The sequence below is a fragment of the Lissotriton vulgaris genome, chromosome 1_1, assembly GCF_964263255.1.
Source record: "Lissotriton vulgaris chromosome 1_1, aLisVul1.2, whole genome shotgun sequence".
NCBI lineage: Eukaryota > Metazoa > Chordata > Amphibia > Caudata > Salamandridae > Lissotriton > Lissotriton vulgaris.
The window spans coordinates 1,068,097,684-1,068,241,862 of NC_141685.1; the positions used below are offsets into that span (position 1 = coordinate 1,068,097,684).

General features: G+C 47.2%; 1 protein-coding gene across 1 annotated transcript; it reads left to right on the plus strand.

The window, feature by feature from the left end:
* Positions 1-3,873: 3,873 nt before the first annotated feature.
* On the plus strand, positions 3,874-95,012 carry C1QTNF6 (C1q and TNF related 6). The gene is made up of 3 exons (XM_086963133.1): positions 3,874-3,950; positions 51,055-51,307; positions 92,562-95,012. Exons 2-3 carry the CDS (start codon positions 51,061-51,063, stop codon positions 93,110-93,112), a joined length of 798 nt encoding a protein of 265 aa, XP_086819259.1. The 5' UTR covers positions 3,874-3,950; positions 51,055-51,060; the 3' UTR covers positions 93,113-95,012.
* The last annotated feature ends 49,167 nt before the right edge of the window (positions 95,013-144,179 follow it).

The following is a 144,179-nucleotide window of genomic DNA, read 5'->3' on the forward strand; positions in this document are numbered from 1 at the left end:
GAAGAAACTTCCGCAGCAGAGGAAAAAACGAAAGAGCTGCGGGGCAAAAACCTCCGCAGACGGCTTGACAAGCAGCCCAAGAGAAAACAGAAGGCCTAATCTTAGGGCCAATCTGCGCAGATAACTCAAGCAAAAACACACACACACAGGCAAAAAGGGCCACCCATCAGCCAACATGCCACAGTCTCTGCAAGGAGGACTTAAGTGGCCATAAAGTACACTAGCACAACAAGGGCGACTCGCCCAAAGGAAACATCCAAGAACCAGATCAATTCACCCATCATTGAGGGGGAGAAGAAGGAGGAGGAGGACGACGAAGTCCCGCCAAGAACCTCTGGATGGCCGAGTCTGCTGGGGCATGGAATAACAGGGTGCCGTTGAAGGCAAGATCAACCAGTCGTTCCCTAACATTCTAAGGGAACACACTGTCCCGAAGCCAAGCTTGGCTGGGAAGGGCAACCAAAGAAGCAATGGCACGACCCAGCGCTTCTGAAATGTCCAGAGCGGAGTGAAGGATGAACGCCGTCAGCTCACAGCCATCCAATGCATGATGCTGCAAGTCAATCTGAACAGTCTCCTGCGAAGCGGCGGATCCCAAAGACTCAGCCGAGTCCCACAAGGAAGAGGCGGCCCTGGCCAACACACATAAAGTGTTAAGGGCCCGCAGAGCGGTGCTGGTGGAGGCGAACATGTTGCGCCCCCAAGAGTCTAGCCAGCGGCTCTCCCGGGATGGTGGAAACAACAGCGGCGGCAGGGAGGGAAAAGCAGTCTGCAAAAGTGGACTGGAAGCAGAGGGGTGGAGGGAAAGACACGCCGAGTCACGCGGTGCCGGTACAGGAGGTGATGGGGCACCGGGTCCCCTGTGGCGGGGCGCCCCCAAGTCCCCATCAGGGAAGAAATGAGCGAACCCTCAAAGGGAAGCAACAGCTCCCTCCAACCACAGCCCTGGTGTAGAACTTCCAGAAGATGATCTGCAGGAAAATGAGCAACCGGGTCACTCATGCGCAAAATACTCACAGCCGTGGACACAGCATGAGCGAAGGCCGCACCCGCCTCCGTACGGCCCCGCTGTGGAGAAAGCAGCTCCTCCTGGGTGACGACTGCAAACTAAGGCGGCCATCCCCGAAGCAAAACCGGGCAGGCAAAGGCTAGACCTGAAAATTAGAAGGAAGGACCGAGTAGTGGGAGACCCGGTGCTCTTCCGGCGAAAGCAGCGGCCTCGGAAATGGCCGGGAACCGACTTTTGATGACGCCGGGGAAAAAGCCACCACACGGCGGCCCGTCTCCGGTGAGGACGACACCATCATGCACCCAACCTCTGGAGAAGAGGGAGCGTCCGAAGAGGAGTCCGCGACCCGACGCCTGTCTGGTGCCATAGAGTCCGCCGCCTGAGGCAGGACGTTATCACCATCCAGCGCCTCGGGAGACGCCGGACAGGCCTCTTCCACGTCACACAGCAACAGGGACCGGAGCGGGGCTAGATCCGAATCAGCCAAAGGACGGCGCCGGAACGGTGCCGACTCAACCTCCGACAAGGCAGCCGCCTGCGTGGAGGGACGAGAGGAACCGGGGGAGCGACAAGAAGCCCTCTGCTAGCCTCGGGCCTGGGACGTAATGGGTGGCCGACCCATGCAGAGCCGCCTCGGCCGACTCAACCTCCGACTCGACCTCCGAAGAGGCAGCCGCCTGCATGGAGGGACGAGAGATGGGGCCGGGAGGGGGGCGGGGGTTCGCCTTCCAGCCTCGACCCATAGCAGGATGAGGGGGGTCCACCGACCCCTGTGCCGCCGCCCGGGCCAGCAGATGCCGGCGCCGTAGCGGCATCACCTCAGCCGTAGACGAGGCTGCCGCCTGTCTGGAGGGCAGAGAGGGGCTCGGTTACCTTCCGCGACACCACAGGGACTCCTGCAGGTGTTTGCGGCAAAAAAGAGGCGCTGTGGTCCGAAGGAGGGACCCCCGAAGGGCCATACCCCAACGGCACCACAGTAGGCGCCGGAGCTGCCGGCGACGCCGCGGAGGGCCCCGCGCAATGCAAGGGGTCCGCCGACGTCCCAGGAGAAAATGTAGGCACAAATGGCTATTTTCTTCAACTCAATTTCAATATTATTTTATTTTAACTGTGACGTTCAATAAGAAAATCCTTGAATGATCTACCCAAATGACCCCTTGCTGAATTTAGAATGTTGTATACTTTTCAGAAATGTATAAACTTCTGGAATCCAATATTGGTTTCACACCCATTTCTACCACTAACCGCAAGGAGGTTGAAAGCACAAAAAAACAGGAAAAATAGGCTTTGTCCCAGTAAAATGGCAAAACTGTGTAGAGTAATGTTGTTTTCTGAGAAAAGTCGACCAGACTACCATCATGTTCTATACGCAAAGACACCCAGGCCTCCGTTAGAAGTTGCGCACCTGGTACTGCAAGATATTCATTGCCCTTGATCCCCATGTCCCTGTCTAAGGATCTTGATCAACCGATTGCAGTTGAGGAGATCAGGGAGGTGCTGTCTACCATGAACCCGTGGAAAACCCCAGGTCACAATGGATTTCAACCTCAACTTCTCCCCCACCTCCAGGTGCTGTACCATGAAGCAGCAAAACGCGGGGCTTTTCCCCAAGAGTTGTACATGTCAACTATTGTCATGATCCCAAAACCGGGCCAGCCACTGGATAGATTGTCCTCTTACAGGTCTAGCTCTCTTATCAATGTTGATGTTGAGGTGTTTGCAAAAGTCTTAGCTAATTGGCTCAGCCATATGTACCTTACTTAGTTCATCTGAATGAGTGTGGATTTATGTCAAACAGGAGCACTCGACACTGTATCCGAAGAGTCCAGATGGCCCTCTCTAAGGCCCATTGCCTTCAAGCTCCTACAGCACTGCTTCTAATAGATTTCGAGAAGGCCTTTGACACCATCGACTGGTCCTTCTTAGAGGTATTTCTACGAAGGACAGGCCTGGGACCTCTGTTCTGTAGACTGATTGGTCTACTTTACACCAGCCCAACCGCCCAGATTAGGGTTAATGGAACCCTCGTACTGCCCTTTCAAATTCATAGAGGCATGCACCAAGGCTACCCCCTCTCCCCTCTTTGATTTTCCTTGGCGATTGAGACCTTGGTGCGACTCATTCGATGCAACAATCGGGTGCAGGGATGGTCCTGGGATGGGGGACCAGAAGAGTCCATAGAACTGTATGCTGACAACATCTTGGTGTTCCTGAGGTAACTTGCAGTCCTCAGGCCCACGCTGTCTGGAAATCCTACGTTTGTACAGAGAGGCCTCCGGACTCCATGTCACACCCACCTTACTGCCAACCATAAACCGCACACCCACCTTACTGCCAACCATACACTGCACACCTACCTTACTGCCAACCATACAATGAACACCTACTTTGCTGCCACTGCAAGCCTATCTCTCACACTTCCTAGTTTGACCCATAAAATGCTAACCACACCTCCGTGGTCATCAAGCTCGACACTTTCCACATAGGTTCAAAACAAAGATAACATATTTCCAAACACGCGCCCTACAAGGGCAGCGTGCTCTAATGCGAGCAAACACTTCAGCACCTCACAGGGGTAGTAAACGCTATGTAAATAATACAATACTGTGCTCCTCTCGTGTTACTTCTAACCCATTCTATTCGCTTCTACACTGTGATGTATCCTGCGTCACTTGATGTCATCCAACTTTCACCCTATATGATGCACTGTCCCGTGAGGAATGCCCCTAGAGCAGCAGTGGGGGGTGAGAGGGATTGGAGAGGCGGGACGGGCCAGAGGACAGAGACTGTAGCGGGGGGCTGGCTAGGTTGTGAGGGGGTGGACCCGTCCTGCAGCTGGCGCACATCTGGACCCAATCTTTGGAGCCCGCTGCGGACAAGCAGAAGCAGAGAAACGGGACCTTACAAGCAGAGGGGCACGAACAGCGGAGCAGGCAGAGAGGTAAGAAGAGAGACAGGAGGAGCCGGAGCAGGCAGAGCGAGATAACGCGAGAGAAAGCAGGAGCAGGCAGAGAGGTAGGAAGAGGGAAGCCGGAGCAGGCAAGGAGATACGGGAGCAGAGCAGGCAAAGGGACGGACGAGACAACAGACAGATACTTAGGAGTGTAGGAACATGCGAAGGTAACGATGAAGTAAGGGCGCTCTGGAGCAGGTAGAGGAAAGGGAAACATTGGAGCCCCGGAGCAGGTATATTCGTGAGGAATGCAAACACATGTCCCGTGGTTGGAGGGGCAGGGTGCAGGTGGGAGGTCAGGAAACGGGCAGGCAGGAGTTGCTGAATCCCCTGAGGCAAGAGAGTCCGCGGGGAGGGAGCGCAGGAGGAGATAGAATACATGTGGCGAGAGCGGCCGACTTTGAAGCCTGCGAACCAGGTTCAAGTCTGGCAGGAGGCTCAAACATCCTGTGATTCTGGGCAAATCACTTAATCTCACCGTGCCTAAAAGAAAGAATGTGTCCGTCTGTAATGCAACTTGAGCTCATGTAAAGCGCTCTGATACATTCGGGTCGAGTTCGTTCTATTGAAAACTGCAAAAAAGTAGGGGGAAAAAGACAGAGGGGCAAGTAGAAAGATGGACCAGCGTGTAACAAAGTGAAATAACTCTAGAGGGAATATAAAGAGGAACGAAGGCAATTAGAGAGAGGGAGAGAAATCGAGAATTGTAGAAAGGTTGGACAAAAGCACGAGAAACTGACGTGGCGAGAGAGAGGAGGGGAAGAGGGTAAGAATCACAATTAGAGGGCGAAGTAACAAAGAGCGAGGACCGAGAGGGGAGAAAGAAAGGGAGAAAAAAAGTACAGGAACGCGGAACAAGGAGCGTGGGACCGGACAGATAATACATTGGGAGACATCATGCTGGTAACGGAAGAATAGAAATGTACAAATAAATCGTGTACATTTTAGAGGGGCAGAAGCGAAGGACAGTAAAGAAAAGAAGACAACAAGGGGTAAAAAGGGTTTAAAGAAGAGAGAAAAATTAGACTGGTGCGACGTGGCAAAGGAAAGAGTGAGCAGACCAGACCAAGAAGAGGCAGACAGAGGTGGAGTACAGAGGTAGAGAGAGGCGGGGGAGGTGTAAAAACAGATCGTGGCAAAGTAAAACAGCGTTGGAGCAAGGAATACACGAGGAAGGAGGCGTGGAGGAAGACAAGGTCTGGCTCCAGGATTCTCGATGCGGGAGGGTTATGAAGAAGGCTGAGTGGACCATGAGTTTACATGGGGGAAGCAGGCAAAACCACCATAACAAGTTATGTGGTCTACTGTTTAGATTCTGAAAACATCGGTATGTCTAAGAAGCCATGGAAACATGTCTTTTTTCTTCACTGAACTCAGTTCTATCCCATAAGGATGATAATCATGAGGTTTTATGAGGCCCTGGTGAAAGACTACTTGCAGGATTTCATTCTTGATTCTGTGTGAAATAGCCTGTACCAAATGTTTCATTTTAATAGATATTGCAGTGCCAACATTGAGAGCATCTAAATAAACCTTTTTCACTGGGTGGGACTGAGATTTCAAAACAGCATGGTTAGCACTGATCAAAGCAAAACGTTTTGTAGGTATGGGGAGATGGGTACCCCTTAGGCAGTGGTCTTCAATCTTTTTAATGCTGCCCCCACCAGTGACGGAAAAAAAAATCATCGACCCCCCCAACATTTTTCACAAGTATTCTGTTTAATTGGCAATGTTTCATATCATATCAATATCTTTATTCGATTGTAGATTTTACAATCATAAAAGTTCATTTTTTAAAATCACATAATTAAAACGGTTACAATTCATTATCAAAGGCAATTAAAGACACAATAAACAGTGCAATATAACAGACAATGAAGCAAGGGAAGTATGTAGTTAAAAATATAAATAACTGTAAGCTTAAAAATTACCAACACACATTTTTACATCATGATTAGCCGTCCATGCTTTTCCTAAAGCAGACGGCTTTTTTTTAAAAATTACAAATAAACATGGTACAGTCAATATTCAGTAGTTGTAGATAATAAAGTGCGGGTTTAATTTGTGTGAAGCTCAATTTTTTAAGGCATGGCTTAAGGTATAGATTCCGTGGGGTACCGTAGTAAGGGCAGATAAAAAGGAAGTGTGCCAGGTCTTGAGGAGACTTCCCGTCGCAGCCACAAGCTGGCAACACTTCGCCCCTCTGAGCACCACTTGGGAATGCCAGTAAAAGATGGTAAAGGTCAAAACGGAACCTTATTAAAAGGAACCGTTCATAACTGGACATGGGCCATGTCAGATAAGGTTCTATTTGCAAGCATGTTTTTAGCAATAGATGTTTCCTGACACTGACCTTCTGTGTCTCAACATCTTCCCTGTCAGTACATCTTAACAGGATTATGGCATTCTTGACCAGGTTCACATCATGTTTTCTGATTGTGTTTGGGGCATAAAACAAGTCACACCGGCCTATTGCCGTTAAGCTGTCCTTTATATACTTTACCCACGGTACCTTGAATCTCCCGTCTAACTGTAAAGCTTCTTTTAGTAGGGCATGAGTTAGTGGTATTTCACTGTTTAACCAACATTTCAGCCAGCATAAAACTGGGCTTATTGCTATTCTGTCACCTAGAAAAGGGACCCCCAGCTCCTCGTGTACTGAGTAATTCCCAATACCCCTGGGCAGTCTTAAGATCTTTTTTAAAAAGTTATTTTCTGCGACCTCTAGGTCATTAACCTTGCGATAGCCCCAGAGCTCGCTCCCATAGCAGGCAATAGCAACGCTTTTTGCCTGATACAATTTAAGCAGGGCAGCCAACGGGCAATTGCCGATCTTTTTTGCAAAGCCAAGGATGGCCGCATTAACCCGAGTAGTTTCACCCTTCTTTTTGGAGACTGCTGGCCCCCATGATAACTTTTGATCTATCAAAACTCCGAGGTAGGAGAAAGAGTTGGTTAAGGGGATTTTTTCCCCATTTAAACTGAAGTGACCAGGTTTCAGGATGCCCTTACCTGCTTTCATAACGAAAGACTTGGAGTTGTTTATACTTAAACCACGTGACTCCATAAATTTGTGGAAGGAGTTTAAAAGTTTCTGGAGGCCGTTTGCTGTTCTAGAAATAAGAACAGCATCGTCGGCGTAAAGTAGGACAGGTACCCCTCTGTGCTCAACTAAGGGGTAATCTGCTTCTACCAGTAAAAGTGATTCCTCCAGTTCATTGATATATAAATTAAATAGGAATGGGGCCAAAATGCATCCTTGTCGGACACCCCGATTTATTTTAAATTCGTCCGTTACCTTGAGGTCTTGAGAGTAGCGGACATTCGCCCTAGTGTCTGTATGCAGATCAGCGAGGAAATTAACAAGATCCCTCTCTACACCCATTCTCAGCAAGGTGGCCCATAATAGGCTTCTGTCTACACAGTCGAACGCGGACGACAGGTCCATGAAGGCCATGTAGACAGTACCTTGTCTTGCCAATGTGTACTTGCTTAGGATAAGGTATAGGTTCAGACACTGCGTGATGGTTGAGTGATCCGGTCTAAACCCATATTGTATGGGTGAAAGGATTTTGTTTTCCTTGGCCCAAGAAGATAACCTATTAAGAATTACTCCCCCCACCACTTTAACTACTGAATTCAATAAAGAAATTGGCCTGTAACATAACGGACTGCTGCGATCACCCTTCTTAAAGATGGGTACTATGGTCGAGAGACCCCAAGTTCTTGGGCAACCAGTTGTCACCGCTGCATTTATTACAGCCGTAAGAACCGGGGCCCAAAACGGGATACTGGACTTAAACAGGTCCGGTGGTAAACCGTCCGGGCCCGGGGCCTTGTTGGTAGTTAGGCCCTGTATACCCCTGATAGTCTCTTGTACTGTGAAGCACAAAGGGGACGCAGTTGGAGTTATAAAATCAATAGCTTCCCGTTGCTCATTGCTCCTAAATATTGCGCTAAAATGGGACACCCACTCCCCCTCGGGAATGTTTGTTCCAATAGCTGTGTCATTTGGGTTTTCAAACATAGGTTTGTTAATTATTTGCCAGAACTTGCTGCTATTCCCCAACACAGATGGGTCCAGAAGGGATTCAATTACATTTGCCTTAATTTCCTTCTTTCTGGTGGCTATTGTTTTCCTGTATACCATGCGAAGATTTTTTATCAGTTCGTGATCTCTTGGTTTGGTTTTTAATGCCAATTTCAAGTCCCTGCTTGCCTTTGAGCAATTATGATTAAACCATTTTGAGTTATTCTCCCTATCACCCTTTATTGGCGCTGTGAGCATGGAGCCAATTTTAGCAACCAACCCCTCAAACCTAAACAAAATGGTCGAGGGGATTGACTCAGATGATAAACACACAGACAGCTCCTCCTCGCATGCGCTGGTTATGTTAGAATACAAGGTGTCTTGGTTTACCATTGACCATTTAATGCGACGCCTGCCATTTACGCACCTTAACAAACCATGATCGGGGCGTGACTGGCGTTTAGCAAAAAGTGGACCACTCAAGTTTATAACAAGGGGATTATGATCACTGTATGTACTAGTAAGAATAGAGAAGTACAAGACCCATTGAGCAGCATCTGGAGATAATAGTATGTGGTCAATAAAGGTTCCCTGCCCATGCCCTTTAAAGGTTGGGGTGTCAAAGATTCTTGTATCGGGGACAAGCGACATAGCTACAATCAGATTGTGCTCGTTCATTAAATCATTTAGGTGCTCGCCACCCCTACTGTGAGAAAAATGAAAACCTTCCTCGTTGTGACACCCTAAGGACCCCATTGGCGTACTAGCTGGGTTACCACATGGTTGCACATTAAAGTCACCTGCTATCAACAAATGCTGTGATACATTATAAACAGTGTTGCTCAAAATGTCATTCATGGAAGCAATATGGCATGATTCATTGTTGCTGTTGGCATTATAAAAATTAACCAATGTCATCACAGACTTCCCATTTTTTAAATCAATCTTCTGTAGGTTCAAATTTACACTTTGGAAGTTGCTTACATTACATTGCAATTCTTGGCTAATGAAGATGGCCAGACCACCCTTGGCTCTACCCCTAATCGAGGCAGCTGCTGGGGTGATAAAACTTAAGAAACCCTCCATATGGACATTATTTTCTTCTAACCAGGTCTCTTGGAGGCACACAATGCTAAATTTTCTGATAAACGATAGCCATACTACATCTCGTAACTTATTTGCCAAGCCTGCAATATTCCAGGAAATTAATTTTACACTGTCATCCAGTGCAGGACAAACAACAGACTCTGTAATTGGTTGTGAGGCTATTAAAGGAGGCGACAGTACAGTTGCCACCATCGGGCCCACAATACGCACTGCATCCAGCTCCCCGGGTCCAGATATAACACTAGTAACTACCTTTATATCTAGGGGTGGTGTGGGGTGCACCACGTTTTCCCCTACTAGCTCTGTGAGTGGTATTATAGGGGAACTACTGTTTTTATCAGCGGTGATTTGGGCAGTATATGGATTTATAACGTGACACCGACCCCCTAATTTCTCAGATGACCTTGAGTTGCATGAAGCACTTACCCCGCCCCCCGTAGCTTCTGCGTTCCTTAACCATCAATCACAGTCCTCAAGGCTATTAAAAACCGAGAACCTGTTGGTGAGCTCTAGAGGCGTAAATGGTAACAAGCTTAACATGTTCCCATTAGAGCCAGTTTTGTGGTTAAAGGGTATGGTGTTCCACCCAGGTATGGCTGATGGTGGAGCCAGAGGGTGCATATATACGGGGTTTAGAGCCGACTCAATGTTGGGAAACTGAGAAGAAGAGAAGGCATTACTATTATAGTGTTGTGGAGGAAAGACAGTGGCTCTGGGGTAAAAATATGTTAGGGGGCGTGGTACAATGCAGTTCTTTTCATTTCCATAGGGCCAATTCAGGATGTGTTGTACAGCTCTCCTGTCTCTAAAGTTTATTACCACGACATCACCACCAATGTCCTTTGCTCTGCCCCCCAGCCAAGACAGACGCCGAACGTGAACTATCTCACCGTTAATCGCAATGGGTTTGGGTCTGTATAGGGAGAGCCAATGCGTTATTTTATTTTTTAACTGAGAATATCCCTCTCTTTTGCCATTGGGCAGTTCTGGTACCCCGGTGAGTATAACCACATAAGGTAATGCTTCTGGGGGGAGTTCTGTTGGTGGAATTCTAGACAGACCCCCTCTTCCCCAATTATTCTCCTTTCCTTCAGGTCTAGGTTCTCTGGGTGGAATATTTGCGGGAATAGTTGGTAATGTGGTGGTTGGTTTGCCCTGTACATCAGATGGAATTGTTGTTAAAGGGTTTTTACCGGTGTTACCAACGAGTACTTTTGATGCCGCGTTTAAGGAGTTAGGGGTGGCTGGAGTTACTGCAACAGCCTGGCTGTTACTTATGCTAGGTTTGGGCAGCGTGGGACACACAGTATTTTTTAAGGGGGGTTGGGTTGTTTTAATACCTTCTTGGTGCTGAGCTTTAGACTGGCCTTGCGAACGTACAAGGTTCCCTAACACAGACAAGTCCCCCTCAATTTTTCCTAAACGGACCTCCATCCCCTTAAATCTGTCTGACAAAGCAAGCATGTAACTACGTATAATCAATTCAATATTGTCCAGAAGCGACTTAGGGGTGGCGGGTTGCAAATCCTCCTCCATCTGGACAGTGGTGGAATCAAAGTCTGTAGTTACTTGAGGTAAGGATGGCGGTAGAGTAGGGCTAACTGTTATGGTTTGACTTGTGACAGAGGATCCCATAGAAGGTAATGTAACAATGTTCTTCTTTTTGCCAAAGTCGGTATGACTTGTTTTGGGCTTGTTAGCTGTTATGGTTTTCCTTCTTCTTTTGGGTGGAGGTGGCCCATGCATTTTATCTGTCACTGGCCTTGAATTTTTACCTCGTACAACTTTGCCAGGCCTTATTGTGGGAGATATTAGGATCTTGGAGGTATTATTCTGTTCAGTGCTCACTGTGGGGGCAATTTCTTGAGAGTGAGTAGGTGACAGAGCCGGAGCTAGACATTCTTGAAGGAGCAAGGGTATGCTGCAGGTCAGTGAGGTGTTATCTGCTGGGGCGCTACTTAGATCATCAAGTAGAGAAACAGACATTATGGGTTCTGAAAATGTTCTGTTTTTTTATACGCTCGATGGAACGGCGGCGGTCTGCCCTCCTCTCGGCTAACGAAAGCTCCTTATTGCCGTCAATTGATGGTTTGAGAAAATAATCATCTAAAGTCCGGCTGGTGGTGTTTTTGTCCAACCCCACTGGTGCAGGGCTTATTGCCGCAGCAGCCATACAATAGTGGGGAGTGATCGCAAGGTGAGCGCACAACAAAGACAAGTACTTACATGCACCGGTTACCAGGGTCTCTGGCCCAGCCCAGCCTCTTCTAGCCGATGAGGGCCGTAGAGGGCCCGCCCTTTGCCCGGGCTTAGCCCCGTGCAAGCCCCGCGCGCGTCCCGCTGCGCGTTGCACCGGTGCCGATTTTGAAGGTCCCAGGGGGCGGGGCTTCCGGCCGTCACCTCACGCGAGACCGCACTGCCTGCTGGGTGTTGTAGGCAGGCAGCGCGCGGTCCGCGGGGATCTCCTGGCACGGGTGGTCTTTAGGGGCAACAATCCCCCAGCAAGGTGCAGGCGGCAGCCGCGTTTCTATTCACGGCGCGGCCCGCAAACAGCAACACTCCTCCAGCTCTCCCCTGTCAGGGAACAGGCAGCGGCGTTTTCTCCTCCTCACGAGCAGCTTTCAGGCAGGTTAGTGGCACGTCCCGCTGCGCGTTGCACCGGTGCCGATTTTCAAGGTCCCAGGGGGCGGGGCTTCCGGCCGTCACCTCACGCGAGACCGCACTGCCTGCTGGGTGTTGTAGGCAGGCAGCGCGCGGTCCGCGGGGATCTCCTGGCACGGGTGGTCTTTAGGGGCAACAATCCCCCAGCAAGGTGCAGGCGGCAGCCGCGTTTCTATTCACGGCGCGGCCCGCAAACAGCAACACTCCTCCAGCTCTCCCCTGTCAGGGAACAGGCAGCGGCGTTTTCTCCTCCTCACGAGCAGCTTTCAGGCAGGTTAGTGGCACGTCCCGCTGCGCGTTGCACCGGTGCCGATTTTCAAGGTCCCAGGGGGCGGGGCTTCCGGCCGTCACCTCACGCGAGACCGCACTGCCTGCTGGGTGTTGTAGGCAGGCAGCGCGCGGTCCGCGGGGATCTCCTGGCACGGGTGGTCTTTAGGGGCAACAATCCCCCAGCAAGGTGCAGGCGGCAGCCGCGTTTCTATTCACGGCGCGGCCCGCAAACAGCAACACCCCTCCAGCTCTCCCCTGTCAGGGAACAGGCAGCGGCGTTTTCTCCTCCTCACGAGCAGCTTTCAGGCAGGTTAGTTGGCAATGTTTAAATAGGTCTATACTTATTTAAACATTGCAGTTAAGTTCTATTACCGTTTTAAAACGGAATCAAATGCATGATTTCCAAGCTTACTGTTCTGGTCAGGCAGGCCTTACTAACTGTAAATGTATTCACAGAAATGGAGGTGGGGGATTTGGAGTCCCTTCCCTTTTGACACTTTCCCCCACCCAGAATATAAATGACAAAAGATGTTAGTGATGGCCATTTACAGAGCAGCTTACTGCACTCATTTTTTTCAGCTGAAAACAAAGCAGTTATTAGCTTAACCCCTTCCACGTGGGGCTTATTCCCCACGGTGCGGGGGAAGGGGCAGCGCAAGACGCCGCAGTGCTCGTGACGAGCCCAGCTCGCCATGCTGCACATTGGAGCTGTGCTCATGATGAGCTGAGCTCATCACGACTCCGCCCACTCCCATGGAACGCCCACACAGGCGGGGAATTAGCCCCGCGTGGGCCGTCCGTGGCAGTTATGACGAGATCAGCTCGTCATGAGCACAGCTCCACCGTGCCTCATGGCGAGCTGAGCTCGTCATAAGCATGCAAGGGGTTAATACTTTTTAGGTCTCGTGCCTAGCGTTGAAGTGCGCAGCACTGCCCGCGCAACACGAGACCTCATGTAGGGGGTTCTGAAAGCGACGCTTGTGTGTGTGGTTTTGCTTTCGCCGGCTGCAATTGGCTTTAGAGTGTTTTTTTTAAAAGAAATTCAGCACGCAATTTGGCAAAGGCGGGTGCATGTCCCGCCTTTGCTCCACCCATTCCCATCGGTGTCTATTACGCACAGCAGGAGCGGCAGAGACAATAGGCTCCCTCGCCCCTGCTCCTCTGTGGTGCGTGCGCACCACTGGTTTCGATTCCCGCTCCCGTTGCATTAGATTCCTGTCAGTTCGCAGTGTGATGACGCGCTCTAGATGGAGGGAGAGGCGGCGGTCTTCTGTTGACTTGGGGGTACCATTCCTGGAGAGGGAAGGCGCATTCCACCCTATCTCAGGCTATTTTGAAATTTGTAAGGCGGATTGGTGGATATGAGAGCAAGATATAGAGCTATGTATAGGACGCACAACACATCCCAGCCATCTTTTAACTTTTTTAAAACGAAAACCCAACCCGAAGTTATAGGAGCGCTACACTTAACCACCACTTACATTGTATGACAGCACATAAGAAAAAAAACAGCGTATTGATTGTTTAGAGTCTTGGGGGATAATACTTTGCCAAAAAACACAGGGAATTGAGACGATGCTGAGATTAGAACCAGGCTCCTCATTTGCCCCATCAGCAGCTCTGGCCGCTTCTCGCATCCCCTCTCCCCGGGAGACTTAAGAGTATGGACCACCTGCTCCATATTCCCGTTTGACAGTAAGTCCATACTAATATAATAAAGAGAGAGCCCAAACCTTTGAGGCGGGTAATCTCAGGAACCACAGCACCAATCACAACAACCATACAGCGTTGGAAAGGGCAGTTGCAGCAGAAGGACATAGGCTATGCAGACGCCCACCATATACATTTAAAAGGTAAAAGAACCGTGCCAGCAAAGTAGTCCCTTGTGGGCGTGTCTGCGTTGTGCTGTGGGCGTGTGCTGGGGGCGTGACAAACGCTGGGGGTGTGTGGTACGTTACGCCCTTCATGCCATGTCTCATATTGTGTGCTAATCCCACCCTGCTCCCTTTAAATACCCCTGCACCCCATAATCATAACCCACCCTTACTCCTTAAAATATCCCAACACCCTTAAACACTAACCCATCTTAACCCTATAAATATACCCTGTACCCCAAAACCCAAACCTATCCCTAAACCCTAAAAATACCCCTGTACCCCAAAACCCAAACCTAGCCCTGAACCCTATAAATAACCCTGTACCTCAAAACCCAAACCTACCCCTGAACCCTAAAAATACCCCTGTACCCCAAAAACCAAACCTAGCCCTGAACCCTAAAATACCACTGTACCCCAAAACCCAAACCTAGCCCTGTACCCTTAAAATACCCCTCTACCCCAAAACCCAAACCTAGCCCTGAACCCTTAAAATACCCCTGTACCCCAAAACCTATACCTATCCCTAAACCCTAAAACGACCCTTGTACACCATAACCCAAAACTATATCTGAACCCTTAAAATAACCAAACACCCCAAAACATATACCTCAGTACCCCAAAACATATACCGCTATACCCATACTTACCTTATCCAAACATTTAAAAAAAAACATGCTTTTACCATTCATGCATTTACAACGAATTTCGTTGTAAATGTATGCGTGTTAAAAGCATATAAAATGTAATCCCATGCGTTATAATGGCATTGCGGAGTCCTGGTACTTTCGTAATGAAAGTTTGCGGAGTGTTGGTATGCGGTAAGAAAGTTGCGGAATAATGGGTGTTTACCCTCCCCCCGTAAGTACATTGGTGGCACGGCGGCCCACATCTCCAGCAACATATTCATATTTGTTCACCACCCATTTGAAAAATGCACAGGTCTCTCTCATTGATGGCCAGCACCGACATACACTGTTAGACACACCTCCCGCCACAAGTTCTAGAATTGCGAACTTTAGAGCTGGGGAGCTACGTTCGAATCTCGGCATCAGCTCAACATCCTGTGATTCCAGGCAAATCGTTTTGTCTCCCTGTGCCTACCACAAATGAATGAATTCTTCGGTCATGTAAATTGTTCTCATGCCATGTTGTCGAGTTTGCGCTATATAATATTGCAAGGAAAAATAAAGTAGGTAAACTCGAGTTCACACACTACTGAACGCTCACTCTTAAGTGCATCAGCAGTGCACTGTGAATCGGAGCGTTTCACAGGCCTGTCACAGATAAGAAATGCTATCAAAACGTAATCCTACAAAACAATATACTACTGGCCGGCAGCAATTCATACCCAGACGGGCTGCTAGTGCCTATACATTCTTCCATAGACACGTGTGATCCTGAACGTACAGCGCTAGTATCGGGTCAGGGTACAACAGCATTTCCAGGCGTTGGGCGGTGGCATTTAGGCGGGGGTGGTGTCTTCCCAGCTCGTTCGAAGATGGCGCAGCCCGACAATATCAAAACGTGGAACCCTGTACGGCCTGCTATTGGTTGTGACTTTACTTTCAAATGGGAGATGGAGGATTAAGTGCATGGATTCTCCTTATATTTCATATGAAGGAGTCTAATCACATTGTGAGTATTGGGACCACCTATGTCCCCTACTGCTTTTATTTATCCCATTCTAAGATGGCGCCTACGTAGATGATGTAAAAATAAAAATGAACATCCCTAAAATTTTGGGAAGGTGCTAGAGACTTCGGCTCACTGTAATAGACAATCGAACCCCAATGTGACTTGGACTCCTTGATACAAAAGAATGGATGGAAGCTGGCTGCATGCATAGGCGTTACAAGTCTCATGGAAATCTGAAGCACACCACCCGTCTCGTTCAGCAGCAGGTGCGGCTGGACTGCTAGCAAGTTAGAACAAGCATTTGCAATTTTGCAATGTAATAGGTCTTGCATTTTCGACACAAGCTATTAGTATTGCAAATGACAATGCTTTGTATTTATGTTTCAAAACCCAAAACATAAATAAAAGGCATTGTCATTTACAATGCCAACAGCTCAAACGTGCGTGAATGCGAGACCTATTGCATTGCAAATGCATGTTTGGGATAGAGCCTGGGGCACCCTGGGATTCACCTGAGGCTCCCCTAAGGAGACCCACCCCCAGATTGAAGACCCCTGAACTAAGGAGTTTTCATAAAAACTGGTGAATGGTCATTTTAATGCATACAGGGCAAAAGGAAGAGGATTTAAACAAGATTGCACATGGGACTTTCTGTCTCTCTCTAATAATTATTTACAGAAAAGGCATAGTGCATTTCAGGCACATAAAAAGGTGTGAGGAAAAAGCACAAAATAGAATGATCTTTAAATGTACTTAGAAACAGGATGATTTTTAAGAAGTTGTTATGTATGAAAGTGATGATAAGTTGGGACTGATTCAACCGCATACAGAGTGGTAATTGAAGTATTCCCTGACGTGATTATCTCTGCTATGCCCGAGCAGCCTTTCAGAGACACCATCAGTAATGAATCCATACCATTAATCATCAATTGGTGTTGTAGCATCAATATAGTCTTTCTGCATGCACCTCTTGTTGAGGTCTCAAGGCGTTCTCCAAGTGGGCTCCTTGGCAGGACCCAATCGTGCACACATGTGGATGGGTGTTGGTTGTGTTGTCATTTAAAGTGTAGAGTTTTCATGTTATGCGTGATGGCCCTGAGAATGTCCTACAAGGGTGTCCCAGTAGCATGTAAATGGACCATGCACATAAGGCAGAATACAAAAGTGAGTGTGAGTGTTTTTCAAGGTCATCTGTTTTTCTTTTTTGAAGAACTGCTCAAGTCTTTTTTGTTGATTTTAATACCTGTAGCTTTGAAATTCATTCTTAGGTCTCAGCCTGCGATCGCTGCGCTTGCGTAGCCTCGCTTGCGAGATTTAATGAGATAGAAAGAACATCACTAGCGAGGTTAAGCCCCGCCCCTCTTCTCCATTGGCTGACCTCCTAAACGGTGGCCAGCCATTGGAGAAGAGGTCCTAGTGACGTTCTTCTTTCTCTTTAAGCCCCGTCCTTTTCAGATTGGGTTCCTTGACTTACTGCTGAAGTAAAAGGTTTCTTATCTTCTTTATGGGTCCAGATGGCCCCATAAAGAAGATAAGGAACCTTTTACCCCAGCAGGAAGTCGCGGCGCCCAGTCGGAAAGGGACGGGGCTTAGAGACAAAAGGCTTGTGTCATGGCGAGCGCTTGTTGTAGTCCTTTTCAACCCTTTAAAAGGCACCGAAAGAAAGTTCGTCGACAGGATCTACTATTCAGTCACAGAAGTGGCAGCGCTGCCATGGCTGGGACATGTCGCTCCTACAGCCGCAGAGTTTTATCAGATTAGACTATTTGACTCCCATCAAGCATATGCTCGAATATTCCCTCCCTGTCCCCAACATGGGACTCGGTGAGAACACTGCACAGGATATGACCTGCCACTGTCATTCCTCCGGGACCCTCCCCTCAGTTCCTGACAGCCGCTGGAAGTGTGTGGTTGCCATGTAACTTCCTGAGAGTCGGGAGCGGGGCGGAGCGTTGCTTGTGTGTCCTTCTATCCGGGGCTGTGTCTGTCGGTCCTGTCCGTGCCCCCTCTAGTGGTCTGTCCGTGCCCCCCCCCTCCCCGGTGCCGTTTGTGGGGTCCCCCTCTCTTGTTTGTGACCCCCAGTCTCTGTTCTGCGGCCCTGGGTGTGTCCGGCTTAGGGAAGGCAGGATGTCGGTGGCCGGGCCGAAGAAACAGTTTTATAAAGCCAGCCAGGTAAGGGATGGGGCAGAGGGGCGCGGGGTGCCAGCCCTGGGGCAGAGGGGCAGGCATGTGGGCAATGGGGGAATGCTCACGAGCATGGGAGGCAGGCTGGGAGAAGGGGTGCCAGCAGGGGAGCAAAATCTGGCATCACAGAGGGCACTGCCATAATGGGGTACAGGAAGGGGCATCCCTAGGGACAGATGTTATGGAATGGCAAGTGGGTACCAGCCCGAAGATGAGACTGGACATCATGAGGACGTATGGTGGGGCTGAGGATGCCAGCATAAAATCAACGGCTGGGGGATTCGCATGGGACAAAGGCTTGGGGTGGGCAGGGCACCACCTTAGTGACAACATCTCTGGTGATGCCTAAATAAAGGCCTCAAGTCACTGGAGGTGGCAAGGCACTAAAGGTATCTACACAGCTGTGCCAGCTGCCTGATGTGGCCTGAAAAAGACAAGCGGGAATCGGGCCTTCAAATTAAGTTATCTTATAAGTCGCACAACAGGTGGTGTATCAACTTATGACCACCTTTCTAAAAGCTGCTTCTTTAAAATTTGAGGACATGTATTTTTAACAGTTTCACTTTGCGTGTATTTATAACATTAGACTTCGTAGGTGCAGTGAGGGGCATTCTTAAACTTAGATTTAATAGAGTAATCTATGACAGCGTTTGCATAATTGAGGCAATAAGTACATTTATTTTATTGTCTTCCTCCTAAATGCCAATAGTAGTACAGTTAGATGCGAGCAAACATTCTAGTCCACAAATCTATATTTGTTGATAGTATAGTGTGCATTATGATCAGAATCACTTCAACCCGTGACTCGGTTCAGGAAAACAATCCACTTTAAGTTAAAGTGGTTCCTCCAGAACGGCACAGTTTGGTCAAGTGTGAAGCTGGTAGTTCAGTTCAGGTTTCCAAGTTACAAAGCCAGCTATTAAGGCAGATTTATCTTTTTCCTGTGTCTAGGTTTACAGGAAATAGCAATGCTTTGTGGATAGTTTGCCCCCCGAGGGCTTCCTTACTGCACTCTTGCAACAAAGCCGGTTGGCAGTGTATAGAAATCACTCCCTAAATCTACTTTAGTATGTGAAGGGGAATTCTGTCGAAACGAGTTAGCTAAACCTTATGTGAATCAATTGTGAAAAGGGGCAAAGCGGGCAGAAAAGAAAATGAATATCTGTAAATTTAGTACACATCACACTACTTGGATTAAGCGGGCGTCACTGTCGTTATTCACAGTACAAACATGAGTCGAGAAGGCCCAAGTCGTGTCAGTAAATTAGAAAAGCCTGTGTAACATCACTATGACACCGAAGTGCAGGTGCCCTGCTATCCCTCGATTTGTTCTCTCTTTATTAGGCTGTTGAATTTAAAAGCGTTATTTTAGTAGAAGCAATGAGACACGTTTTGAGGTGATATATGCCTGTAATGCATTCGAGGGTCTCTCTTTCGGTTAACAGGAGGCTGAATACGTATCATTGTTTACAAAGCTGCATTATGGTGGAGGGAGGGACGGAGAGAGAAAGTGGCTCTGTGTGCGTGTTGCTCTGTGTGTGTGCGTGTGGCTGGGTGTGTGTGTGTGTGTGTGTGTGTGGCTCTGTGTGTGTGTATGTGTGGCTCTGTGTGTGTGTGGCTCTGTGTGTGTGTGTGGCTCTGTGTGTGTGTGTGTGGCTGTGTGTGTGTGTGTGGCTCTCTGTGTGTGGGTGCAAAAGGAATAGGTTTTTCATTTGCGAGAGATTAAGCTATTGGCATTGTAAATGACAATGCCATTTATTTATCTGTTTTCAAAACCAACACATAAAAAAAATTGGTCATTTACAATGCCAATAGCTCTAACTTTAGCAAATGCGAGACCGCTGCATTGTAAATGCTTGTTCTTTATGGAGCCAGCCAAGTTTTGTGTAGCATGACAATAGAAGGTACCTCCTGAAGAGAATATTGTTGGAATAGGTCCTGGCACAAAAAAGCTTAAAGAGTTGTTAGGCAAACAGTAAACCATTTTATTGAGCCTAACACGTTGCAAAGGGAGCCTATCATATAGTGCAGTGTTATACTAACCCTGGGCGTAGCAGGACTACGTGGAGGTCCACGGAGTTGGGAACAAACTCAGTGAAACTCCGCTCCACCACCGGCCTCCACCCCCCCTATTAACAATTAATTAGACATTAATGAAAACTAAAAGTAAAAACACTTACCTGTACTGCAGCGTCCCCGGGCTGCCCTCCTCGTCGTCTCTGGGTGATCCTTGTGAAACTGCACATGTCTAGTTTTTGTCAAAGATCTCCAAGAGAGGCGAGGAGGAGGGCAGTCCGGGGATGCCGCAGTACAGGTAAGTGTTTTTTCTTTTAGTTTTCATTAATGTCTAATTAATTGTTAATAGGGGGGGTGGAAGCGGGGGCTGGCCAACTCCGCGCTGCTGCAGAGTGTGCAGAGATTTGCCTACTCCGCGTTCACCGCAGGACACGGAGTAGGCAATCTGCACACTCCGCGGGCGGAGCGGAGTTCTCCGCCCGCGCCTATGTTATTCCACCAGTAAATCACTATATGGAGTCCACCCAAGAGCGGTGAGATCCTGCCCACTGAAAGCCCTTTCACATTCCACTAGACAGACCGCTTTACGGAATCCACCCAGGAGCAGTAGAAGGATATAGCCTGAGAGAGATGCGGGGGAAATAGCTAATAGTTTCAGCGCCTTGACATGGCTAGTAAGAGCTACATTAATACCCATACCATACCACCTCCTTCTCATTAGGGGCTTGAACATCCGCACCAGGCTCAGCTCCTCTTGTAACAGTCCTCGGAAGTATGGGGTCCTGGGGGGCGGCCGACCACAGGAAGGTTTTCGCGCCCCCCCCCCCCCCCCCCCCCCCTATAGTTTGGGGAATGGAGCAGTCCAGCAACAGCTCGCCACCTGTCACCTCCTCTAGGGTGTATCTGGGTGGCCGCTTCCATCTCTCCAAGCCCTTGTAAACGCCAGATGACATTATCCAACTCTTCCGCAGGGGACAGGGGTGTGGAGGCCCGCCAGGGGACAGGAGCCAAGAGCACAGCTGCGCCTGAGAGATGATGTGAAGGAAGGAGGGGCACGGGTGGAGGGAGGGAGGTGTAAAAGGGAACGAAAGGGGAGCGGGAGATAGAGGGTGGAGGAGCGTAGGGAGTGAGCGGGAGGAAAGAAGCGAGGAAACGGAGAAAGATAAGCAGAAGGGGACGTGGAAAAGACGGGAGGAGTGAACTAAAAAGAGAGGGTTGTGGAAGAGGGGTGCATGAAAAGAGCGAGACATAGGGAATGGTTAGTAGGAAGGGATTGAAAGGTGAGGTAAGAGAGAAGAGGGAGTGTTTGAAAGGTTGGAGAAAGAGGGTGCAAAAGGGAAGGAGAGAGACGGAGAAGGGTAGGATGAAACGGAGGGAGGGGGAAGAGAGCTAGGAGGGAAGGAACGAAGAAAGGGAGAGAGGGGAGAGGAAGATTTAAGGGAGACAAATGGTTGCGCAAAAAAGGGAGGAAGGGATTAAATGGAAGGGGAGGAAAATGAGAAGTAATAAGGGAGTGGATTCGAGGGAGAAGAAAAGAGAGGATACCTTGGACGACGAGGATCAAAGGGAATGATCCTAAAGGAAAAGAGTCTGTAGATTAGGGAGAGTGAGTGGGATGGGAGTGAGGGAGAAGAAAGGATGGGTTGTGCAAGTTAGAGGGATAGATGAGTGAAAGGAAAGAAGGAAGGAGAGAGCGGGATGGGGGGAAAAAGAGATCGGTTAAAGGGAAGAAGGGAGAGAGAGGTGGAAAGGAGACGGTTTAGAGGGGAAAAGGGAGCTAACAGTGAAAGAATGAGAGCAGAGAAGAGAGGTTGCATGAGAGAGAGAGCACGAGAAAAGGGCTAAAAGGAACGGAGAAAGGAGACATAAAAAGAATGGAGAGCAGGAGTAGTAGGAAGGGATAAAAGGGGAAGTTGACGAGAGAAGGGAGAAAATGGAGAGGACAGAGTAAAAGAGGAGAGGGTAGACGCAAACGATTAAGAATAACAGGAGGGATGGAAAGAGGCGAATCAAGTAGAGAAAGGAAGGAGAGTGCAGAGAGGATGATGGAAGGGAGAAAGTTTGAGAGAGAGAGAGAAAGTAAGGCAGAGAGAGATTGTGAGGGAGAGAGAGAGTCAGTTGAGCAGCAAAAAAGGAGAGATGAAGGGAAAGAGATGAGACAGGTAGAAGTAGTAAGGGGGGATATTAAAGGGACTAGAGAAGAGGACTCGAGAAAAGGAGAAATAAAAGAAAGAGGGGAGAGGTATGAAAGGGAGGAGGAAGAGTGGGACGGCTGAACAGGTGAATGGGACGAGTGAAAGGAAAGTAAAAGAAAGAGACAGATGGATGAAAGGAGTGACGGGAGCAAGGAACTGAGCTGGTGGGTGAACAAGGGTAGACGAAGGCACAAAAATGAAAGGGGATGAACGATTAGAAGAGAAGGAGGGTGTGATGAGACGTTAGAGGGAGTGGTGTGAGTGGCAGAGAATGGAGAAAGGATATTTTCGAGGGCGAGAAAGGGGTCAGGCAGCAGAGGATGACAACAGATTAACAACCTTTAAATCCCTTGGAGTCGAGCAATAATGCTACACTATCGCTCAGGGAGAACCATCTAGACATTCTTTTTTTCTGTACTACTTTTCGTAGTTTTGATTCTTCATAGCTCACAAAAAGGTTATCATCTCTTGTTTTCCTTATTCTGTGTATACAATGCCGGGGAAGGCTTTTGAGGTAGAAATCGTGCTACCTGACTTCCTCCTAAGAAACGTGAAGGGGAGGGAAGACACTGGCAAACATATCAATAACAATGAATGGAACTTAAAACAACCTTAGGCCTAAAGGAGAACGCAACTAGCAATGGGACCCTGTACTACTAGTACATGGCAATTGGGGGAAACGGCAAAAGTGCCCGAAGCATTTTCACTCGCCTTGCGCAGGTGACTGCCATCACAGGAAACCTCTTCAAAGTCAAACTTTTCTGAGGAAAATCATGTTTGAGTTTAAAAGGAGAATATGTAGTGAAGGTTAAGGACAGACAAGGATGTCAAGGAGGGTCCGTGAAAAAACTCTAGCTACTACACCAAACGTGAATTGACAACCTTCAACAGGGCCACTAGATGTATCCAGCAGGGGAGGACCAAATCATGTGGTGGGGTTTGTTAAATTATGCGGCAAGAAAATGCAAATTATGCGGACTAATACGGCATATTTTGTATTACTATAACCTATGTAGTAATCCCAGGTGATGGTTGAGGTTGAAGAGAGAAGGTTTAATACAGAGAAACAGCTTGTACATCCACAATCTGCAGGAGACAGGCTAAGACTGCCCAACTCCCACATATAGAATACAGAACCAAGATAGAACCAAAACAATTCTTAAAGGAGCAACACTACAGATCTTTCCCCTTTTGAAAAAAAAAAAGCAACAAAAAAACCCAAAGACTAATGAATATAATCACGTAATTTGATGGGAGAACACTTAACACGAACACTTCTCCTTAAAGCTTCATGAACAGGTTGTTCAACAACACGTCCAGAAACAGCAAAATCAGAGTTAACATTGGAAGAATCATGTCCAGAAACTGCAAAATGAGAGTTAACATTGGAGGAAACATTTGGGGAACAACCATGGTCAACAGGAAAATCAGCAACCCCAACAGGCGAATCAACATTCACAGCTAGAGGCTCACACCCAAAAGTGTCTAACAAAGCAGAAAAAGTTGTATCATCATTAGCACTAGAGGCTGATTGCAAAGTAGTCGAGGTAGATTGCAAAGTATTCTTTGGATTGAAAGTTTTACATGAGGTTGTCTTAGAATCCATAGACCTGCACAGAGAAATCCTTCTAAAATTCCAAATTTTACCACCCTCAACTCTTACAGCCTTGGTAAAAACCTCAGTGACCTTACACGGATCAGACCATTTGTTCCACTTATTCACAAAAGCTCTACCAAATTTTACACGCACAAATGACCTGCACATTTTACTAAAATGGCCTGACTGTTTACATTTAATACAAACTTTATTCCAAGCAGGACAACCTCTGTTGCTTCCTACATGGTCGACACCTCCACACCTGTAACAAACCACCTGGTTTCTTCTTTCAAAGGGTTTAACATCTCTTCTAAAACTCTCTTTTTTATTAGAAACAAACTGCGGTTTATAAGGTACAAAAGGCGTTTTTTTTAAATTAGAAGATTCTTTTACTATTGAAACTTCAGGGCTCACTACATTGTTTTTACTTTCCTGACCTCTGATCTCGCTCACAAATAGTTCAGATTGTTCGATGCCTTTTGCAATATTTAACACAGCCTTGAGAGTAGTTTCAGCACCCATTCATAGGCGTTCTTGTATTTTCTTACTCTTAGTTCTCATCATAATTTGATCTCTGAGAACTTGTTCAAAATTAATTGTCTCAAAAGCACAGGAACCAGCTAAGGTTCGCAAAGCAGCTACATAGTTCTCAATTGATTCGTCTTCTTTTTGTGTGCGAGAGTAACATTTAAAACGTTCCATAACAGTATTTATTTTCCTCCCAAACCTAGCGCTTAGTTGTTTAACTAAACATCAAATACATTTATGTCACCTGCACCCTCAATGGGAGGTAAATTTTCTAGTTCTTTAAGGCCTGCACCTCCTAAACAGTTTTTCAATAAGGCTAATTTTCTTTTAGGAGAACAACCGTCCTCCTCTACAACATCGACAAAAGCTAAAAATGTAGGAAACCATAAATCCCATTCCATTTTGGGATCACCAGCTACAGGAAGAAAATGTGCAGGAGAAACGATATTATTAGCCATAATAAAATAAATAATGTGAAAATAAAATGCTTAGAGAATAATACCAAATAGGCTGTAAAAGGTGCTAGAAAAAGGAACATAAAATGAATACATTACATTGCGGGGATAAAAATGAAAAGATAGAAATACAACAAACTAAAATAATGCAAGTAGTCACCGATGTCTACTGATGTTTGTCTTGTAAAGTCCGGTGAAATGCAGTGGGCGTTGACACAGAGATCAAGGTGAAATTGAAAATGCACGGGAGTAATGCTCTGCGCATCAGCGTTGAAAAACGTTGTTGCAGTGCGCATCGGCGTCGGAAATGGTTGTCAGGGAGATCCAAAATGGCGTCACGCTATGACAAGGTACGTAGCGTAAAGCGTGATGATGACGAGGTGAAGATTCTTCTCTTCGTGGAGAGAGTTCGAAATGCAGTGACGGGAATGCTGAGCGTGCGGGTCGCAATGGAGGTTTGGAACGCACAACCCGATTCAAAAGTAAATGCAGCTCAAGTGAAGCAGTGAATGAGCAAGGTAAAGTTAATTTCAAGGAAATAATTAAAACGATTCAGACGTTGTGAAAATACAAACTTGCTTCAAAAAAGAGAGAAAAGCTAATTAGAAAGCCATTCACATCGTAGGAATTAGGGAAAAAGTTCCCCCCAAAAAAAGGCATTTCTGCCGCTGGTGCAATCAAGGCACATAGATTAAAGAAACACAGGCGCAGGTGCAATCGATATACACAGAATACAATAAATACCTTGAAGTATACGTGAATGCTGTTTCAAAAGAGTTCCTCTTCCTCAAATGTTCACTTTTCTTAAAAAAAAAATGAGAATGTTCTTAGGATGTATCCCAAAGCGTCGCCAAAATTATGTAGTAATCCCAGGAGACGGTTGAGGTTGAATAGAGAAGGTTTAATACAGAGAAACAGCTTGTACATCCACAATCTGCAGGCTAAGACTGCCCAACTCCCACATACAGAATACAGAACCAAGATAGAACCAAAACAATTCTTAAAGGGGTAACACTACTACTATTACCTCAATATATTGGACTCTTTACACTATCTGGGCAAATGTTTCACCTCATTAGTACTACTTTGATACACAAATATAAACATAAACAACAGAAAGACGAGCAATCAAACTTTGCCAAGGGCCTTCCACTGCTCGGCATTGAACCGTCTGAGCTGGAAACGCTTTGCTTTGTTGAGATCTGCTGCAGATTATCCCACAGATGATAGGTTATATAGCAAATACGGCACATCCATAATGATTCTGAAAACGTCACGGCCTCAAAATTGCATCATTTCGGAGGCCATGACCTTGTGGTGAATACATACATATACACTGAAAGCACAGCAAAGCAACCTTGCACTGACCTACATTCAGACCGCTTTCTGCTACTTAAAATTACTTTTTTGTAGCGAGTGAGGTATTTTATCAGGACACTATTTAGAGAAAACTGCCTACCTACTAAAATAAATAGCTCTAAAAGACTCTCCACCACATCAAGGATGAAGTGTATTTGGACAGAGCTAACCGTTCATCTTCGTGGTACTGAGTTTCACCCATTTAGTCCGGTATTGTAAAACAATCAACCAGAACCAGTGACATTTCTGGCATACCTCATACTGAAGGAACGGATCCAATGTATCCTGTATCTGCCCCCACTCATGGCTTGAGGCTCCCAACTTGCTCTGAATCTCAGCTAGATGAGCTGCTGATAGATCAGTTTCTCTGCCTCAGGCCCAATACCACTTTCTCGTTGCTTGTTTTCACAGGACTATCAAAAAACTCCTTCCTTCTTCTCGATGTAAACATCATTGTCATGTTGTCTGAAAGTACTGTAGTGTAGTTCCTATATTCCCAATAGGCTCTGCACATTGGAATAATATACACCATAGATTTGACATAGGACTGAGGTCAGTATGTCTCTATTGAGTATACTAAACTTCATTGTGTGTGTGCCAGCTAACTTAGAGGTCACTAGAAACTTTCCCAAATAAACAAGAAGGGATTAGTTTCTGACAACCGCATAAACTTTGTTTCCCTTAAAACTGAAACATATCTTCAGGGTTGTGGAAACAATAGAAAAATATTTTACTCAGTCAACCGTGCATGCTTAGTTTCTACAGAGGTGCATAGAAATAGAGAGAGGGTTTATTGAACAGTCTTGTTTCTTATGCAAGAGATATGAACTGCTACAATTGTTAGACAGAATGCGAAGTATAATGCGTACAGCGTAAACAGTAACATAAATTAATACTGTAATAGCATTGTCTGTTGCTATGACATATATAAAAATACATACGTAAATAACACAGGCTAAAATACTCAACAGGTGCTTCTAAAATACGCCTACCTCAATGTACCTAACCTAGGTCTAGTACTAGGGAAGAAGTAGGTGTTGTCTAGATATAGTTTTAGTTCTGCCAAGAATTGGTAAAGGTTTCTCTAGGTTCTAATCAGCTCCATACCTTTAGAATGAGAGATGTTGGTATCTCTTTCACAGGACTCGATTTCCCAACACCCCGCAAGGGGAGTCAGAAACACTTGAGCTGGATTCTCGGCAGGAGGATGACAGCTTCTGGTCAGTGCGTCAGCTGGAGAGTTGGCTTCCTTCGGTACTTGATGTAGCGAATTGCGTCGTGCAAGTAGGTAGTCGAACTGCACCGAACCACACCGTGCTTTGCTATAGTAAGTGAAGGTATATTTATACCTTGAAGGTGTTTAGGAATGCCAGTATTGACGTAAAAGTCGGGCATATGAACGTCATGGATGAACCTCTAAGGAATAGATGTTCATGCATAATAATGAGTTTCTTGGAGAAATCAATATTCAGGCAAGGGGAAGTCCCTTCTGCTTAAGAGTCTGGTTTTCCAAGAAATCATTGTGACGTAGATGAAAGGATGGAAGTAGCCAATCCTGTATTTGGGTAGCATGGGCTATGCCTAAATAAGGACTGGTTTTTCTATGCCTATATAAGGGCAATGTGAATTGTACCTATATAAGGGCATGAATCGAGATTATTCATTCGGAATTTAAATCTACATACAACAGTACCTGCACATGTGCTCTTTCTAATGGTTGTAGAAAGGCCTTTAGTGCCAGTCAATCCACTCTAACTTCCAGAAACTATAGATGAAGACTGTGTTCTTGTCTTGTTGATGGCAATATAATCCAAGTGGGCTCCTCAACAGATGGAAAGGTCACCTCTCACTACTGTGAAGATTGTCCAATGGGCGGTATTTGGCTCCCCCATTAACATGTTCAAGGAGACATTCTACCACTGCGATTTGAAAATCAGAACTGAAAACCCAATTATGAAAGTTGATAGTAAGATAGATTCCACTGAGGGTTTGGATCCCACCATAATTGTTTCACCTGTTAGCATGCATGATGAACCTGGAAGACAGCGGGTGGCATCAAGCCAGGGTGCTTTAGAACCAACTTGGTTGGGTGAAGTTGTGCACTAGTAGAGCTAGAGAACCGGACTTCAGAGGTCAGTTGTCTAGGTAACAGTAGATATGCATGCCCTGATGCTGAAGGTTGGCAACTATCAACACTGTAATTTTTGTCCAAATCTGGTCCGTGAAGGAAGCACAAACAGAATGACAGTCAAACTGAATTTACTCACCTCCCCCACAAACCTAAGGCATCTTTTGTGGCAGTTCCTGATGGGAATGTGAAAGTATGCATCTTAATGGCCTAACAATACCACCAAATTAATCATGTTCCTCCAAAGCCTATCGAACCAGCAGCAGCGCCACCATTCAGAATTGTTCTTGCAAAGAAGACAAGGATGAAGATGATATCTGCCTTCCTCGAGCCATTCCTTTTCCCCTTGAGGCCCTTATTATGAGTTCCCTGTTTTAGGTGCCCGGATACCAGGGTCAGAATCTCTGATTCTAGCCAGTACCACTGTACCTATATCCGAGGATTACAAGTTAGATTTCCTGGAATAGGGAATAACATGCAGATCTGTGAGTACTGGGTTTATTTCTGTGTGTTTTCTCTATTTCAAGGAATTTAAGAGGCCAAAATCTGCATCCATTTACCACTTGATTGGAGAAGGTTGTGAATTGAGTGCAGTGGCTACTTTGGGGCTGTGCCGTGGATGGTGAGGTGTGGGTGAGCGCTAAATTAGAGGGGGAGTGTTTGCTGCTCCCCACCATTGTGCAGGTGGATTGTTTGGCAAGAGCCAAGTACAGCAGTTGCCAGTGGTCCCGTAGCTCAGGGTCTGCTGTCTCCTGGCCTGGGATTACCATGTCCAATGTTTGTGGATCTAGTAATTACATGCCCAGAGATACCAGAAGCTGTACCAGTCCAGGGCGGAATCCCCCAGGTTTACTGCTCTCAGGCGCAAGGAATGGGGGCCTAAGGAGGAGGTTGAGCCTGTTGCTTTGGTTTTTTTTTTATTGGTGACTGTGACCTATATGGTCGATGTAATTTCCTCGAAGTCGAGACTAATCCTACATGTTGTGCCAGTGATGACGTGTTAGTCCATATTTAATTATGTTGGTGATAATCTCACTGTAGTAATTAATTCAATATTAAAACAGTAATGGGTGCACAAATAGTGGGTAAGGAACAGGGAAATAAAAAGAGGTAAGAGTAATAAAATGAGGATCGTTTAAAGGAAGGGTTAACCTAAAAAGAAGGCAAGGTATAGTTTACTTTAAAAATGTGTACGAGGTTTGTACAGGACGCAAACAAATCGAAAAGAGAGTGAAGAAGTAATGGGAAAGATGAATAAGGATTTAACAAAGGGGAGTGGCTGGGGCTTTTCCAATAAATAGTAATAGTGAAGGGACATTTGAAATCAAACCCAGAATACCTGAAACCTTGAATCTGATTAGCCAGCGCACCAGCACATTGAACTGGCCTATAAAGCAAACTGGCAGTACCAGATGGACCAGTGGGTTAGTGTGGATTCCAATTTTTTAAACATTTGTTGGTGCTGTTTTACTGCTGCTAGAACTGTTTTTGCTCATGATTTCACCGATATTACTTCAAATATTGACTGTAGCAAGCACACATGGATGCAGTCTTTCGTACCTTTCAACAAACTACACATTGTGTCTTTACAAGTTCAAAACTGCCCCGATTTGCAAATGTGGGGCTTTTTTTTCGCTATCTCATTGGCCAATGGGGGCACTTTTATTTTGCTGCTAGCCTATTTCCTGCCCCAGTCTGACCCTTAGCACCAGGCAAAAGAAAACGTAGCTGCTTCGATTGAATGTCCTACAACTCTGGAACTAGACCAAACGAGGAATTTCACCATTCTCTGGAACTGTTCCAGCACTTCTTACATCTGTCTGTAACATTCCCCGAGAGTTCAATTAAGTTAGCAACAGATAAAACGTTAAAGAAAACTATAGATATAATAAAACTCAGCAGCTCCGAATCCCGCGTCTACAAAGGCAGAAAAAAAACATGGAACTGACTACAATGACGGCCTGGGTTGCTTAGATTTTAGCCACTATCTTGCTTTCCGTATAGACTTGATGAGTCTCACAGCGCCACCTGGTGCTGGAGACAGATATCTACAGAACAACAATATCCTTAAAAAGGGTTCACACAAGGACTTTAAACTTACAGCAACGAGTACGTGTTAAAATATACACTTTCCGGTCTGTCTGGCTGGCAGAACCCCAATATGCCCTTTAGCTTGTGTTTTTTAATTATTAAGTAGCATCAATTTTGACATTTTGAACAGAACTGTTGTACAAAAAGCATCAGGTGTTAGAGATAGCATCTTGATTGGGGGGTGGTTAATAGAAAATGGGTTTGCATGTATGAGGGAGTTGTGCACACTGTTTATCAATATAAGCAGCGGAGCGACATACAGATTGTTATAATAATTATTATCTAATTTTATAAAGCTTTTAATTACCCAAAATGTATCCTGGAGCTAAACCATTGTGCCACTTCTCGAACAAAGACCGAAACCAAGGACACAATTAAAAGAGCCTTTTCGAAAACAACATGATTAGAGATAGTGCAAAGGCGTCGCAGCAAGGCATTCCCTGATTTAGCCGGCAGTTCATGAAGTTTTGGCATGACCAACTAACTGTGGCACATCTCAAAGACAAGGAAGGATAATGACCTGGAATACGTCTGCGCATAAAGCTAGGGAGTGTAGTAAAGTTAAAATAAGCACTGGCAAAACCGACAGGTCGGCATTAACATTTTTAAGAGGTGAATACTGGCACTTTGTTAGAAAACTCAATCTTTTATATTTCTAAATGCTTCCTTCTCTGTGCTTCCTTCATAAATGCTTGGTGGTACACTGCACATGTAATCACTCCCTGAGAAGGGGGCACGGCTTTTGTGGGGGAATATTTCCTCTCTAACCAGGACAAAAACAGTTTCCTTTCTTGGTCCTCAGAGTCTTTGAAGGAACGCTTTACAAATGTCACAGCAAGGAGGATTTATGCTTGATGTACAGGTCATGTAGTCACTTGTGGGACTATTCACAAACGACATTTTATAGCACATTTTTTAGTACAGCAGTAGTATTAAAAGGATACTATAACATGTTATTCACAAACCTTGTGTGGAAGCCTCCGTCTCGCCTGTCTTTTATGCCCAGGTATCTCTGCCCAGGCTGTGGCGATCTATCTTATGTAGGTATACATTTTACAGTGGCGGAACAAAGGGCCCTGTAGTGCAGGGGCCCCCATGCTCCAGGGGCCCCCCTCAGCACAGTACCCTGGCCTGTGAGCTACTAAGTGCGTCTAGAGGAGGCCCATCTTTTACTTTGCAAGGGGGCCCCTTCAAGTGTTGTTATGTCACTGACATTTTTGTGGGAGGGATGCGAGTAGTGGCTGGAAAATTGGGAATACTTGGTACCAGGGACTGCTTCTCTGTAATAACGAAGTATAATCACCCCACTGGTCAGTCAGCGAAAAATAAAAATGACATTAAAACAATATTATAATGTTATTTTCCACAGAAAAACCCAGCCATGGAATCTAGGGCGGGCATGGCTGGGTCTTGACAGAAAGGAGGAGAGTTGTGCTCTGTAAGTCCGCAAGTCGGTTTGGCCAGCAGCCTTAGGACGGCCAGACCGACATGCGCACTTACATTTCCCCAACCCAGCTGTGTTGCACAGCCGGGTGGAGAAATGGCACAGGCCCCTTGTGCCTGAGCAGGTGTCATTGCAGCCCGCTCAGGCCAATCCAGTAATAGGAAACAAATAAGCCAAGGTATAGATGAGATCTTTCTGGGACTCCCTCAAACACGACATACAGTAGAACTCTAAACTAGGGCTCTAAGGGGAGAAAAGAGCTTAGTATTTCAATCTCTTTGGCTGAAGTTTTCGAGTTTAAGTTGTTTCAAATGACATGGATGTGCTACTAAGGAAACACTCATGTTCAACCTAAAGCCATTATAATACTGTTTATTGCTGTTTTCAAAGTGCTGGAGATTCCCAGCCTGATGACAGGAAATTATTCAAGTAGGAGAATCTATGAATGATCCAATGCTGGAGTGGCAACTTGTAACAAGACATGATATCATCAGACTCGAGAAAACAAGTTACTTACCTTTAACTTTGGTTCCCCAGTATTGGCAACTTTCATAGATTCCCATGCTTTGTATCATTCCCCCGTTGGCGGAATGGTAGCCTCGGTAAATAAAAAATACCATAGCAGTAAGTACGAAAGAGAAAACTAGGCCTAGGCCTCATCTCATTTTGTTGCTTATCCACCTCTTTTTGTAAAAGAGACCAAAAATTTGCAACAACCAATCAGAAGAGCCTCACCCCGTAGAACCTTCCTGAGAGAGCCTCAGAGCCTCAGATTTTCATAGCCGTTGTGAAACAGCAACCATCTCAGTAAAAGGCCGAGCTTTCCCAGGGGAGGAGGGTGGACGCATGGGAATCTATGAAAGTTACCAATACTGGAGAACCAAAGTTACAGGTAAGTAACTTGTTTTCTTGCCCCAGTATTGGAACTTTCATAGATTCCCATGCTTTGTATCAGAGTAGCTAGCAGTAAGCCATAAAAGCACATTTTGTTACATGAAAATCATTATATGACAACATAGTTATCCTCATAGGAAAAAAATTGTAAAATGTTACCATAGAAAAGAATACGATAACTAATACAAAATGTGCAATACAGGAAGGAGGGGTTGTAGGGAAAGCTCACCTCTCATTGAAAAAGATTTCTCAGGACTGCTTGTCTTACCGCTGCATCGTTCTTCATGGAAGAATCCAAGCAGTAGTGCTTCGTGAAGGTGTCGGTACTGCTCCACGTAGCTGCTCTACAGATGACCTTGATAGGGACTCCTGAGAATAGAGCCACCGATGATGCAACAGATCTCGTTGAATGAGCACAAACTCGTCTTTCAAGCGGTTTGCCTGCTTCTTGATGGCAAAACTGAATTGCATTAGAGATCCAAGTGAAATACTGTGCTTTGAAAGCGGAAGTCCCTTCCGCAGGGCACTATAAGAGACAAAAAGCTGAGAAGACTTCCTGAATGGTTTTGTTCGTTCCAGATAAAATTTCAGACACCTTTGAACATCCAAAGAATGCAAAGACCTTTCCGCTGGTGTAGTAGGTCGTGGGAAAAAAGATTTTAAAATCACAGGCTCATTCAGATGGAATTCGGATGGGACCTTCGGGATGAATTTTGGATTCGTCCTTGGAATCAGAACATCCTTCTTGAACTGCAGAAAGGGTTCCACGATCGTGAGCGCTTGGAGCTCACTAATCCTCCTAGCCGATGTTAAGGCTAATAGAAGAGCCAGCTTCCATGACAGAAATTTAAGATCCGCCCTGTAAATGGGCTCAAACGGGGTTCTCATCAGATGAGCCAAAACCAAATCAAGCTGCCAGACTGGTGGCGGAGGCCAAACTGGAGGAAACCCCTAAAAAGGCCCTTTAGGAATTGTTTGATAATCCTCGCAGACCAAAGTAAAGGACCTGAAGACGTCCGCCTGAATCTAGAGATGGTTGTAAGATGTACTTTGACAGAGGAATGAGCCAAACCTGATTTAGCCAGAGAAAGAATATATGGCAAAATCTGATGCGGAGCTGAAATGTATGGATGAAGATTCTGCCTCTGACACCAGAGACAGAACCTTTTCCATTTCGCCCGGTAAGTCTTATTTGTACTTGGAGCTCGGGCCTGAGACAGAATATCCTTACACTCCTTAGTGAGGTTCGAATCCTGGAATTCTCTGTACTCAGGAGCCACGCTGTCAACTGGAGTGACCTCGGATCTGGATGGAGCACTTGACCCTGAGACATTGTCAACAGAGACGGAAAAGGCTGCAGGTGAATTGGTTGATCTTGAGAAAGCAGGAGGAGTTCTGTGTACCAGAACTGTCGGGGCCACGCTGGTGCAATTAAAATCATTTTGCAAGGTTCCGCTTTGAGTTTCCTGATTAGTCTCGGGATTAGGGGTATTGGAGGAAAGGCGTAGACAAATGCTCCGCACCAAGCTATCGAAAGCGCATTCTCCAACGACCCCAGATGGTGATCCCTGCTTGTGCAGAACTGGCATTTGTTGTTTTCTGGGGTTGCAAACAGGTCTATGGTCGGGGTTCCCCAAATTGAGAAGACCTCCTCAAGAATGGTCTGGTTTAATTCCCACTCGTGACTGATCGATCTTTGGCGACTCAGAGCATCCGCTGTTGTATTGAGCGAACCTGCGAGGTGCTCTGCCGTAAGAGTAATGTTGTGGAGAATCATCCAGTTCCAAATTTCCTGAGCTTCTTTTGTAAGAGCCCGGGATCTTGTCCCGCCCTGTTTGTTTATATAGTGCATGGCCGTTGTGTTGTCCATGCGAACCAGCACTGTGCGATTCTGAATCCTTGGAAGAAAGGCCTTTAGGGCCAAGCGAATAGCTTTGAGTTCCAATAGATTGATGTGGAACTTGCGTTGACCTGGGTCCCAATGGCCGCTCACATGCAACTCTTGTAGCATTGCTCCCCACCCTTCTAGTGAGGGGTCCGTGGTTAGAACCATGGGAGATGGAGGAAGCGTGAAGGTTAAACCTTTTGAGATGTTGTCCTTTATCAGCCACCAGATGCTCGCCCTTTTCATTGCTGATGTCACTGTTATCCTGTCGTCGAAAGAGCCTTCTGCCTGGCACCACTGCTTTTCCAGACGCTCTTGCAGTGGACGCATTCGAAGCCTGCCGTGCGGAATCAATGGTATGCAGGATGAGATCGATCCTAGCAGGGACTTGTAGAGACGGACCGACAGCGATTTCCTCTTTTGCAAGAGTCAAGCTGACAGAAGAAGTTTGTTTTGACGTTCCTCCGATGGAAAAACCTTGCAGCAATTTGTGTCCAGGATAGACCCTAGAAACCTTGCTGACCTGGATGGGAGAAGGACCGATTTCTCCTTGTTGAGTTGAAGTCCCAGTTGGTTGAAGAGTTGAATGCAGCTTGTGACCACCCTGGAAGCTGCCTGGAAGGATGAAGCTTTTACCAGCCAATCGTCTAGGTAGGGAAAGACCTCTAGAGATTGCTTTCTGAGAAATGCCGCCACTGGAGCAACTACTTTTGTAAATATCCGTGTTGTGGACCTGAGACCAAAAGGAAACACTTTGAATTGAAAGTGGCTCTTGCCTACTGTGAAGCGTAGTTATTGCATGTGAGCTGGGTAGATCGGTACATGGAAGTATGCGTCCTCTAAATCCAGAGTCGCCATGTAGTCCCCAGGATTCAGTAGACGTAGAATATCCTGAAGGGTGACCATCCTGAATGATAGCTTTATGAGATAGGTGTTCAATCATGGACATTTGTATAGCGCGCTACTCACCCGGAAGGGTCTCAAGTCGCTGGGGGGAGGGGTCCGCTACTGCTCGAAGAGCCAGGTCTTGAGGAGCTTCCTGAAGGAGAGATGATCCTGGGTCAGCCGGAGTTGGATCGGGAGGGAGTTCCATGTCTTGGCTGCCAGGTAGGAGAAGGATCTTCCCCTGGCGGTGGCTCTGCGGATGCGTGGTACGGCGGCTAGGGCGAGGCAGGTTGATCATAGCTGGCGGGTGGGCGCGTAGAAGGTCAGGCGGTTGTTGAGGTACTTGGGGCCCCGGTCGTGGAGGGCCTTGTGTGCGTGGGTAAGGAGCCTGAATGTGATCCTCTTGCTGATCGGGAGCCAGTGCAGGTCTCTCAGGTGGCCAGAGATATGGCTGTGTCGGGGGATGTCCAGGACGAGTCGTGCGGAGGTGTTCTGAATGCGCTGTAGACTTTTCTGAAGTTTGGCTGTGGTTCCGGCACAGAGGGTGTTTCCGTAGTCCAGTCGGCTGGTGGCGAGTGTGTGGGTGATCATCTTCCTGGTTTCGGTGGGGATCCATCTGAAGATCTTACGGAGCATGCGCAGGGTGTTGAAGCATGATGAAGAGACGGCATAACAAGGGGCAAGCACTGTTAAAATCTTCAGAGAAAGGGATATTCAGTTCTCTGTGACAGAGGAAGTTCGTGAAAGAGATCGGGGCCCCTAAGGTTCTTCTACAAAATCTATGCTCTTCCGCTTGAATTAAGTTACACTTGTCAATACCCCAGACTTCAGCCCCAAAAGTAGCAACTGGGAGACACTGCATCTTAAAAATCTTCAATAATGGGGCACGTGCTCCCCCCTTCCTGGTTGCGGTAGACTAAACAATGAACTGATTGCTATGGAAAATGCATTTCCACTATGTGCTATGTGTGCTCTCTAAGAGTCGTTGTCAGCAGAACACATTCTTAGATACGAAAAAGTGCTTGTGCATTTTAGACTAGATTCACCCACTATTAGATATGCCAAGTGATGCTTCTTTGGGCCACCTGCTATAATAAAAGATTTATTGAAATTAGTGAGTAAATCCAGCAATGCCATGAAGTTTACAAAACGGCATACTGGTAATCGGAAGGTCTTCGGGGTATGGGCCATTAACACAGTATTATCAGCATATAGTAGCAATGGTAAAAAAGAGCCTTTAACTTTAGGGACATCAGGAGTAGTGGTAAGTAAAAAAAGTATGAAGGTCATTTATATAAAGAATTAATAAAAGCAGGCTAAAACACATCCTTGCAAAAAACACAGTTGATGGACAGAATGCAGAACAATGTCTTACATTCACCCCAGTACAAAGATCTGGGCCTAAATCCATCGTTTTTTTGCACTCCACACCACCCTAGGTCAGACAATGGCTATATGCAAATCAGCCTTGACCCTGTGCCTCATGGGAACAGTCCAGCCCAACCTACCAAGCCATGTCTTTCCTATACCGGAATCAAGCATCCAAGGCCGTGTTTCTGGCTATCAGCCTTCTCAGCCTGGATAGCTTGATTCCAGTGATGTGGAGAGCCTGGGACTCACGTTTGAGCATACCCAGCCCACTCAGGGTGAAAATTGCAAAAAACACAGTTGATTGACAGAATGCAGAACAATGTCTTACATTCACCCCAGTACAAAGATCTGGGCCTAAATCCATCGTTTTTTTGCACTCCACACCACCCTAGGTCAGACAATGGCTATATGCAAATCAGCCTTGACCCTGTGCCACATGGGAACAGTCCAGCCCGAACTACCAAGCCATGTCTTTCCTAGACCGGAATCAAGCATCCAAGGACCGGTTTCTGGCTATCAGCCTTCTTCAGCCTGGATAGCTTGACTCCAGTGATGTGGAGAGCCTGGGACTCACGTCTGAGCATACCCAGCCCGCTCAGGGTGAAAATTGGCTTGGTAGTTTACACAGTTGAACACTGTGGTCAAATCCATGAAAGATAGAGAAATTGGGGAATTTTTGGCTATAGTGTATTTTCTTATTAGCAAGTTAAGGTTGAGACACTGCTCTACTGTGCCGATCTTAGATTTAAAGCCATACTGACTGGGATAGATACTGACTTCTCTTCCACCAAATCCTTTATTTGATTATACAAGACCCTGCCAAAGATTTTTAAAGTTGTGTCTATTAATGATATGAGCCTATAACAACTGGGCTGAGAGCAATCATCCTTTTAGAAAATGGGCACTATAATAGATGTTGACCATGAGAGAGGTTGGGGGGGGGGGCAAAGGCAAGGCTATTAAAAACATTCAGCAATAGAGGCGCACAGAATCCAGGGTTATATTTGAAGAGATCTCCTCACTCATTAGTCAACCCTGAGGAGGTCTTTCTCTACCACCAGAGTGGCCCTAGAGTAAGTCCAGAGGGGTGGAGCATGGCCTGGTAGACATCTGTGTGTTCGCTGCCCGAGTAGGGACAAACCCCCTGTGGGATTTCCTACCTAGGAGTTAGGCTCTCCCAGTGGGACACCTCCTGGGTGAGGCATATTCTCTTGTTGTGGCATTAGGGCCTTGGGTTCTTTACCACTGTGAATTCAGTGTGAAAGTGTGCATGACCTTCCTACACCCATTAGGAAGTGGTGCTTGCCTGAGGTTTCTAAACATAGGTCAGATCGGCCATTGCATTCCTACGGGTGCACACTCTATGGTGGTTGTAAACCGGTGACCAGTCTCACATTACAGGCCGGTGTGCACGCTTGCACCTACGATATTTTAAAACCAGTGACCCGCCTGCCATTGCAGGCCGGTCTGCGCACGTGCAACAATAATATGCTTGAACATGTGCCCAGCCTGCCATTGCAGGCTGGTGTGCGCATTTGCACCGATGGTGTTTCTACACGCGTCCAGCCTGCCATTACAGGGTGGTGTGCACCTTTGCATCGATGGTGTTTCTAAACATGTGTCCAACCTGTCATTACAGGTCAGTGTGCGCGCCATTGCATTTCTACTCAGGCTGGCCTGCTTAAATCACTAGCCATCCTGAGAGGACCTTTCACTACCACCAGGGGTGAAGCGAGTAGAAGGTGAAAGTCAGGGCAGGTACACACGTGTGTTCCCTGCCCAGGTAATGAAGAGTACCCATGTGTTTCCACTACCTATGAGGTTTGCTCTTCCCATAGGCTAACATGGGGAAAGTGTAGAAATTACTTAAGGCTGCAATAGTGGATTGTAGTGGAACAGCCTCATAATGTTTCCTATCATTGGAATTTGCAGTGACAAACCCTTTCCATTGGTAAAGGTGGTTTTGTCATGGCTAGTGTATAAATGCCAATTCTAGAAAGTGGGCCTTTCTATGCTCTAAAACTCTTTGTGCATGGCTCCAGTCCACACTGGAGGTTGGGGGAGCACATCTGGGCATTTTCAGTGACAGCTATAAAACACTGGGCATGCAACTAGAACAACAGACCTCTGCCATTTGCGGGCCTGGCTGGATGGATTGGAGGAGGACGTTTTGACCCTTGGCCGCTGGAGCCAGATTATGGCCCTACTAAAGATTGAAATCTGTATTCCACAGCCTCATGGCGGACGGGACTGAAATTTAGGGGAGACAACTGTGGTTCAAAGGGAGAACCATCCCCAACTTCAAAGGCATACTACAGTATACCTACTGGTGCCATACTTCAGCAGAGCAGAGATACACTTGTGGGGACATGGGACCGGAGAACCTGGAACTGCGTGGTGCACACTGCCAGAAGAATCTGGTGTGCACAAGGAGGATTACTGCCATTGAAAGGGATTGTGTGCCCTTTCTGAATAGTGGCTGGCCTGAGCTGACTACCTGCTGCTGGGTGGCACCCTGAATTGTGCTCTCCAAGGGCTCCTTGGCTTGCCCCCTGTTCTTTCAGAGGTCTCAGGGACATAAAATACTTCGTACGAGGGAGCCCCCACCATCTACTTGTGACACCAGAAGAACATTGCTCTCTTAATTGCCCACATTGTGTACTGGATCCTGTCGTGATTGGCAGTAGTGTAAGAACCAAGAACACCACTAACCTTGTCCTGTGGCCAAGCAGAGACGATATCTGACGCTAAGTCCCTTAATTCCTCACAACACGAAACCCAGCAGAGAATATATACTACTCTGTCAGACTCCGCGCCCCAGAGGAAAAAAGGGAAAGAGGATGAAGGTGTGTTCCCTCCTTCTTTCGCAGGGACTTGTGTTACTCTCAGGGCTGGGTCTAGTATACCTTCAAGGCTGTAGGTGGGATGACAAAACACACAATTACTCATATACTCAATGACCCTTTTTACTATATATGGGCAGTGCCTTTCTTTCACTCACCAAGATTCCTCTATTCCCTTCCTTAGATCCTAAGAACTACCCAGTCTTCTTTTCTGTGATGCCACAATCAGAAACTCCAAAACATGCTGGTTCAGGAAACTTATACCAAACACGAGTATCTCCACAGTACTAGTCTCTTTCACAAAAGGCACTTCTCTTTTCTTCTTGCTTCCAAGTATTGTTATTCTCACAATACTGGAACTGACATTATCCACAACCAGATTCAGTGTCTCTGGCACAAAGAGTTAATGGAGGTTTCCTGATAAAAAGCAAAAAGTCTCGTGGAAACAAAGAACAAAGAACAGGCGGTATACTTTCTGATTTCAGTCCCGGCTTCTGTCCACAACAAAAACCTCTCTATTCTAGGAAAGCGTTAATTCATGAACGCGTCCAAAATCCGGTCGCGTTAATGAAATAGACACGCTTTACTTTTCTCGCGTGTAGAGTAGAAGCGTCTCGCGCTTCACTCTAATACCGCGGATACAATTACTAAAGTGAAGAAACAAAGTATCCAAGGTTCACGGATTTCACTGCAAGGAGAGGAAAGGCGCGCCCGCGCTTTCCTCACAAAAAACAAACAAAATGGGTTAACGATACCAGCAGGTCTTCATGCACTCGTAACCCAAGACAAACAGGCTTCCTGAAAACGGTGATTCTTCACGCTGGGATCCGGCGGGGAACACCATCCGCCCTTCCTAGAATTCAACAGGTTGATTGACAAGCACTTTCCCCTTGGAAAGGAAGTGCTTATATCCCACAAGGAAATCCCAGGGCAGTCTGGGACTTGTAGTTAACATGACTCTTCCTGTTTTCTCTGCATACCTGGAATTCCGCCCTCGGGATTTCAAAATCGCCACAGAACCCCCTCTCGAGGACTGCCGTCCCGGCGGTCGTCCAGGCTTCCCAGGATACTTTTCATGAAATTGCGCGACCAACTCAGGACAATTCAGATTGGCCAAAGGCTCCCACGTTCTCTCCTTAGGTCCGTAACCTTTCCACCCAACCAAGTATTGGATCCTACCCCTAACCATACGAGAGTCAAGGATAGCCTGCACCTCATATTCCTCCTGCCCATCAATGTCAATAGGAAGTGGCCTATCCAGTATTCTCGCACGAGCAGGACAAGGAAGGAGGAGGGAAACATGAAATGCGGGATGTATTTTCCAGGAATCAGGGAGGGACAACCTCATAGCTACAGGGTTAATAACCTCCACTATGCTGTAAGGCCCCACATACTTAGGTTTCAGCTTGTTTTCCCCTTTCAAATGTATGTGCCTAGTGGAAAGCCATACCCTGTCTCCCACCCCATATTCAGGTGCTGGTGATCTCTTCCTGTCAGCAAAGCGTTTCTGGGAAGACTGAGCACTCGCCAAGCTGTTACGTGCTGCCACCAACACCGCTTTGAGATGGGCATGATGTTCATGAATGCTGGGTACAGGGGAATGCACGGGCACCTCAAAGGGAAGGGCATTAGGATGATAACCATACAAACAAAAGAAAGGAGAACAACCCAAGGTGGAGTGTATGGCATTATTATATGCAAACTCAGCCATCCAAATTAACATTGTCCAGTCCATATCATTTTGCAGAGCAAAGCAGCGAAGATACTGTTCCAACGTCTGGTTCAGACGTTCCGTTTTGCCATCAGTCTGGGGGTGATAGGAGGAAGAGAGTCGAGCATCGACGTCCATGGTCTTACAAAGAGCCTTCCAGAATCGGGAAGTAAATTGGGTTCCTCTATCCGTAATGAGCACGCAAGGAATGCCATGTGCTCGAACGATATGTTGCAGAAACACCTGCGCCAGTTCAGCTGAAGTAGGAAGACTCGTCAACGGAATTAAATGACCCATCTTTGTCAAATGGTCGACGACCACTAGGATCACGGTCTTATCATTACAGGGTGGCATTTCAACTATGAAGTCCATAGACAATGTGTGCCAGGGTTTTGGAGGAACAGGCAGAGGCCTCAGAAGTCCCATGGGTTTGACATGGACGGATTTCCCTTGCATGCAAACAGCACAGTTTTTGATATACTGTCTCACATCATCTCTAAGGTTGGACCACCAGAACTCACGTTCCACACCAACTATGGTCTTGTAGATTCCCAAATGGCCTCCTAAGGGGGAGTCGTGTATCCATTTCAAGACTTGCAGCTGCAAGATCTCAGTGGGGACATAGATAGCGGACCCATGGTAGGCAAGATCATCTTTTTCCATTCGATGTTCCGGATCTTCTTGTATCCATGCTTGTACATCCGACTCTGCCAGAGCTACCCTCACGTCGTCCAGAAAGTCCTGTGTAGCCAACAAGGCAATTGCGGATAGACAACCACTTGCTTCTTTCAGGATTAGTGGGGGTTCTTCCGTGGTTCCTGCACGTTAGTCTTCAGTTTCACCGATGCGAGACAGGGCGTCCGCTTTACCATTCTGTGGTCCAGGTCTATACTTGATAACAAAATCATAATCCGAGAAGAACAATGTCCATCTCAACTGCCGAGGCGTAAGCGCCTTCGCGTTTTTCAAGAATAGAAGATTTCGATGGTCAGTGTAGATTTCAACCGTGTGAACAGCTCCCAATAGGTAGTGACCCCATTCCTCACATGCCCTTTTGATTGCCAGGAGTTCTTTATCCGAGATGGAATAGTTGATCTCGCAAGGTGTCAGTTTCTTGGAGAAAAAGGCAACAGGATGCAGTTGACCAGTGTCAGGATGGCGTTGTGATAGAATACCCCCTATTGCATATTGCGAAGCATCCGTTTCCAGCACGAAGGGTATTTGAGGATCCGGATGGCGAAGGATGGGAGCTCGGGTAAACTGATCTTTCAGATACTGGAAGGAGATAGCAGCTTCCTGGTTCCATACAAACGGAGTATTTTTTCTCAACAAGCTGGAGATTGGATGGATTATCTTTGAGAAATCCTTGATGAACCGTCTATAGTAATTGGCAAAGCCAAGGAAACTTTGAACGGATTTAACATTTGTAGGCGTACTCCATCCGATGATCGCCTCAATCTTACTAGTATCCATTTGAAATCCATTTGCATTGATGACATATCCAAGGAATGCTACCTCCGTGACATGAAACAGGCATTTTTCAAGCTTGGCATACAAGGAATGATGTTGCAATTTCCTGAGAACGATCTTCACATGCTCCACATGTTCATGAAGGGTCGATGAATAGATTAAAATGTCATCGATATACACAATACAAAAGGTTTCTAGACAACCTCTTAACACTTCATCCATGAAATATTGGAAGGCGGCAGGGGCGTTACAGAGCCCGAATGGCATCACTCTATATTCGAACAACCCAAACTTTGTTCGAAACGCCGTCTTCCACTCGTCTCCCTTCTGGACTCTGACCAGATGATACGCCCCTCTAAGATCGAGCTTGGTAAAGAAACGGGCACCCTTCAATTGATCCAAAAGCACCGGTATAAGAGGGAGCGGATATCGATTCTTTATGGTCATTCTATTGATGGATCTGTAATCGATGCATGGTCGTAACTCGTCGCAGTCCTTCTTTGGGATGAAAAACATGGGGGATGAGGCAGGAGATGTAGAATGCCGAATAAATCCTGTAGCCAAATTCTCATCGAGGTAGTTCCTCAGATACCGCGTCTCCTTTTCAGTCAAGGCATATACTCGACTACACGGTATGTCTGCTCCCGGAATGAGTTCAATACGGCAATCATACACTCGATGTGGAGGTAACTCCGTTGCCTTCTGTTTGTCGAACAATGATCGATAAGACTTGTATTCTTCAGGAAGAACCGTGGCGCAACAATAATGTCCTCGGGTACACTCTGTTGCCAAACACACAGAAGGCGTGATGTTATTCTTTTCCAGGTCAGGCAAAGCTTGCCTACAATTCTCTTTACAAAAATCCGATGACAGAGTGATGGTACGCGCCGCCCAAATAACCTTAGGATCGTGAAGGGTCAACCATGGCATTCCAAGGATGAGCCTGAACTGTGGCGCATCAATCAGATCGAATTGTATATGTTCCTGGTGATTCTGGTTCGTCTGCATCAATAACGCACTAGTATGATAGGACACAGGGCCCGATGACAAGACAGTCCCATCTACGGCTTTCACTAACTCCGGTTTGTCCTTCTTCTCGCAGACGATTCCTATCTTCATGGCATATTCTTGATCGATGTAGTTGCCTGTAGCACCAGAATCTAATAAAGCATCGATTTCCATGGCTTCACGAGAATTAACCCACAGGGTGACCTTCAGGTTCATATGAGCAACTGCGGGATGCAAGGTGTTCGCAAGTATTGGTGAGATCGTTTGTAATTGACAACCCAAGACAGAGACCTCTTCCTGATTTGGGCGTTCTAGTTTTCCGCCGGTCGTCCTGATTGAATCATCGCTTGGTTAGGTGGCCCTTGGGATCTTCCCGGCAAGGCATTCCTCGCTCTACAATCCTTAATGAAATGGCCTCCCTTGCCACAATACAGGCATTGCTTCAGTCTTCTTCTCTTCTCTTTCTCTTCCTTGGATAGGGGTCCACGTATACCTCCGATCTGCATAGGCTCGACCCCATCAGGCATTTTCGGATGCTCCTCTGTGGTACTCTTAAACCGGGGATAGAAGAAACGTCCTTCTCCTCTGTTCCTATCACCCCTTCTTTCCAGAAGTCGGTGGTCCAATTGGACTGTCAGGTCGATCAGTTCTTCACAGGTAGAGGGGAGCTGCACTACCTGGGCCAACACGTCTTTAAGCTCTCCTCGTAGCCCTTGATAGAAGATAGATATTCTTTTCGCCGTGGGCCACTCTGTTTCGACCACTAGTCGATTAAACAAGGTGATGTAGGAAAGCAAGTCTTGAGACCCTTGGCGCAATGTTAGTAATTCTCTATCCAAGGACAACATGTGTAGCTTCCTGTCGAAAAGTCTTCGTAATTCTAAACAAAAGTCCTCAAAATTGTGTAGCACAGGATCGTTTCTCTCCACCAAGGGAATCGACCAACTTGATGCATTGCCTCCCATATACGACATCATGAACGCCGTTTTTGCTGCATCTTCCTGGAACACCCCCGGTTTACACAGAAAGTGCAACCTACACTGGTTCAGGAAGGTCTCAAACTTACGGGGATCCCCATAGAACCTTTCAGGGGGCGCAAGAGGAATACCCATGTTTTGTATCACATGAACAGTGGGTACCGTGTCAGAAGGTGAGGAATTATCTGAGGATGACAGAGAAACCCCCCCCCCCTTCAGCTCCCTGAGAGACTGTAGACGACGGGGGTTGTAACGTGGCTGGCTTGATGTAAGACGCCCCACCTGTGTTTTTACGTGCTAACCCTGCCACTTCTGTCCGAAGCACACCCATTTCCTTATATAACACCTGATTCTCAGTTCTAGAGGTAGTGACCTCCTGTTGCAGAGCAGCAAGGCTCTCTACCACAGAATTCAACACACTTTCTATATTCATCGTCTAGGCCGGGCTCATACACTTGGGCTTGTCAATCTGTCGTGATTGGCAGTAGTGTAAGAACCAAGAACACCACTAACCTTGTCCTGTGGCCAAGCAGAGACGATATCTGACGCTAAGTCCCTTAATTCCTCACAACACGAAACCCAGCAGAGAATATATACTACTCTGTCAGACTCCGCGCCCCAGAGGAAAAAAGGGAAAGAGGATGAAGGTGTGTTCCCTCCTTCTTTCGCAGGGACTTGTGTTACTCTCTGGGCTGGGTCTAGTATACCTTCAAGGCTGTAGGTGGGATGACAAAACACACAATTACTCATATATTCAATGACCCTTTTTACTATATATGGGCAGTGCCTTTCTTTCACTCACCAAGATTCCTCTATTCCCTTCCTTAGATCCTAAGAACTACCCAGTCTTCTTTTCTGTGATGCCACAATCAGAAACTCCAAAACATGCTGGTTCAGGAAACTTATACCAAACACGAGTATCTCCACAGTACTAGTCTCTTTCACAAAAGGCACTTCTCTTTTCTTCTTGCTTCCAAGTATTGTTATTCTCACAATACTGGAACTGACATTATCCACAACCAGATTCAGTGTCTCTGGCACAAAGAGTTAATGGAGGTTTCCTGATAAAAAGCAAAAAGTCTCGTGGAAACAAAGAACAAAGAACAGGCGGTATACTTTCTGATTTCAGTCCCGGCTTCTGTCCACAACAAAAACCTCTCTATTCTAGGAAAGCGTTAATTCATGAACGCGTCCAAAATCCGGTCGCGTTAATGAAATAGACACGCTAAACTGTTCTCGCGTGTAGAGTAGAAGCGTCTCGCGCTTCACTCTAATACCGCGGATACAATTACTAAAGTGAAGAAACAAAGTATCCAAGGTTCACGGATTTCACTGCAAGGAGAGGAAAGGCGCGCCCGCGCTTTCCTCACAAAAAACAAACAAAATGGGTTAACGATACCAGCAGGTTTTCATGCACTCGTAACCCAAGACAAACAGGCTTCCTGAAAACGGTGATTCTTCACGCTGGGATCCGGCGGGGAACACCATCCGCCCTTCCTAGAATTCAACAGGTTGATTGACAAGCACTTTCCCCTTGGAAAGGAAGTGCTTATATCCCACAAGGAAATCCCAGGGCAGTCTGGGACTTGTAGTTAACATGACTCTTCCTGTTTTCTCTGCATACCTGGAATTCCGCCCTCGGGATTTCAAAATCTCCACAGATCCCAACCGGTTGCCAGACCTGAGCATGGAACTAAGAATTGTGCCTGGAGACCAGATTGCCTTGTGCAGGGCCACAGAAGTCTTTCCCACATTTAAGGAATGTGGCCCTCGCATCGTGGGGACATCAGCACGCATAAACGTCTTCTTGGTGGTGAATGGATTCACGGGTTACAGGATCCAGCGAGCCCGCTTTGTTGATTGTGCCGCACCTCTCTCATGCGACACCCGAATGCATGCTCATTGCGTGTGGTGTCCGATTCACAGGTTGTGGCCCTCGGAGGTGGGGGCGTAACCCTAGTAGTGCCTCATTCTACCTAGTGAGGCATTTTAGAATTTGCATCTGTGTGTGTGACCAGAATTGTCTGATGCAACCAATATCAAAGTCCACCGGACGCTGTGCCTCGTTTCCAGGGAGGAGCAGAACTTGCAGCTCTTCGTTGGGTGTAACCGGAATTGTCTGGGGCGACCAATATCAACATGCACTGGATGTTGTGCCTCATTTTCAAGGAGGCGCAGAATTTGCAGCTCTTCATATGTGTTACCAGAACTGTCTAGTGCGCCCCGAATCAATGAGCACCAGACGTTGGGCCTGGATTGCATGGGTGCAACTCTGATTGACTTGTACCTGACAAGGTGCCCCTTGTCCAGAGATGCTTCCCTGCTCCATTCCCCATTTGATTGTTCCCTTTTTGGTCTTCAGTGAGGCAGATCAACTGCCCTCTCCTCACCCGTCCCCCAACGACTTTGTGTGGCCAGGAAGTATTGCCAAGCTTGGGTCTAGGTGGTGAGTTATTGACTAGGCTGAAGAAATGCTTCTGAGGATGATCGTAAGCTGGTCAAGGACTGCATGACCCCCCTGTGCTTTGCAGAACTGGGCTGGTGCCAGAAGGCCCTTGTAGAATCCTTTTGAGTGACCAACTATTGCGCCCCATGGCTTTTTCTCCTCTGCATCCTCTGTGTGAACTTCCTGAGTGGTGGCCAAACCCCCATTTGGCGGCTGCCACCTAATTGGTCCTGCTACCTACCCCTTCCTGCTTTCCTGGGACCATGACTAATTGTGACTTTGACTGTGTGGGGCCTAGGGTCCGAGGAGGAGGTTGGTTATCTCCAATCTGTGGGTGTAGGATGGTCTGAGTGAGTTGGAGAGTGAAGGGAGGCTTGGCCATGGGGTCTTGAGTATGTTATCGACTGACCTGCAGGATATCAGTTGACCCACATTAGGGTGCTGAGTGCGTATGTGTGCATTCCATACAGACCTGCCTGATATCTATTGCTCCACGTATCGGTGCAGAGTGAGTGTGTGTGAGGAAGTGATCGTTTGCAGACCACCTGTAATTCACGACACTGGCCGGCAGTATTGCCTTGCCAGAAGAGCATTACATTTATCATTGCTTTTACCTGTGTGGCCTCGGCTGCGGTGCTGCCAAAAAGTGTAATAATTCGTTGTATGTACATATTTCTGATATTGCTGTGACCCGGGGGGCACCCAATAACTGTGTGGTATTGAATTATAAGAAGTGCTGGGGTGGGCTTGGGGTGTACAGAGTGTTGCACCGCATAAAGGTGCTGGGGGAGTTGTAGATTAGGATCTTTCCTAAGTGTGCATAATACTAATGTCATTTTAAACACGGTTGGGCCTAGTACTGCTAGTAATAATTCCAAGTGTGAGTTTTGCCCAGCAAAAAAGATGTTTGTGTTGTGTTGATTATTGTGTGTGTTGATACAAACGTTATATACATACATCACATGAGAAGCCTCTTTTGTGATGCTCAGTGTATTTATCGTGGTGAGTGCTGTGCCAATGCTTTACACATTGCCTCTGTGATAAGCCTGACTGCTCAATACCATGCTACCCAAAGGTAAGCACAGGTTATACAGTGAGCGTAATCACCTGCCCCTGATGGGAGTGGTAAATTCCACCTGGCTAGAGCATCACCTCAGCCAGCTAGAAAGTGCCAGTTCCAACACTGCTCCACTGCTTTCAATAGGTTTGGATTACACAACTACCACTCAGAACATATACATATAGATACATACATACTAGAGTTCTAAAAATTAACACACTATACTCTTAATCTGTGTCTTGCTTTCATCTGACAGAGGAAGAATACAACATAGTAAAGAAAAAGTTGAATAGAGACAGGTGAAGAGACAACAGGGGAATTATGAAAAGTAGAGGACTTGAGAGGGTAAATGAAAGCAGGTGTAAAAGGTACCCACAAGCCATAGTAGTGTGAGAAAGGACAGAATGAGTGATGAAGTAGAGGTATTACATTTGAAGAGCTAGCAAGTTGGTGTGTGGGACTTTCAATTCATTCTGATTTACAAAATCATACAGTGCATTTGTCCATGTGAAGGGTTAGAGGAACGTCCACTCCCCAATAAGGTTATCCTATGTGGCCATTTTGAGGCACTCTTTACTTTCTTAGCACTTGGCAGTGTCATCACTCTGAAAAATGGATCCCTTTCATCGGAAAACTCTGACTATAAGAAACCCAAACCTTAATTTATTTTCTGTTTCTCTCCTTCACAGCCAAATTAAGTTACAGAAATGGAACCGTTACTTACCTGTAATCTTAGTTCTGCATCACTGATAGTCTCTCTGAAATCATTAAAGGCAGAATTGTTCCACAAATGTGCAAAACATCAAAACACTTTAACAGAAAAATGCTCCATTTGAAAAATCCATTAAAATAAAGAAAACTTGCCTACAAGCAGCAACATTTTCTAATTATGCTGTGTTTAAAAAACATACTTTCAATGTTTAAAAAACATACTTTCAATGAACTATTCCTAATGTACACCTAATTGAAAGCACCACTGCTTTTCACATTTTTAAAATCTCAAAACAGAGGAAAAGTGTAGCCGCCAACGTAGGGCCTGAAAAGCACTTAATTTTTTAAAGTAAAGTAGTGAAAGGCACTTGACTCCACTCAATTGCCAACTATGCTTTTAGTCCGTATGGAGATGATGAGCATACTATGGAATCATAGAGAATACGGAATTCAAAGAATTGAATTATATATAGGCAACGTTTACTTCTCCATCACAGGATTCTTTCCGATATCTATAAACCGTAGACTGGTCTGGGCCTGCCTTCAAGGTGGGGACCAATAATATAGCAAGGTAGAAGGTTAGGTACTGTAGGTTGGTCCAGAAAGTTATCCTTCGTGGAGTCAGAATCAATACAGCAGTGTTCAGCAAAGGGCATGAACAGAGGTCCGGCAGACAAAGATGCTTTGTCTCTGGGAGGTGAGCCATTGATGTGCCCAGCAAAGGTCTGTTTGCTTCTTGGTAACAAGTCAGAATAGAAGGCAGTGTCGACCCAGCAATCAGTGGTCGGGTTCATGGATGCCATTCTTGAGAAAACCACTCCATAATTGGCAAACCTCTATTTAGACTTTAACTGCCTTAAATTCTCTGTCTTTTGCCATCAAACATGAAATGTATGAAGAGTCATTTCGACGAAATACGGTGGATCGAGAAAGAAGGTTAGAACTTTAATCATATATTTTCTAAGAAATCGGAGATGTCTTAGGAAGAAATATCGGTGGGTGCATAAGGAAGTGTTACTCATTACTCTTTAAGGTTCTTCAGTGGAAAGAGCCTAACAAGCCCATTATCTAAAAAAATGCCCCGAAATCACCTGCACTCTAAGTCACAATATGGTTTTCCAAGGGGGTCAAAAGTACTGTGTTAGTTCCATTAATTACAGAGTGGCACCTCAATCGATGGCCAAACCCCCTATTTGAAGCTGAACTCTGAGCGAGACCCGTTTATACCATTTTGGATTGTGAATAGTGTCATTGCGTGTGGCTTTAGAGTAGTCCACCTTGGCCTCCTTGCTAACAGAGCCCCAGAAAACTTATTCTGGAAAGGTCTCAGCTTAGAGGCCACTGGGGCATCGGCAATGCCTTTGCTGAGGCTGCAACAGGACGCAAAATTGCTCTCTAGCTACATCCACACTGTACAAGCACAAGGTAGGACACTCCCTACATATAGTTTCCTCACTATGGGGGGTGGGGAGTATGGCTGCCGCGGGCACAAGTTCCCTGGCCTGGATTATTGGTAGGAGGCACAGGGTGACATATACAATGGAAGAAAACTATAACCTGTGCTTCATTTGTAAAAAAAAAAAAAAAAAAAGTACCAGGACTATACTCGGGAGGCCACCACAGCTTGCACCTCCCACTGCCACTGCCAATGAAAGTACCTACACAACTATTAACCATCACACTGTTACATGTGTAGACTGTGAAGAAGTGTAGTTAAGACTGTTCAAGGCCCCCAAAGCAATAGGAATGGCTTGGCAGCAGGTATTAGATGTTTTAAATGAATATCTAATCAACTGTTGTCCTGCTCATCTTTAAATTACATAAACAGCACCACCATGTGGCAGCTGTTATAAGTGCCGGTGTTGACAAATAAGTGCCAGTGCCGAGCACTGGAAACCACCAACTCAAATCAAGCTCTGACTATAACCAGCCAGCAGGAACACTTTAGCGCATGGGCGAGATACAGAAGTGAGCGTGACCTTATCTTGGCCAGCAGACGGCACTGCATGGAAAGGTAGAGATATGCATACTTGGGGAGAAAACTAACTCAAGTCAGGAGGGAGGGAGCACACAGGGGAATGGGAGAGATGCAATGGGAGAACGAACTGTGACCCAATGCCAAGATGAAGTTACCTCTTTTCTCCAATTTCTCTGTGGTTCTTCCCACTCACATTGTTTTCGCCCACATTCCCTTTTCACCCCATTCATCTCTCTCTTCACATATTACATGTCTGAGAGTCCCTCTTTCCCCCAGGTCATCATGGGACTTGCTGCCTTCCTGTGGCCTTTCAGTCTTCTCTTCCTGACAGCCATGATCTGCGGGGCCCCGTCCAATGATCCTGTCACCGACGACCCCCTGATGACCTCTCCCCGTGTCTGCCAACGCTGCTGTGACTCTGTCGACCCTCAGCCTTCAGCTACGACTCAGCACTCTTCTGCCGCCAACCCAAGCCCTCAGTACCTTCTCCCAGAGGTCCGGCCCTACATCGACATCACCATCTTAAAGGGTGAGAGCTTCACTTGGTGTTTATTTGTGGGCACATATAGAATATAAAGTCATCTTTGTGCTTTGTGTGGCAATCAGGACATTACAAGCTCAGACTTCCAACCTAAGGTAGGTGACTTTTTGAACAACTATGGCATTAGAAGTCAAAGTACCACCCTGGGGCGTGCGCGTGGGCAGTATATCGGGAACTAAGACTGAGAGCCTATCATTTCACTTTTACTGAAATTTCCATCCCTAAAGTTAGTGATAGGAGGCAATCTTTTTGAGCGGGCAAAGATGGCGACTATGCTCCAGAGAAGTCACTTTTGTATTGTGCTATATTTGCATTTGTGCATGCTTCATAACCATTACAAGGCGCCAAAGCGGTTTGGCAGATGAGAGGATGTGCTTGGTTGTAGAGTGTTCTATTAGGAAAGTGTACCGTAAGGATTAGTTACTTACCTGTAATCCTAGTTCTCTTCCAGGGGTATCCTCATCAAAGTCATAAGCATTAGAATATTCCCGCCCATGCGCGGGACCCCGGAAACACTATATTATATGTGCCCCACATATATATATATATATACATATATATATATAAATAATATATATATAAAAACAAGCAATAGCAGCCAAATCACATTAGAGCTTAAATATGCTGTGAAGAATTTCCACCATACATGTATAATAAGCATTAGAAACATGAGAAACAACACCAAAGATTGTTTAGAAATTGTTTTAATGCTCAGAAAGAAGTAGAAATTCTCATAACTCACTGGAAGCATAGGAAGCTCCCAGGCTGCATTGCAAACACACAGTCTAAAAAGACTGAAAAGCTAACCTGTAGCTGAATAGCAATAAACTGACACCGTGCCTTTCAGGCACTCATGACTCCCTGTATCCCATCATGCCCCAGGGGTGACAGTTAGGTCAGTTGTTCTTTTCGGAGACTGAAAACAAACCCAATAACAAATAGGTTAACAATATCTCCTTATTAAAGAGTATCCTTTGCCCGGGGAGGCGGGAGGGTTGCTTATGACTTTGATGAGGATACCCCTGGAAGAGAACTGGGATTACAGGTAAGTAACTAATCCTTCTCTTCCAGGGGATCCTCATCAATAGTCATAAGCATTAGAATAGAGTAGCAAGCCTCTCCTCATCCCTGCGGGCAAAGGAATGATAAGACAGTAATCTCATCAATAAGTCTGAGTAGACTATAGACTACCCAAACAGATTCCTCAAGGAGGCTTGCCCTACTTGAGTATCGGCCCTGGAATCAGATTCGAGGCAGTAATGCCTCGTAAAGGTATGAACTGATTTCCAGGTTGCAGCCTTGCATATTTCCGACATTGGAATGTCATGCAAGAAAGCTACTGTAGTGGCCTTCCCTCTAGTGGAATGCGCTGTTGGAGACATCAACAAAGGTTTGCCTGCTAGCTGATAGGCCAACTTAATCCAAGCGACAATCCATCTGGAGATGGACCTCTTGGCCGCTGGAAAACCTGTTCTCAATGAGCCTTAGTTCACAAACAGCTGGTCCGTTTTCCTAATCCCTTTAGTCTTTTCCAAATAAAACTTAAGCACTCTCTTAAGATCTAAGGAGTGAAGTGACCGCTCGGCTGGGGTCGTAGGATTTGGGAAAAAGGAAGGGAGGGAAATAGACTGATTTATATGAAAATCAGAGATGACCTTAGGCAAGAAAGATGGGTGAGCCCTTAGGACTACTCTGTTGTGGTGGAAAATAGTATAAGGTTCCTTCGCACAGAGCGCTTGAATCTCACTTACTCTGCGCGCAGAGGTAATCGCCACCAAAAAAGCTGCCTTCCAAGAGAGATGTTGTAAGGAAGCCTTGTGGATGGGCTCGAAAGGAGGTGACATTAACCTGGATCGAACTAGGTTTGATTCCCACGGAGGAGAAGGATTTCGCACAGGGGGATACACTTTCTTCAACCCCTGGAGGAAGTCCTTAACCATTGGAACCTGAAAGAAAGACATCTGATCAGGTGATTTTCTGTATGCTACAATAGCTGACAAATGCACTCTAATTGAAGTGTACTTTAAACCAGCAGTTGCGAGGGAAAAGAGGTATAGTAAGATGACGTCCTTCTGTCCCTTACTCGGATCCAAGTGATGATCTCTACACCACAAGTAAAATCTTTTCCACTTGAATGCATAGGACGCTCTTGTGGAAGGTCTCTTTGTCTCCTTTAAAATGTTCATGCATTCGGGAGGCAAGTTCAAATGCCCATATTGCAGGACCTCAGGAGCCATGCTGTTAGGTTCAATGATGGGAGGTTGGGATGCATTATCCTCCCGTTCATCTTGCTCAACAGGTCCGGCCTGCAAGGGAGCCGTTTGTGTGGACACACAGACAGATGTAGAAGGTCCGGATACCACCACTGCCGAGGCCAATCCGGAGCAATCAGGATCATTTCCATGCTCGATCTGAGGAGCTTGGACACTACTCTCGGAATTAGCGCTAGGGGAGGAAACGCGTATGCGAACATCCCTGCCCAATCCAACAGTAGAGCGTTTCCCCTGCGTTCCTGGCCGGTGGAACCTGGACGCGAAGGCGTGGCATTTGGTGTTTTCGTCGTCTGCAAACAAGTCTATGGATGGACAACCCCAGCAACTAAAAAGTTCTTCTACTACTTCGTCGTTTAGCACCCAATCTGGCTGATCTTCGAAGTGCCTGCTGAGTGCATCTGCTTTGATGTTCAACTCGCCTGGAAGGTGCACTGCCACTACTGCGAGACCTCGAGAGAGAAGCCAATGCCAGATTGCCTGAGCCTCTCGAGATAGTGGGCGAGTTCTTGTGCCTCCTTGTTTGTTCAGATAGAACATGGTGGTTGTATTGTCCGTCTGAACTAGGAATGAGTTGGATTTGATCGCTGGTAGGAAAGCTTTGAGAGCCAGGAATACCGCTCTGAGTTCCAGCATGTTGATGTGGTATGTCTGCTCCTGCGCAGACCACTGGCCTTGAATCTGAAGCGGACCCATGTGTGCTCCCCAGCCTTGCAGGGAGGCATCTGTCACTATAAACTGGGAAGGAACGGGTTGGTGAAATGGAACCCCCACCATCACATTCTTTCTCCGAGTCCACCATCTGATGGCCTCTTTCGTCGCCTGGGAAAGAGTGATTCAATCTTCCCAGCGTCCTGTCGCTTGGTCCCACTGATCCTCCAGAGCCTGTTGTAGAGGACGCATTCTCAGCCTGGCGTTTGGGATGAGAAAAATGCAGGACGCCATGGACCCCAGTAGAGATGCTACTTGTCGGGCTGTTGGAAGCCGAGACTCTAGCAGAATCCCACATTTCTGACTCATGGAAAAAAGTCTCTCCTCCGAAGGAAATGATTTCCCCAAGCTTGTGTCCAGAACGGAGCCTAGGTAGTGGATGGACTGTGCAGGCCGCAGGACTGACTTCTCCAGGTTCACATGGAGGCCGAGTCTGTGCAGCTGGTGCAGGCACAGTTGCAGATCGTGCGTTACTTGTACCGGAGATGGACCTTTTAGGAGCCAGTCGTCCAGGTATGGGTAAATGAAGAGACCCTTCTTGTGAAGAAAAGCTGCCACCACTGCCATGCATTTGATGAAGACTCATGGTGCGGACTTGAGACCGAAGGGTAACACCTTGTACTGGTAGTGTTTGTTCCCTACGACAAACCTTAGGTACTTGCGATGTTGTTGCGCAATCGGGATGTGAAAGTACGCATCTTGCAGATCCACCGAACACATCCAATCTCCGGCTTGAAGATGTGGACATATTTGGTGAAGCGCTAACATGCGGAACTTTTTTTTGACGACGACTTTGTTTATAGTCGTAGGTCGAGTATTGGTCTGAACTTGTCCTCCTGATCTTTTTTGGGGACAAGGAAATATCTGGAGTAAACTCCTTTTCCTCTTAGAGCGGGAGGAACCTCTTCTATTGCTCTTTTTTGCAGCAGGATTTTCACCTCTCGTCGGAGCAAGCTTAGCTGGTGAGGGAAAGAGCTCTTTGGAGGGATGCTCTTTGGAAGAGCACGGAAACGTATCCTGTATCCATTGCGCAGTATATTCAGCACCCACTGATCTTTTGTGATGCTGACCCACTCTGCCAGGTGTTGTGAAGCACTTCCTCCCACTGGAGTGGGCAACGGCGCCAGAGGAAGCCTCTGTTCAGGCCTTTCCTCCTCTTGTGGTGTTGGAGGACTGTTGGTGACCTCCTCTACCTCTGCTGGGCTTGCCTCGAAACTGGGGTTTCCCTTGAGTTTTGTTTTGGGACCACTGAGGGGTTTGAACCCTCTGTTGAGCCCCTCTCCCCCTGTTGGTCTTGAAGCGGCGCTTGAATTCTTTTTTCTTCTCCAAGCCCACCGCCTTCACCGTATCCAGCTCAGTCTTCATTCGGGTCATCTCTTTGTCCGCATGTTCTCCGAAGAGAGCGGAACCCGAAAAGGGAAGATTTAGAATCCGACGCTGAGCATCCGGTTTCAGACCAGTAAGGCGCAACCAGGCCGATCTTCTGGCACAAACTCCATGGGAATAGGAATGAGCCGAAAGCACCGCCCCATCCGCAGCCGTGCTTATCATCTGATTCGCCATCAGACACCCCTCTGTAACAGTTTCTTCAAAGTCCTGCTGGTCCTCTTTTGGCAGCTTGGCTTTGAATCTTTCCATCGAGTCCCATAAGGCTCTGTCATATCGACCCAGAAGCGCAGCTGCACTAGCGGCCTTAAGAGTGGAAGCAGCTGAGTTGCAAACCTTTCGACCCCAGGAGTCTTGTGTTTTGCTGTCCTTATCTGGCGGGACTGAAGAGGAACTAGCAACCGCATGTGTCTTCCTCGCCGCTGCCACAATCACAGAGTCTGCTGGAGGGTCAGATTTTACAAACACCGGGTCAGAAGCCGCCGGTTTGTACTTCTTCTGAATGCGGGCTGGTACCGCTCTGATTGCTGCTGGGGTTAGGAAAACCTCCTTGACAGGATCCATAATCCCCGGGACTAAAGGCAGCAGAGGTCTGGAGATGGCCTTCTTGTGTAAAGTTTCAAAAATGACTGTCGTTGTTACTTGAGGGACAGACATCTCGATGTTCAGTTTAAGCGCTCCTCTTTGCAGCACATCCAGATACGTGCCAATGTCATCCACTGGGGAGGACCTGGACGCAGGACTGTCCGTCAACGTCGGGGAGTAGTCCCTCTTGGACGATCTGGTAGAAGAGGTAGAAGAAGTAGACGGAGTATGTCGACGTCTACGGTGAGCACTGAGTCTCCGCTCCCGTGACCTTCTTGAACGCTCCTCCCGTCTAGGAGAGCGAGATCTGATCCGATCTTCTGTCCGAGGTTCCTTTCTAGGAGATCAGGATCTTCTGGGAGATCTGGCTGGTGATCTCACGGGCGATTTGCCCCTAGGAGAGCGAGACCTTATCCGACCTTCCATTCGAGGTTCCCTTCTAGGAGATCGGGATCTTCTGGGCGAATTGGTGGGTGGTCTCACAGGGGATTTGCGCCTGGGAGGGCTACACCTGTCCATCTCCTCCACCAGATCCTGAAGCGGAGACCTGTGGTGTGGGCTGGCATATTCCTGCATACGCTTGGTAGACCCAGCATCTCGCCTATGGTCCAAAGATTTGTACCATCTAGGTGACAGCCTGATTCGCTCGGCCGACGGATCTGGTCGACGCTCAGGAGATCAGTGTATAGGGCTTCTGGACCTTGAAGGTTCAGTTGAGGAGTCAGAGGACCGATAAGATGAATGATGAGAAGCAGATTCCGTCACCATGATTGCTTCTGAATGCCTCGACGTCGAGCGTTCTTTTCTCGCCGTCGAACGCCTTCCGAGGAGTCGGAGGATCAAACAATCTCGACCTCGAATGTCCATGAGAGGATCTGTAGTCTCTCGACGTCGAGCGGCGGTGAGTAGCCTTCGACGGAGTCCTCTGTCTCGACGTCGAACGGCGATGACCGTCCGTCGACGGAGCTCTCTGCATCGACGTCGAACGACGATGTCCTGTCGCCGAAGGAAGCTTCTCTCTCGACGTCGAACGACGATGTCCAGTCGTCGACGGAGCTTTCTGCCTCGACGTCAAACGGCGATGGTCAGCCGTCGTCGAGTGCCTGTGCGACGACGGCGGAGGGGTATTGGGCACCCTCAACGCGGAGCGCCGACGCTGCACTGACGGAGACTGCGTCCTCGATGCCGATCGATGAGCTACTGTCGACGGCGGAGGGGTCTTGGTCCTCGACGCCGAGCGCCGCTTCTTGGACGACGGCGAAGTGACCTCCCTCGACGCCGGTCGTCGCCTGGTTGACGACGGCGAAGGGGTAATGGATCTCGACGCCGACCGTCGCCCGGTTGACGGCGCCGGAGTAGCCTTCCTCGACGCCGAACGTCGCCCGTTTGACGTCGGCGGAGGGGATTTCGACGACGGAGCTGGATCTTTCGACGTCGTCGACGTACCTGGTCTTCTCCTTGCCGGCGAGCCCGCCGTCGACTGTAGTTTTGAAGGGGAAAACTCCACCTGTGGTTCTTTTCTCAACGCCGAGCCCGACGCTGAAGTTGAAGGGTATGAAGACTTCTTCCTTGAAGATGTATGAGCCTTCTTGGAGCCCTTCTTCACTGGTGATCTTCCTCTTGAAGCCCTGTGAGCCAGGCCATAAATTTTAATCCTCTCCCTGTCTTTGAGAGTTCTTCCTGACAGGTGCTCACAATGTGGACAGGTGCCTGGATCATGATCTTCAGGCAGACATAGGATACAGATGTCGTGGTTGTCTGATTTTGCCTTCTTGTTGCCACAAGAAGGACATTTATCAAAGAGTGAAGGCATTCTCAGAAGAAAATGTTCACTAAACTGACTGAAACAAGCAGTATCTTACTTGACTAGATGTTAAATGTCGAAGTAAGAGTAAAAGTTGTCAAAAATGAAGTATTTTTCTGTCAAAAACCAGAAAAATAGTGGAGCTGTGTAACCAGGGTCCTTCTCTGAAGGAGCCGGAAAGAACAACTGACCTAACTGTCACCCCTGGGGCATGATGGGATACAGGGGGTCATGAGTGCCTTAAAGGTACGGTGTCAGTTTATTGCTATTCAGCTACAGGTTAGCTTTTCAGTCTTTTTAGACTGTGTGTTTGCAATGCAGCCTGGGAGCTTCCTATGCTTCCAGTGAGTTATGAGAATTTCTACTGCTTTCTGAGCATTAAAACAATTTCTAAACAATCTTTGGTGTTGTTTCTCATGTTTCTAATGCTTATTATACATGTATGGTGGAAATTCTTCACAGCATATTTCAGCTCTAATGTGATTTGGCTGCTATTGCTTGTTTTTATATATATATATATTATTTATATATATATATGTATATATATATATATATGTGGGGCACATATAATATAGTGTTTCCGGGGTCCCGCGCATGGGCGGGAATATTCTAATGCTTATGACTATTAATGAGGATCCCTTGGAAGAGAATCATGAATGATGGCAAACAATTCTGCTCTTATTGTGTTATATTTTGCACATCTGGCTGGTCAGTAAAGCAACAAGGAGAACGATGTAAGGGTGGACCTCGTTGTATCGTCATACATTACGATATAAGATGCTGCATTTCAATCACCCTCCATCCACATCCAAGGATTACTCCAACATCTGCTCTAAAATGTGTGTAGTTCTCCACAGATGGCGCAAACACAGGGCTACGGAGAAACTGGATGACTAGAAATAGGCCTGTATTATGACACATAGCACTGAAAACAGTCAACATGAACTAAACTCTTGAGCTAATTTCCTCTCCATGCTCGTATCCTCAACAACCCAACTGTACCATCAACTACCTCCTCTCCCCAGTTCTCACATCTCTCATTCAATCTCCTCTTTCTGCCTTGGCTCATACTTGTCTAAAATTGCAATCATGAATATACTTACCTCATTATTATCAAACCCACCACGTTCTTCCTACTCCCCTCCTTTAAACATTGAATCCCACTCTTCCTGCACAAATGATCCTCATACTGAAACCAGTCAGTTCTTCATGTCCACCATCTGGTCCTTACAGCTCCCATATTGTCAAATCATCACATTTCTCATCTCGAGTTTTGTCTTGCTTAATTTTAAACTCTATCATCTGCTTCTCAGATCTGGCTATTACATGTGGTAGTGTGCGTGTTAGATGGGTGGTTGAGAATGCATCTGAGTGGTGGTGCGTAAGCAGAATGTGAGTGTGGCACACACATGTGGGCATGGAATGTGCCAATGGACGGCTGGAGACAATAGCTGAGCTAGATCCTTGCAAGAGGAATACATATCTGGAACCAGTCTGTGTGGTGTTTTGTCTTTCAGCCTCATGCACTAACTTAAGTCAGATGTGGTAAACTTTCTGCTAACTGATCAACCTTATTCAAGCATTGTAGGAAAGTAGGATCTGCTTTCATGGTTCCCTTCACTTTTTGCTGGTGTAATTCTTATTTCTGACTAGTCTGACTGGGATCCTGCTGATCAGGGCCCCAGTCACTGTGCTCTCTCCCTAAATTGTGAGTTAGTACCTTTCTAATTGGCTACTTGTTTACCCTTCTAAGTTCCCAAGTATATGGTACTGAGTACCCAGGGCATAGGTACACCGCAGGTCTCCCATGGGCTGCAGCATGTATTGTGCCACCCATGAGAAACCACTCAAACTGTGACTACAGGGCTGACAGTGCAACCTGTTTGAGCTGGTGCTAGCACCACTCATAAGTTTACTTATATATGAAGTCTCTGCACTAAAAACCTGTAAGTAAGGTAGGCCTTCCAATCCTGAAGGAAGGGCGATTAGTTATAAGTGTGAGAGTGCCCTGCATGAGCAGGACACCCATTACAAACCTAGGAGTCAAGTCAAGTCAAATCAAACCACTTTATTCGATTAGTTAAAATCATAAAAGTATGCTATACATATACAAAACGTTAAAAATATTTGTAAAAATATGTTATACAAGATAAAAAACACAGTACAAAAGGCAATAAAAAATGGTTAACAATCAATTCCATGATTAAAGCCAATGATCAGTATACATATACACTATATTGAGAGGATTACATTTCTTGTGCAGCTTCCTGTCTAACCCTCCTGCTTCTAACAGATGCAGCAATGAAGCTGGCAACACAAAACATGATTTCAGGGGATTCCAACAGTTGTAAAAACAATAAGGCGGGTTTACACTGAATAAAATTCATCTTTTTCAGTAATGGAAGAATAAACCTTTTCCTAGCCTCATGGTACAATGGACTAAAGATCATAAAATGCAAGGTGTCTTGGGGAGAAAAATCATCACATTTGCACGGAGCAGCGTCCTCGAGCCTACTCCATCCCTGCAAATCCCATAATACCATATGTATTCGGTTGAACCGGAATTTTGTCAATAGCCATCTATGAAAAGAGTTAGTCACAACGGACAAATAAGGAGACATTGCTAATGACAAAGTAACCAGAACGTGGCCCCTGACCGATGGTTTACATAATTCTACTGCTTCCCGCTCTGCCTCATTTAGCTTAGTAAAATTAGTTTTTACCCACGCTAAGTCAGCCTTACATAGAGATTCTGGATTGAAAAAAAATCTCAGGGCACCCCATATACACAGCTGACGTTTTTATATAGGACAACCACTGGATTTCCTACATATTATCTAAATTGATACAGTCCTTTAGAATCTTGTGGTTTAGAGAAAGGTTCGAATTCAATCAAATTTTGATCCATAGCAGGATAGGGGCTATTTTAATTATATCTGTTATATATCCTATCCCCAACTCAAGATGGACAGAGTGGGTAGCTGTGGATTGTGGGAGGCCTAGAAGGGACCGTAAAATATTGTTTTTTTCTGTTTGAATGAGGTCGGGTTTGGTAAACCCCATATTGCTGCCCCATACCTTGCGATTGATATGGTCTTGGCTTTATAAATTGCCAGGATCGCCTCATAGGGTTTCCCCCCCAATCTTTTAGCGAATCCTAACACTGCAGCAGAAGAACTTCTCACTGCGTTTGCCTTTATTGAAAGCTGTGGGGACCATGTTCCCCTATCATCAAAAACTACTCCCAAGTAGGTAAATACTTTTACTCTGGTGATTTCTTCACTGTCACAGTAAAAGGTCTTAACTTTATTTTTTGAGGCACCTAACGACATGACATGCGATTTGCCATTATTTACCACCAGATCCAGGTTTTTCATAAAATCCCCAATAGAGTCCAACAATCTTTGTAGGCCCAGCGGAGTCCTTGCTAATAAGACAGCATCGTCGGCATAGAGGAGCACCGGGATCGGGATGTCAAGAGTGGCTGTTAACAAATTTACCTCCAACGAGTTTACATACAGCGTAAACAACATGGGGGCCAAGATACATCCCTGATGCACCCCTCTACCAGACTTAAAACTTGACGTGCATTTCCCCTCATTCATCATCCTAATTGAGGCATTTAAGTCTTTATGCAACTCGGCCAGAAAATACACAAGGGACCGATCAAGGCCCATCTCCAGGAGCATTGTCCACAGCCTTGATCTATTAACTAGATCAAAGGCCGTGGACAAGTCCATAAAGCCCAGGAAAATAGAGCCCTTTGCCGCCTTTGTGTATTTAGCTATAATTAGGTGTAAGTTCAGACATTGGTCCTCCGTGCTCCTCCCTGCTCTAAAGCCATACTGGGCGTTGGACAGTATGTTGTTATCCGAAGCCCAACCTGTTATCTTTGCTAGAATAACCTTCCCCAAAATTTTAATGGAGGAATCTAGCAAAGATATAGGCCTATAGCATCTGTGGTCTCTCCTTTGACCCTTCTTAAACACTGGAATTATTATCGAACGAGACCATGACTTAGGGAATCCTACACTGGTCGAGGTATTGAAGACATTAGTCAGGATATTTGCCCAGTACATAGGGTTTGCCTTGTACATATCTGAGGGTACCCCGTCCGGGCCTGGTGCCTTTCGTCCTGCAGTGCCCTCAATTGCTTTAACAACTTCAGCTAAGTTAAACCTTACTGGCATAACAGGAGGTTCAGAGGCTGGGGCCACAAAGGTTTCCAGCTCTAGATGACTTCCATAAATTTTTTCAAAGTGGTTCAACCAGTCCTCCTCTGCAATATTTAGCTCTAAGACAGTATTTTGGGTACAGGAAAACAAGGGGGTATTAATAATAGACCAAAACATGGCACTATCTTTTAGGGTTGCTTTATCCATAAGCTCAGCCCATGCATCGTGTTTAATTTAGTTTTTCCTTGCCTGAACCACTCTTGAGTACTCTCTCCTAAGCTGGGCAACCAGAACTTTATTCCTAGGTTGATCGTGAAGAGCCTTTTTAAGAAGGTTATGGGTTTTAGTACATTTGTGGTCGAACCAGCCCATTACGGGTTTATTATTTGCTGCTCGACAATTGGACGAAGTTCTTTTTCCACTTGGGAACAGATAACTTCATACAAGGTTATTACATCCTCCTCATTAGAGAGAGGATCTCCCAAGATGTTAAATTCCTGGGCAGCCTTAACGGTAATGGTATTGAAAAAATCCTCTGGCACAACCTTACTCCAGTTTAACCTCCTCCCCGCATCTTTGGCTTTAACCTCAACTACAGCCTGTGGCGGAACAGTTTTATTTAAGAGACACACGTGTGGGCATGGAATGTGTCAATGGACGGCTGGAGACAATTGCTGAGCTAGATCCTTGCAAGAGTAATACATATCTGGAACCAGTCTGTGTGGTGTTTTGTCTTTAAGCCTCATGCACTAACTTAAGTCAGATGTGGTAAACTTTATGCTAACTGATCAACCTTATTCAACCATTGTAGGAAAGTAGGATCGGCTTTCATGGTTCCCCTCACTTTTTGCTGGTGTAATTCTGATTTCTGACTAGTCTGACTGGGATCCTGCTGATCAGGGCCCCAGTCACTGTGCTCTCTCCCTAAATTGTGAGTTAGTACCTTTCTAATTGGCTACTAGTTTACCCTTCTAAGTTCCCAAGTATATGGTACTGAGTACCCAGGGCATAGGTACACCGCAGGTCTCCCATGGGCTGCAGCACGTATTGTGCCACCCATGAGCGACCACTCAAACTGTGACTACAGGGCTGACAGTGCAACCTGTTTGAGCTGGTGCTAGCACCACTCACAACAGATATAAGTTTACTTATATCTGAAGTCTCTGCACTAAAAACCTGTAAGTAACCCCTAAGGTAGGCTTTCCAATCCTGGAGGCAGGGTGATTAGTTATAAGTGTGAGGGTGCCCTGCATGAGCAGGACACCCATTACAAACCTAAGAGTCAATTCTCCCGGCTTTGTAAGTGCGGTCAGCCATTTTACACATCAAGTCAATTACAGGATGTCTAACTATATTTTGACCGCACCGAAACTGGTCATGTTTGGTATCAAGCATGTTGGAATCCTACCCCAACACTAGTTTTAGTGTTGGGTGTAAGATCCCATGTACTGGGCCCCTAGGAACAACAGATGGGCATGTCGATATTGCCATAATATAATTCTGTACAAATGCCTTCCTATCCAAATAGTAGAAACACAGTCAAAAATGTTCTGTTGAGTTTGGGTAGGATATGTAAAGGGGCGTGAGTCGACATTTGGCACCTTGAAGAGAGACATCAAATGGGCCCGTGGGCTCCAATCAGCCGAGCGAGCAGCAAATCTGCATCTCCTTTTGAAATACTGAGTCAGGTACCGCGCCCACTTTGTTTAGAACAGAGGATGCGGTGAGCCACTAGCCTTCTGACACGTCCGCGATTACTGCACGAGACGATTTAGCCCTGCAGTTGTTTATCTGATGATTTATATCCAGACACGATCGGGGAGGCTTTTTCAGACCCCCAGGTTGCTGCTCGCTCGGCTGATTGGAGCCCACGGGCCCATTTGATGTCTCTCTTCAAGGTGCCACACATTATGTAGTGGCTTTTCTGGTGCCCTAGCCTGGTCCCTCCACCCCTAGACCCACCACCTCACTCGTCCTGATGAAGACCCCACAGTAAGGTGCAAGTGAACCAGGGGTCGAAACGTCGACTTACTCTCCTTTACATATCCTACCCCAACTCAGCAGAACATTTTTGACTGTGTTTCTACTATTGGGATAGGAAGGCATTTGTACAGAATTGTATTATGGCAATATCGACATGCCCAGCTGTTGTTCAACTATAAAATTTATTTTTGTGACCACATGTGCCATTAAAACGTTCTCTCACTACCTTGATCCTCACCAATCACCTACCTTACCCCCTCCCTGTACTCCTTTTCACCCACGCCTCTCTTTGGGCATTGAAAGAACTGTGATTATTTACGATTCAATCTATGCATAATCTGCTTATGAAGAGGATGCGAATAAATAACATTCCTCCGAAAGTTATTCTGCATTTCTTTCAAAAATTCGTAAATCGTTTTACTAGAATTGTTTGTTTAGCGACTGGGACCCTCTCTTACATGTAACATTGAACTACCCAGGTCCCAGTACCTTTGGGTTAACCCCTTATCTGTAACGTAGAGTCTCATGGTGGCAGCACTAGTGTACCTAGAATCAGAGAATCCTCCTTTGATAGTAGGGACCTGAGAAGGATAGTATCTCCTTACCAGGAGGATAATGGATCAATGCTTTAGAGAGGGCCTGCAAAGTTCAGAAGGTCTCTAAGGGGCAGTGGGCAGCTATCCAGTGGCTCTCCTTTGTAGACACAAGCTCCCCACTGACCCTGAACAGTATAGAGGTAGGTTCAGGCATACTCAGAAGGCACACACTCAAGATTGGGTGATTTCATTGACAATGCGATTAAGGCTCTAGAAGGCTGGCTTCGTGGAAGCAAGGTAAAGGAGTATGAGAGATTGTACAATTTGTTGAGGAAGGAACACATCCTTAATAATAATGATCAGAATCAACAACTGCACCAGTACATGCTGGACTCTGATCTGACCTCTCCCCAAGAATTAAGAAAATGGGCAGACAAATGGGTAAAGCAGAACAACCATGGAGGTGTAGGTGATCAGAAGAAGCAAGAGCCTGCATCTGGGGTGAGTCCCAAAAGTCTCAGAGGGGTAAAAAGAAATGTTGGTGTTACTCATGTCAAGTAAAAACCCATTGGACAAGGGATGCTGATTGTCCTAAAGCCAATACCAGGAAGCTGCTACCACTGACCCAATGGCACGTACGCCCCCTAGCACCAGTACAAGTGCTAGTACAGCAACCAAGGGATTAGTAAGGTTAACCTTGGGTTCTGAAGTGGGTTCTGATCTAGTCAGAACTCCCACTCAGGCTGTCCTTGTCTGTATTGGTGGCATATATCTTGTCACCTTAATAGTAAGTCCCACTAACTTGGGCAAGTACGGAGAACAACCTTTGATCAATGGAAATGAAGCCATGGCTTACAGGGACACAGGGGCCGGATACACAATGGCAACAGAGAAATTTGTGTCCCCTGAACAGAACATATATGGTCAGTAATACCAAGTGACAAACGCTAGCAATGTCAGGACTGATCACTCCTTGGCATATGTAGATCTCTGCTGAGGAGTGGTAACTGTCCCTAAAAGAGTTGCGGTTTCTCCAGACCTACCTGGGGATTGACAGCCTGGTCTGAAGTGGAGTTCAGGACACATGTAAAGATGAAGGTCATCTCTGCCAGTGCATTTGCTGTCACCAGGGCTCAGGACAAACTGCTGAGCACTGATGGTACACTGGATCCTAGAAACATGGACCAGCTGGCTCCTAAGAGAAAGAACAGAAAAGGCAAAGACTTATTCTCCTCCCAAACTCCCAGTGAGGATCAGTCTCCTGAAGGAGATGATCTCAGTCCCTGCGAAGGAACTGTCCCAGAGGAACTTGGGCCTGACCAGGCAGAGTCCTTGGGGGTAGGGGGCCCTTCCAGGGCAGACTTGAGTTTGGAGAAGAAATCCTGCCCCTCTCTTGATCAACTCAGGAAGCAAGCTGTTGCTGAGGAGGCAGGGAATGCCAATGGGTCCCATAGGGTCTATTGGGAAGATGGGCTCCTGTTCGCTGAAGGAAGAGACACCAATCCTAGTGCCACCAGTAGGTTGGTAATACCTCAGATGGCCAGGGAGTTTCTTCTGTCCCTTGCACATGACATTCCCCTTGCAGGGCATCTTGGGCAAAGCAAGACTTGGGACAAGCTTGTCCTTCCTTTTTACTGGCCCCATATGTCTGAAGACACCAAGGAGTTTTGTCGATCCGGTGTCACTTGCAAAGCCAGTGGCAAGCCAGATGGCACTACAAAGCCCCCCTCAATTCCACTTCCAGTAGTTGGGGTTACCTTTGAGAGGGTAGGAATAGACACTGTTGGTCCTTTAAAGCCTCCAACTGTATCTGGATATAGTTATATCCTAGTGGCGGTGGACCATGCCACTAGGTATGCAGAGGCTATTCCCCTTAGGACCACTACAGCTCCTGTGGTGGCTAAAGCACTTCTGGGTTTTTTCCAGACTGGGTTTCCCTAAGGAGGTTTTAACAGACAGAGGTACAAACTTCATGTCTACTTATATCACTGCAATGTGATAAGAGTGTGGAGTGAACTACAAGTTCACCACACCCTACCATCCACAGTACAAAGCCTGTTGAAAGGTTAAAAAAAACCCTCAAGGGTATGATCATGGGGCTCCCAGAAAAGCTGAAGCGAGAATGGAATGTCCTAATACTCTGCCTCCTCTTTGTCTACAGAGAGGTTCCACAGAATGGGGTTGGTTACAGCCCATTTGAAATTCTGTTTGGACATCCAGTTAGGGGTACTTTGTGTCTGATTAAGAAAAGCTGGGAGCATCCTCTGAAACCTCCTAAACAGGATATTGTGGACTATATCCTTGGCCTGAGTTCCTGTATGGCTGAGTATTCGAAGAAGGCAAGCAAAAACCTTGAGGCCAGCCAGAAGCTTCAGAAAGCTTGGCATGACCAAAAGGCTGTACTGACTGGTTATCACTAATTGAAAGACTCCCTTTCCTTAACACACATTCACTGACTCATATATTACATTCCATATGACTACTAATAGAGAGGTAAAATCTTTATCACCAGTTAACATGCAAATATTGTCACTAAACACGTACCCCTGTATTATGTAAAAAGTCCAGATGTATTACACATTTGTTTGTATTTAAAATTGTACCATAGTATATACAGTACTGAATTGTGCTGAGTTAAAAAAAAGAGAGAATTCTTACATATATAAAAAATCCCGGACAAATGTCTTTCTATCAAAATACAACCACTACATTTCGATTTAAGTCACTTTTTCTGATAATTCTGTAGTGTTGCAGGGATTCCGCACAAACACAGAACTATGCGCAGGATTATAGGATCTTGGTGTATAGGGACTGGGTCCTCCTAACACCGTAGTACCCACGAGCCCAAGACCGACTAGCTAAAGTGTCTCACTTGCTCTCCTACTTATTCACAGAGAAACACATGATTAGACACCCCAGAACACAACACTCCCAGATCTCTCAGGAATCGTGGTAACAAGACACACCTTTTCGCTCTCACACATGTACTTGTCCACAATAGGAAAAAACCACAGTTGATGGACAGAATGCAGAACAATGTCATACATTCACCCCAGTACAGAGATCTGGGCCTAAATCCATCGTTTTTTTGCACTCCACACCACCCCAGTTCAGGCATGGCCATATGCAAATCAGTCTGACCCTGTGCCTCATGGGAACAGTCCAGCCCGAACTGCCAAGCTATGCCTTCCCTGGACCGGAAACAAGCTTCCGAAGACCGGTTTCTGGCATTCCAGCCGTCTTCAGCCCGGCTTGCTTGAATCCAGTGGTGTGGAGTGCATGGGACTCACGTCTGAGCATACCCATCCTGCTCGGGGTGACAAATGCAAAAACCACAATTGATGGACAGAATGCAGAACAATGTCATACATTCACCCCAGTACAGAGTTCTGGGCCTAAATCCATCATTTGTTTGCACTCCACACCACCCCAGGTCAGACATGGCCATATGCAGATCAGTCTGACCCTGTGCCTCATGGGAACAGTCCAGCCCGAACTGTCAAGCCATGCCTTCCCTGGACCGGAAACACGCTTCCGAAGACCGGTTTCTGGCATTCCAGCCGCCTTCAGCCCGGCTTGCTTGAATCCAGTGGTGTGGAGTGCATGGGACTCACGTCTGAGCATACTCAACCCACTCGGGGTGACAAATGCAAAAACCACAGTTGATGGACAGAATGCAGAACAATGTCATACATTCACCCCAATACAGAGATCTGGGCCTAAATCCATCGTTTTTTTGCACTCCACACCACCCCAGTCCACAATAGGACCTGACAAAGACACAAAACAGTTTAAATATTTGTTTTAACAAACGTGTCCTAACATGCAGCATACATGCCACAACAAGCAGGAAAATGCATAGTGCAAATATAGTTAGTATAGCAGCTAGCCCATAAATCATGAAGGGAGATGTTATCATGGAAAGACAACAGAGCCTAACCTCCCTCTCTTGCTAAGAAGGGGAGACGCTTCGGACCAGCGGAGCACTTTTGTTGGGCAGTTTGGCTATGAAGGGAGAGTGGGGGACGCCGCGAGTAGCGGACCAGCAGCCCCTCCCCCAGGACCTCGGGCCTTTAAATACATCTTGCGCCTCCCGCTTCGCGGGAGACGCTTCGCGGGAGACGCTTCGGACCTGCGGAGCACTTTTGTTGGGCAGTTTGGCTGTGAAGGGAGAGCGGGGCACCGCGAGCAGCAGACCAGCAGCCCCTCCCACAAAGGACCTCGGGGCCTTTAAATACATCTTGCGCCTCCCGCTTCGCGGGAGACGCTTCGGACCTGCGGAGCACTTTTGTTGGGCAGTTTGGCTGTGAAGGGAGAGCGGGGAACGCTGCGGGCAGCGGACCAGCAGCCCCTCCCCCCAGCACCTCGGGCCTTTAAATACATCTTGTGCCTCCTGCTTCGCGGGAGACGCTTCGGACCTGCGGAACACTTTTGTTGGGCAGTTTGGCTGTGAAGGGAGAGCGAGGGACGCCGTGAGCAGCGGACCAGCAGCCCCTCCCCCCAGGATATCGGGGAGGATATAGCCAATGCCTCATTTCCGACCTCAAGGGACGCACATGGGCGGCGCCGGGCGAAGCCCGGGCCAAGGGCGGGCCCGTTTGAGCCTGTTAGAGGCCGGTGAGGACGGGACGGGGCCACCCTCTTTCATTTGCTAACCAAGGTCAGTGCATTTATATATTTAAATATTATATGCCAGTGTGACGGAGTGACAATTAGATTAGAAGTTAACTAGGAAATCGATTACCTTTTGGTCTTCGCTATGACTACTACCAAGGAACCGAAGGGGAGGAAGTCTAATGCTGGTGGCTCACTTATGGTCACCTTGGACCATTTTATTACGAGGGCCTCATCTGTGCTGACTCGTGAAATAGAACTAACAGAAAAAAGATTGTCAATGGACTCTGCCTTTGATAGACGGTCATCCTTGGGCCCATTATTACATGTAGTATCGCCAACTACCAACAGGGGACAGCTACTCGTCTAACAAGAGCTAGTGGCGAGAGGGGAACTCCACTACAAGACAGTGAAGACTTGCGTACTTCATCAGAACTTGCGAATGCGGCACTAGCTAGTTCAAGCACACTTGTCCCTGACCTCGAAGCCCCAGGTCTGTTGAATTCTAGACCAAAAACAAGATCTAAACGGAATTCCAAACCAGAGGCTACTAAGGAGGTAGCAGACCTGGTTGTTATAAGGAAACCTGGTGGTGCCCCGTTGAAAAATAGGAAAGCGAAGATTCAAAAACGTAATAATTAGGGTGAGGGTCCCAGTATAAGTCCCTCAAATACCCAAGCTACAAGTCCGCTTACTATCCAACTGGCTACCTCTACAACGGACTTTGGCGACGTGGACCCTACTGAGCTTGGATCTGCCTTTTGGGCGAAATTGGAACCTATTTTTACAAAGACCTGTCTTCCCATCTATGATAGACTCACCCTGATAGAAAACAGACTTTTGTATTTAGAGACATTGCACAATTCTGCACTAGCACGGGTGGCCTCAAATGCAATCGGGGGAGTTGGCTCCCAAGAAGGGGCGCAGCAAAACGGAGATGGTAATTCTAACACTTTGCCAATTGGTAATAACATTCCTGCTGCATCTCCGTTGGTGGTAAACCATAATGTTCCCCCTAATGTCCCTCCACCATCACTAAGGGGAAACAATGTAGCTAACAACAATGCTTTATCTAGAAGGGGGGTGTCTGGGGGAGTGTCTGGGCGTGTGGATAAACAACTTCAAGGAAGGAGAAACATTCTTGTGGAAGAGTTAGTTAAAACCTTACCCTCCATTGACCTTCCCCCAGAGTCACTGCCATATGTGGTGGTGCTTACAGGGGTTACAGTCCTAAGTCAGGGAAAAAACGAGGATTATAATGAATTTAAGAACAAATGTATACATTGGCTCAACTGTAATAGGCCTCTTCCCTCACAGGTCTCCGGTGAAATATTGTTTGCAAGACGAGTTGAGTGGGTGGGGCCTAGACAAAAAACAATCCCGGGAGATTGTGTAATAATCAATTTTAGGAATATTTCTGCAGTGGACTTCATTTGTAATGGGGCTCCAGTCCGGGCTGAAACACAAATCCAACCATTACACCTATCCTACTTCTACCCTGCTCCCCTGCTGGGTCCCATAGGACAGAGAGGCAGGCAGCTCTGGGGGGTTCAGAATACACATCCCTATAGAGATCAAGAGGAGGAAACCAATTGGAGGGTCCATATTTATCTACCCCTTTACTCTCATTTTTCCCCCAAAGCAACAGGTTCAGTACTTTAGAACAAGTGGATTGCCTCCCTGAGTGCCAGCAGTCCTCAGCTCCAATAATTAGGGTTCCGGGCTTACATGTAGAAAGTGTGGGGAGCAATGCTGATGTCAATACTATCTCCACCCCAATAACCACCCTACAATTGGGTGTTGGTGGTAGCATGGTATCTAGGGTTAATATGGGGCAGATTAATGGAAGGGATTATGTGACTGAAGATTCTGGCGCCCTATCACGCCTGATCCAGGTGGATACAGGTGGTGCCACAGCTGATTTATTAAAGAAGGGGCCCAATGAAAGAATGCTAGAAATTGAGCGCCCAGTGTGCTTTAGAAGGGTAGAACCCTGTGAAACATCACATTTCGGTGAATATAGCCCAGTAAGGGAATTAGGTCCAATTACGTCCAGTGTTACGGATGATAGCATTAAAATCTTGTCCTGGAATCTGGCAGGGATTAGAGGTAAATTATCTTTTCCTGAGTGGGGATCTTTCATGGCAAAGCATGACATCTGCTTGAAGCAGGAAACGTGGGCGTTGGAAGAGACTATGAAGGCCGGTTTTGCCACTTTTAATATCTTGGCTACAACACGGGGTAGGGGCAGACCATCAGGAGGCCAAACTACATGGGTGGGTACGCACTTGGGTGCTAAAGCTGCCCATATACCAACTAATTCACCCAATGTTCAATGTGTCCTTCTAACACTCCCCGATTCCTCCCAGATTGCCCTAATAAACATCTATTCAAGACCTACCCAGAGTGGGCAAGAATCTGGCACTATCGACACACTAAGGCAGTTTGTGCCATATGCATGAACACATTTTCCCATAGACACAGAATGGGCAAAACCTTTTGATGCATCTGGCCCTTTATCCTGAACCTTGATCCAACAGTAGCCCTATTAATTGGCGGGGATTTTAATTGCCAATTTGAACCTTTTAGTAGTCTAGACTTGGGAGGATTAACTGATGAGGATCAATATTGGTGTATTCCTGATCCACAGATACCTCCTGTCAGAGCATGGACCCCGTGGTTCTCCAAATTAATCGTTTTTCCTTTCAGCGTCTTTACGGGAGGACAAATTTGGATAGACCAGGTTCATCAACATTTAACAGAGAAGGGCAAAATTCCATTATTGACTATATAATGGTCGAACTTAGACATTGGGACAAGGTATTGGATTTCAGGGTACATTCGAGGTAGGATAGCGGCCATAATGCCCTGATCCTGACATTGAAACCTGGAAGCTTTGGGATGTCAAACCCTGTCCCTGTGACTAACGCTGCTCAACCGCCTCTTCAGCTAACTAATAACAGGCGGAGAGTTACATGGTCTTATCTGCAGGGTTCTCCAACTAAACTTGCCGGAATATATCGACTGGCTTTACCGCAGCTGATATAAATGGGAGAGATGGTAGATAAGGATTGCCAGCAAGACTCTCAGATTGGGATTTTAGAAATCCATAAGCAGCTGGTCCTAAAACTCTCTGATGTGTTCTACCCCAAAGGAAGTAATAAGCTAACCTTAGATCAAACCCACCCCTGGTATAATGCACCCTGTCGGAAAGCAAAAAAAGATTTGCTAACCGCAATAAAAGCAAAGGATTAACCAGGAATTAAGAAATGTTGGCTCAAATATAATCAGGGAAAAGAAAGACTGGGAGACGAACAGATGGGAAGAATTAAGAGGAGCTCTCTCACGCAAGGATTACAAGTCATTCTGGGCTATTGTTAGCTCTGGGGTGCGCGAGGGCCGATTAGCACCAATACCTAATATAGCACCTGTAGTTTGGGAAGCCCACTTTGAAGTCCTCTATGCAGCTCCTGGTGATGAGGCTTCTTTGCTTCCTACCCAGGGACCCCCCCATGAGTATCGACTGGAAGGGCCGTTGGATACTGTGTTGGGTGGGGCTGAAGAGACCTGTTTGCTCCCTACCCCTGGACCCTTCCATGAGCATTGATTGGAGGGGCCTCTGGATACTCCCTTGCTCCCTATCCCAGAACCCAGCCACGAGTACTGACTGGATGAGCCCTTGGATATCACATTTACTGAGGCTGAAGAGACCTCCCTGCTTCCTACCCCCGGACCCTTCCATGAGTATCGATTGGAGGGGCCTTTGGATACCGTTTTGGGCAAGGTTATAGAGGCTTCCTTGTTCCCTAACCCAAGACCCATTCATGAGTATCGACTGGATGGGCCCCTGGACATCACATTAACCGAGGTTGAAACTGTAATAGCCAAACTTCTACCTAATAAATGGCCTAGATAAGCTGCCAGGGGACCTATTTCGGTCCCAACCAGAAATTGGGGCACCATATTTGGTTGTTTTATTTAATGTAATACTAAAGGGAATGGACCCGCCAGATACCTGGGTTGGAGCGGAAATAGTCCCTGTCCACAAAAAAGGCTGTTCATTAATCCCGTCTAATTATAGGCCCATCAGCTTGATAGACACCACGCAAAAGCTGATGGCCAGGATTATTCTAGATAGACTTCAGGGGTGGATTGAGGAAAATGAACCTTTGAGTACTCTCCAGGCTGGATTCAGGCTGGGTATCTCAACTATAGACCAAATATTTAGACTTCAGGCACTGTTTTGGAGAACGGTAAGAGTGGATGGTGGCAGCCTCTACCTCATCTTTGTCGACTTGCGGGCCGCATTTGATCTAGTGCCGAGGGATAAGCTGTGGAGAGTACTAGTAGATTTGGGTCTACCCATTTATTTATTGAATGTGTTAATTAAACTTCATACGGATAACTACGCTCAAGTCAGGTATGGGAGGCATGGTGAATTGTCGGCCCGCTTCCCCGTGAAGAAGGGGGTACGCCAGGGGTGTGTCCTGGCCCCAACCTTATTCTGTCTCTATATAAATGGCCTAGTAGATCATCTACTTAGTGTAAAGGACAATGATGCCCCGCGGCTAGCATCCGGGCGGGTGCCCGCTTTTATGTTTGCGGATTACACTTTGTTGTTGTCCAAAACATCAACGGGCATCCAACACACCTTGGATGGATTTGCAGCATTCTGTGCACTACGAGGTCTAGAGATAAACTTAGACAAGACTAAGGGGATCATTAGGATGGCGGGCGGATCCTATCGGGTATTGGGACTGCCCGCCCTAAGGGCGGGGGTCCCGTGGGGGATATTAGGATGCACCCGCCACTGTGGCGGGCGCATCCTGCATTGTTAACATTGTGGCGGGCGGAGCTCTCTGCACCGCCCGCTACAATGCTAACAATGCACAAATGCATTTGCATTAACAAAGCGGCAGGCACCGCGCAGTGCCTGCCACTTTGTTAATGCAAATGCAGGAGGCTACCACAGGTACCCCCGTGTTCACCCCCCACCTCTCCTTCACTCTAAGACCGCATGCCTTTACGTGGCGGCATCGCTGACACGGAAAGGCATCTAACTAAGCCCAAGGTAATATGGCTGGCGGTGTCTAATAGACACTGCCACCATATTAAACCTTTTCTGTTCCGGCCGCAAGGCGACCCGGGCGGAAAAGCGGCGGACGGTCTTTCCGTCCGCTGCGGTCCCCCCTGTCATTCTAATATGGCGGGGGCCTTTTATGTGAGGATGGCGGGTATATTGCCCCCGCCAGGCCGGCGGTGGCTACCGCCAGCCTGGCGGGGGCAATCCGCCCGCCATCCTAATGGGCCCCTAAATTTATGATTTTAATCCCCCTAAACAGACCCGTCCAAATCCACTCTTGAATGGTACGGCTCTGGAACGAGTCAAGACTTATGTGTACCTAGGGATTACCTTAACTGAAAATCTCGATTGGGGTTATCAGACAGCAAAGGCGGCCCTTAGGTTATCCCAAGTGGCAGGTGGAATTGGCAAAGTGCACAGAATCTCAGCTATTAAGCCAGCAGCCCGGTCATAGAAATTTTTAGACTTCAGGCCTGAACAGCATCTATGTACGGGGCAGAACTATGGGGACATCTACAAATATCAAGCCTCATGAAGGTGGAACATACCTTCATGAGGAACTTATTGGGCTTGCCAGTTTGTACACCGCTTATCCCCTTACGGATGGATCTGGGGTTAGACCCTATAGAGGAGAGCTCTGCTGTACTGGAAGAGCCTGAATTGGTTTCCTACAAAGAAGAATTTATAGAGGTGTGGTCTTCCTTAAAAACAAAGAATATTCCGTGGCTCTTACATATTAGGTTAATTAGTAACAGGATCGGTTTACCGGAGCTGTGGGATAATCCCGAAGAAAGTTGCCCAGGGATTTCTAAGGCAGAGATCTTGAGTCATTTTAGGCACCACAATCAATTATCTCGACAGAGATGTACCACAGTGGGAAGACTGGCGATAGAGTTCCTCCAGGTTGAAACTGAATCCAAAAAGGAGGATTTCCTAGATGTAATCTATCCCCCACTTGCGAGGAAACTATACATGCAGCTTAGGATCGGTAGTCTCCCACTTAGGGAATTTACCTGTAAATGGGCTAATATAGAGAATACTGTGTGCCCGGCATGCAATTACAAGTGTGAGGATGTGTCCCATGTCCTGTTTTTCTGCCCTGCCTATCAGACAATAAGGAAATGTTGGCTGATTCCAGTTTGTAGAAATCTAGGCTTCAGGTAGTGTGAGCAAGCTGGTAGGGTCCTACGATATGATACCCATCCCCCAATTGTCTTTGCTGTTTCACGGTTCCTAATTGGTATGTGGCGCAGACGGAACACATTTTTATAATAATCATGATTATTCTATATTCTATTTGGTATACTTGATAACTACTAATGTTTAATCTATTTTTAGCCTCAAATTTTATTGGATATCTTATTTATTGTCTTATTCTTCTGAGCTTGTATGTATGTATTTTATCTGGACTTTTATGGTCCAACGTGGCCGAAATAAAGTTATCAACAACAGCTACGAAGCAGTATTTTTATATGTTAGACAATCTTTCTGCTTTGTCAGCAGACCCCATACTTAGCCTATAGATGGTAGATCTAGATCATAGATACTGTTTCGCTCTTATCCCTGGAAAAAGGCCTACGGTCAGGTCAAATCAAAATAACAACGGGCATTGTTGTTCGACCTTGCACATAATGATCAGTCAAAATCCCAGGAACATGCAGAGAGTGAACACAGCTATGAGCTCTCATGTGAAAGCACCCATATAAAATATTGAAAAATAGAGACGTGTAGTAACATGCGCAAAGCAGGAGGCAGGCTGCAACGTGCTCTTGCTAACTTAGTGAAGATGACAATGTCCAAATGGGCCACGTGACACCCTATCCTTGGCCAGATCGTTAGCCTATGCTAAGACAGAAATCAGAGATAAGCAGAAGCAAAGCGTCTAAGTGGTATTCCAATGAAGATATTCATGAAGCCAAAAAAAAACATTTGATTGCAAGGTTTGATTTGTCCACAATTTTTGTTTTCAATCGGGTATTCAAAAAGCCATCCATTCATAGTTAATCTTCGGAAATAGAAATGTTGCGGGAAAAGCAGAATGCTATGAACTCCAGAACATTGTCAGTTCCTTCCATAATGAAAAGGACTGCCATCCAGTTGAGTACATTGAACGAGCATATATGCTCCTCATATCCAGAGGCTGTTAGGAGCATCTCAGGGCAACCCGTATTAAGTTCGATGAAACTCCAATAAATGAGGTGCTGTGCATGAGCACAGGTACTCAAGTCTGCTGTTGGTCCATGTAGAGGTTCGCAAAGCAGAAGCCTACCCATGGAACATTCTTGGTCATGGGCCTTCAACAGACCCAATAACAGATCGTAATCCAGGGCAGCGTTTGTGGTATTGGAGAGGCAGACATCCAGGGCCCACTAAAAAAGGGCAATGGAACACAAATTGCACCCAGGTGAAGTAGGCATAATGGAAATTCAGCCAATAGTCGATGCCAAAAGCCTTCACTGGCAGGGAACCAAAATGATGCCGCATTCGATCACAGTACAGTTGCAAATGGACCGGGTTTGGCAGCTTCAAAGATCGAGCATCCATTGCGAAGCAATAATAGAACAAGCATGCCGCAAATCAACAGGAGCACCAGGGAAACCCTCTGAAATGGCTAGAAAATTTATAATGGATAAAGGCAGGTATTACTCCAAAAATAGTCTGAAAGGAAGAAGCAAGGCCGGATCCCACGAGTTTAAAAAAGTGGGCAATGCCTTCTGTATCAGGCACATTAAATATTTGGTGTATTAACTCTCCGAAATGGAGTGGGAGATTCGTGTTTAGCAGCGAGTGTATCTCACTTGCGGTTCTCGTCACCTGCAATTCAAAGGTCTCTCGAGCTGATGTGAGAGCCATTTCTTGTTGAAACAATAGCGCTTTGAATCTGCTTAGTTTATTGAAATCTGTTTTCAAAGTTGGAATGGAAGGCCAAAGCAAACTATCTACAATCCCATGCAGGGTGGAAACAGGCCATTGCTGCAACATGTAACATGTGGGGAAACTGTTACTTTTTTTCAGGATGCCTACCCGTAAGCCGCAGCAGTCATGGTTATTTATAATAAGATAACTGCCATTAGTAAGCAAAGTTAGTGCGGGAATAATAGCTGGGACAGGGGTACCTTTTAAGAAACAAGCAAGATTAGGAGCCGAAACGTTGCAGGCTCCTTGAAGCTTAAACTGTTTACATACTAGGGAATGTCCTACTGTTGAATCACAATCCTCCCCTGTTAGGAAAACTTCCTTATTTGTGCAGTGACATCTGTAGGTGAAAGGTAATGACCATAATTCATGAATATAAGTACTGCAGAGGGGCTCAAATCTACCAACTGGATAATGTTTCTTTCAAGCAGTGAACTGCAAAAGTTTAATAGGTAATGAAATAACCACATGTATTAACCACACAGCTGAATCAGTCTCCGCCACAGAAAATGGTAATTGTTCTAATTGTTTAATAAGTAACAATGTGTATGTTGTATCTTTCATGGACATTAGTTTCTGTTTATCAGTCAATTAAATGGCAAAAACAGTGCAGAAGCATTCAGATAATCCCATGGCACTTTTCCACCCTTGAGTGTTTGCAAGGACCAAGCAAACTGCATAACAGAACGTAACTGATTTTGACCATGATACAAAACAGACACTTCATGTTGAACAATGTCAATGACGGATGATACAATATTATCCAAAGTATATATGCAGGAAGACAGTGTATTAATGCTGATATATTTCTAGAACTTTTTCTAAATTAGCTTGGTCAATTTGGCGCATCTGCAATAGTTTTCAAAATTCATTATATGCCGAATAAATAAAACATTTTGTTATAGGGGTTTTAGGACCTAAAAGGAAATCTGCAAGATTAATGTCACCTGGCAAAAGAGAAAGGTGTTGTTTTACAGACAACAGTGTGGAATGTTTCAACCATTGCTGACACAATTTACCCAGTGAATATGTGGTAACTGCATGGGAATGTGTTGAGGTTCCGTGACAATCGTAAGTGGTGTTTTCGACTCGCACGAATATGGTCGAGTCTGGTATCTATGAACCGCAAATGACGAGTTTAGTAAGTGTGCGCAGTTTCGCTGTGCTAACTTAAACCGTTCGTTTGTTATGTGGGTTTTTCATCTGTACCCACGGGTTCCATCTTAGATACGGCATCCATTTTGTCTCTTGCCCTCAAGTAGCCAGCGAACGGACGTTGTCCGCTTCGCGACCCTGGGACTCCCAAGATATTTGCGGAAGACACATGTTCTTTGTAAGTGTCTTTATGACGAGGGGGATGCTACTGTAAAGCAGATGGCGCCGCTCGAGGCTCATCTTGCCGCACGGACTTATTGTCTCAGCCGTGCATCTCATTAGGCACGTCCCTTTGATGCCTGTATCTCGTGTTTCCCGATACCTCCCCTTTTACACCCTTTCCGATCTCCCCACTGTCTCCGTCTTCCTCTACACCTGTTCTTGTTCCTATTTCGATCTGTTTTACTGCCGATTGGAATTTGCTAATGGTGGGAAGATGGGTTTTTACAGTTGGGAACCGCCAAATGTTTCCGCACTTATGTTCCGGACCTCATGTGTTTCAAAGTGACCAAAGCGACCCCTCTGGGGGATAATGGTGAGAACCGGGTTGTAAACCTTTGTGTACCATGTTGTCTTATGGGTAAAAACTGTATAAAAGGAGCGATCCACAGAACCAATTTGAAGCAGTCTCCCCAAGTTGCACGTGGTGTACTTGTCGTGACTTCTGTGTTCCCTGCAGCAAATAAACCTTGAATCTTTGACGTCGAAGGAAGTGTCCCGTGTCTCTGTGATTCGTACGCCGGAGCAGGTTACCCACGAAGGTTTCAGGTGTTGTGCCCTGGCACCGCTGGGTCTTAAAGAACCCAGTCCTTCAGTGTGAAACGTGGATCAGGTCTACTTTGCATAAACCCTTTCGTCATATTCAGAAAAAACAACTGACATGCATTGGAGCTCATTGGCCGCAGTAACCATCCCAAGGGATCAAAAATGGAAGAGTTGAGGGTGTCACTTTGAAACATGACAGCTCTGTCCTCAATTGTGTAGTTTTTATGCGTTTGCTGTGCGTCATAAGCAGCTAATAATGGAATAGAGGGGGTATTTAGATATTTGGCCATTGCTAAACCCAAACAAGTAGTAAATAGTACCGTCTCATTTAAAAATAAAATCTGGGACGGTATCTGACATGCATGATGCAATGATTCAGTGCCCTGCACTTGCCAATCTTGAGTACCCCAAATGGATTTTACATCAATGGTGTCTTTCCAGTGCTCATAACCCTTCACAGACAAATCATTCCTTAAGAACATGGAGTATACTAATTTAGAGTGTGTCAACATAAATTTAGTGCGGAACAATACATTTAATTTATAAAAGTAGGACTGAGGGCCCGAAAGATTATAACCAGAGCAATACATAAATTTACTCTGTTGGGTCTTTGAAGTCCCCTGTAAAGGTGTTGGGTAATGCACCCACTGGGTATAATTAAAAAACGGTCTCTGAGTGTTGGACTTGTGTAAAAAATTATGGCCATAATGTTGGTAACAGAGTAACTCAGCACAATTTGCAGAATTCAAATACAAGTGTTAAGTGTCAAATGCAGTGTAATATTTCAAATTGGAGAACAAAGAATGAACAGCATGAACATTCCCGTCATCAGAATGTATGTCCAGCAATACCACATCTCCTAAGGAAACGCAGAAAAGTATGGATTGTTTAAAATTTCGGTTGGGCCATGGATATCATATGATACTTTATCCCAAACAATGCCATCAGCAATAGAGAACAATGATATATTGACAAGGGCTTGATCTCTTTTCTTTTTATGTGATGATGTATGAGGGGCCAAAACTCCATCAACCAAGTTCACAGCAGATCGTTCAGGTAGATAATGGCCATTAATGAGTAGGAAAAATACAGTCACAAACCCAATCCACATGAAGAGGAATATCATCGTAAGTACCAGCCAGATATATGTCCAGGGCGGGACCAGGTAAGTCTTTTTGAAACAGGAGATGAAAAGACAGGTATGTGTAGGGGTCTCTGCAACAGATGATGATGAGGAAGATGATGCACAAGAAAAGCTATTACGGTCCATATAATAACCACTGGACCCCAGCTGAAAGAACAGAGGTTGTGCTGCCTTGGATGGTGCAGGTATGGTACTCTCAGGAATTACCTCAACTGGAGGCAAAGCATACTCAATATCCGCAGTTGTGGATGTAGAAGGAAAAACGGGTAACAAACGGGTAACAAATCAATTGAAGTTTCCATCTCCCCCTCCATTAGTTAGGGAGTAGTCGAAGAAACAGAAGCCATCGGATTCAGTGAAAAATCCAGACGTGGAATGCTAGGAGGCATACTATTCAGTATCGGCCTTGTAAACAAAGGACTCTGACTGGTGCACGGTATGAGGGATCAAATTATTTTTTGTTCTCCACTTTTTCATGGACCAGGTCTTCAACTTTCGGAAGCCAGCCAGAAACCAGAATCAGCACCGCCAGACCCGTGGAAGAGGGCACATGTGTTTTTGCTTGTGCATCACAAGCTTTTTGTAGAGCCTGTAACATACCATAATGGTCATCTAGGTCTGGCATACAGATTTTAATGCCAAAGAGCCTTTTGTTTGGGGTCCGCCCACCCAGAGATCTTCTAGGGAGATTATTTAGTGCACATTGGACTCCATACAGATGTGTCAGCCAAGCCCTGCCAGTACCTAAGACTCTAGCTGTCAAAGATTGCTTTATGTCATGATTCATCCGCTCCACAATATAATTGCCCTCAGGCCTATATGGAGATGGAAATTTAACCTGCACCTCCAGAGACCTCATCGCATCCCGGTAAGCCTTAGAGGCAAACGCAGGTCCTTGGTCAGAATGGAAGGTGCCACAGCCAAATGTCCCGACAAAGACAAGCAAATTCATCGGATTTATTCCGGACAAACAAGTGTCCTGAGAGTTACTGTTTAATTCAGTAGTTCGAGAGGCCAGCCTAGACCCACGTTTAACTAGTTGGCAATAGCAGAAGAACAAGTTGTCATTGAAGGATTGTACACAGTAAAATTTATTGCACACGACAAGTGTAGGAACCTCGGGTCAGTAAACTCAAGAGCTAAAACCAAAGCACATAATTTGTGCAATTTCCAAGAGTCTGTTGTGCACCACAGAGGATTTAAAATCGTCATCAACAATCTTCTCTGCCACAGTTGCGCAGGCTGCCGAATAAGCATGTTTAGAACCAATGGCTGGCTGTGCAGATCCATCAGCGTAAATAATACATTTGTACTGATCAAGTGGGTACAATGAAAAGGAGGAGGGTGACCATGTTCATATTGCAAAAACACTTGTGTCTGCAAGGATCAAAGATAACATTGATATCAGCCGATGTCAATGAACTAGCCCATCGTATCCAATGGGGATGTAAGGTTTTGGAATTGGGGACGCTAGCTTTTGTAACTGCTTCTAAAGCAGGTAATGGCGAGATCATAAAAATGCGTTTACTCTGAGCCAGAGAGCGCTCCTTAAGAATTGCCATCTGCAAAGAGGTCAAGATTTTATCAGTAGATTTTTTGCTTTTGTTTCACTGGTTTACGACTTTCTCTGGCTGTGGGCCTGCCAATCAGACCCACAGCCTGGCTGTTCTCTTTCTAAATTACGATATGTACCCTAGGTGCATTTACCAATTGGTGCTGGGCCACCTTATCAGACCCTGTAACTCAGGGCATAGGTGTACCCAGGGCCGCCAGGGGCTGCAGCATGTATTATGCCACCCCTGGCTGGCCTCCTAAATTTGACACAACTGGCTGCATGACAGCTGGGGCGAAGTCGTGTAATCACCCTTTGCTTTGGATATAGTAGCCTATATCTAACCATACAATGGACACCCGAGGTCCTATCAGTAGCTCCTATGGCAGGCCTTGACAATCCTGAAGGCAGAGTGCATGGGCTCGTGTGAACTGTGTTCTGGCCCGAGCCGAGCCGGTTGCAGCTTGCGGTGAAAAGACCCAATGGCTGTTCCATGATAACGCGTACCACATCGGTAACTTCGGTGTCGCGTTATCAAGACATGTCGAGTAAGGTGTCATACGAATCGGGGTGCTGCCCTCTCACCAACCCTGGCGACGAGGTTAGCATTCCGCCCTTCTAGAGGGACACGACATGTACGTAACTGTGAACCCCGGTTAAAGTTAACGAAAGCCTCAGCTCCACAAAATGGAGGCTGCCACCACAGACACGAGTCTGACCTCCTGCTGCTGGGAGTCCTTCCAGCGAGGAGCACTTGGACAAAGGGTTTCCTGTCGAGGGCGGTGTTCGCACCGTCCCAGACAGGGTTTGTGTATTCTGGGTAGGTAGGGCTTTTGCGAGAAGGTGACTGCGGAGTGGCACCCCGGTGCTCACTACGCATCTGCCGGTTAGAACCAGTTCCAGGGGCGACAGCCCTGGCCTGGGGAAAGTCCGGCAGGGGAGAGGGGTGTAACTACCCCCCTTCCTGGTCCCACCCTTAGGGCAGGACCTAGTCATGTACCCACCCCTTTCTTTAGAATAAAGGCCGGAGCGGGGACCCTTCCAAATTAGATCATCTTTGAATCAAGAATACTTTCTACGAAAGGACTTCAAGACTCTTCTCAAGATTTCTCCCTTGTGGCTAAGGAGTAGTCACCCTGCATCAGCGGGAACCATCTAAGAACTCTGCGGTTTGCTGTAAGTCCTTCCTCAAGGAATCCGACGGCCCAGCTCGACGAGAACCGGCTTCCCTGGCACCTCTGACCTCTACCCACGTCATCAGCTCAGCTGTGATCTGTGGGTGCGACGAGACCTCGAGGGACCGGCCATCATCAGAACCTGCACGCTCTTAAAACCAGCACGACCATCGAGGTAACTCTCTGGTGAGTGCTCTGGGGTCCGAGAAGCCCCGGCCCTGAGCCGCTCCAGCACCGAAGTGCAGTCTCCCAGCATCTCCACGATCTGCGTGGGGCCCTTCTGCTCGCTGCTCAGCACGTTGTCTGGTCACTAGCCGCTGGCTTGTGCCCTTCTGTGACGACATCCGAGAATCATCACTGCTGGTCTGGTTGCTCCAGACTGGCCCTTGCTTCCATCTTTGCGAGAAGCACCCCGGACCCTCCTGGTCCACTCAAGACGCCATCTTAGGCCCACCACGTGGCCCTGAGACCTGCCAAGGCTTGTTGCCCCATCCTGGGCCCAGCGACGCAGACAGCATCATCCTTCGTGGGACAGCTCGCACCTCCGCCGTGGTCGCCGACAACGCCTCCTGGTCCGTGAGACTGCTGAGCCTAGCGTCGCCCACTCACCTGGTCGAGGTGACGGCCAACCGGTGACTTCCTGGTACACTCTGACTACTGGCTAGTAGTACGAACTGGGTCCCCTCTGCTTTCAGGTTTCTTCAACCTCCGATCCAGGCTTGGATCTCTACGAACTATTCAGCACTGGTCGCCGGCCAGCAACTCCTTTTCTTCCGGCTCCTGGCTCGTCAGCGAAGACCCCGACGCCTGTAAGACTTGTGCAGCCGCAGCCCTCGTGGCTAGGTAACTCGGCATTTCGGTGCCTGCATAGCCTCCTTACTCTAGGGTCCCGAGTCCCTCGCTTCCGACTTGCCTTATCGGGTCCGCCCGAAACCTTAACCTTCCCGTGTCCTCGGACACTTGTTTTTAAACTGTGCACTTGAAGTATTTGCTAAAGAAATTTGGTTTGTGCTTAGTACCCTGTCCTCATAAAGAGTACAGGGCTGTTGTGATTCTTAATAAATATACTGTTTATTTTCATAACACTTGTGTGGTGTCCTTTCACTGGGTGTTCAAGGGGTACATGTGTGGTAAACAGCTGGCTTAACACGCCCTCTCGAGTCTTTAGCCTTAGACTGCTCGTATCCACGCTACTAGGATAGCTGGTCTATAGGTTGACTTACAACCAAACACCATAAGGGTCGTTGGTACGATACATAGCGGTCGCTAGAATAGCGAACGTTGCATATCGGGCCAACTTCTCACACCTCGGGTCAGTAAACTCAAGAGCTAAAACCAAAGCACATAATTTGTGCAATTTCCAAGAGTCTGTTGTGCACCACAGAGGATTTAAAATCGTCATCAACAATCTTCTCTGCCACAGTTGCGCAGGCTGCCGAATAAGCATGTTTAGAACCAATGGCTGGCTGTGCAGATCCATCAGCGTAAATAATACATTTGTACTGATCAAGTGGGTACAATGAAAAGGAGGAGGGTGACCATGTTCATATTGCAAAAACACTTGTGTCTGCAAGGATCAAAGATAACATTGATATCAGCCGATGTCAATGAACTAGCCCATCGTATCCAATGGGGATGTAAGGTTTTGGAATTGGGGACGCTAGCTTTTGTAACTGCTTCTAAAGCAGGTAATGGCGAGATCATAAAAATGCGTTTACTCTGAGCCAGAGAGCGCTCCTTAAGAATTGCCATCTGCAAAGAGGTCAAGATTTTATCAGTAGAGGAGAAACGCATCTCTGCAGGAGTATACAAATGCCATTTAGAAGCAACGGGGACCGTGTCCCCTTCATTGAATGTCAAGTAAGGAAAACCTAATGCTCCTGGTACAATCCTTATGGCCAAATTTGTAGAATTGTCTTGTGTTAACAAGAAGTTGGTCGCAAGCAGATCAGACTGCAGAGACCGAAGAATCGCAGTATGTTTGGGAAGCAAAATGGAAGCGGAAAAAGAAGATTGTATCAATGAGTAAAGAGATTTTATATGCTGGGCATAATCAGGAATGTATGTCCTCCTGAAATTCAAAAAAACGAAAACAAACCAGGGTTATTCTTATATCCCATAGGAAATCTCGCATATCGGCGCTGATTGCCCAGCACAATGAATCGCGGCTCTCGGGAGCCAAAGAATGACTGAAAAATCCATTGGAAATAACCAATGTGGTTTTGTATTTATTCCGAGGAATGTTATTCACTAACACAGAGCTATGTGTGTGCTGAACCGCAAAGGTGCGAACATGACTGTTGAAATGTCTGTAGTCTAAAACTATACAATATGAACCATCCGGTTTCAATATCAAAAAAAGTGGGTTATTCATTGATGAAACACAGGGTTCAATTACACCCTGATATCCCAATTGGATCAAGATTTCACTTACGGATGCCTTACCGTCTCGTTTCATTTGATACTGTGGTTGGAGCTGAGGTGTTGAACGCAAAGGATTCACATGAACTGGGGAGCCCTCATCCCAACCTGCCTGATGCGATATTACGCTGGGGCTAAGGACAATGCCCATTTTGAGGCATAAGCCTTTTATCATCATCAGGAACACATTGCTAAAATCTAGGAAGTATAACATCTTCCCCTCTAGAGGAAGCTAGGACAAAAGGGGGAGGCCAAACCACCTGCGCCAATAAAATATCATAAGAAGAAGTGAAGTTTTCCCAAAACACTGCTTTAATTGTTCGTTTAATATCACCTTCAATTCTTGAGAGTTACTTCTTAAAGTCTATCTGGAGGAGCAACCCGAGTATCAGCTGTTTCCACAGTAATAAAAGTGTCAGTTGCTTTCACCTCCAGATGCTGGTGGAGTGTCTGCCACACTATGGTATCCTCCACCGCGCTGTCCAGGAGGGTCTCAGCCCAACTCCTGTCAAGGAGCAGGGTTCTCACCGTATGATGCATACTTTGCAATCAATGCAGCAATTTTTTTCTTCTGAAATGGGGCACGATATTGAGGTGGTTCCCCCCGCTTGACTTTACATCAAACTGGCGCTACGGGTCGCGTATTTCTTGCGCAGACTTACCTTCTCTGCGATCCTGACGTCCCCCTCCGCCAAACTGTTGATTCGACGATTCCTGAAAGGAACTAGGAGAACGAGGAGAACGACGATCAGGAACCTGAAACCTCTTGGGCGACTTAATTTTAGATCGGTCGCGCAAATCATATCCAGGCTTCTGTTGTTGCTGCCACAGATTTGTATTCCAAACCTTTTTAGGAAAGACTGGACGACCCTCCTTTTCAGGAGGGGGATTATTCTGTACCTGAGTAAAAAGTCCTACTCCCAAACGATTGCGTCCTAATGAGGTATACACCTGCCACTGCCGATCAACGTCCGCCACAGCCGATTGGCGTTGGCGCACTTGTAAGCAAACTGCCTCTTTGTGGACCAAAATCATACTGACGACAATCGAGAATATGCCCACTAATCTCATTCCCAATTCCAGGGCTGGACCAACCTGTGTTTCTTTCTTTAACCACTCTTTTCGTATTCCAATCTCCAATTTTTTTCTCCTAGGGATGGATTCAATGATATTTAATAGACCTGTCCATGGTTTATTTACCCAACTTAGATATTAATGCTGCAGTGGGGACGTGTTCATTTTTTCTTTGTTTGAAGTATAAATATGCAAGGAGCCTTTATTATTTAGCTCACTGTATCATAGGTATCACGTTCGATATCCATCCTCGTGATCTTCAATTTTCACAGAAAGATCCTCTCTCGTGATTCAGGGTTTTCAAATTCAGATTTTCAGAAATAATTGAGATTAGAATATGAAAAGAGTGATTAAAGAAAGAAATGAAAACAAAAAAACTTTTCCCTACCCCCACAGGACAAGTTAACTATTTTCGGCATTTGGACTCATCAAATCGAAAATATTGAGAGGCTATTCACAAAGGTACATTTACATGCAAGTAAATACACACATTTAAATTTACTTCTTCACCTCTGAGTAACTTTAAAACTTTTGGCTATTCATCATTTGCAAGCGTAAAGTTACTCAAAAGTGAAGACTTACATGTCCCCACCCCTTGAAGCAGGGTGTGGAGTCAGTAAAAACATCATATACGACCTAACGTTACTATTGGTAGTGACTTTACTACCGTATTTGACCTTCCACACACTTGGCAGACACCTCCACAATCAGAGTGGGGAACTCCCTATGGGAAATTATAGGCACATCTTGAAAAGTTAAAGCTAGAAAAAATGAAATCTTTTCAAGTTAAACATTAATGTGAATTAATTTTATATATGTATTTTAAATGTATGCAATCTTGGCATTTGAACTGATTTAAGAGGTTGATGTTTTACCAATCTCTATCTGCAAAGCATACCATTAGAGAATTACTATGAAAAAAAATCTATTTATTTTAAATGTGGATTATGCTACCACACTATTATATAACTAAACTTCAAATTAAAAATGTAATTAATGTAAGTATATACATTTTTTTAAATGGGAGATTTATTTAAAAATACCCATCTTAAGTGAAATTTATATATTTATTTATTATGTATTAGAAGTTGTTGTAACTTATGTGTAACGTTAATTTAATTTAAATATTTATAAAAAAATGAAATTTACATTTATTTTTAAATTGAAAAAAATCATTACAATATTTAAACATAACATTTATTTATAATTTATATATTTTTTTTTTAACATTGAAATACATATATATATATATATATATATTTAAAGTTTGTACACATTCATTGATTTTAACATTATTTCATGTGAAGTTTTATTTTAAGTCCCTGCCGCCATTATTTTCTATGGGAGCATGTTTTAGGACCTTTGAGTGACAATGGGTGGTACTATCAATCCATCAGGGTTGGTAAAGCACAACTACTCACCCGTGAGGGTCTCAAGGCGCTGGAGGTTGGGGGGCGGCTCTCTTGAGTGCTGGTGTCACCTGAAAAGCCAGTTCTTGAGGTCCTTCCTGAACTGGGGCAATGTGGGAGATAGCTGGAGGTGTAGGGGGAGGGTGTTCCAGGCTTTGGCAGTGAGGTAGGAGAAGGACTTTCCTCCTGTTGTAATCTTGCTGATACGTGGGGCGGTGTCCAGTGAGAGCTGGGCTGATCAGAGGTGTCATTTGGGTGCGTGGAAGAAGAGGCGGCTGCTCAGATATGCATGTCTGGTGTTGGGAAGGGCCTTGTATGTGCAGGTGAGGAGTTTGAATGTTATTCTTTTTTTGAATGGAAGACAGTGGAGATCGTGGAGGTGTTGAGTGATGTGGCTTCGACGGGGGATGTCAAGGATAAGTCTGGCTGCAGCTTTCCGGACAGCCTGGAGTTTGTGAAGGAGTGTCTTATTGATTCGGCGTAGAGAGCAGTGCCGTAGGCCAGTCTGCTGCTGATAAGCGTGTGTGTGGCAGTTTTTCTGGATTCTGTTGGGATCCATCTGAAGGTCTTTCAGAGCATGCAGAGGGTGTTAAAGCAGGTCGAGGAGACAGCATTGATCTGGAGGTTCATTGTGAGCGATGAGTCTAGTATGATGCTGAGGTTTTGTTTGTGGTCTGTCTGGTGAGGGATTTCTGCGGACGGAGAGCCAACAGGAGACGTTCTATGCAGAGGGGGTGGAGCCAAGGATGAGGACTTCTATCTTTTCTGAGTTGAGTTTCAGGTAGCTGTTCTTCATCCAGGTTGCAACAGCTTTCATCCCCTCTAGTAAGTTGTGTCTGGTGATGTTAGGTTTGTTGGTGAGGGAGAGGATCAGCTGGGTGTCGTCAGTGGATGAGACAATGTTGAGCCAGTGGTTTCTGACGATGGTTGCGAGGGGAGCCATGTAAACGTTGAAGAGGGTGGGGCTGAGGAAGGAGCCCTGGGGCACTCCACAGTTGGTCTCTGTTGGTTCCGAGAGGTGGGGAGGGAGTCTGATCTGCTGAATTCTGCCGGTGAGGAAGGAGCGGATCCAGTTGAGGGCCTTGCTGCGGATGCCGGGGTCATGGAGTCTGGTGGCTAGGGTGCAGTGGGAGATGATGTTGAATGCTTCAGAGAGGTCCAGGAAGATGGGGGCTGGCTGTTCGCCCTGGTTAAGAAGGGAGTGGATTTAATCGATGGCGGTGGGTAGGGTGGGCTCAATGGTGTGATTGCTTCAGAATCTGGATTAGGGAAAAGCTCAGGACATTGCTAGCTTCTATCAAGATTGCTAGCTGGGTGTTGACGCCCTTTTTGATGATCTTGGCTTCAATGGGAAGCAGGGAGGTTGGCCAGAAGTTATTGAGGTCCATCGGGTCCACAGAGGGTTTCTTCAGAAGGGGGTAGACTTTGGCGTGTTTCCAGTCGTCGGGGAAGGTGGCAGTCTCGATGGGGCAGTTGATTGTCCGATGTAGTTCAGGTGCGATGACAGAGGCGGCTCTGTGAAAGATGTGGTGTGCACAGGGGTCTGAGTGTGCTCCAGAGTAGATGCTTTTCATTGTCTTCAAGGTGTTTTCTGCCATGAGAAGGATCCATATGAGCAGGGTCTATTGGTGGTGTCACATGGGGGGAGCTAGAGCAGTGAGGTTATCTTGGTTGTCAAAGTTGTCCTAGATCATCTTGATCTTTTGGTGGAAGAAGGTGCTGACTCAGTTGCAGAGGTCTTAGGAGGGTGGGATGCCTGTTGTTTCATTAAAGGATTTTGCGATTTCCTTGCTGATGAAAAGAGTTATTCGGTGTTGTGTGCTTTGGTGAGGATTCTGTATTGGAGGGATTTCTTCCTTGTGGATTTGATGAGTTGGTGGTGTGTGGTGGTGGATGCTTTGTAGGCGGCTCGTGTGTCTGGGATTTTGTGGTTCCTCCATGTCTTTTCGAGTTGTCTGCAGGAGCGTCTCGATTCGTGGATTGCAGGGGTGAGCCAGCTTGCTTTCTTGATGTGTCTTCCGATGGCTTTCTTGAGGGAGGTGAGTGTGTCATCGCAGTTTGTGATTCAGCAGCTGAGGTTGTGTGCTGCGGTGTTTGCGTCTGACGTAGTCGGTGGTGGGGTGCTGATGAGAGCGGAGGTGAACTGGTCTTCGATTACTTTGTTCCAGCTTCTGCATAGGAGACGGTGGGCATGCTTGTGTATGGAGGGTTTTTTGAAGGAGAAGTGGATGCAGTGATCTGTCCACAGGAGTTCTGTGGTGTGACTGTAGGAGGCTCTGTTTCCTCTGGTGAAGACAGGGGTCAGGTGTGTGACCCGCTGTGTGCTTGGGGGTGGTGGCGAGTTGTTTCAGTACCACGTTGGTGAGGTTCTCTAGTAAGGAGGCAGTGTTTGAGTCATCATGGTTATCAAGGTGGAAGTTTAGGTCTCTGAGTAGGATGTAGTCAGTGGATACGAGGGCGTGGGATGCGAGGAGGTCAGTGATGGTGTTGGTATAGGGAGCACGGGGCCGGGCGGCCTGTAGATGAGGGTTCCGCGGAAGGTTGTTTTGGGGTTGGTCTGGATCTGGAAGTGGAGGTGCTCCATGAGGGTCGTTGTGTCATCCAGGAGGGTGGACATGCAAAGGAAAATGAAGGAAAGAGTGAGGAGAGTGAGAAGTGAAAAAGTGAAAAGTGACAGAAGGGCAAAAGAAGAAACAAAAAAAGGAGGGCACACAAAGAAACAGGAAAAGAGAGGCAGAAGAGCAGAGAGAACTCTCTGGACCATCAGGGATGAGGAGCAGGCAGAAGCCTGAGGGTGGAGGAGGGCCTCGAACACCCTGCAAACAGAGAGCTCAGGAGGCAGCACTGAGTGGTGGAGCTGTGCAGGGGGAGAGCAGTCACACTGACCAGGTCAGTGGTCTGGCTCTTCTTGCCGTGCACCGGCCGTCATTAACTAGGAAGGGTGGGTCAGCTGGAAGGCAGCAAGGACACACTGGAGGGGGGCCGTGGGCGCAGCAGCAGCGGGGGAAAACAAAGGAAAGAGTGAGAAGAGTGAGTAGTGAAAAAGGGAAAAGTGGAAGAAGGGAAAAATGTAGGAAAGAGAAAAATAGACCACAAAAGAAAAGGTTAGGTCTCTGAGTAGGATGTAGTCAGTGGATACGAGGGCGTGGGATGCAAGGAGGTCAGTGATGGTGTTGGTAAAGGGAGCACGGGGCCGGGCGGCCTGTAGATGAGGGTTCCGCGGAAGGTTGTTTTGGGGTTGGTCTGGATCTGGAAGTGGAGGTGCTCCATGAGCGTTGTTGTGTCGTCCAGGAGGGTGGACATGCGACGCAAAATGAAGGAAAGAGTGGGAAGTGAAAAAGTGAAAAGTGACAGAAGGGTAAAATAAGAAAAGAAAAAAGGAGGGCACACAAAGAAACAGGAAAAGAGAGGCAAAAGAGCAGAGTGCTCTCCCACCGGACCACATGGGATGAGGCTCAGGCCGGAGCCTGCGGGTGGAGGAGGACCTCACACACCCTTCAAACAGAGAGCTCAGGGGGCAGCACTTAGCGGTGGGCCTTAGCAGATTCTTAACGCAGGAACAAATGATCTTTAGTTATATCTTGGAAAAGATAGGAATTGTAGTCCCTCCCTTCACATATGAGCTCCAGATATAGTCCAACTCTGTGCTAGAGTACTCTAATGACTGTTTTAGGTCCTTTAAGGCTGTAATAGCTATTGAAATGCTGTTTTTTAATAGCAATGGTCTTGCTCTTTTGTGGAAGGGTAAATGTCCTGCCCTAAATTCTTCCCTAGCCAACCCCTAACCTCTCCTTACTCAAAACCCTTCTCTTTAGCTGGAAGTATGCCCAATTTTCCCAGCCACTCAATCAATCTCTCCCATATTTACTACTAAAAGGTATGCCTATGTGTGTGGGCATCTCTGCAATCAGGGCAGAAAGGAGTGGCATAGGAGGAGACCTTCACACTTAGGTATGTTAACAGTATTTTGTAGTATGTTAGTAGTACCACTGTAAAAACAAACTACAAAATGCTGTTTGTGAATAGGCCCCCGAATTTCCACAACATCCACCTGAGAATATCCTTATCGAAAGTACTGATTATGTATACTTTTTATTGAAATGTGAAAAAATGTAGCAATACATATGTGGGATCGGATGTACTAGTCTTTGTAGTCAAATCACTTAAATACGTTACCTATTTGAACTGTTACTGTGCATAAACATTGCAAGTGGTGGTTCATAAATAAATCTATTTTGATCTTGATGAGCTAAACATGTGGCAGAGCAAAGGTAACCATAATGAGGAATGGAAGGAACAAATGTGCCTGCTGTTCCCTCTATCTGTGACGTCTTCCCCCATCCAAAGCCCTAGCCATTGAGTGGCACAAACGGGCATGCTTGAGCACCGGCCAACATTTAAGAACCTATGATGCAGCCCATCACACATTTGTTCTGTTCTCACTTTATCTGTTCAGTGTTACAATGTTACTCTCTTTCTTCCAGGAGACAAGGGAGACATCGGAGACCGAGGGCCACCTGGCAAATCCGGCAAAGAAGGTCTAGCTGGTCCACAGGGACCGCCAGGAGAGAGTGGCAGCAAAGGACAGAGGGGAGACCCTGGGGATCGCTGCAAACATCAGTATGCTGCCTTTTCAGTGGGACGTAAGAAGGCTCTTCACAGCAGCGAATACTACCAGACATTGGTTTTCGATACCGTCTTTGTCAACCTCTATGAGCACTTCAGCATGTTCAAGGGCAAGTTCTACTGCTTAGTGCCTGGCATCTACTTCTTCACCCTTACAATCCATACCTGGAACTTCAAGGAAACATACATGCACATCATGAGGAACGAGGAGGGCATGGTGATTCTCTATGCCCAGCCCAGTGACCGCAGCATCATGCAGAGCCAGAGCCTGATGCTGGACCTGAAGGAGAATGATGAGGTCTGGGTACGACTCTTTAAGCAGGAGAGGGAGAATGCCATCTACAGCGATGATGTGGACACATACATCACCTTCAATGGCTACCTCATCAAGCCCAGCCTGGAGCCCTGAGCAACGTGTCCTTCTCAGATCTTATCTCTCAAAGACCACGTCCAGCCTGGAGCCGAAATACAATCAATTCTAAGCAGGTTCTCTATTTGGAACTGAGTGCATCCCTGCTCAGAGCCCTTTTTTCTAGGGAACAAGCTAAGCCTGGAAACCTGTTCACTTAGGGTCTTCCACATTTGTATCCAGACCTGCCCAGATGCTTGGCCACAACCCCCTCAGACCAGACTTTACCTGGAGCCTGTCTTAGCCATCAGAGGTCAAACTCTCCCACTAAGGACTGAGATCAGAATCATAATTTTCCGAAATTGTGTTTAAAGACCAACTACAGCCTGGGGCCTGTTGTCCCTATCCCTTCTTCTCCTTGGCCACGTCCAGCCTGATACCCTTTTCTTAAGAATTACCTCTTGATGATGCATTCTTTGACAGGTTTGGGTCTCCAAGGGCTGACCATGTGTTCCATGGTTGATTTTATGTTAATGGACAACATCAACTTGGATAGAAGTTCTTTAGTATATTGGTTTTCTTATGATTGTTGTGTGTTCTTTGCTCAAATGTATGAGGGCAATAATATTTAGAATTGGTGTTGATTGGCCCTAGAGCTGCAAAGTTTCCAGAGATGAACACTTTTTTGCCGATCACATCTTTAATATGAAGACTGGTTCTCTTTAAGGTTTGCGATCTGCCTTGGATTGGTATTTTTAAAAAGATCAGTACCAACTTGGACAGTGCTTCGGAGGCAGGTTAGTTCTCTTATGATCAGGGTGCTTTCTTTAATATCTTATTAAGTGTCAATCCCATCTTGGATAAAGATATTTGGCTATGTTGGTTCTTGTTATGGTTGGCTTTCTTTTCTCTGGGTTTACATTTTCTTTAATATCACTTGCATCTTAGATAAGGATACTTTGATAGGTTAATTCTTCTTATGCTTGGCTGGGCGTCCAGGGCTGATATTTTGTGAAGTGTCATTGTTCCCTCAGATGCTGGGCTGGTATTTTGGGATTTCTAAAATGATGGATCTTTCTAGAATTAATATTAAGGAAACGACCAATCCATATTGGAAGGATCTACTGAGTCTGGTTAATTGTCCTTAGAGTGTCCTTGCTTATCAAGATGGGTATTATTTCAAAGCCACTCCCATATTGGATGTGGGTTATTTGGCAGGCTTGTTCTCTGAAGGATTATTACTTGTTGTTCTAATGTTGACATTTTCTTATTTGGTAAACAGGGTACTTTGACATTACTTTATTTTTCTTTTGCGGTTGACGAACTTTCTATAAATTACATTTTCCTAAACACCAGTTCTAACTTTGATGGAGGTCTTTGTGACTGATATTTTAATTACAGGTGGCTTCTGTTCTAGGACTCGCATTTCACTGATAGCCAGTACCATTTTAGACAGGGTACACTGTATGGCCGAGCTACTTTGAGAGTGTTCGGAGATGTGAGGATCCGGAAGGGTCCCTTTTTATGCTGAAAACTATTCTCCCAATGGCAGCGAGTAGAAGAAAAAAGGTACTGTGTTGTAATGCCTAGTGAAAGAATACAGAGCACTTAAGGGTGGACAGCATCGAAGAATCAAGAATTAAAAAACGTATGATTGTTGCTATTTGGGTGCATAGCCCAGGCAAAGTTGGAAGTTACACTGCTATCTGTGTACATTATGATTTAGGCTCAATACTGGACGCCATGCTGACACCCTTAATGCTGAGGCTGAGTGTTGGTTTTACGCTTTGTTCTTTTCAGATACGGTTGCATGCCAGAATGCTGTAAGCAAATATTTCTATCAGACAATATTTTGGTTACAATATTCTGGTACCATTCACCACACAGCACTAAGAAGAACAATAAAGTGGGCAGCCGTTCTAAAGAAGAACGTTGCAGCTATGCAAAACATATATAAAAAGTGCATTTTCTTGAAAAAAAAAGTGGCCTATGTCGGGCTGCAGGTATTCTGATGTGTGCTCTCATGATAACTGAGGTTGTGAGAAACATGCTGTTATTTTCATCTCAGTCTCTCCATCTTGTCTTAGCTTGTTCACATATGGTTTTGTGTTGTCTGTAGGATTGCTGATTACTTGGTCAGTGGCTTTTTCTTGAGGATGAATGCATTAGGTTACATTTTTGTCATGTTCAGGAACTTTGGCTAAGGTTGGTGTTCAGTCGAGAGATAGAGATTGTAAGAATTACCGTCCCATATCTTTGCTTCCTGTCCCAGCAAAAATCTTGGAGGCACATCTCAATAAGCAGCTTATGGATACTGCAGATCGGCAATCTTGGCTCAATGAATCACAGTTTGGATTCAGAAGGCATCATGGCACAGAAACGGCCCTGGTTTCAGCCTCGGATTACATCCGGCTCACAGTGGATGAAGGGCAGGGAGTTGAGCTAATTCTCTTGGATCTGACAGCAGCATTTGACACCATCCCTCCTATGTTGCTGCTGGACAGACTCCGGAGTCTTGGTATATCCCATCAAGCTCTTGCCCTTTTGTCCTTGTTCCTGACAGGGAGATCCCAAAGGGTGAATTTAAAATCTTTTCACTCTGACTCCTACTCACTACCTTGTGGAGTCCCGCAGGGGTCTTCCTTGAGTCCCACCCTTTTTTATCTGTATGTGGCACCCCTCTCTACAGTCATCCACTCTTTTGGATTAGAGGTGGTGTCATATGCAGATGACACACAAATTATGGTTACCGTCCCTAAGGGGTGTGACTCATGGTCAGAGAATGTCCAAAGCTGTATGTCCGGAGTAGCAAACTGGATGTCAGCTAATTTCCTTAAGCTTAATGGGGGAAAACTGAGGTGATGATATTCGGAGCAAGGACAGTTAAATGGAACAGTAACTGTTGGCCTCAATCTTTAGGATGCTGTCCCGTCCCTAGTGAAAAGGCCAAGAATCTGGGAGTTCTGATGGATACAGAACTTACTTAGCTTTAAGGCTCAAAAGAACCGTACCATTTCCACATGCTCCTGGCTTATAAGGATGCTTAAAAAAATCTTCCCTTTCATTCAGCATTCAGCTAGGATCCAGGTAGCTCTGGCTCTTGTAATGGCCAGATTAGATAACTGCCATGCCCTGTATCTGGCCGCTAGTAAGGGCTTACAACATAAACTTCAGGTGCTACAGAATGCATTGACAAGACTCATTCTGAATATCCCCAAAAGACAATCAGTTAAAAAGGGACTGGAATTCCTACACTGGATCCCCATAGAACAATGTATTAGTTTTAAAGCATTGTGTATGGTCCATAAATTACTGTATGCCTCCTATTATCCACAACTGAAGATCATGTTTAAATGGTATTCCCCTGGTCGACTACTTCGCTCCTCGCATCATATGCAACTTCTGGTACCTAGGACCAAGGAGAAGAAGTGGGGGGATAGGGCTTTTTCAGTGGCAGCGTGTAAGCTCCGGAATTCTCTACCTTTGGCACTTAGATCTATTCCTGTTCTGCTCCCGTTTAGAAAAGCCATTAAGACCTGGCTTTTCACTAGCAAACGGTGAGCTGTTGCTCCTCCATTCTTCATCTGGATCTGTGCTATTTGCAGTCTCTCTCTAGCGCCTTGATGCCCTCGGGTGACTGCTGCGCTATATAAATATCAAAATCTAATCAAATCAAATCAATGTTATATTGATGGTATGCTGATGTCCTACTCAGTGTGCATGTTTAATGGAGCATCAGATTAACTTTGAGGTTTGCCATGTTTTAGAAGTTCTTGGTCGTTCGTGGATTTGTACACATTTATGGTTTATTGTCTCTCGTTGATCTGCATCTATTTAATGATGTTTTTGTTTTTGAAATATATTTTTATTGCAGGAATCAGCAAAATGTTACATATACGACCAGCATCATAAAGCCAATAGAATCAATGAACTACATCCCACCTACCCCTCGCAGCATGTTGTCATATACAATCATTCAGCCCACAGCCCAAAGGTCAGGCGACAAAATCCAGTGGGGGCTCAGCAGGAAAGCAAAGCTGGTCCGGATGATCCACTGTCCGTCATCTGCTTTTCTAAACAAGCCCATAAAACCCAAAAGAAAATCCCTCCCACGAAACACTAAATTCCAAAGTAATCCCTCCCCAACCCAACCCCGCCATCAGTGTATGGTGGCAGCCGCAGTAGGATTCATGAGAGGACCCAAGAGGAGAGTATCAGAAACAGAAATCGCAATCGTCTATCGGGACTCGGGGCGCGCCGCACTCTCGCTATCAGAGTCGCTGGGGGCGCAATAGTCCCTGAGGGCCTGCACTAGTGTCTCCCATTCTAGCGCTGCCTCCTGTGCCTTTTCGTTATGCTGTATCCCAGCTAGTTGGTATCTCAGCGTGCTTTCTCCCGCCGCCCACTTCAAGAGTTCGCTGTGCCACCTGCTCCCAGTCGGACCAGCTCGTGCCTTCCAGTTCCTGGTCACCTCTCGTTTAGCCAAGAGAAGCCCCAAATCAATACATTTACTGGAAATTTTGTTTTTGGGGGTATGTGGAAACCAATGCAAGAGTCCCACCGCTGCATCGACCGATAGGGGTCTCCCCGTCACCTCCGTCAGGGTCTTCCCCACTTCCACCCAGTAGGAGGACAAACCCGGGCAGGCCCACAACATATGGAGGAGGTCTGCCTCCGGCGCCGGGCATCTGGGGCAGGTTGCCGAGCCCGTGGCGAAGTACTGTTGGATTTTCGCCGGGGTCAGGTATGCCCGATGAAGTACATAATAGTGGACCAACTGAAAACGGGCGTGGCGCGTCCCCTTCCAAGCTCGCCGCACGAGTTGAGACCAGGTCATTTCCTGGGATCTCCTTGCCTATGTCTGCCTCCCAACGGGCTTTCAAGGTCGTAAGGGGGGTCAGCCCGTCATTGATCAGTCCACCGTAGAGGCAAGTGACCGCCTTCACCGTGCCCGCAGACATCATGACGTATTGGCACACCGGAGACGTAGGAGGTTCCTCCTGTCCGCCTTTCCAGTGCGCCTGGATCGCTCGGACCAGGGCCGAGTGCAATAGGAAGTCTCCGCGGGGAATCTCGAAGCGGTCAATGAGCTCCTGAAAGGGCAAGAGCACCCCAGCCTCATAAAGATCCCCCACCAACTGCAGCCCCGCGTCCTCCCAGTCCGCCAACCGTGACCAATCACCGCCATGGGGCAAGGCCGTCAACATCCCTAAAGGTATTTCAGGCGCATACGGTATTCGCAATTGGCCCCGGGCGTGGGCTCGGTCCCAACACAGGCGAACGGTCTTCTCCTCCAGCGTCAGGTCTTGCAAGGCCAAACGTTGGCGTAGAGCTATGAAGGATAGAACATGTCTGGCCATCCCCATACCTCTCCTGTCCTCTGGGCCCCGGAATTCCCTGGCAATCTCCTGGGTGAGGGTCTGGAGCTGCGCCGCCAGATAGTATTTCTCAAAGTCCGGCACCGCGAGCCCACCCTCGGCTTTCGGCCTCATCAGGGTTTTAAGGGCCACTCTTCGGCGGCCCGAGCCCCAGAGGAATCCGACTATCATTGACCGTAGGAGCCTAAATGTGGCCGGCGGGATCCAAACCGGTAGCGCCCGGAAATAATACAGCAACCGGGGAAGAGCCACCATTTTGAGGAGAGCGACCCGCCCCGCCATCGAAAGCGGTAGCGTAGCCCAGAAGTCCATATCACCCCGTAGCGCTCGACTGCATCTGGTAATGTTTCCGTCCAGCAGGTCAGATGGTTCATGATAGATATACACTCCCAGGTACCTGAAGCAGTCAGGTTCCCATCTAATCTCTTTATTGAGGACTGGGCTAGGGGTGCCTCTGCGAACCGGGAAAAGGCATGTCTTAGCCCAATTCACCCGGAGGCCCGAGACCTCCCCAAACGCCGTGAGCGCCGTCGCAGCTCCATGTAGGGCTACAACTGGGTCCTCAAGGAAGAGCAACAGGTCGTCGGCATATAACGAAATGTGGTGCGGGCCCGAAGGTGTCCAGAAGCCATTGTAATGAGCCCCCGATCGGAGTAGCAGTGCGAGAGGCTCCACCGCCAGCGCGAAGAGAAGTGGGGACAACGAGCAGCCCTGTCTCGTGCCTCTTTCCACCGGGTACTGTGAGGAAATTAACGGACCCGCCCGAACCCTGGCCGATACGGAGGTATACAAGACCGCGGTCCATCTGATGAAACCCTCGCCGAGGTCGAACCTCCGCAACACAGTGTGCAGGTAGTCCCATTCCAGGCTATCAAATGCCTTCTCTAAATCTACCGATAGGACCACCGGGCACGGAGCATCTACGAGCGGTTCACCCAGCAAGCGGAACAACCTACGGATGTTCATTGTCGTGTTGCGCTTGGGGATGAACCCAGCCTGGTCTTCATGTACCAGGGAGCTCATGTGGCCCAGCAGTCTCGAGGCCAAGATGCTGCTCAGAATCTTATAATCGACCGTCAGCATCGATAAGGGACGGTAGGACGCTGGATCGGCCGAGTCCCGTCCCGGCTTGAGGAGGGGAACCACCAGGGCCTCGCGCATCGAGCCGGGGAGTCGGCCAAGCCTCTTTGCCTCTCTATATACGATCACCAGTCTCGGAGCTAGGAGGTCGGCATAGGCCGCGTAAAATTCCACAGGAAGACCGTCTAGACCCGGGGTCGTATTCCGCGCCATCCTTATAATGGCGCTGCGGATCTCCCCCAGTTCAATATCGGACCCCAGGGCTGTCGCCACGTCAGGCTCCACCGCTGGGAGCTCCAGGGGCCTCAGATAGTCCTCGAGAAGGTCAGGGTCTTTGGCAGCACGACTGCGATATAGCTGATCGTAGTAGTGCCGGTAGCAGCCTAGAATCTCCGGTTGAGTGTGCACCATGGTCCCGTCCGCCATGCGCATGGACGTCGTCAGTGAGGTCTGGCGCGTAGGGTTAGCCATCCATGCCAGCAATGCGCTCGATCTATCCCCTTCTGCGAGGGACCGAACCGTATAGGCCTTGTAGTCGAAACAGCGCAGCCGCTCGACCTCTGCCGCCACCGCCTCCTTCGCCTCCGCCGTGCGTCCCTGAAGTTCAGGGTGCCCGGGGCGGCGGAGTTCCAACTCACGAAGCCTCCGATCAGCCACGTCTAAGTCATCGAGGATAACCCGCCTCATACCTACCTTCTTGGTGAGGCAATAACCCCTCACCACCACCTTAAAAGCGTCCCATTCCAGCGCCCTCGAGCTCGCAGTGCCCCTGTTGGACGCGAAATACTCCTCGATCTTATCTCCTAAGTCCGCTTTGAATACAGTGTCCTCGAGGATCTCAGGACGTAGCTTCCAGGTGGGCACCGCCGGCGCCCCCGGAAACCAGTGAAGGGCCAGCAGGAGGGGGTTATGGTCCGAGATGGTCCTAGTCAAGTATTCGGAACGGATCGCCGCTGAAACCAGTTCAGTCGAGCCAAGAAACCCGTCCAGCCTAACGTGCAACTCGTGTAGGCCCGAAAAGTAGGAGTAGTCTCTAGCGTCGGGGTGTTGCGCTCTCCAAATATCCGTCAGACCCCAACGTATCTGCCAGTCCCTACGACCTTTAGCCACACGGCGGACCGGAGAGTCAGGGAGGGGCGGATGCGAGCGATCGGTCTCCACATCCACTACCGAATTGAAATCCCCACCGAGCAGGAGTGGCCCCGTGAAAAAGTGGGCCAACGAGCCCGATAACCTAGAAAGGAAGGCAATCTGGTCCATGTTAGGTGCGTATACACAGCAAACATTCAGGTCCTTCCCCCCTAGAGTGCCCGAGATGGCCACGTAGCGCCCCTCTGGATCTACCACTGAGTTTGTGACCTGGAAGGGAACCCCAGCCCTAATCCAAATTAGCGCCCCCCTGGCATACGCGGATTACGACGTGTAGAAGACCTGCCCCCTCCACCTACGCTGTAGCGCCGCCCCTTCCGCCTTGTTCAGATGGGTCTCCTGCAGCAGCGCCATTTGTATTCCCCTACGCACTAAATAAGCATGGACTTTGTGCCGCCTAGACATGGTATGAAGCCCCCGTACGTTCCAAGTAATACACTTCACATTAGCAACGTCAGCCATTGTCCCATACTGTTTGTGCAAAGTCTCCCCATCTGGGTCGCAACAAAGAGCGAACAACAATCAACCCAGCACTGATGGCGGCCATTTCCCCCAACCAAAACTCAACAACTCTTATGCTAACCAAACCCCTGCCCACCCTCCCCAGAACAGGACCCAAATAGCTCCATCTAGTTCCCATCCAAACCATGCCCTCGGAAAACCCTTCGTCCCCAACTAATCCTACGGTCGCCACCGTAGGAAGGCCTTAAGGGCCAGGTGCGGGCTGGGTGGTGGCAGTGGGCCCTCGATGCTCTGGCTACCAGGACTAAAGCAAGCCCAAAACAGTATCAGAAACCCTCGGGGCAAAAGCAAGGCACCCCACCCCCCGCTTCTCCGGAGATCATGCTGAACCATCGGCTCCCGCCACCCCCGCTACGGGCCCCCACCCAAAAGGATGCAGCTCACCCCGTCAACCCTGTCCATCCAGAAGGTCCTCAACCGATTTCGGCGTGATCACCGGTGTGCTGATGCTATCTGTCACCGAGTCCTCCGAGTCCGTCGATGCCCCCTCGTCCCCAGGGTTTTCTTCTTCTGCAATGGTATCATCTCGTGAACCAGACAGTGCAGACAACACCTCCAGTACTCCTTTCCGCTCCGTCGATGTCTCCGCAGTTGAAGGGCCGCCCGACCGGCCCCGGCGACTCCGTATCCTCTTAGATCACCGTCGCTGTCCCGGCTCCGCCGTTGGCTGAGATGCGGAGGCGAAACCATCTTTCCCAGCTCTATAGAGTTCGAGCCAGTTACAGACATCCTCCGGGGTATCAAAAAATTGAGTCTTGTCATCGACAATGATGCGGAGCTTTGCAGGAAATAGGAGCGAGTATTGGATGCCCTCGCTCCGGAGCTCGCGCTTGACCGCCAAGAATGAAAACCGCCTGCGTTGGGTTTCATAGGTGTAGTCCGGGAAGATGTTCACCTGGCTGTTCTCCACCTTGAAAGGGCCATTATGTCTAGCGGCATTGAGGATGAGGTCTCTGTCGCGAAAATGCAGGAGGCGCGCCACCACCGGACGCGGCGCACGGCCCTGTTGCGGTGGCCTTGCTGGGACTCTATGAGCTCGTTCAAGGGTGTAGAAAGAGGATAAGCCCTCCGGGGCCACCGTGTCTCGGAGCCAGGCTTCCAAGTAGGCCACCATGTCGCCATCTTCGATCTTCTCCGGGAGGCCTACCACTCGGATGTTGTTGCGCCTGTTACGGCCTTCCGCACCCTCCGCTCGCTGCTCCAGGGCAGAAATCCGGGATAGGGCATCTTTCATTGTCGCGGCCAAGGATCGCTGCGCCGGCTCCAAGGTTTTCACCGAGCCTTCCACTTCTTTGACCCTGTCCGACAGCTTGCCGTGATCCGCCCTAAGGAGGCCCAGGCTCGTCGCCACCTGGGCAATGTCCTGCTGAAGGGCCGAGCGTGTGGTCGCAATCGCCTCCAGGACGCGGTCAAACTGTTGCTGCAACGGCGCGCCACCAGCACTTCCCGGGTCTCCATGGCCCTCCTTGTCCGGGGTCTCCGAGTCAGAGGCGGCCGGGGTAGTCCCCTTGGCCCCTCTCGGCTTCCCCATGTCGCGGGAAGCGCGCAGTGTGGACTCAGGTAAAGGCGCCACCGAGTGCGGGCGTCGGCTATAACTCTCCCGATTGCTGGCCCTCAGGGCGAGGGCTGGTGATCCTCTTCTCCAGGGCCAGGTGGACCTCCACAGTTTCGGCTCGCGCCACCACCGTGTCGTCGGAGAGCACTGAGGAGGAGGCGGAGACACTCGGCGCCAGGCCGGGCAGGCCCGTCCGGTTGACGAGGACCCGGAGCGAGGGCCACCCACACCACCAGAGACTTTGTGGCGCCAGGGGGTTGTGCTTCCCATGGGATCGGGTCGATCGGGGGATGCAGCCAAGTGCTGCGTCGGGGGTCGGCACCACCGTCAGGACCTCCAGGCGTCCGTGTGCCGGGGTTCACTATGGTAGAGGCATCCGACCATCCAGGCGCAATCACCAATGTCAGAGTCTCATCAGGTCAAAGTCCAGTTCCTCACTTTCCAGGAAGACAAAAGAGCGGAGGGCACGCTGTAACCAGCGACGTTCCCCCAGTCTAATGGTCCCGTCCGAGGGGACAAAGGGGTCCGGGCGCCATATTGGGTCGCTCTCCTCGGGACCACAAACTTCGAGTTTCGGGCGGATCACCACCCGTCCAGGTTGCGCCAGGTGCCTCAGTAGGGTCCAGTCGGGCCGAACAACGATTCGCGGGGGCTAGGGTGCCCCGCGGCCTCCGATTAACAGGATAAACCCGGGCACAGTCCCGGAGCCGAGCTCTCAGGCGACCATCGCCATCGGCGCCCAAGCCACGCCCCTCGCATCTATTTAATGATGTAACTCATTTGTAGCTTGCTGAGCTACTTTAAAGTTTGTAATCTCTTGGAAAATGAAGAACGTATCATGATTCATCGTGACTTTTTCTTGGTAGGAAGGGATGCTGTTTAGAACCTTGTTATTAAACATCACTTTCAATTTCAGGTTGGTCATCTCCTGGAAAGTGCTGCAGACTTATGGTTTTGTATAGCCTTTAAAGTATGTTTCGTATAGGTGATCAGTAACTTCTCTCATGCAGATTATTGAACAATTCAGAGCTGTGTCTTACTAAGGTTGTTTAATTTTTTCTCTCAAATGTTTTGATGAATCTTTGAGGTAGGCCAACTCTTGCTCGTTGTTGTCCATGATGTAGTTATACGATGTCTAAGTGATCCATGTCACTGAGATGATGACTGACCACTAGTGTTTGCTGATCTATAGAGTTGCCATGTTTTCTTGAAATTTAATTTCATCTTGAGATCATCCATCTCATAAAGGTTGTGTTCACTTCTTTTAAAGTTGGCAATCTTATGATAAGCCACACTCACATGATAATGTTAGTCTTTCTTAGATTTGTGATTTTTTGGGTAGTTAGTAAACGTTGAGATTCGATTTCTCTTAACATTGGTTGATTACTAGTGGCTTGGAGCATTCTTTCAGGCTTGCATTATATTTGAGATTGTTTGTCTCTATTTGATTACGGCTGATAAGCTGCCATCCTGCTGCCTTAGCCTCTGTCTTGAGGGTTGGTTATGTCTTGAGGCTGGCCATCTCTTACGGGTTCTTCTTCACTCTGCTTGGCGCTGCCTTTAAATTTTACTCTCTGCACAATGGATGTTTCTCCATTGGGATCTGTTGTCTTGCTTATTGGAGTTCAATTATTGGTTGGGATACTGACTTAGCTCTTAAGTTCTCTCAAATGTTAGCATTGGGGTGAAGCGACTGAGGCCGAGGAGGTATTTCAATATGGTGTGCACTTCTCTGCAGGACTGCCCTGACTTCTATAGGTGTGGAGCCAGGGCGACTGACGCTGGACGCTGGGGATCACGGTTCAATCCCCGGCTCCAGAGGTATTGCCCAGCACCATGCGACTCTGTGCAATAGCTCGCCTAATCTTTCCAACGGCCCCCAGCGCAGATACCCCTTCGGGGGTGATTTATGCGCTACACAAGTACTGGATTTTATTTACATCAGATATACATGCAGAATTGCTGCATTGGGTTTCCCACCAGGACTGTGTTTTTAAAACAATGCACACTCTCTTGACGGTTCATATTCTGTCCTGAAGACAGATGACAGTAACAATACCTTGCAACTCAGTGGTTCTCTTTCTTTTCTAGTATTGATTCTGACAGGTACGCCCCTTGGTGCCTAAAAACAGCACTGAGGTGGCATTAGGAACGCTGACGTAGATCAGGGGGTTATGTGCCAGAAAATCATGGACGTTAATATCACCCTATGGGAATATTGTATTGTATTGTTATTGCATTTATATAGGCCTTACTACCACTGACGAGGCATCAAATTGCTTTTTCTGCGAGTAGCACCCTACTACGGAACTTAAATAGGATTTGTGGTGCATTAGTATAGTGAAATATGAAATAATTTGAGTGGTGGAAATGTTTAGTCTGTTATTTGGTTTGAAAACGATAGTGGAGGGATAGAAGAGGGAAGGGTTTGTATTTATATAGTGATTGCTGCCCCTGATGAGGTGTTCAAGCTCATTTCGGCAACTAGCATTCTACACCGGAATCCAAAAAGGATTAGTGGCGAGTTAGTATAGGGAAATATGAAATTAATTTAAACGGTGGACATGTGAGTTTGCTATTTGTATTGAAAAAGGATAGTGGAGGGATAGAAGAGTGAAGGGTTTGTATTTATATAGCAACTGCTACCCCTAATTAAGTTTTGAAGCGTTTTTCGGGGGTTAGCACGCTAATCCTGAACCCAAACAGGAATAGTGGGGAATTAGTATAGAGAAATTTGAAATTAATTTGTGCAGTGGGCATGTTAATCTATTTTTTGCATGGAAAATGATAGTGGAGGTATAGAAGAGGGAAGGGCTTGCATTTATATAGTGCTTGCTACCCCTGATGAGGTGTTAAAGTTCTTTTTGTCAAGTAGCACGCTACTCCGGAACCCAAAAAGTATTAGTGGTGAATTAGTATAGGGAAATATGAAATAAATGTGAGCAATGGACATGTGAATTTGTTATTTGTATTGAAAAAGGATAGTAGAGGGATAGAAGAGTGAAGACTTTGTATTTATATAGCGCTTGCTACCCCTAATGAAGGGCTGAAGCGATTTTCTGTGAGTAGCACACTAGTCCGGAACCCAAACAATATTAGTGGGGAAGTAGTATAGGGAAATATGTAATTAATTTAAGCGGTGGACATATTAGTCTGTTATTTCGATTGAAAAGGAATAGTGGATGGATAGAAGAGGGTAGCGTCAATAGGGGTTATTTGTGGTTTTTTTTTTTTCGGAGTTCATGGCAGTAGGAGAGGGTTTGGAATGAGTAAAGGGAAGGTGGCGAGGTAGAGTCATAGGGAAGGTATTTTAGAAAGGCTTGTTCGGGAGATCTGAATAGTAAAAGAGGTACTGTAGCCACAGTATCAACTCACACAATATATTCATGGTAAGTATATACATGTAGGCATAGATTTACTGTTTTAAAGTCGACATATGCTTCCCTTTACTATATACTAATATGTATTGTCAAGGCACACTTTGACAATAGAAACATATAAATCATTAAGATACACAGATATGGTGTTAAGAATAGTAAATCTATACTAATCAATATTTTAGCAATTATATTTTTGCAGGACAATTTTACATCCACAACATTATATTACCATAATGGATCGGAATCCCTTCCGCAGCCTGGCACTCCCAGCTTATTATCCAGGCATGCAACAGAGAGCAACAGGCCACAAGTTTAAAGTGTACCCTTTCATACTATGTTGGTAGACTGTCATGGATATATATTGGGGGGCAGTCAATGAAACAGAGTTTTGGCTTCCCTTTCTAGTCTTACATCACAAACACTCTTTACAACCATTGGCGAATTCTGCGAGGGAGCAGCCTAGCCTAATGCCTGTTCTCAAAAGGCTGTCAACAGTTCTGAGATACCCTAAAATCGACAGTCTTGTGACATTCAGACAAAATTTCTTCAAACAGAATGGGGCCGCTCACAATGCAGAAGGACGCTCTCAACAGAGGCTGGCACTTCGGATGGATGGAGCTCAGTCCAAGCAAGAGAGTCAGCATCCCTCCATCAAACAGAAAGATGTCCAATGAGACCCACTAACCTTTAACCTCTGGGAAGCGACATGATTGGCCGAATCTCACTTCTGGTGCTACCTCAATATCTAGTTTTCCAGAGACCACATATCTAAGTCCGGGGTTTTCGTCTAAGACAGTAATAAACTGGATTTTGTAGCGGAGGCTCTCTTTAATAGAACAAATTACACTAACACACCTATAACCAATGATTGCTTAGGGAAATCCCAGAATTAGAATATATGGTCCAAGGCCCACGGGCAAGCCCCTCTCCTTGACGAAGTGCTAGATACATGGGTGAGGTGCTACCACTTTTGGACACTTATTTGTTGGAACGAAGCACAATTTAAAGGCGTTTACAGATTCATGTTTTTGCATACATTTTATTTAAAGTAAACTTTTCACATTTTGAATAGCAGACTTGAATCCGTTTGAGTTCTTACTCCATATTTCTCTGTCTGCTTACACTTCTGCCCACCTGTACGCCCGTCCAACCGTTCTTGTCTCTCTAGCTGCCTATATTATCTCTATTTGTATTGATCTCCCCTCCCACTCTGGCTTCACATATTGTTTCTGAATTCTCTTTACTCCTTGTCTTTCGAGTCTTCCTCTTTTTCTCACCCACTGTCTGTCACTCAGTGAGTTTTATATTGCTGTTTCTTTCTTTACTTGCTTTGCATTCCACTCTTCTTTCTTTCTCTCCCTCTCTGACTGTCCCCTCTTTCTCTCTACCTTCATTTCCCCGTTTTCCCCCAAACCCTGGACAACTTTCTCTTTCCCGACTTTTCTGTGTTTTCCTTAGGTCTCTTGTCCTCTTTTAACGCTTTCCCTGATTCCACCCATTCATCTTTCCCTTTAGTTGTCTTCCTAAGCAGTCTCAATCTATCTCGTCTCCCCTATCTTGCTTCTCTCCCTACCTCTCTGCTTTTCTCTATCCCTAGCTCCATTTCTTCCCAGAGATCTCTATTATTTTTTAGGTCTCGTGACCTACAATGCGCGCAAGCGCATTGAGGGAGCGAGAATTCAAGTCGGCAAAATGATCGTGAAACCAAGGGCTTTCAGCCGCGGTTTTCTTGAAGTTCACGTGAATGACGTGAGCAAACAAGCACGCGCATTCACGCCCAGCACAGCACATCAAAGGGCTTCTCCTCCCCTAATTATTCATGGCCGGCCGCAGACCGGCCGTACTTTCACTTTCCCGAAGGGCTTCTCCTCCCCTAATTATTCATGGCCAGCCGCAGGCCGGCCGATGTCGTTTCTCTCCTTCATTCATCTTTGTTTCTTTCTTTTCTTCCCTTGTGTTCGCTTCCCTTTTTTCCTTTCCTTTTGTCATGCTTCTAAAATAATGGGCGTTTTTTGCCTTTCTATCATAATTGAAGTAAATATTGTGTTTGACTGCTGTACAATCGACTGTTCAAATATTTTGCGTGACTAAACCTGCGTTTCAAGTATTACAATGTTTAGAATTGAAAATGGTTGGTACCGGTGCATCACAGGAGGGGCACGTATATTCTGGAACGAGACCTGACATTGCAGATCCCTTGAACAACTGAATGTTCACGGTCGTGTTACAGCTTGCTGTCATTTGCTTCCCCCTTCAGCTTTACGTTATAAGATCTCCCTCCACCCTCGGGCACAAACAGAGCGTTTCCATTCCTCAGACGCCAATGTCCCGGCTGGTGACCGAACCATGCCAGTGCCATGTGTGCTAGTTCAAAGCAGAAACCCTTGTGTAGTTTACAGTGACACACAGTCACCCCCATTGTATTGCAGGCTTTACATGGGGAAGGCTCCCAACACAAGGAAAACAAATCCCTTTGTTAGACACGGGGAGATGATGGATATGCCCAGGATCACAGGATGTTGAAGGGACTCTGAGCTCGAACTTGGATTCCCAGCTCTAAGTCGGCAGCTCACCTCCTGCAATTCAACCTAAATATGAAGGCATCATGGCAATATGCGGCAAAGCGGAGGCACAGGAAAAACTGAATTATTTGACATTCCGTACTAGGCATATGAGTAGGCTGTGGGGTTTTAGGTTTAAACCTATAATAACTGTTAAAACCCCACTGAAAGAAAAGTAGCCCTCACCGGTGAAAACCTATAAACACTGAAAAAACACCTGGACAACCACAAACTAAGGGGCATATATACAATAACTGGCGCATCCCTGCAAATCAGCAGGGATGCGCCAGTTATTGTGCGCCACAGCTCCGCCATCATGGATGCGCCGCATTTACAATGCGGCACACCATGGTGCAAAAACGGCACAGATGCGTGACTCATCTGTGCTGTAAAAGTGTTGCATTGCTGGAGTTGCGTCGCAAGCGTGACGCAGCTCCAGCAATGCTCTGGGGGCCCTATCTAGTTATTGCTGCGTCAATCCTTATGCCTGCTTCATGCAGGCGCAGGGTTTTGACGCAGCATGGGCCTAAACGTGTCTTAGTGAAATCTTGTAAATTTCACTCAGCCACTTTTAGGAAGCGTTCCTGCGCCGGAACGCCCCCCCTGCACAGGAACGCCTACATGTGGCAGAGGGCATTACGTGACACAACTCCCAGATGCGTCACGTTGTAAGTACCCCCACACCATGGAGCAGGATTTGCGCTGGCACTGCGTCACAAAAGTGAAGCAACGGCGGCATAAATGAGGCGCAAGGGGCTTGTAAATCGGCCCCTAAATGCCATTCAAAGAAGGGAAAAAGAGAGTGAAAGAGTCATTTTTTTCTTCCTGAAGGGGTCAATACAATGTAACGTTGTTATACAAGCTAGCAGTAAGAAAGACTGGCTAACATTATTCTGCTTGAGGTTTGTTCTTTAGGGATGCCACTAAAATATTGTTTCTTCTTCCTTTTACTTTTTTCAGTTTTGTGGCCTTTGGTCTAAAGATGCAGGGTTTAGTTTCATGTTTTAGGTCTAGTTTAATTATTTTATAAACTATAGAGAATCAGGAAATATCAAACTCATATTTGATCTTTTGGCTGCATTTATTCTTTCACTGTTAGGTAAAATGGCTGGTTTTATAAAAATCTATCCTAATATGTGTCATCACATTTACCCACAGAGAATGGGTAAAAAACATTAACAACATCATACCATAGTTTCTAGTGGGTCAGTATTGATAGTAGGTGAAATGCCAACACCTCAGGCTTTAAACATTCAATGCAAGGTATAGTGACAAGTGTATATATATATCACCAAGCATCTGGGATAGTGGTGAAAACAAGACACCAGACTTTTGGAAAACATGGAACGCAGTGTCACTTGTAATGCTCTGCAAAAAAGGTTCTTCACAAGTTCAACAAAGATTGGAGTGATATTGTTTGTATTTGCAGTGATTCAGCTACGTATATAAAAAAGTTGTGTCATGACCAGTCAAAATTGATACCCGAGCTAAAGTGAGTCCCTGTAGGAGATCCTTGCCACTTGTTAGATGGTATGCTGAACGCATCTTTACAATCTTCAGAGTTAATGAGGGATGCTATTGACTTTTTAGCCTATTCTGGTGCACTGTTTTCTTATGCATAGGAACTAAAATGCAAATATTTATAATTTCGTGCTTTATGTAGCATCCAAGAAAGAGTCATCCCAACTGTGCCCCTCAGCTGATGGTTCTCAGCCCAAGAGGCTATGAATGCTGAGAGGGCCTTTTCACAGAAGTTTACATGGGAAGGAAAGAGCAAGCGCACATGACCCAAAGACTCACTGAAGAAGTATTGTATGGTGTACTACAATAAGATTGCAATTCTATTTTGACCTCAAATACACTATAGGTACACTGTCTAAATACCATGTTCTTTCAGTGCAGAAAGCAAGCAATAATAAAAGCAAAACGTTCCATAAACACCGGAAAAACTCTTTTTCTATTGTTTTTAGTGCCGCGAAAATGTGTAACCACTGTTTTTTAAGTTATTGAAAACACTGAAAAAACCCCACCAGAATTTACCAAAAATAGAAACTGAAAACAGGAAAGCCTACATATGAGATAATCAACAAGAATACGGACGGAGCGCTGAGCTTAAGGCACTCACCCGAGCATTCTCGGGGCCCCCTCATGTCTGCCCGGGGCATTGCGGTGTGGACATGGAGCCAGGCAGATGCACTGAAATATTTGGCCATTCGCGCTCACGACGTTTCCAGCAATTTCACATCTGCTGCTGTGGAGAGGAAAGCTCCATGTCTGCAGCTCAGCATCTGATCGCGTTGCTGCTTGAAGTGTGTATTCTCTTTCTATTCTAAAATCAATGGTACCACTGCCGCCTACACAAGGGGCTGTTGTGTTTGGGCCATCTCCCACCAGCTGCTTAAACTAATTAGCATTTAAGGACAAGGTATGGGAACATTCCTCCCCTTCTAAACTCTTTAAGTAGCTTGCCCATACGCTACCAAACGCAGCATCACTTAATTCAGCACATGTAACTTTTATTTTGTAATCAATTACCTTGAAATGAGCAGAGCACTGCATTTCCTGTTGTAGCCTATGTATTAGATTTGAACGTAAAGACGAAACATGAGAGGGACATGGTTGTAGACCTGTTTGAGCACATTGACTTTGCAAACATGTATGGGTTATCCCATTAGGTGATTTGAGTCCTTATCAGAATTCTATAGTGTAAATAAAATATAATTCATAGTCAGGAACATCCAAATCTCAATATTTTGCCACGGGCTCGTAGAGGTCTACACTATCAAAAGCAGTGACAAATTAGGCATATAATGCGTAGATTTGACATAATTTTCACAGTAAGTTTCTACTTTCACTCTAAAGCAAGATACTCATCTGTTCCAAAATGATTCAGTCTTAAGTCTGGTTCCTCGCTAGGAATAAGATGATTTCTGTTGATGCAGTTCTTTCAATAAAGCAGCATGTACCTAGCAAAAACGTTTAGCACTTAAATACAATGCAAGGATCGTTACTTCCCTTTTTAATACCTCAAGGCTTCCTTCTAGGACAAGAGCATAGTTGTGAGCAACTTTTCTAGACCAATAGAAAAGGATAAACCCACATTTGTTTTTGTATTCCATAAGTAATGATGCCACTAGGGCCATAGTCTCTAAAATCATTAGACTACTTTAAGAAATTATTTTTTTCAAATATATTTAATAGAAGGATACACTGTTACTCAGATGCAGTTGCATGCATAGTAGTACACTGGCAGAAATGATTAGTGTGCCATTATTCCTAAATCCTTCAGCTTGTTTAGTTGGATAATTGGTACAACAAATAATTTACAGCCCTCTCCTATTTGTATTGCCGGAGTCCTTTTCAGTTCCAGATGGAGAATTTGTCAGAATATTGAAAGTCGTTACAAAAATAAAAGCATTGTGCAAAATTGGAACATACAAATCCTGCATACTAGTAGATCTTTTTCGGAGCCAAATTTCATAAACGGAGTTAAAAGGTTACTCAGGTGCGTGCACTCAAGAATTTAACAAATCTGCCTTTCAAATGTACATTTTCCCATTTAGGCATGAGATTAGATTTTGTTGACATGCCCATATGCTTGAAGCAGGACTTTCATAACTCATCTAAATAAGTTAAAAAAGGTGCAAAGGATATGCAGTGCTAATTCCATGCAATAACTGCAGAACCTACATATGTTGTCAGCTTCTATTATAATTCATGGAGGAGACTGGTCTTTACAGAGAAAAATGCCAGAATAATACTGAAGTAGCTTGAATTTAACATGTAAAGAAAAAGGTTGCTGCTAGTAATCTTGCTCCGCGCTCCTGTGTGTATGAGTTTATGAAAGTCCAGGCATGGGAGTGTTTGATAAAGATTTTTTTGTCCATCCTCCAGGATACCTTTTTTACAGATTTGATATATACTTTTTTTCCCAAACGCTTGATTTATTCCTCTATCCCATGCTTCTTTCTAGTTTATTGTTTTTCCTGTGCCTGGCAAAGGGACAAAACCGTGATTTTTAATCACTCAGTTCTGAGCATCTATTTCTACCAAGGTAAGATGGCTTGGAGCATTTTCTATCCTTGACCGATTTAGTAATTATTTTAACTAGTGATGATGGTCTTTCTAAAGTTCGTATGCACAAGCCGAACTTTAATCTAATCCGAACTTGTGAAAGTTTAGATTTGAGGCGAAAAACACTGCTATATTTTGCAGATCGTTGTATCAAGCTAGACTGCTATTGATTATTGCAGGGAGGCTATAGCATAAACAAGCACTGGCATTGCCAATAGGTCTCGCAGTAGGAAAGTTGGAGCTATTGGTTTTGTAAATGACAAAGCCCTTTATGTTTGTAAAATGAAAACAAACATAAAAGGCATTGTTATTTGCAATTGTAATAGTTCAGTGCTTGTTTTACTCCAGCGCCTTATTCCCTATTCTCAGTTTGTTTTCTCCCCTTCTTCGCCACCTCACCCCACCCCCTCGTTCTGTGGGTGTGTTTTTTTCTTTCGTTATTTCCAGGACTCTTACATACGAAACAGCAAAACTTCCACGTGGCAGCCCCCTCAAGACACGAACATTGATCTGATTTCCACATATCTCATGGTTTTCAGTGGAACGTTTCTTTCTGCTGGGCTTGGAAATATGTGCTGATAAAGGCGAAATACGACGACAGCGCATGAGGGGAGGCACGGAACGAGAGGGGGTGATGGGCCTGGGAGAAATAGAAGGGAGAGAATGTAGGAATGTGCGTGTCTCCGCGTGCAGATTTAATATACGAAAGTAATAATGCACAAATGTGACGCTCCCTTGTGAATTGTCGTGTAATCATTCTGGAAATGTGGATGTTTTTCAGTCAATTAAACCCCTTTGAATCTGTTAAAGGGAAAAAGGCGAGGAAAGAGAAGGGGGAAGTCAAGAAGAGCAAGCTCGAAAGCGTTGAATAAAGAGAAGTTAAAACCGATATGTCGAACAGGAAAGGGTACAGAAAAATTAGCGAACGACTCAGATTGAGAAAGAAGAAGACGAACAGACAGTTAAGTGGTGCAGAGGGAAAGGAGTAAGAAAATGAGAAGAAAAGGACTCTGGAGGTTGTGTGCGATAACGAATCAGTGTGCGTTAGATGAACAGAGAGTCAGAGACCCTAAGGAAGAAAAGTGGCACGTCGACAAAGAAAGATGGAGGGAGAAAATGTAGAACAAGGGAGGGTAGGTGGAACAGAGCAGGGATGTAAAATGCAACCACGGGATTCGTGTGGACAGTCAGTGCAAATGTGTTTCCTCCCATACACATCTGCATCTAGGGTCAGACTGACTTTTATTGGGCAGGGCAGGTGGGAGGTTGAATGGGCTCTCTTGAATCTTTAGAATCTGCAAGAGGTGTTCAGGGTTAAGCTGGGGTTGCTTAAGGGGGGCAGAGAAGAGAACAAGGGATGTTCCAGTGCGGGCTTTTCAGACCAGCCTATATTTTAGATTTAATCACATTCAAGCTTCAGAAAGCAAGCTCTAGCGCCATGCTGACTATGGAATTATAGGGCGCAGCCTGATGATCCTGATGGGGTGAAGCATCTGGAGGAGGAGAAATACTAGCATTAACTGAAGTGTCGGACTGGGACAGAAAGAAGTCCGGGCAGCAAAATATAAGTAGCCCACATTAGAGAACTGAATAGCTTAAAAAAAGTTGCCCACATTTGCACATCGGTGGAATTTTAAACTATGGAAATCTGCATGCATTGTGGTTGCTTCAGACAATGTTTGTGGCAAAATAATGGAAATGAACAGTAAAAACTGGCCTATGGCCCAAGAACAGACAAAAAAACGACCCATATACTGACCGATCAACCCAGCCTTTCTAGCACTGCCAAACTCCCGCAGGCCAGCCCGACTGTGATTATTAATAACCCTGAGTGTAGTTCGCGTAGTAGCGCTACGAACAAGTTACTTACCTTCGGTATATCTGTAAGAAACAGTAGTTAGTATTAGATTCCTTACCTTAGAATTACCCCAGGCGTCAGACTGGATCTGTAAATTTTTGCGTAGCAGTACCCTTGTGCGTCGGCAGGCGTCCTCTGCGGCTCCGCGTCCGTCGGCGTTGTGGGTGCCGTGATGACGTCGTCGGAGTACTTAGAAGCCGCCTCCGCGTGCTGACGTCAGTTCTTAGACACAGCTTTTCCACGCCAGAAACGCAGAGCCATGTTAAAAACCAACACTGGTGCCATTGAAACTAGGGTTCTGAAAGGGGATGACCTTAACCCTAGATATCAGTTCGCAGAACAGGGAGGATGGGTGGGGCGGTAAGGAATCTAATACTAACTACTGTTTCTTACAGATATATCATTACCAAAGGTAAGTAACTTGTTCATCTGAAAGAAACAGGTTAGTATTAGATACCTTACCTTAGAATAGATACCCCATCAATACCAACCCCGGTGGTGGGTCTGCGAACCAATAATCACGCCAGAAAGTCCTGGAGGACGGAACGGCCAAAGAAGCCATCCCTCCGGACTTGGCTGTCCAGGCAGTAGTGTCTTGCAAACGTGTGCAGCGATGCCCACGTGGCTGCCTGACATATGTCCTGCAAGGGGACTCCCCGGCCCAGGGCAGTGGTAGCTGCCGTGGCCCGAGTAGAATGGGCTCTCAGCCCAACAGGAGGCTCCTTCTTAGCCAAGGAGTAGCATGCCTTGATGCACAACACGACCCACCGAGAGATGGTCCGTTTGTGCACCGCCCGTCCCTTCTTAGCACCCACGTAACCAGCAAAGAGTTGGTCATCCACCCGGAACTGGCGTGTGCGATCCAAATAGAAAGAGAGCGCACGTTTTGGGTTTAGACGGTGGAGCCGCTCTTCCTCTTTAGAGGGATGCGGAGGCGGAAAGAAGGTGGGCAGGGTGATAGACTGCCCGATGTGGAAGGTCGTGGCAACCTTGGGCAGGAAAGAAGGTCTAGTCCGCAACACAACCTTGTCCGGATGGACAGAAAGGAAAGGAGATTTGGATGAAAGAGCCTGGAGCTCACTCACTCTCCTGGCAGAGGTGATGGCAACCAGGAAAGTAGTCTTCAGAGTAAGAAGGTGGAGAGGACAGTTATGAAGTGGCTCAAAGGGAGCGCACATCAGATAAGTAAGAACCAGGTTCAAGTCCCACTGAGGCATCACAAATGCAACAGGTGGAAACGTGTGTGTGATGCCTTTCAGAAAACGAGTTACAATAGGGGACTTGAACAAAGATGGTTGATCAGGCAGCCTTAGAAACGCTGAAAGGGCAGAAAGGTAGTCCTTGATAGTGCTCAGAGCAAAGCCCTGCTTGGCAAGAGAAAGAAGGACGAGAAGGACCTCAGAAAGAGGAGCTGAGAGAGGATCCACAGCCTTTGAGGTGCACCATGCCACAAATCTGTTCCACCTGCAGGCGTTTACCGACTTGGTGGAGGGACGCATGGCTGCCAGAATGATATTACAGACTTCAGGAGGCAAGTCAAATGGCCTCAACTGTTGCTGCTTAATCTCCAAGCATGGAGGTGGAGACTGGACAGGTTCGGGTGGAGGACCGTCCCCTGCTGCTGCGACAGATGGTCCTCCTGAAGAGGCAGACGAACCGGGGGATCGACTGACATACTGAGTAGCTCGGGATACCAGTACCTTCGTGCCCAGTCCGGAGCCACAAGGATGACTTGGGCCCAGTCGCGCTTGATCTTCTTCAGCACTCTGGGCAGAAGTGGTATAGGCGGAAAGGCGTACAACAGACCACAACTCCACCCGCGACGAAAAGCGTCTCCGACCGAGTGCCGCCTTGGAAATTCCAACGCGCAGAACTGATGACATTGTGCGTTCTCTTCTGTGGCGAATAGATCTAACCAAGGCTCTCCCCACTGCAGAAAGAGACCTTGCGCCATGTCCGAGTTCAGACGCCATTGGTAATCCATCATGCACAGGCGGATGAGTTCGTCCCCCCTGGCGTTCAGAGAACCTGCCAGATATTGAACCACCAGGGTCACGCCCTGATGTTCCAGCCACTGCCCGAGGCGCAGAGCCTCATGGCAAAGGGTCCACGACCCCACCCCGCCCTGTTTGTTGCAGTACCACATGGCGGTGGTGTTGTCTGTGAACACCTGCACTACACTCCCCCGGACAGAGGGGAGGAATGCCTTCAGTGCAAGACGAATCGCCCGTAGCTCCAAAAGGTTGATATGGAGCCGGGACTCCGCCCGAGACCAGAGGCCTTTGATCTCTGCCTCTCCCATGTGGCCTCCCCAGCTCTTGAGGGACGCGTTTGTCACAACTACATGCTCCGGTTGGGGTAGGGTGAGGGATCTGCCGCTGACCCAATCGCGGTTCGTGAGCCACCACTGCAGCTGTATCGCAGTGCCCTCCGAGATCAGGACATGGTCGGACAGGTTGCCCTGATGCTGGGCCACTGAAACTTCAGGTCCCACTGCAGAGACCGCATCCGCCATCGGGCGTGATGCACCAGAAGGATGCAGGAGGCCATCAGCCCCAGAAGCCGCAGCGTCAACTTGACCGAGACTCGGGATAAAGGCTGAAAGATTGGAATCAGACCCTGAATATCCCGAACCCGCTGTTCGGGAGGATAAACCTGAAACTTTGCCGAGTCGAGAACCGCTCCGATGAAGAGGAGTTTTTGAGAGGGACATAGGTGTGACTTCGGCACATTGATGGAGAACCCCAGCAGGTGCAGGAGGTCTGCCATCGTCTGGAGGTGGCTAACAAATGTCTGAAGAGAGCCCGCCTTCAACAACCAGTCGTCGCGGTAGGGGAAGACTGAAACCCCTAACCTGCGCAGATGAGCTGCGACCACCGCCATCACCTTTGTGAACACCCGTGAGGCGCTGGTAAGGCCGAACGGGAGCACAGTAAACTGAAAGTGCTCGTGGCCTACCGTGAACCGCAGATAGTGCCGGTGGGCCGGCAGGACGGGGATGTGGAAATAAGCATCCTGCAAGTCCAACGCTACCATCCAGACTCCTGGGTCCAGGGCAGCTAAGACCTGAGCCAGTGTCATCATTTTGAACTTCTCCTTCCGGAGGAAGCGGTTGACGTTCCGTAGATCCAAGATAGGGCGTAGGCCCCCTTTGCCCTTCTTGGGTACCAGGAAGTAGTGGAAGTAGCAACCACACCCTACTTCTGGCCCAGGAATGTGCTCGATGGCCCCCTTGGCCAAGAGGGCCGTAACTTCCTCCTGCAGAAGTCACAAATGATCCCCCGACACGCGGTGGAATTAGGGTGGCATGGCTGGAGGGATCGTCTCGAAGGGGAGGGAGTAGCCCCTTCGGACGATTTGCAGCACTCACCTGTCCGATGTGACAGTGCGCCAGTGGAAGTGGTGATGGCGAACCCTGCCCCCCACTGGCGTCACATGGGCCTGAAAGCACGGACTAGGAGGGTTTTGAGGCGGATGCTGCAGGGGTAGGTGTGGACTGTCCTCGCCGTTGTCCCCGACCGCCGCCACGGCGGTTTCCACGACCGCCACCGCGTTGATAATTAGTCTGCGGTGCGTGGCAGGCAGCACGTGTGGGGGCGCCCCTTCCTTGGCCACGAAAGGAGCGGAAGGCACCCGATTGCTGGCGCGGGGCCGAAAGGCCCAAGGACTTGGCTGTAGCCCTGGAGTCCTTAAAGTGCTCAAGCGCATGGTCTGCCTCGTCGCCAAACAGGCTACTGCCATCAAACGGCATGTCCATGAGGGTATTCTGGACATCGGCCGAAAAGTTGGCGGACCTCAACCAGGCATGGCAACGAATCACCACCGTCGATGCCATCGCTCTGCCCAGTGAGTAGGTGGTATCCAGCCCACACCGGATAGGGCTTGGGTGAGTTTAGCCTTGACCTCCACCGGGCATTGTGGCAGCACGTCCGCGACCCACAGAGAGTGGGTGTAGCGGCCCAAGAGGCATGTGGTGTTGGAAGACCGCAGTCCCAAACTGAGGGAGGAGAATACCTTCTTGCCATATTGCTCATACCTCTTGGATTCCCAATCGGGCCGAGCCGACAGGAATGCGGTCTGGGAGTTGGAGGCCTGGATCACCAGGCTCTCAGGGGTGGGATTGGTGGACAGGAAACAAGGGTCGCCCGGGGCCGGGCGGTGGCGTCTGGCCACGTTCCTATCTACAGGGGCACCTGTAGCGGCCTGGACCAAGTGCCCAAAAGAACGTCAGTCAAGGCCTCATTAAACTGCAGCAGAGGCTCGGCCGAGCTTGACTGCGGTTTAAGGACCTCTGTAGGAGGTTAGTCCTCAGGGCCGCGACGGGGAGCTCAAGGCCCAAGGCCTTGGCCGCCTGCGTCAACACCACACTGAAGGTTGCCCCCTTCTCCGTAGCCACGGTAGGGGGTGAGACAAAACCAGTGTCTGGCGAAGTGTCCACACCACTGGCATCCCCAAGTCCACCTGTCCAGTCCTCTTGGGACTGACACTCACGAGTCAGAGGGTCCTCAGACCCCTCCCAATACTCCTCATCACCCATGTCCTAAAATTCAGGGTTGTCAAAAGATGGGGCCGGTTCATTGAAGTACAACTCTCCAAGCGGAGTCGAAAGCGGCACCCAGCGGCGCCGTTCCGATGCTGGAAACGGATCGAGGGAGGTATCGGGGACGGCGGCGCCCGAAGACGGCGCCGGAGGTGACACCCTAGGGACCAGCGCCGGTGAGGTTGTCAGGTCAACCGGCGACGACCCGGATCCGGAAGCAGATCCAGCGGGGTCCGAAGGCACCGGGCCCGAAGGCATTGGCGGCGTCGGGGCCGAAGCAGCCGCCGGCCTCAGGCCGAAGCACCCGACCCGCTAGGGCCACCAGACGGGTCTGCTGGGCCCGAAGGTGCCGCGGAGCCCGTCGGAGGAGAGAGGGACCTCATTGCCATGAGGAAGCGCTCGACCTCCTCCGGCGTCGCTTGCTGCTCAGGGACCGGAGGGTATGGGGCAGGTCGCGACGCCCGCAACTCCGTCGGAGCCGCGTGGATGGTGTCACCCGAACCCCCGGCCGCGTCGTGCGAGCGTCGGGGGGAGTCAGAAGAGCGATGACTCCTCTTCGACTTCTTGTGCTTACCTGATGACTTCGAGCCTGACGAGTGATGTCGACTCCAGGAGCTATGATGGCTCCGACCCCGCAATCGGTCCCTCGACCTCAGTCCAGAAGGGGACCTCTCGCGGGCCGGGACCGACTGCCGGAGCTCGAGCCGCTTGCAGGACCGCTCCCGCCTCGCTTTCGAAGTCAGGGCTCGGCAGTCGGGGCAGGCCTTGTCGTCGTGGTCGACGCCGAGACAGTGGAGACACCGGTGGTGAGGGTCGGTGACCGACATCAGTCGGTCGCAGTCCTCACAGGGCTTGAAACCTGGCATCCCTACCAGCACCGTTCGGAGTCGAAGTTTTGAAAAAAGGATCAAAAGATATCACAAAAAAGTTTATCCAAAAAGTGACTAAGGTACCACTTTTTCCGGATCTGCGCTGCTAGCGCGGAAAAAAGAAGAACTTACGTCAGCACACGGAGGCGGCGTCTAAGTACTCCGACGACGTCATCACGGCGCCCACGATGCCAACGACGGACGCGGAGCCGCAGACGACGCCTGCCGACGCGCAAGGGTACTGCTACGCAAAAATTTCCGGATCCAGTCTGACGCCTGGGGACATTCTAAGGTAAGGAATCTAATACTAACCTGTTTCTGTCAGATGCCGAGCTACACAAAGTGCACTTCGCAGTACGCGAGCTACGCGTAGCTACACAAACTGCGTAGTGCACTGTGCAAAATGCTGTTCGCACTGATTGCACAGTGCTAGATGCTTGTCCGCACTGTGCAATCAGTGCAAACCACATCTTGCACAGTGCAAGCAGTCTTTTTCTGCCGCTCGAATAGATTTCTACTCGAGCGGCAGCTTTCTCAACGCAGACTGGTAGTTTCTAATCGCGAGCATACGTGACCACTTGCAATGAGAAACCTGACCTCACAGCGTTGAGAATCTCGCTGGGAAGTTTTTTTTCCTCGCTCCCGATCGGCAACATGATGTTGCTGATCACGAACGAGGAAAACATCCCGCCGGGATGTCATTTTGCTCGCTCACGGTTGCTAACTTGACGTTGAGGACAGCGAGCAAGCAAAAAAATTACCGCTATGCGTGTTTGCACTGTGCTACCTGCAATTTGCGTAGTGCGAAGTAGCACAAACTTCGCAAACTACGCGAGCGTAGCGTAGTACTTTGCCCAGGGTTAATTATTAACCGTATGGGACGAGGCCCCTAACGTCTTTGAGAGGGTAGGAGCAGGAAAGGTAGGCAAATGAGTCTGGTTCAGTGGCTGGTCTAAGAATACTGAGCGTTTTTTTATGTCATATAGTAGTTATGTCTGGGTGATATGAATCAGTGAATGTGTGCTAAGAAAAGGGAAATCATTTTTCTAATAGTGGTCTGGGTGGTACACAGATAAATTGAAAATTGAACAGATGGATGTGAGAAGTTGGCCCGATATGCAGCGTTCGCTATTCTAGCGACTACTATGTATCGTTCCAAAGGACCCTTATGGTGATTGGTTGTAAGTCAACCTTAGACCAGCTATCCTAGTAGCGTGGATACGAGTAGTCTTCGGGCTAAACTCTAGAGGGCGTGTTAAGCCAGCTGTAATACTGGCTTAACACGCCTTAAAACAGCTGGTTGAGTACATCGAGACACACCATCTACTTTCCAACTCTCGATGTTTGGTTCATGACCCTAGCAGTCTTACATACAACACGGCTATTAACTGTACCAATTGTAATACCACGATCTTCATAAATAACCAAAAAATCTAAAGGAATATCAGCAGCAAAAGAAACTGATTTTCTCATGGCCCTGATTAATGCGAGATCAGTGGGCAAGCATAGACAAGAAATAGCCGACCTCATTATAGACAACAATCTAGATGTCCTTTTTGTGACTGAGACCTGGCTGGATGAAGCATCCGGACCAGACTTGGTTATTGCTGTGCCTCACGGCTACACCATTTACCGCCTGGACAGGAAACTACAACGAGGGGGGGGACTGGCAATTATTGCCAGAGAAGGACTTCCAATTAAAATAACTCCCATTTCGGTAACCACATGTGAGGTACTTCAATTTAGCATTCGCTTCACAACCATATATAGTTTCAAAGGACTACTCTTATATCGTCCCCCTGGAAACAGAAAGCCTTTTATAAACACTCTTAGTACAATCATGGAATCACTTATCATGGAGGAATCATTTACAATTCTGGGTGACATGAACTTTCACCTGGACCTGAAAGAGGACAAGGATACCCAGACCTTGATTATGGATCTGGAAATGTTAGGATTCAAACATCTGATCACGTCCCCGACCCACCAAGCTGGACACATTCTTGACGGTATCTTTTCTAATGTTGAGACCCTACATATACTTAACATCCTGCCATTGCCTTGGACAGATCACTATGTCATATTCAATAAGCTGACTCTAATAGATACTTCAAAGAGAAAAGCTTTGCCACCGAAGCCAGCCACTTTTAAAATTTGGAAAAATATAAATCATTCCGAATTAATCAATCTATTGGACAGCTCTTGTCCATTACTTTCCACCGATCCATCCATTGCCACACAACAATTTCACGACTGGCTAAGAAACGCCACTAATACCTTAGTTCCAACAAAAAAAGTTTCCACGAACAGAACGACCCCTTCTGCACCATGGTATACTGACGAGCTTAGGAGACAAAAACAGCTCAACAGAACCAGGGAAAGGAAATGGCGAAGAAATTATGATCCCGATGAGAAAGCGAAATATAAAGAGTCACTATCAGTGTATAAAGACATGATTATGGAAGCAAAGAAAACTTTCTTTTCAGAAGAAATCGACAAAGCTAAAAATTCATCCAGACAACTATACGATATTACCAGAACACTATCGGGTAACGCACCAGATCTTACCCCGCCTGCCTCTCAATCCTTCTGTGATGAATTGGCTAAATTATTTTATTCCAAAGTCAATGACATCTATCAGGCTTTCTCTTCTAACCCCCTAAACTCGTCCCCCCCTAAGCCAGTACTGGACTATGAATTCACGAGTTTTAAACCTCTGACCATGGAACAAACCACAAAAATAGTCTCTTCTATTAAGACCGGATCCATACTGGATCCGTGTCCATTCTCGGTCCTCCCACCAGTGATGAATACTCTCATCCCGATGATCACTTCAGTCTGTAACACCATACTAGGCTCCGGAATCTTTCCCGAATCCTTAAAAAATACAATTGTGAAGCCTCTGTTAAAGAAAGCTAGCTTGGACAAGACAGACCCAAAGAACTATAGACCAATTGCAAGCCTACCCTTCTTAGCCAAAGTGGTCGAAAAGGCCATGAATCAAAAGCTGGTTGAGTACATCGAGACACACCATCTACTGGATGACTCACAATTTGGCTTTCGAAGACACCATGGCACTGAAACCGCCTTAATCAAGGCTGCGGACGACATTAGGACCATCCGAGATCTCGGTGGAACAGCAGTCCTAGTCATGTTGGACCTGTCGGCGGCGTTCGACACGGTCGACCACAACACTCTAACCGACCGTGTCGAAAAGATGGGCATTCACCAATCCGCGAGCAAACTGATTGCCTCATTCCTAGCTGACAGATCACAAGCTGTCACCATTGGCCCTCACCAGTCCATTAATCTGTCATTACCATGTGGGGTTCCTCAAGGCTCATCCCTAAGTCCGACACTTTTTAACATCTATGTGTCGGACCTTGCCAACGTCATCAAGGCATATGGGATGAGCGTAACCTCCTATGCAGACGATACCCATCTGGTTTTGGGTATTAAAGATAATGGACCAGAGGTGGCCTACCGATTTCGGCACGGAATGCTCGCAATCAGTGAGTGGATGGCTTGCAACTGTCTCAAGCTAAATTCCGATAAGACGGAAGTGCTAATTTTCGGACCCCTCAGACCTGACTGGTCATCAACTTGGTGGCCACCGGGAATGGGTGAGCCTCCGAAGCCAGCACTCAAGGTTAGGAACCTAGGAGTAACTTTTGATGTGGACCTAAATTTCATGGCACATGCAAACAAGGTAGCGGCAACTGCCCACCATAAATTAAGGCTGATTAGGAAGATCCTCCCTTTTCTCCCAGCTACTGCTGCAAAAACACTAATTAGTTCGTTAGTGCTAACTTCCCTTGACTACTGCAACGGGCTATTTTTAAATGCCCAAACCAGGATAATAAACAAGCTTCAGTCATTACAGAATGCTGCAGCACGGCTCCTTTCAGGAACACCTAAATTTTCCTCAGTATCTGACACCCTCAAAAACTATCACTGGCTAACGATCAGCAACCGCATAAAATTTAAATCTTTATGCATAGTTTATAAAGCATTACATGACCAAGCTCCCCAATTCTTTAAGGCAAATCTGACACCCTATAAACCAACCAGAATGCTCCGATCCACCACTCTGAATCGTCTAGTGGTTCCTCGATCCAAGACAGTATCTTGGGGAGACCGTCGCTTTCTAGTTGCGGCTTCAAAGCTTTGGAACTCCTTGCCTCTCTGCATCAAGTCCTCTCCTTCACTTATGCAATTTCGAAAGTTATTGAAAACCTGGCTATTCGATCAGTAGTCCAACACAGCCTGCTATGAGCGATGAGGGAATTTAATGGAATCAATTAGCGCCGAGACGCCCACGGGTATTCGCCGCGCTCAATAAATTACAAAAATAAATAAATAAATAAATAAATAATACCATCACATACCCCTTGAACACCAAGTGAAAGGACACCACACAAGTGTTATGAAAATAAACAGTATATTTATTAGAATCACAACAGCCCTGTACTCTTTATGAGGACAGGGTACTAAGCACAGAACAAAAAGCTCTTAGAAAATACTTCAAGTGCACAATTAAAACAAGTGCCCGGGGGCACGGAAAGTTTAGTGGTCTCGGGCGGACCCGATAAGGCAAGTCGGAAGCGAGGGACTCGGGACCCTAGAGTAAGGAGGCTATGCAGGCACCGAAATGCCGAAGTTACCTAGCCACGAGGGCTGCGGGTGCACAAGTCTTACAGGCGTCGGGGGTCTTCGCTGACGAGCCAGGAGCCGGAAGAAAAGGAGTTGCTGGCCGGCGACCAGTGATGAATAGTTCGTAGAGATCCAAGCCTGGATCAGTGATCGTTGATACCTGAAAGCAGAGGGGACCAAGTTCGTACTACTAGCCAGTAGTCAGAGGGTACCAGGAAGGCACCGGATGGCCGTCACCTCGACTAGGTGAGTGGGCGACGCTAGGCTCTGCGGTCTCACGGACCAGGAGGCGTTGTCGGCGACCAGGATGGAGGTGCGAGCTGTCCCACGAAGGTTGATGCTGTCGGCGTCGCTGGGCCCAGGATTGGGGCAACAAGCCTTGGCAGATTTCAGGGCCACGTGGTGGGCCTAAAATGGCGTCTTGAGTGGACCAGGAGGGTCCGGGGTGCTCCTCTTGGAAAAGGGAGCAAGGGCCGGTCTGGAGCAACCAGACCAGCAGCGTTGGTTGTCGGATGTCGTCAAAGAAGGGCACAAGCCAGCGGCTAGTGACCAGACAACGTGCTGAGCAGCGAGCAGAAGGGCCCCACGCAGATCGTGGAGATGCTGGGAGACTGCACTTCGGTGCTGGAGCTACTCAGGGTCGGGGCTTCTCGGACCCCAGAGCACTCACCAGAGAATTGCTTCGATGGTCGCGCTGATTAAGAAATCGTGCAGGTTTTGATGATGGCCGGTCCCTCGAGGTCTCGTCGCACCCACAGATCTCAGCTGAGCTGACGACGTGGGTAGAGGTCAGAGGTGCCAGGGAAGCCGGTTCTCGTCGAGCTGGGTCGTCGGATCCTTGAGGAAGGACTTGCAGCAAACCGCAGAGTTCTTAGATGGTGCCTGCGGATGCAGGGTGACTACTCCTTAGCCACAAGGGAGAAATCTTGAGAAGAGTCTCGAAGTCCTTTCGTAGAAAGTAATCTTGATTCAAAGATGATCTAATTTGGAAGGGTCCCCGCTCCGGCCTTTATCCTAAAGAAAGGGGTGGGTACATGACTAGGTCCTGCCCTAAGGGTGGGACCAGGAAGGGGGGTAGTTACACCCCTCTCCCCCTGCTGGACTTTCCCCAGGTCAGGGGCTGCGCGCCCCTGGAACTGGTTCTAGCCGGCAGATGCGTAGTGAGCACCGGGGTGCCACTCCGTAGTCACCTTCTTGCAAAGCCCTACCTACCCAGAATACACAAACCCTGTCTGGGACGGTGCGAACACCGCCCTTGACAGGAAACCCTTTGTCCAAGCTCTCCTCGCTGGAAGGACTCCCAGCAGCAGGAGGTCAGACTCGTGTCTGTGGTGGCAGCGTCCATTTTGTGGAGCTGAGGCTTCAGTTAACTTTAACCGGGGTTCACAGTTACGTACATGTCGTGTCCCTCTAGAAGGGCGGGATGCTAACCTCGTCGCCAGAATTGGTGAGGGGGCAGCATCCCGATTCGTATGACACCTTACTCGACATGTCTTGATAACGCGATACCGAAGTTACCGATATGATACGCGTTATCATGGAACAGCCATTGGGTCTTGGTTCCGCAAGCTGCAACCGGGCTCGGCTCGTGCCAGAGCCCAATTCACACGGTTCCATGCACTCTGCCTTCAGGATTGTCAAGGCCTGCCATAGGAGTGACTGAGAGGAACTCGGGTGTCCATTTTAAGGTTAGGTATAGGGATACTACACCTACAGCAACGGGCGAGCACGCCACGGGGCCCCAGCTGTCGTGCAGCCAGTTGTGTCAGATTTAGATGGCCATCCAGGGGTGGCATAATACATGCTTCAGCCCCTGGTAGGCCCTGGGTACACCGATGCCCTGAGTTACAGGGTCTGACAGGGTGGCCCAGTTCCAATTGGGTAATGCACCTAAGGTACATATCAATTTAGCGAGAGAACAGCTAGGCTGTGGGTCTGATTGGCAGGCCCACAGCCCGAGAAAGTCGTAAACCAGTGAAACAAAAGCAAAAAGTCCGGGTGATCATAGGATTGCAGACCCTACTCTCCTACATGACCCCCCCCCCCCCCCAAACGTTGGGACAATAAGCTAACCTTGACCAGGTGAGTCCTCTTGTTCTAAGTGGAAATACCTGGAGAGCCCATCTGCATTGCCATGATCAGTACCAGGTCTATGCTCCACTGTGAAGTCCATCCCCTGTAGGGAAATGGACCACCTAAGCAGTTTGGGGTTTTCACCCTTCATCTGATTTAGCCATAGGAGGGGCTTATGGTCGGTCTGAATCTTGAAATGAGTGCCAAACAAGTATGGCCTCAGTTTCTTCAGGGCCCACACCACAGCGAAGGCCTCCCTCTCTATAGCTGACCAATTTTTCTCTCTGGGGGTCAGCCGTCTGCTTATAAAAGCAATGGGCTGGTCATTACCATCAAAATTCAGTTGAGATAGAACAAAATCCCACACCCAACTCAGAAGCATCTGTTTGGACAATGAATGGTTTGGAGTAGTCTGGACTCTTGAGGATAGGTGCCGTGCACATGGCCTGTTTTAGGTCATCGAATGCTTTTTGACAGCTCGCTGTCCACTGAACCTTTTTTGGCATTTTCTTACTCGTCAGTTCATTGAGCAGAGTCACAATCGATCCGTAATTCCTGACGAACTTCCGGTAGTAACCAGTCAGGCCCAAGAAAGCTCGAACCTGAGTCTGGGTGGTTGAAGGAGTCCAGTCCCTGATTGACTGTATCTTGCTCTCCAGTGGTTGAACTTGGCCTCCACCGACGAGGTGGCCCAAGTACACAACCTGTGTCTGCCCTATCTGGCACTTGGTAGCCTTGATAGTGAGACCTGCTGCTTGCAGAGCCTCTAACACTTTCCGCAGGTGGACCAGGTGATCCTCCCAGGTGGAGCTAAAGACAGCAATATCGTCAAGATACGCCGCACAGAAGTCATCAGCCCGGTGAGAACGTAATTCACCAACCGTTGGAAGGTGGCAGGTGCATTTTTCAAACCAAAGGGCATCACCACGAACTGATAATGCCCACCAGGGGTAGAAAATGCGGTCTTAGGCTTGGCGTCCTCAGCTAACCTGATTTGCAAATACCCAGCTGTCAGGTCAAACGTACTTAAGTAGTTGGCCGAAGCCAATCTATCGATAAGCTCGTCTGCCCTTGGTATTGGGTGGGCGTCAGTCTTAGTGACTGCATTGAGACCCCTGTAGTCTACGCAGAACCTCATCTCTTTCTTACCGCCCGGGGTGTGAGGTTTCGGCACTAGAACTACGGGACTAGCCCAAGGGCTATCCGAGGGTTCAATGACTCCCAGCTCCAACATTTTCTGCACTTCACTCTTGATGCAGTCTCTAATGTGATCAGGCTGCCGGTAGATTTTACTCTTGACGGGCAAGCTGTCACCAGTGTCAACCTCATGGGTGCACCAATTGGTCTGACTGGGTGTTAGAGAGAACATATGTCGGAAGGATTGAAGAACCTGTTTACAATCCTCCTGTTGATGTTCGGAGAGGCTGCCACAAAAGACAACACCATCTACCGACCCATCGTCAGGATTCTGAGTGAGCAGGTTGGGGAGAGGGTCACTCTCCTCCTCCTGTCCCTCATCTATGGCCATGAGCAAACTCATGTCCTTCCTGTCGACATATGCCTTGAGCCTGTTGACATGGAGCACCCTGTGGGGGCTCCGGGGAGTTCCCAGGTCTACCAGGTAGGTGACCTCTCCCTTTTTCTCCAGGATGGTGTAGGGCCCGGACCATTTGTCCTTGAGTGCTGCTGGGGCCACTGGCTCCAACACCCACACCTTCTGTCCGGGCTGGTAAACAGTCAAGACAGCCTTTTGGTCATGCCAAGTTTTTTGGAGTTCTTGGCTGGCCTTAAGGTTTTCGGATGCCTTCTCCATGTATTCAGCGATCCGCGAGCGGAGACCAAGCACATAGTCTACTATGTTGGTTGCAGGCTTTTTGAGAGGTCTCTCCCGTCCTTCCTTCACCAAACACAGGGGTCCTCTTACAGGATGCCCGTACAAAAGTTCAAAAGGGCTGTAGCCAACCCCCTTCTGTGGGAATTCTCTGTAAGCGAATAAAAGGCAGGGGATCAGGACGTCCAATCTACGCCGAAGCTTTTCAGGTAGTCCATGAATCATCCCTTTTAGGGTCCTGTTGAATCTCTCAACAAGCCCATTGCATTGTGGATGATAGGGTGTAGTGAACTTGTAGTTGACACCACATTCCTTCCACATAGCAGTTAAGTAGCTCGACATAAAGTTTGCACCTCTGTCGGAGACGACCTCCTTAGGGAAGCCCACTCTGGAGAATACTCCAACTAGGGCTCTTGCCACAACAGGTGCTGTAGTGGTCCTAAGGGGAATAGCTTCAGGATACCTGGTGGCATGATCCACTACCACCAGTATAAACTTGTGCCCTGATGCTGTTGGTGGTTCCATGGGACCGACGATGTCAATCCCCACCCGTTCAAAGGGCACCCCCACCACAGGCATTGGTATAAGGGGGGCCTTTGTCGTGCCACCTGACTTACCACTGGCTTGGCAAGTGACACAGGAGCGGCAAAACTCCTTGGTATCTTCGTTCATGTGAGGCCAGTGAAAGTGCGAGACAAGCCTGTCCCACGTCTTCGTCTGGCCTAAGTGTCCTGCTAAGGGAATCTCGTGGGCCAAGGTAAGGAGGAAACCACGCTGCGACAAGGGGACGACCAGCCTCCTGGTCATGCCAGGCTTGGGGTCTCTTGCCTCAGTGTACAGGAGTCCATCTTCCCAGTATAACTTGTGGGTACCTGTGGCGTTCCCAGCAGCCTCAGCAGCAGCCTGCTGTCTGAGGGGTTCAAGAGAAGGGCAGTCTAACTGGTCCTTCCCCAGGTCCTCTCGTGTGGGTCCCCCTGAGCCCAGAAACTCAACTTGATCAAGTTCGAGTTCATTAGGTTCAGTTTCCCGCAATTCCTGGAGGTCAGCCTCCTCTGAGACCTGATCCTCGACCTGGGGCAAGGGGGAAGGCGAAGCCTTAACCCGACTGCTCTTCTTCTTAGGTGGTGTCTGGTCCGTTGTTCCAGGATCCAGCACCTGTTCAGTGGGGCATCGTCTGACCTGTGACCTGGTCACAGCAAACACGTGTGCTGGCAAGCCTAACATCTCCATGTGAGTCCGTTGCTCCACTTCTGACCATTGCGATGACTCCAAATCATTGCCCAACAAACAATCCACTGGAAGGTCTGAACTAACAACAACCTTTTTCTGGCCATTTACCCCTCCCCAGGAGAAAGCAACAATCGCCATACTATGACTGGTAGTGACGTTGCTGGCATTGGTCACCAGGAAATCTGTACCAGGCATGATCTGTCCAGGGTCCACAAAGTTAGGCGTCACCATGGTGACGCTGGCACAAGTGTCCCTATAGGCCTGAGCCATTCTTCCATTTATTAAAGGCGTCTGTCGGTATTTGTCCAAAGTATTGGGACTGACATCAGGGGATATATCCACATCCCCTGTACAGACAAGGACAGCCTGAGTGAGCGTACCAGCTAAGCTGTCACACCCCTCAGAACCCAAGGTTAACCCAACTAGTCCCTTGGGAGGCGCACTACTACTGCTGGCTGTACTAGGGGGCACAGGTGCCTTAGGGGCTGCAGTAGCAGGAGTCTGCCCTCCTTTCTTGGTGCACTCACTAAACCAGTGAGTCTTACTTTTACAGTATTGGCACCACCTTTTCGATTGGCCTTCTTGATTCTTCTTTTTCTGGGAAGCCTGACCCCCCCCCTCTTTAGGTTGTTGGGGACCTGTTGAAGACTTCTGGTCAGTTTGTTCCCCTTTCGAATCTTTACCCTTCTGGTCTGCTTTCTTCTGACCACCCTGGTTCTGGCCCTGGTTTTGCTTAACCCTTGTTCTGACCCATCTGTCTGCCTTCTTTCCCAATTCTTGGGGAGAGGTCAGATCCGAGTCGACAAGGTGCTGATGCAACAACTGGTTCTGACAATTGTTTAAAATTTGTTCTCGCATGATCAAATTGTACAATCCTGTGTAATCAGTAACCTTACTGCCCAGCAACCAGCCCTCCAAAGCCTTAGTGGCACAATCAACGAAATCAGACCAGTCCTGAGACTGAGTTTTCTGGGTATCCCTGAACAGCAACCTGTACTGCTCAGTGGTTAGGCCGAACCCATCAATCAGTGTGTTTTTCAGGATCTGGTAATTGTTAGCGTCCTCGACTCTAGTAGTGAGGAGCTTATCTCTACCTTTACCGTCAAAGGAGAGCCACAAGATAGCTGCCCACTGACTCTGGGGGATGCACTGTACAGTGCAGGCCCGCTCCAAAGCAGTAATCCATTTGTGGATGTCGTCCCCTTGCTTAAAGGGGGGCACTATCTTATTCAGGTGCTTAGTGTCTAAACTCCTGGGTTCCCGTGGGGGAATGCTGCCACCAGTGGGAATTGTCCCACTCAACTCTTGCTCTCGAGCAAAGGCGAGTCTCTCTTTGGCTAGGGCAAGTTCTTCCCTCTCGATCCGCAGATTGACTTCCCTCTCCTTTGCTTCGTACATTCTCATCTGAGGTGATGTCATCCCTCTTCGAGCAGAACCTCGAGAGCCATTGGTTCGAGCGGATCTGTTAGAGCCTCTCGACAGAGACCTAACTCGTCCGTTCCCAATGTTAAGCTGGCCCGAGAGAGGGCCCAGGGGTCCCCTAGTACCAATCTTGTGCCGGCTTAAGTTGTCCTGAGTTAGCTGACTAACTATGACTGGACCTTCGTCTGCCTCGTCCCCAGATGTCTCTGGTTCCTCGTCCTCCTCTTCGCCCTCGGCGGAGAGATGGATAAGGTCAGGGTCACCCCAGGTTCCCTCGAGGGGAGGCATCCCCATTTCTGGAAGAGAAGGGTCGGTGTTACCCGCCCTCCTAGCATCATAAGTCTCCAAGAGACCAATCAGAAACGGAATGGTAGGGTTTGCACCCTGTTTTAACTTCCGAGATGTACAGATCTGTCGCATCTCGTGGAAGCTAAGTGCAGCATATCTGGAGGTGACCTGTGGAGGGTCGACTGACACAAGGGGAGACTCAGAGTTTCCTCCTTTGTCCGACATGCTGCTTCTAGTGTGGTGTAAGTGATGCACCTACCTACACTATGGGTTTACCTACTGATCCCTTGCTAAGAGTTGTAGCCAAGGTGTGCTAAGCCTTGAGGAGCTACAACAGCTGGTTCAATAGAACTCAGAGTATTCTAAGCTAAGTTATATGTACCTGGAGTACTTATGTGATCTTTCACAAGATATTCTTAGGATACGCGTGGTAAAACAACAGCAAGCTCAAATCCCACCCCTGCCACCAATGTGAGAAGTTGGCCCGATATGCTGCGTTCGCTATTCTAGCGACCACTATGTATCGTTCCAAACGACCCTTATGGTGATTGGTTGCAAGTCAACCTTAGACCAGCTATCCTAGTAGCGTGGATACGAGCAGTCTTCGGGCTAAACTCTAGAGGGCGTGTTAAGCCAACTGTAATACCATCACATACCCCTTGAACACCAAGTGAAAGGACACCACACAAGTGTTATGAAAATAAACAGTATATTTATTAGAATCACAACAGCCCTGTACTCTTTATGAGGACAGGGTACTAAGCACAGAACAAAAAGCTCTTAAAAAATACTTCAAGTGCACAATTAAAACAAGTGCCCGGGGGCACGGAAAGTTTAGTGGTCTCGGGCGGACCCGATAAGGCAAGTCGGAAGCGAGGGACTCGGGACCCTAGAGTAAGGAGGCTATGCAGGCACCGAAATGCCGAAGTTACCTAGCCACGAGGCCTGCGGCTGCACAAGTCTTACAGGCGTCGGGGGTCTTCGCTGACGAGCCAGGAGCCGGAAGAAAAGGAGTTGCTGGCCGGCGACCAGTGATGAATAGTTCGTAGAGATCCAAGCCTGGATCAGTGATCGTTGATACCTGAAAGCAGAGGGGACCAAGTTCGTACTACTAGCCAGTAGTCAGAGGGTACCAGGAAGGCACCGGATGGCCGTCACCTCGACTAGGTGAGTGGGCGACGCTAGGCTCTGCGGTCTCACGGACCAGGAGGCGTTGTCAGCGACCAGGATGGAGGTGCGAGCTGTCCCACGAAGGTTGCTGCTGTCGGCGTCGCTGGGCCCAGGATTGGGGCAACAAGCCTTGGCAGATTTCAGGGCCACGTGGTGGGCCTAAAATGGGGTCTTGAGTGGACCAGGAGGGTCTGGGGTGCTCCTCTTGGAAAAGGGAGCAAGGGCCGGTCTGGAGCAACCAGACCAGCAGCGTTGGTTGTCGGATGTCGTCAAAGAAGTAAATGTAAATGTGTAGGCATTTATATAGCGCACTGCTACCCGTAGGCGTCCTGGCGCTTCGACCGCCGCGAAACCCTTCCTGGCTTCCCTGAGAGATGGTCCCTTAATGGGTATCTCCAGGGTGAGACCAGGCATCCCCGGCGGTCTGGGGGGCCGTTAGTGAAGATGAGGCAAGCTAATGCCCAGAGTTGCTGAGTGTGATCGCTGATCAGAGTGGGCACCGAGGCGAGAGAATTATCGAGTCCGCTGACCCTGGTCCAGAAACCTGCCGCGCCGGGAATCGAACCCTGGTCCCGGGCCGTCCTCTGCTCTCGGGTCTGCCGCCTCTAACCAGTGAGCCACACTACTTCACAGCGGCTAGTGACCAGACAACGTGCTGAGCAGCGAGCAGAAGGGCCCCACGCAGATCGTGGAGATGCTGGGAGACTGCACTTCGGTGCTGGAGCTACTCAGGGTCGGGGCTTCTCGGACCCCAGAGCACTCACCAGAGAATTGCTTCGATGGTCGCGCTGATTAAGAAAGCGTGCAGGTTTTGATGATGGCCGGTCCCTCGAGGTCTCGTCGCACCCACAGATCTCAGCTGAGCTGACGACGTGGGTAGAGGTCAGAGGTGCCAGGGAAGCCGGTTCTCGTCGAGCTGGGTCGTCGGATCCTTGAGGAAGGACTTGCAGCAAACCGCAGAGTTCTTAGATGGTGCCTGCGGATGTAGGGTGACTACTCCTTAGCCACAAGGGAGAAATCTTGAGAAGAGTCTCGAAGTCCTTTCGTAGAAAGTATTCTTGATTCAAAGATGATCTAATTTGGAAGGGTCCCCGCTCCGGCCTTTATCCTAAAGAAAGGGGTGGGTACATGACTAGGTCCTGCCCTAAGGGTGGGACCAGGAAGGGGGGTAGTTACACCCCTCTCCCCCTGCTGGACTTTCCCCAGGTCAGGGGCTGCGCGCCCCTGGAACTGGTTCTAGCCGGCAGATGCGTAGTGAGCACCGGGGTGCCACTCCGTAGTCACCTTCTTGCAAAGCCCTACCTACCCAGAATACACAAACCCTGTCTGGGACGGTGCGAACACCGCCCTTGACAGGAAACCCTTTGTCCAAGCTCTCCTCGCTGGAAGGACTCCCAGCAGCAGGAGGTCAGACTCGTGTCTGTTGTGGCAGCGTCCATTTTGTGGAGCTGAGGCTTCAGTTAACTTTAACCGGGGTTCACAGTTACGTACAAGTCGTGTCCCTCTAGAAGGGCGGGATGCTAACCTCGTCGCCAGAATTGGTGAGGGGGCAGCATCCCGATTCGTATGACACCTTACTCGACATGTCTTGATAACGCGATACCGAAGTTACCGATATGATACGCGTTATCATGGAACAGCCATTGGGTCTTTGTTCCGCAAGCTGCAACCGGGCTCGGCTTGTGCCAGAGCCCAATTCACACGGTTCCATGCACTCTGCCTTCAGGATTGTCAAGGCCTGCCATAGGAGTGACTGAGAGGAACTCGGGTGTCCATTTTAAGGTTAGGTATAGGGATACTACACCTACAGCAACGGGCGAGTACGCCACGGGGCCCCAGCTGTCGTGCAGCCAGTTGTGTCAGATTTAGATGGCCATCCAGGGGTGGCATAATACATGCTTCAGCCCCTGGTAGGCCCTGGGTACACCGATGCCCTGAGTTACAGGGTCTGACAGGGTGGCCCAGTTCCAATTGGGTAATGCACCTAAGGTACATATCAATTTAGCGAGAGAACAGCTAGGCTGTGGGTCTGATTGGCAGGCCCACAGCCCGAGAAAGTCGTAAACCAGTGAAACAAAAGCAAAAAGTCCGGGTGATCATAGGATTGCAGACCCTACTCTCCTACAATGGACAGTACCACTGACCACCATCCTACCTTCTAAACTTAACTTACATGTCCTGGACAACAGTTTACCCCAGAGAAGAGACGGCATTCTTGATAGGTTACTTTGAATGGCTAAATTTTCCCTTCACATCTGAACCTAAACGCGTCAATAGCATTTAAAGCCTGATTTAGTGTTTGTAAGGTTACTCTGCCACAAATGAAATGGATATCCAGTCTGCCTTAAAAGTGCCACATAATGTACTTATTATGAGTCAAGATGGATATCTGTCATGTTGCGGCAGAGGTAACCAAACTCTAAATCATGCCCTTAGGTTTCACTTTGGCTAGGAGATAAGACATTCCCGGGAGAGGAACCCAATTGCTAACGAACGTCGGTGGACTCTGACAGGGAAGAGGACTCCCGCTGATCTTGGACTAAGTGTGACGAGCAGATCATGATCCCACGATGGCCCCGGGTTTAGCAAATAGCTGATAAACTTGGCAAATGGGTTCCTCTATGCTATAGCGTAGATGGCGAAATGGAGATTATCCAGTAATTAGTAATTTGAGGCCCGAGTGTGGGTTAAATCATGATTTTTTAAAGGGATCAATACCCTGATGAAGGTCGCCTTGACCCATGGGGGCATCTGAAAAAGGCCGAAACATGTTGGGCACTGATCTCCTGGCGTATCCTATTGACTTTTATTTAACCCCTTCGAGGGTGACCAAGAATAAAGGTAACCTCCGGTTCCCCTCAGATACTTTTAACATTATTTGTGTTTTGCACTTTATGATCCCTTCTTTAGGGAATAACTCTTTCCCTATTCTTTTATCTGTTTATATACTTTCTTTCCTCACCACTGTATATTCAAAAAATTTCTTTTACACTTCGCCCAGTGTGTTGGTCTGCACCTGGGCGTTAGATGCGGCCCAATGATGAAGCATGACACTGCAAAGTGTGTGAGGGCAGTATTATGAAATTAGATTTCTTTCCCCCGCCCCCCTTCCTTTTCCATTTCAGACTGGAAAATCAGAGTAGTCTGTAGTGGGAATATATATCAGTATTCTTTTGACAAAAACTGACACTGAAGTCCAATAGCTCTTTTTAGTTTTTCTGTCCTTTTCTTAATAGTGAGTAAAAAGTTTTGGAGGGGGAGTTAGAGAAGGCTTATTCCCTTGTCTCTCCTTATTGTGATTTTCCCTTACAAGTCAGTCACACAGAAATGTAGGTGCTAGACCATGAAGGCAATTATGGATGGTCTGAGAGTCTCAAACCCGATTCTTGTTTGAACTAGTGACCAGTGATTTTTTTAAGCCAGACTTTTGTATGGCTTAACCTATCTGCACCAGTCTATATTGCTCTGATGCAATGAGAGCAAGTAACTTTATATTTGATTAACTGATGGTAAATGGAATTTCCATAGTCCAGCCTTGTGCCGAAGACTTCATTACTTAGAAGACGTTTGCTCTCCTGAGAAAAGTAGGGCATTCCTTTGTGAAATCACTAAAGTTAGTAGCAGCAAATAGAGATAACCACTAAGATATCCGGAATTCAATGGTCTATGATCTGTGGTCTGTTTCTTATGTACCAAAAACAATCACCGAACCCTCGGTGCTTAAAATAAAAAGGTGAAAGGAACCACAAGATAAACCATAACACCATACACACTGATACATTATCATGATCTAGAACTGTAAGGGGTAATACAGAGATACATGTTAGTAATTCAAAATCAAGATAAATTGGTGGTAAATTTCCCTTCCAGTTTGAGCCAGTGGCTGCTTATACACGCCATGACCTCCAGTATACATAACTGTAAGGCTTACAAATTACGTAGTTTCAATAAAAGTTGGGTATCACCAGCACAAATGTTAAATTGGAGGCAAAGCAAGATGATCACCTTAGCAAGAAGCACAAAGTAGACATTGAACAGATAAATGAGGCAGTACATTTGTGCTTAAAAAAGACTAAAGAATCAGGACGAAAAACTTTGCAAGTCAACTAACTACCTTCTACAGCAAAGAACCAATACTAAGAAACAAAAGTCTGCTCTTCGACCTTAAAAAATGAAGTATACTGGCTAGTGCCTAAGTTTGGAAATATACACCTTGAGCAGCAGTAAACTGAAAAACAAGAGTGGTTTGACTACCTGACTTAAGGAGATGATCATCCCGGTCCATTTGTCTCAGTAGACCTGAAATACAGTCATAATTGACTAACTTTTAACAGGAGGATCCATTTCATCAATCCACCTCCTCAAGTGGCCTGACCTATGCGAATGTGATATTGTCTCCATGAAACCGGGCTTTAATCCTTCCCCTGGATTTTTTCTCCCTCAAATCCTAGCCCATTTTTTTCACTTACATATGCTTAGCACACATTTGGGATTCTTATTAAGGACTCTGGGACATCTAGATATTTTCCAGGCGAATATTCATTAATTTTTAGGGTTAATATTTTTACATTTCTTTTTTAACTCAAATATATGAAACTTGCATGTTATTTCTGCATTTTGTTCAACTACCATGAGAATTTAGCTGTGCTTCATGAGCTCCCCTGCAAGATATCAAAAGTTGGGAAATTGTTTCTTTTACAGCCAGCACATTCCTTGTATGCAGGATTTCTTCAGTGCATTTAACAACAGATAGGACCTAGTAGCAGCTGAACCTAGCATTCAGTATACCAAGGAGTATCTTTACATTTAGAAGGGGAATCAAAAGAGGGAATGCGAGTTTCAGAACCCCTTGCAGAGGGCCACAGGGCAAGCAGGAGCTACTAGGCCCGACTTGTTATGCATTCTGAGCAACAGGGCAAAGTACCCCTTTGTCACTTGACTCTAAGTAGTAGCATAGGTCGAGTAGTCCAAGGCATCTCTGGAGGGGAGGTAGATCCAGAGAGGTAAATACAGGCTCATAACTCAAATTATGTTCAATAGCAGCAATAAATGATTGTCCAGTCAAATACTTGCTTCTATGAAAAAAGTAGTATTTACATACAAATTCAAAATAAAATATGGAATACACAAACAATACACACAGTCCCCTGTGGTTGGGGCTCTAGGGTTTGATGGGCAGGTCCCTGAGTCTCAGTTACCTTTCGCTAATGGTAGCTAATGAGATCTACATATACCAATTCCCTTCATATGACGTTTCTAGGTCCTTTTTTTCATTTCTTTACAGTCTCCTGCTGAACTTCCAACTATCGTATACTAACTCTCTCTCACTTCTATGCAGTTTCTCTTCCCAACAATTCATTGTCTTTCTTTGACCTTCACCTCTTACCTAGTGTAATTTCCATCATTTGCATTTTCCCTTTTCACATAATTCCAAGCCTCTTTTGACTCTGTTTTTATCTTACATTCACCACTTTCCGTCACATCTATCTTTTTGAGTTTCCTTTCACCTTTAAATCTTCCCCTTCGCGTCAGTATTCCATTCCGGTGTGTCCTATACCTCACTCTTTCATTCTCCCAGAGAATTTCACTCAGTTACAGCTCAGATGCTCGTCTATCTATCTTCTCCCGTCACCTACATGCTTCACAGTGCTCCACTCACCATTAAGTCCAACTCTTAATCTCTTGCCTATCTCTCAAATGCATCTTTACTAATCTAATTTTCTAATTTCTATTTCTTCCAATTTCCTCACGCTGTGCAACTTTTATTCTATCTCCTCTTCTTCACTTCCATCTTCTTTGGTTTTACCGCTCAAGAATAACTAGAACTTGCATTCTATCACATTCCTATTTTACTCTCGCTTCCACCTTTTATTTTCTCACATTCGTTGTTTTCTCGACACCCTTTCATCCCCCTTATTACCTTTTCGCTCCTCTAATTGCTTTCTCTTTGTTCTCTTCTCATCTCCAGTTTTAACTCTAGTTGTCTCCCTACAAGTATAATTTCACCTTCATTTTTCTCAATTGTTGCTTTCAGTTCCTCCTCTCTTCCTCTATAATTATCTCACCTATGTCTCCCACTTGTAATCCTGTCGTCGTCTAAACTTCTGATATTCTCTCCCTTGTACCTTTTCTAGTTTGTCTCTGTTATCTCTGCCACTCGTTGTCACTAAGGACTTATCCACTTTCACTATCTGGTGTAGTCTCTCAACCTCATCAGTTACTCTCAAATCAGAGTTACCAATTTCTTTCCCATACATTTCTTTCTCTGTTTCATTCCACTGTCCCTCCCATCGCGTTTCTGCTTCTTTCTCGTTGCCTTGAAGTTCATGTCCCCTCGTTTTGTCTTCTTTCTTTGACTGCTTTCACCACTCTCCTACCACAGTCTTTTTACCTTCTGTTTTGTTCCTTCTTTCTTTCTATTTCCTATTTCTATTTCCTGAACCGGCTGCTTCCTTGCTTCCTTTCTGCCATTGGCTTGAATGATTGTCAGTAACATATTGGATAAGCTCAAATGAGTATTTTAATTTTGCAAGTTCTGCAATTGGAAAATATTTACTATAAGTACCCATAAATTAGGTGTCAAGGTGTGGCAGATGAAAGGGGGTGGAGTCACAAGGGGCGGAGTTTGAAAAGCAGAGTCTGACAGTCAACTTGTGTATTTAAAAAAAATATACTGCAAAGACATTGACAGCAAGGACAAATGTGACAGTAAATTTCTTCTAGCTTACTCAATTGGTCAAAAAGGGAATGTATTTTAAAATATCTTATAGAATTAAGACACTTGCTGCAGAGATCTTTGTGTGTGCAGCAATTTTGAGGGGTTTATAATAGCAGTAAGATACCCCTGGTGGTTGATACAGTTCTGGGAGAGTTCTGTGTTTTGGTCAGTCACAGTTTTGACTCATAAAGTAGCATTCAGAGTTAGTGTGCCTGCTGCAAAGCAAATTGTGTAACATGACGATTACATATTTGGATTTTATGTAGAGTGGGCGACTGTTTTTGACACTCAGATAATTTTATCAGTTCCAGTTCATAAGTTGCAGTTATTTTATTATAGCACAGTGTGATCTATTTAATGGCATGAAGGAACTGCATGCAAACTGTAAGGCAGGAGTTTAGATCCTTATTGCTTTTTTCCCCCTCAATCTGTTGTTATTCTAAGATTTCAAATAAGGGTCCCATCGAGAATAATAGTATTGTTAGTACAGACAGCCCCAATTACTGTCTTATGTTTTATAGCCAAACTTTTTGTTTCTCCCGATCATTCACTCTTAACATATGCCTACAAGAATGGACGACATGTGCTTCCTACACATTATATCCCTCATTGTCTTATGTTACATTTGGTGTGCATTATTTTACACACTTATATGATTTATTGTGTCTGCGTGTGATGTAAAGCGCTATGACAACCTACACTAGGATGAATAGCACTATAAAAGAATTAAATAAAAAAATAGCAGGTGCCTTTTAAATTATTATGTCTGTAATCATTCATACACAGAGATACGCCAGGACATTTTACAGTGCATGCACATCTCTTACATAGTGAAAAGCCTGCCTCCAGGTCTTAGTTTCTACACAGTATTTATGAAGTGATAAACTGTGTGCCTTTGTTTCCCTCCATTGCATTAGTGTCCAGGTGTCAGGCTCGAGATGGTTCCCAGCCTGGATGCTAATTCAACAAAGGAGGTCTGATTGCCCTTTTTAGGTCTCGCCTACACAGCGCACATGCGCTGCATAGGAAAGAGACCTTTAGTATTGGGCACAACTTTCCCATCAAACACGTGCACGTGTTCCATTGCCTTCAATGGCAACGCGTGCATGTGTGGCGATTCACTCGCGGGAGCAAACGGCTGGCACCATATATTATCAATTATCGCGGCGCCAGCCACTCGCTCCCGTGAGTGAATCGCGCAGGCCCCCACCTGTCTACCTCCTCCCCCTGCTGCCGCACGCTGTTTTTGCAATTTGCAGTTTTCCAACATGAGACCTGTTGAAAGTACTAGTGATAATGGACAAGACCGTACCCCCCAGGGTCGTTGCCCCACCAAATCTTTCTTCAATTAATGCTGCAGCAGGAGCCTTATGCAATAACACCGGCACCCATAAGCTGGCCGTCTAACGGAGAAAAAACTATTAAAATGCCTTAAATGTTCTGCGTACTTCTGTTATTTGCTTGTGTGTATGTTGCATGTCGGCTAAATGGACTGAGGAGCACATCTGGTGATTGGGTGCATGGGAGTGCGCACAGGGCTTTGTCTACCATTATTGTTAGGAGCAATCACAATGATTCCAGCAGGGCAGAGGGCGTGTTGACGGCTGTAATTACGTATCTCCATGGTGTTCACTTTTGGCCTGTCACGCAGGCCAGCCAGTCCTCTCCCTGCGTTTGAGTGCAGGGAGGTAACTCCCGGAGCTCCACCCAGTCAAGCACGAACTCCGGGTCAATCACCGGGCCCCGGTTAAGGCCCAGAGTCGCTTCCCTCCTCTCCTCTAGTTGGACCTCTCCACCCGCCTCACGATGATCTCTCGACTCGACTGCTGAGGCCGCCACCCTGCCAGTCAGGCCTTTGGTCACCATCAGTCCAAGCTGCGCCACTTCAATTTATGTCCATTTGCACTTCTGCAGTGCCCAAACAGGTGTGGGGCCGCAGGAGGAGAACTTGCCATGCAGAGCGGAAGGTGGATACCGCATCTACCTGGTACTGGTCCGTTGTCTGCGGCCCAGTGCTCCTCTCTGGTTTGGGCTCGCTAGGTGTACTATGAACCCAGATACTGGCCGTCACAAGGCTACTCTTCTCGCCTCTGGATCAGTAATGTCTATCCGCCCCAGTTGCCGCAGGCGTCATTCTGCGTTGCAGCGCAGCAGGCGGGCCATGCATTCACGCCTCTTCCACAGCTATCAGATGAGTTCTCTCCGCTTGTCTGTCTCTCCTGGCGCCTCTTCAGTCAGTAGGTCACTCCAGTTACCCGTGCAGCACTAGACATCTGCTTTCCCCCGAGCTCCCAGGAAGGCAGCAGGCGCCGACTCGCCTTAATATTTTGCTGCACGATGCCCATCGGTGTCTGACCCCTAAAAAGCGGGGATCTGGGCCCAGTACAGCAGGCTGATGATGAACGGGCTACCGCCGAGCTTAAGGCTAATGCATTTGCCATTTTCAGCAGTTAAGCCACATTAATTTGAAGTATATTTTCAGCATCAGAAAAATCTCGGAGGGAACTTCTAATCTCAAAAAACCTCATGAACAAAAGTGCACTGAAGCCACGGTTTCAAATTTGCTGGCTTTGTGGGAACATAACCATGGGCACTGGAATTATGCGATTCTGCTGCCATGGCATTTTCCGCACAATAATGTATTTATTTTGTGGTAAAGAATGTTTCCCCTTTCAATTGCTTATTGCTGTATTTGGGTGTTAAATTCATAGTAATAAGGTGAAACAGGCTCTCAGTGTTAACATATGTACAGATGACGAAATAATGAAGTGCTAAGAATGCAAAATATACAGTAAAACAGAGTAGAACATGTTGTTGGGCCTGGATTGGTCAAACTGCTTCAGCTTCAGGGCATATACCCAATGCGTAGTGCTTGTAGAAAGCATGCAGTGTAACCCAAATGGCCGCTTAGCATATCACCTTAATGTGAATGTGTCTTTGAAAGCCACCTGATGCTGCCTGGCCCAAACACTACGAGTATGCCAGAGACAGAGTACATTAGTGTCCAGTGGGGGTGATGCTTTAGAGGGCTCTATCACCAAAATGGGGCAATCAATAGTTAATGATCTTCCTTTGAGCTAGAAGAACGAGTTCACAGAGTGGAAAACCCAGACTCTCTGTATCCACTACTTCACACTCGGACATGGTATGGGTCAGCACCGTCCCAAGTCTTCATAACCAGCAGCACCCAACAGGTACCCTTGCAGTACCCACCTCTGGTGGCAATGGCATCTCCCTTAACTTCTTATTAGCCTCACTTTTCAATCCATTGTACAACTTAGCCTCAAGGAATGAGCCCTAAGCTTATTTAGTGCATAAAAGAGGAAATCAGGGTGACCACATAATAAACAAGCATTGGGCCCTTATAAGTATTTAGTTATGCAGAACAATATCCTTGGTGCAACAACATCAACTGTTGCATGGCTAAACACATAAGGTTCCCAAAGTCGAGACCTATTCGATTTGCCAATGCTTGTTAATCAGGCCTTTGTTAAGCATCATGGCAATCCTCAGAAGGGCAATGATGAAGTCCTTGGGTAAAGCCCACGGAGACGGTCTCTGGATAAGGGCTAGCTCCGTCACATCCAGGGCAGATTGTTGGGGGATGCTAGTGTGTAAAGAAACGATATCACAGGTGGCTAGCCATGACGCGCAACTTCTTCGTGTTTCAAGGTACCTTCTCTTTGCAGATGAAAGGGGTGGCTACTGGGGACACTTTTGCCCCAGATCTAGCCATTATTTATATGGATCACTTCGAACGTACCCACATGATCAATGTGATTAACCCTTTCCATTCCAACCTGGGCCTATGGAGGCACTACGTTGATGATATTCTCATCATTTGGACTGGCAACACAGCCGAACTAGAAAGTTTCCATGTGTGGCTTAATCAACGCACCCCTGACATACAGTTTACCATACAATCGGACCCCCAAAAGATTGACTTTTTGGATGTCACCATTTATGCCGAGAATGATGTACTGTGCACCACACTATACCGAAAATCTGCTGAACGAAATTCTCTTCTGCAATATACCAGCCACTACCCCCGTGGGCTAAGGGATAATCTTCCCTTTGGGCAATTTCTCCGGATCCGAAGGAACTGTTCCAACAAATCCAACTTCATGACAGAATCTGAAGAGCTCATGAAGCGTTTAATTGAACGTGGCTACCCTGTGAGATTGGTAAAAAAGGCAAGAAAACGGGTGTTCAATCCCCGTGAGACTTTATTGCAACCAAAGCAACGAGAAGATACCATCAATCAAAGAATGATCTGTGTCACGACTTTTTCAACCCACAGCAAAGCCACAAAGAAAGTCATAAACAAACATTGGAATCTTGTGTCGGACGACATAGATCAACCAACACCACTGATGCATTCTGTTAGGAAGACGAAAAGCATTCGAGATCACATTGTTCGATCCTTTCTGGATACTCCTGAATCTCCCATGATACAATCTATGTGGAATCTTCCCCCTACCGTGGGCCATCATCGCTGTTGTCACTGCAAAGCATGTGCAATGACTGTACAAACCAAGGGCTTTCATTATAAACAGCTAATAATAAGCCTGAAAAGTTTCACGAACTGCAACACAGAAAATGTCATTTATGGGATTATGTGCCCCTGCTGTTTGGTGTACACCGGCCAAACGCAGCAGAAAATCAAGGCTAGGATTCTACAGCACTGCAGTAGGATTCGGTGTGAAGTCGTGGGAGCTCCCCTTGTTGAACATTTAAAAATTATGGGACACACACCTGAATCCCTTCGCTGGCTTG

Excerpts from the sequence above, each read along its gene's own strand:
- C1QTNF6 (XM_086963133.1), top strand. The coding sequence starts at position 51,061 with ATGGGACTTGCTGCCTTCCTGTGGCCTTTCAGTCTTCTCTTCCTGACA. Across the intron at positions 51,308-92,561 it reads CGACATCACCATCTTAAAGG|GAGACAAGGGAGACATCGGA; the intron begins GTGAGAGCTTCA and ends TCTTTCTTCCAG.